At 40.5% G+C, this 144179-nt stretch overlaps 2 protein-coding genes across 3 annotated transcripts in view; one reads left to right on the top strand and one right to left on the bottom strand.

Moving 5' to 3' along the window:
- The window catches only part of LOC132823190 (G protein-regulated inducer of neurite outgrowth 3), a 3932-nt gene extending 267 nt beyond the window's left edge, over positions 1–3665 (top strand). Inside the window, exons 1-2 of one of the 2 annotated variants that reach the window (XM_060836782.1) lie at positions 1–161; positions 672–3665. The exon at positions 1–161 is cut by the window's left edge and continues 267 nt beyond it. In XM_060836782.1, coding sequence (XP_060692765.1) covers positions 793–2040 — 1248 coding nt within the window. In that variant the 5' untranslated portion in view covers positions 1–161; positions 672–792 and the 3' untranslated portion in view covers positions 2041–3665. Of the gene's footprint in view, positions 162–208; positions 353–671 lie in introns of those variants that run through there. The other variant, XM_060836783.1, reaches the window with a different exon arrangement.
- Positions 3666–37409: 33744 nt separating this feature from the next.
- cdhr2 (cadherin related family member 2) lies at positions 37410–131259 on the bottom strand. Its single transcript, XM_060837498.1, has 30 exons — positions 131211–131259; positions 126513–126652; positions 125247–125306; positions 122061–122141; positions 119714–119803; positions 118789–118905; positions 118565–118708; positions 114760–114835; positions 114505–114623; positions 111840–112073; positions 111285–111440; positions 108636–108800; positions 102598–102659; positions 100384–100630; positions 97380–97616; positions 90283–90352; positions 88618–89238; positions 76584–76655; positions 74903–74952; positions 70445–70602; positions 65230–65332; positions 62496–62584; positions 62320–62403; positions 61870–61947; positions 57407–57467; positions 53760–53884; positions 49793–49906; positions 43816–43893; positions 42669–42741; positions 37410–37644 (listed from the first exon to the last, which is right to left on the bottom strand). The coding sequence occupies exons 1-30, from the start codon at positions 131245–131247 to the stop codon at positions 37492–37494; spliced, it is 3894 nt and encodes a 1297-aa protein (XP_060693481.1). The 5' UTR covers positions 131248–131259; the 3' UTR covers positions 37410–37491.
- Positions 131260–144179: the final 12920 nt, after the last annotated feature.

The raw sequence follows: 144179 nt of genomic DNA, 5'->3' as shown, positions 1-144179 counted from the left end.
AAAGCGAGAGCGTGCTTTCAGGAAATCCCCCGGAGCTCCAGCGGGGTTACGGTGCTGGAAGGTCCCCAGAGGCCGACCGGAGGCTTGCTGAGAGAGAAGGGTGGAGGGGAGGAACCCCCGCCCTGGAAGAAGGCGACGGCTGCCGGTTGTCGGCTGGCGAGGTCAGTTCCTTCACTCGGTCATTATCCCCCTCCCCCAACAGATCCCTTCCCCAAGCAAAAGTGTTCCCTGGCGTGAGGAGGGGACAGACTCCCGTCGTGCGAGGAACTATCCCTGAGAATGCATTCGCGGTTTTAGATTGGGAATCTGTCGGCAATGCAGCCACTTTGTCCTGACAGTGACGGGGAACCGGGTGAGCTGCTGCTCTGTGTGTGTGTGTGTGTCTGTGTGTGAAGGGTGAAATCTTTAGGTAATGCCTCATTTCACGGGACCGTCGCAAAGGCCAGGAGGTGCAGGTAATCCCAGACAGACCAATGCTGACCAAAACCACTCCTGTTATTCCCTGGTCTTGAACAATCAGGTTGGATTGAGCTCAGAGTACTTTTGGAAATGAAATTAATAACAGGTCGTGTTATTTTAAAATGTAAGACAACTGACCGTTTTGTTTCAAGTGTAGTTCTTAATAATCTGCATTTTTCACTTTGTAAACGGTTTATTTATCCCCTTTTTAGACTCGAAAGCTTCCGTTTGGCAATCTTCCAAGGATCTGAGAAAAACACAAACAGCCCATTATAAACGGGAGACAGAGAGCCCAGGCAGTTCACTGAAAGCGCCACGTTACCATGAAACAAGATGGGGACCATCAAAGATCTCGATAGTTTGCAAATCTCAGTATCAGAGCCAGTTGAGATGGAGAATAAGTGTTTGCCAGAGGGTGCTGTCTGTAATAACCAAGGAGAGAAAGTTGGAAAAGCTGCATTGCATTCCAACTGCCAGGCTCATTGTTCCAACCCTTGTACAGCCAATAATCCAGACAATCTAAATCACAGCCATCTGGTGGAGACGAGCATTAATGTGCCTAAAAATGCCAATACAGAAACTGGCAAGTCGCATAAAACTCCAGAGAATGATTTAAGCAAGGAGCCGGTGCAAAAAGAATCCAGCTGCGCCTTCAGTAACAGCACTGACGATGCCATCGAAGCCATTTGCCTCAATATTAAAGAAAGCACAGGGTTGAATGTTGACAGTTCAGAAGCTGAACCAGAGATGCCCTTGACAGGATGCGAGCTAGAGGACAGGGGAATGGAAACATCCAGCTGCACTGACCCTCAGGAATCCCTTAACCAGAAAGAGATGGCAAAACCCACAAACGTTGGATCAATTCTTCAGTCAGACATAAACAGGCTAGAAATTTGCCAGCAGAGTGAGCAAGTGAGTACAGACATTGAGACAGCTGAAGGCCTTTCACAGATATCAACACCTGCCACAACTAGCCAAGATGCTGAGGTTCAGGTAGCTATTCAAGTGCAGAAGATTTCTGTTGCCACCAGCCCCCTGGCTCCCTTAGATAACTACCCAGTATTTAAAATCCCTGATATCAGATTACGAGATCAAAGAGTGGAGAAGACAGCAGCATGTCCAGTGACCTCATCATCTCTCACTACACCACCAAGAAAAGATGTTGAGATGCAGGTGGATATAACAGTGCAATGTAAATCAGTAGCCACTGGCCCAATGACTCCATTAGAGAAGACCCCACTTGCTACACTCCCTGAAGTTCAAGTGGAGGCCATGGAAGATGAGCAACCAGAGCCAGTGCGCGATGTCCAGTGGGATGAAAAAGGGATGACATGGGAAGTCTATGGAGCATCCATGGATGCAGAAGTGCTAGGACTAGCTATCCAGAAACATTTGGAAAAACAAATAGAGGAGCATGGCAAACAAAACACTGAAGTGTGTCAAAATGATAAACCCATTTCAAGGAAAGAATCTTTGAGAAAGGAAGAAAACAAGAGACGGCAAAGTAATGTTTTTCAAGCAGTTCTGCACAACATAAGAAGTCCACAGTGCTGTACCCGTGGGAGCACTGCAGCAGAATGATTTCCATTTGATTGGGCCCATTGATTAAATGGCGAAGAAACATAAAAACCATTTCCTTTCATTTCCCTATCTTTCTCATACTTTACCTTGGCAAGTTGATTAATCACCAAAATTAATTTGTGTCACAGAGATCAAAGATTATAAGTACATAAGCAAGTGACGAATATGCTTAAAGCAGATAATTTGTTTCATTTATTCTTCCAATTTCTTTTATCTTAATGTCTTTAAAATTGAACTATTCATCCAGCCACACATTTCCTAGAATTGCAGCAGTGCATGTGTAATAATAACATGTACAGAGGTTCTTTGGTTTCACAAGAAATGAATTAGGATTGCTATTTTATCCCCATTATCTGATCTTGCTATCGGAGACCAAATGCACACAACAAAATAGCTGGCAGAATAGGTTCCTGGCATCTATCACCACTGCTCTGAAAAGGTTGACAAGGATTAATGCAGCTTCTCCTATTTCCCTGCAGCCCCCTCACTTGTGGGGAATCACTGGTCTGAAGTTGGTGTCTCCCTCCAGAGATGCAGTTATGTGGGGGGAGCTCAAGAAGTGTCATTGCAGATTGAACCCACCTTCAGACTGGTGGTGCCATTGGTTGATGTTTATTTCGGCTGCATTGCCATATCATCCAAATCTCCTTTTTAAAGTACATTTATTTGGAAACTATATTCAGTTTCTAAAAAAAAATTGAGGTACTTTTTATTTTCCTTTTATATATAATATATTTCATCAGAATAACATTTGACCCTTATTAAAGAAATAAATGCCTCTGCATAATTTGCTAAATCCTCTGTGCAGTAGATAAATTTGTTTTAATTTATACAAAATAAGGGCTTTCCAAGGAGCATTTTAAAGCTTTCACTGAAAACAAAATAATTGGGTATGGTTTACCTGGTTAACAGAACTGAAACAAATGAAAACTGAACACTTCAATTAAATTATTTAATACAATTGTATTAAGATATTTTCAGATCAGTAGAATGTGAATACAGTCCCAGCACTGCTTGACAATTATGTTTCTATTTTTCTAACTATTTCTAGCTTTCCAGTGTGGCTGTTAATCTAATTAGATGGGTATAACTTATCCATTGAACAAATACAAAAAAAACCCAAAAATGTATAGTTGCCTCAGTTTAGCTAATGTCTGAAGTCGTTTCTTATACACTAACTTGGCTGCTATTGAGTGGTATGTGTGCTAACATAATTGTAGATTCAAGTTTTGTATTGGTCACTTTACACTAATATATTGTTATTATTGATCTATTCCGACAAGCAGAAATCTGAAGTAAAGTGTTTGCTGAATGTGATACTGAATTAATCTCTTGGGTGCTCTATGTTGAATGGATAGAAATAACCATTAAATATTACAGTTTACTCCATCCTCTCATCATAAAAGGCAGCAAACCTCTTATTATAATTTGTTTTTTTTTGTGGACAATGCTCCATTTATTCACAAAGTATAATCTATCTGTAAAACCTTGCTGTTTTGTGGGCAATCTCAATGCCAGAACTTGTTTCTTAAAAATATGTCAAGGTCAGATTTCTGTTCCATTGTTATGAATAGTTTTAGTGTGGGTTGTTAAAATATTGTAATCTCAAATGTTGTAAAATTTCAAAAAAGATTGGAGGGATTAAAATATCCGTCAAGCTCTTCAGTCAGAACAATTTTCTTTATTTAGTTTAATGATAACATGAATACAGTTACACCACATTTGTTGCATGTCATTCCTTATAACACAACACTCAGCAAAATTTGAAATGGATACCAAACTGTGAAAACTACTTTTGATCATTTTGCCTCAAATTTTCATTTCTGATGTTAAAACTGCAAGTCAGAACTATTTGATGTATCAATTTGTGGCCTGCGATATGTAGAACATGTGCGGTTCATTCTGCAACAACTGCAGGGGCATCCCACTCTTGAGCATCACGGAGAAGCCCTTTGCTGGTATCATACTTAAAAGATTCCAAATACTTGCAGACCAAGTGCATCTAGAAGCACAGTTCAGTTTCTGCACTGGCAGATATACTGTGGACACATGTTTCTTCATACACCAGCTACAAAAGAGGTCTAGCATATAGGATATCTCTCTTTATCTTATTTTCATAGATCTCATTAAGGCAATCAACACTGCGAGCAGAAGGGAACTAACAGAAACTTTAGCTGTCTGCCAAAACTGCTGAATCTTGTCTGCTCTTACCATGAGCATATGCACAGCATTGTATAGTATGATGATTCCACTTCAACAGAGTGACCGATAGAGTGAAACAAGACTCTGTCCCAAGCCCCACTCTATTTTGCATCTTCTTCTCTGATGCATATCCCCAATTTTTGCCATCTCAGCAGACATGGAGAAGTTTACTTATATGCTAGGTCAATTGACAGATTCTCAAATCTGTCATGATTGATAACAAAAACAAATGCACATATGTACATCATGTCGTGATCAGGGAACTCCTTTTTGTGATGATGTCGTGCCACTTGCCTATATTGAAATTCATCCTCAAAAAACTCATGGACTGTGTCTAACAAATCTTATCCCTGACTATAACAGTCACGAAAACTGCACTAATGGAACAATATATTAACACCTTCTTGTAGAGATTGGCAAATTCTACAACTTTGGGAAAACAGGGAAAGACAATCCATTCCTTGATGCAGAACTTGATGTGCACAGAGGTAAAGCAGCTACTACCTTTAGTCAACTTATGAATTACATATGGAACAATATCAAGCTGACCCTTAGGAATGGGTTGAAGGTTTATGAGACATGCTCTCAGCGGACTGTGAATCAATGCAGCTATCAAGAAACAAAAATAAAAGTTACTGGGAAAGCTCAGCAGATCTAGCAGTATCTGTGACGAAAAATCAAAGTAAACGTTTTGGGTCTGGTGATCCTGTCTGTATGGAGATTGCACATTCTCACCGTGTCTGTATGGGTTTCCTCCAGGTGCTCCAGTTTCCTCCCACAGTCCAAAGATGTGCAGGTTAGGTGAATCAGCCATGCAAAATTGCCCTTAGTGTTCAGGAATGTGTAGGTTAGATGCATTAATTGGGGTAAATAGGGTAGAGGAATGGATCTGGGTGGGTTACCCTTCGGTGTGTCAGTGTGGACTTGTTGGGCGAAGGGCCTGTTTCACGCTGTAGGGATTCTATGATAATGACCCTTCCTCAGTTCTGAGGAAAGGTCACCAGACCTGAAACATTAACTTTGATTTCTTTGCACAGGTGCTGCCAGACCTGCTGAACTTTTCCAGCAACTTCTATTTTAGTTTCTGATTTATGGCATCTGCAGTTCTTCCTGTGTTTAGTCAGCTACCAAGAAAAGCAATTCAACAACTTCCATCTTCACTATCTGCAGCACCTTAGATGAATCCCCTGTCAGGATAAAATCACAAAAGTAGTAGTCCTCTCAAAGGCACAGGTAGTTTGTTGGCAATCATTGAAATAAGGTAACTTTTTGGTGTTGGGCGCATCTGCAGGATAGAAGATGATCATATTCACAAGAAATTTCTGTATGGTTAAGTAGCCAGTGTCAGATAGGAGGATGCTCAAAGCTCTGCTTCAATAACTCATGCAGCACCTTTGACATGAAGGTGCTGGACTTTGATTATCACTCCTCAGAGCCATGAGCTGGTGACGGAATAAAGGCAACACTTCAAGTGGGCTGCCGTACCCTACAGCAACTTGGCATCAGAAACCAATGCCAAAAACAACAATAACCCAAAATGACATTTGATAATTTCATTTGTGATTCTTGTGGAAGAACCACCCTGTAAAAGATTGACACCTTCAGCCATCAGCACAAGTGCAACACTTTAAGGCACACCATCTGAAATGGACCTGTTTGCTGCCTGTCCATCATCTTTTGGAGATGGAAAGATGCCAGATCTGGTTTATTCAAACACAAACTATTTTTGAATCTATACTGGAATATTCATCATATTTCTCCAATTCTTACTCTTTCTTCCTCGTAATCCCTATGAAGTGATAATCTAGTTTGTTATTCATTCTTGCAGCGAGAAAGCCTTTTCTTTGTACTCTAATATATCTTTTGTTCGTTCCTTTCTGTAGATGATGTTTATAACTCAGACGCATTGATTAAATTCTAGTTTCCTATCCCTGTTTCATGCTTTGAAAAGAGAATTAAAAAATTATTATCTTCAGCAATTTTTACTGTGTGATAGATATTTACTGTATTGAGCACTTACGATGCCTATTTAATATAACTCATTTTTTCTACTTCTTATGTACTTATATGGAAATTATTTTCAGATGCTATTTGGCCTTTAGAAATAAATGCTACCTTGCCACTCACATATTCCTTTAATGTTTGTTCTGAGGAAAGATCAAGCCTTACAGACACCGATTGAAGCCTCAGAATTCTACAGAATACTATCACATAGCTGTCCTCAAGTATATTTTGTCAACTATTCTACCTCTCCAAAATTATACACAAAGAATAAAATCTATTTTGAATTACAAAGGGAACAAACTTCCTCGCAGAATTTACGTAATAAAATACATAATGAAAGTATAATGGACTACCACTGCTTACAATTTATCTATCGAAAAATAAGTCATATGTTGGCACAAAACTGCGTAAGTCACTCAACCTTTGAGCTTTTTTTTAATGGCTCATCTTATTCTGTGGTTTATTTTTAGGTAAATAGCCACTTCCTTATGTATGACCTGTGTTATTAATGCACCTACGTAAGACATTGTATCGCTTTGGTTTGCCTGTTTTGTAACAGATATGTTCTGCCATATGGATTTTAAATGCTGACAAAGTAAGTAATACTAATGTGAATGCACATCAAACATGTAGAGAGTTAAAACAAACAAATAATAAAATTTAGATTCATTGATATTTATTTAACACAGCTATTAGTAGTCATCACAAACTCACTGAACACCTATGCTGAGCTAAAAAAAATATAACTTTACTTAATTCCAGTATTTAAAACCAGAAGGAAACCACGCTGCAATTTTACCATGTGGACTGGATTGTTAAATTATTCCGGATAGCCTTTGTGACAGGTCAGAGTCTTATCCTGTTCCAGGCTTAAGGAATGTCCGTGTTATACATTTTAAGTTAATCTAATTCTTTTACATCCTAAAATTGCCTTTAATGTGCTATGCCAAGTCTGAGTTAGAGATTGAACTAGAAAGGGACAATTAGCATATATCCCTGGTGTCACTTTCAGAAGGAGAAGTATTGCAGAAACATTGCCTGCATTGGTCATTCCTCTAATGGAAAACACAATTGTAATGTTCTAAGGTTATTAAAGATGAAATCAGGCATCTCATCAGGTATTCATTGTGCTTTTGAACACATACCCACAACTAGCATTAATGCCTGTATGCTTTCTCACAGATTTTAAAGACAAAAGTTCAACAATTGCTGCATCTTCTTGGCTTTTATTATTTTAAAAGCATGAAGTGTTTTCTTTTAATTCACGGTATGTGGACATCGCTGGCAAAGCCAGCATTTTTGTACTAATCCTAATTACCGTTGGTATAACGTTCCCTGTAGCTTAGCCTTCCACAGTAACCACTGCAGCCTGTGCTGAACAGTCTAGCTATAGTGCTGTTGGATAGGATGTTCCATAATGAAAGAATAACAAAGTATTTCTAAGTCAGGATGGTGTGACTTGCTAATGGTGGTGTTCTCAAGCACCTACTCCCCTTTTAGGTGATAACATTTTAGGTTTGAGTACTACAATTAATTTAAATCAGTTGATTTGAATCTTGCTTTTGTTCAGCATTCTGACTAAAAAAAGACTTGATTCATAACAGCCAGCATAAATGAGGTATTATTGTCTGTTAATTTGGGGGTTGTTACTAGTCACCATGATCAGAAAGGTAGTGTAGGAAGATATATTACTTCCAGTGCTTAACTGTGTGGTTGAAAAGTGCACCTTGTGGCCTGCTGTACAAACATACTTCATAGTCAAGAACACATTTCCTGACGCATGAATTGAAAGCTTGTCTACAGAAACACACTTTCTATTGAACAGAAGGGAATAATATCTCAATTAAGATTAAACTTTAATACTAGTGACAATCAAATGGGATAAGGTATTATCTACAGGCAAAAATGAACCAAAAGTTAACTCCAGAGATTAATTTTTCACAATTTTATTATCCATAAATTGGCCTGATGTTTTTATGCTTCTCAGTGAAGGATGTGGTAGTGTTAGGGAAGAATGGGCTGATGGTCTAAAGAGCTTCTATCATGTCAGTCTAAAACACAATACATGGAAAAATTGGCCCTTATCTTTTTTTCCCATATGTTCGTAAGTAAAAGGTTGGATTCACACTCGTTTAAAATGTTCATTCTTCCCTTAATGGTGTATTTGTTGTTTAAAAAATGTATGGCAACAATACAGGAAGGATTTCCATTAATTCCATTTGATTTTTTTTCTTCATTTGTGAGGTGTGGCCATTGCTGGCTAGCCAGCATTTATTGCCTGTCCCTAGTTGCTCTTGAAAAGGAGATGGTAAGGTCTTTCTTGAACTGCTGCAGTCCGAGTGCTGTGAATTGACCCACAATGCCATTGGGCAGGGAATTCCAGGATTGTGAAAGAATGGCTATATATTTTCAAGTCTGATGGTGAGTGGCGTAGAGGGAAACTTGAAAGTGGCATTCTCATGTATCTGCTACCCTTGTCCTTTTAAATAGAAGTGATTGTGGGTTTGGAACGTGCTGTCTGAGGATCTTTGGTGAATTCTTGTGGTGCATCTGGCAGATAGTACCCATTATCACAACTGAGTATCAATGGTGGAGGGAACTGATGTTTGTGGATGCAGTGCCAATGAAGTAAGTTGCTGTGTCCTGGATGGTGTCAAATTTCTTGAATGTTGTTGGAGCAGGACCCATCCAGGAAAATGGGGAATATTCCATCACACTTCTGACTTGTGCCTTGTAGATGGTGAACAGGTTTTGGGGAGTCAGCAGGTGAGATACTCGCTGCAGTATTCCTTGCCTCTGACCTGTTCTTGTAGCCACTGTATTTGTGTCGTGAGTAGTTGAGTTTCTGGTCAATGCTAGCCCCCAGGATGCCGACAGTGGGGGAATTCAGAGATGGTAACACTATTGAATATCAAGACTGGTGGTTAGATTGTCTCTTATTGGTGATGCTCATAGCCTGGCATTTGTGTGACACAAATGTTACTTGCTACTCATCAGCCCAAGGCTGGATATTGTCCAGATCTTGTTGCATTTGAATATGAGCTGCTTCAGGATCTGAGGAGATGCAAATGGTACTGAACATCATACAATTGTTGGCGAACATCCCACATCTGACCTTATGATCCATTGTTGAAGCAGTTGAAGATGGTTGGGCTTAGGACACTATCCTGAGGAACTCCTGCAGAGGTGGCCTGGATCTGAGATGACTGACATCCAACAAGCACAACCATCTTATGTGCAAGGTATGATTCCAATCAGCAAAGAGTTTTCCCCCGATTCCATTTGATTCCAGTTTTCTTAGGGCTTCTTGATACTCAGTCAAATGCAGTCTTGATGTCAAGGGCCATGACTCTCACCTCACTTCTGGAAATTAGCTCTTTTGTCCATTTTTGAACCAAGAATTTAATGAGGTCGGGAGCAGAGTGGCAGTAGCAGAACCCAAACTGGGCATTAGAAAGCAGGTTATTGCTGAACAGATGCCGCTTGATAGCACTGTTAATGACACCTTCTTAACTGATGATCGAGAGTAGATTGGCCACGCTTCATTTGTTCTGCCTTTATGTACAGGACATACCTGGGCAATTTTCTACATTTGTCGGGTTGATGCTAGTATTTTAATTGTACTGGAAGGGGAGCAGCAAGTTCTGGAGCACAATTCTTCATTACCATTGCTGGAATGTTGTCAGGGCCCATAGTATTTGCAGTATCCAGTGACTCCAACTGATTAGGGGGAATTGGTCATTTTAAATTACCCAAAGTGAACAGAAATATGCAGGCCAGGCGGATTAGCCATGGGAAATGCAGGCTTACAGGAATAGGGAGGGGGTGGGGGAGTTGGGGGGGGGGGAGCGGGGATAGATCTGGGTAGCATGCACTTCAGAGGGTCGGTGAGGACTGGGGCCAAATGGCCTGTTTCCACACAGTGGGGATTCAATGTTTCTATGTTTCTTTAGTCACATAGAGTGAATCAAAATGGTTAAAAGCTGGTATCCGTAATGATGGAAACCACTACAGGAGGCTGAGATGGATCACCCACTCAGCATTTCTGGCTGGAGATTATTATAAATGCTTCAGCCTTATCTTTTGCATTCTTTCATCATTGAGGGTGGGGGTATTTTTGGAGTGGCCTCCTCCAGTGAATTGTTTAATTGTGTACCATAATTCATGTCTGGATGAAGCAGGAATGCAGGGCTTACATCTGATCCGTTGGTTGTGGGATCACTTAGCTCTATCTATCATTTGCTGTTTATGCTGTTTGGTGTGCAAGAAGTCTTGTCTGGTAGCTTCACCAAGTTGACACCTCATTTTCAGCTATGTTTGGTGCTGCTCCTGGCATGCCCTCCTGCACTCTCCATTGAACCAGGATCAATCCCCAAGTTTTTTTTTTAAAGATATTTTTATTAGAAATTTAATATTTTGACAGATTTACAAAAATAAACAGAACTTTCAAGCACAAACATTAATATAAAAATAGATCTTAAATATATAATCATCAAAATTCAAAGGAATGATACTAAAGAAGAAAGAAAAACAATGAAACTCAGTTAACTACTAATCTAATCCACAATTATCCAGAGTGTATAGTTGAGTCACTTACATCCTTCAAACAAGAGAAAATGTTCTCTAATACACTCATAACAGTATAATAAAAAGGAAACTATTTCCAAACAATAAGAACAAAAAAAAACATGTTTGAATGGAGATCCTCCCCCTTGTTCTCAGGGGGCCTTACTTCCTTTCTAAAGGTCCACCATATCCTCTCCCAAACAGTGTCCCACCCTTGACCCGGACGCTCCTTAATAGGATTTAGATATAATACCGAGCTAGAGTTAACAGTGAGCGCCCCACCCCCACCCCTCCCCACCCATACCTGAGTATATCTGATAGCATCAATGCCACGTACAAACACACATAACTATAAAATTACAACTCCAACAGATTACAGTTAAGTATAATAACATAAAATAGCAAGGGAAGACAACCCTGCTCCCAGAAGCAAAAGTAAAGTAGAGTAAAGTATCCACTTCTCCCCACGGAGTGTGGAAGAGGCAAGCCAACATAAATTGTCTCTTACGATTTATTTAAACGAGTCTAAAAGTTCCTTAGCCTCTTCTGGTGATCTAAAATTATACTCGGATCCTTCGTGGGTAAAGCATAACGTCGCTGGGTAGCGTAAGGTGTATTGAATATTTAAGTTCCTTAGACATTTCTTCACCTCATCAAACGCCTTCCTCCTTCGTGCCAAAGCCGAGGAGAAGTCCTGAAATAACATAATCTTGGATCCTTCATGGATCATGGCTTTAGGATCCTTTCCAAGATTTCTGGAGGCATCCAGGAGTATCTGCCTCTCCCTATAACTCTGCAGCCGGAACAGGACCGGGCGTGGGCGCTGGTTTGGGCCAGATCCGCGTACTGCGACCCGGCAGGCCCACTCCACCCTTACCCGGTCAGTTTCAGCCCCCAGGTTTAAAAGCTGGGGCAGCCATCGCTCCAGAAATACTGCTAACTGTCCTTTCTCTTCTTGTTCAGGGAGGCCCAGAAGACGGATATTCTTTCTCCGATTTCTATTATCCAGGTCATCCATGTAGATTTCAAAGGCCCTGACTCTCTGCTCCAGAGCTCGCACCTGTTCTGCAGCTGTTTGTGCTGCAGCCTCGGAGGTCGTGGCCTTTAGCTCCGCCCCCTTCACTCGGCCCTGTAATTCCTCGAGAGCCTGGCTGTGTTTCTGCAGCTTTTCTTCGAATGAGTTCCATCTCTGTCTGGATTCTGCGATGAAATTGACGAGTGTCGTTTCCAGCCTGGCAATCATCTCTTCAAGGCCTGTTTTTACATCAGCTGCAGCCGGAGGAGGAGAGGAGGGTGGGGGAGGGGTCTTTGTTTTCTGAGAGCTGCGGGATCCCTTTGGTTTACTCATTATCCACTTAATATTAAACTGCTTAAATATAATAGTAAGCAGCTAATTAAGGTTAGAAAATTTTTTGGGTGGTTTGGTAAGTGTGGTGGGGGTGAGTAACTCACTTTACCCAGGTTTTGGGAAGAGCACTGTAAACTCAGACTTGCTGAGTCGCCGCCATCTTGGATCTCCCTCCAATCCCCAAGTTGATGGTCATGGTTGAGTAGAGGATATGCTAGGCCATGAGGTTGTAGATTGTGCTGGAGTACAATTCAGCCCATCGTGTCTCATTGGCTGATTGGCTAGATTGGCTAGATCTGTACCATTTAGCATGATGATAGTGCCACACAATCCGTTGGAGGATATTCTCAGTGTGAAGGCAGGACTTCACCTCCACAAGGACTGTGTGGTGATCATTCTTACCGATGCTGTCATAGACGGATGCATCTGTAGCCAGGAAATTGGTAAGGATGTTTTTCTCTGTTATTGATTCTCTTACCATTTGCCAAAGACTCAGACTAGCAGCTATTTCCTTTAGGACCCAACTAGCTCAATCAGTAGTACAGCTGCCGAGCCACTCTTGGTGGGTTGTGGTAATTGAAATCCACCAACCAGAGTGCATTTTGCACCCTTGCCATTCTCAGTGCTTCCTCCAAGTGTTGTTCAGCATGGAGGAGTAACAATTCATCAGCCAAGGGAGGATAGTATGTGGTAATCAACAGGAGGTTTCCCTGCCTGTGTATAGCCTGAACCTATGAGACCTCATGGGGTCAGGAGTCATTGTTCAGGACTCCCAGGGCAACTCCCTCCTGACTTTGTATATCATTGTGCCACGACCTCTACTGGGTCTGTCCTAAGACAGTACATAACCAGGGATGGTGAAAACAGTGTCTAGGACAATCTGGGATTTTTAGTTAAATTTAAAGCATTTGGAATTGAAGGCAGTTTATTGACCTACTTAAGTAGTAGAAGTCAGAAAGTGGGCATAATGGATATATATTCAATTGGAAGAAATGGGTAGTTGTGCCCTACAAGAATCTGTACTGAACCCTTGTTTATATATCTATTAATATAGATATTAACATATCTATTAATGAGATGGTGACATAATCAAAAGACTATAACCAAGTTTGATGATTGAGCAATTCTTGTGGACTAGAGTTTAAAACAATGAAAAGACCACTGCATCATGATGGTACAAAACAGCAATAGTTCACCTCAGGTAAATGTTTGGCCATTAATTTTGGACAATAAAAGGACACTTGTGAGTATTATTTGAATGGCAAAAATCAAGGAATAGTGGAGATTCAAAAAGATTGATCAATCTATAGGTCATTGATCTGTAGTAAGCAGATCCAAAAAATCAAAATCGCTTTTGGAATATTAGCCTTTATAATAAAAGGGCTAGAATGTAAATGGGGAAATGTTTTGCTACAGCTAATGCCAAAACGAAGTCTGGTTAAATCAAAACTGAGACACTGAGTACAATTCGGAGCATGCCACCTGACAATGTATTGGCCTTGGAAAGAGTGAAGTGCAGATTGGCCAACATATTTTCTTACCGAGGATTAGTTCATGAGGCAAGATATCATAGACTCATAATCCCTAGAAATCAAAGGTGTAGAGGTAATTTGATTAAAGTTCTTCGTATTTCAAAAGGAATTACTGGGGTAGACAGAGAGAAAAGATTTCCATTGTTGCAGTAGTCCAGCACAAAGAACAAAAAGCATAAATGTTGAGGCAGGAAAAACAAGCTGGTTTATCAAATTTCTCCAAACCATAATGGCTGGATATTTTCTCTTCAACTCCTTTTCTTTCTCCAAATGCATTAAGCCAACTCTTGGAAGAAACAAAAAAGAATGAGGGGCTAAAAGAAAAAAATAATACTTTGAAGTTCCTCTGCTCCCCTCAGGGGAGCTTTAGAGCATAGGAGACTGAGGGGGGACCTTATAGAGGTGTATAAGATCATGAGACGTATGGATAGGGTGAATGCACTCAGTCTTTTTCGCAGGGTTGTGGAACCAAGGACTAGAGAGCATCAGTTTAAGATTAGAGGGGAAAGAATAAAAGGGAACCTGAGGGGCAACTTTTTAACACAGAGGATATTATGCATATGGAATGAACTGCCAGGGAAGTGGTTGAGACTAAAAGAGAAAATGCTGGAAATTCTCAGCAGGTCTGACAGCATCTGTCAGAAGAGAAAAGAGCTGACGTGGTTGAGACTGGTCCATTAACAATATTTAAAAGGCATTTGGACATGGATAGGAAAGAATTCAAAGGATATGGGCCAAGTCCAGGGAACTAGGTTAAAAGTCCATGGACTAACATTTTGGTTGGCATGTACCAGTTTGGGCCAAAGGGCCAGTCTCCATGCTGTTGTACTCTATGATTCTAAATCTAATCCATTTCCCTCTTGATGGCATACAGTGGATTAGCATTTACCACACCAGCTTGAAATTTATTCCAGAGGCTCACACATTTCTAGCCAAAGAAGAGCTACTTAACATATTGTACATTCCTACTCTTGCAAAGTCTGTTAAATTGGAATAAGTTACCAATGAGAAAACACATTACAGTCTTTAATTATTTTGTCGACCTTGCATTTTAAGGACCTGTGTTTTGAAGAAGCATGGAAACAATTATTTGTTTCAAGATCTATGGATACCCAACTGTTTTATTTTGTTTTAAACAAGGCCATTTTAGACAATGGAATACTTGTTTCAATTAGTTATCTATTTGAAACCCAAGGGCTGAATTTTCCATTTTGACTTTGAAGTATTTTGTTGAGAGAGTTTCATGGGTACACTGTCCACTGTGGCTCATGGTGACTTTGCTAACAACCTTCAACTCTTCATCTCATTAATTATGGATCCAGGGTCAACAACAACCTGCTTGTGGAATCACATGGTGAGAAAAGCTGAAGTACTTATCACTGCAGAACTTTACCACATTCATACTGCTGGTGCTTTATTTAAAGCTCAGCTGCATACCACCTCAGAGAAAGGAACCAGTAACTGCCCCACACAGTGATACTCAATCATCATCACTAAAGATATGGTCTCAAAAGAGAAGCTGGCACCCTGCTTTGCTGACAGTGACTTGGAGGTGCTGGTGAGTGGCATAGTAGAGTGCTGATTGTCAAAACAGACCATGCCACCATACACAGCCAGACTGGGCTGAGTGGACTTGGTCACAGCTGTGGTTAATGGAATGCACGGCAGCAAGGAAGAATGAGTTACTGCACTTTGTATGGGCATCATCATTTTCTCTCTATTATCTCACATTCAGAGGCCACCATTTACTTTAACTTTGTCACTGCACATTCATCTCACTAGATTTCATGGACTACAACTCACAGTATTGCACACATCACGTCCACTCAATGGTATTCACCCATTTGAACCTTCCAAGCTACTAACCCTTCCTGCCTTCTCTGCTTCCCAATCATTCACTGGTAACACCTCTCTTGCATCACCAACAATGGATCTTCCATTCACTCCCATCATACTCAATTCCGTCTTTTGTCTCATTGCAAGAAAAATTGTCCAGAGAGTAACTTGTAGATGTTTTAAAGTGAGATCATTCACAGATATACAACACAAAATCAGGTTGGTAACTAAATATTTATTCAGCCACAGAAAGATTTAAGCACTGCAGAAACAACAAGATTCACATGTCCTTTGCATTAAGCAGATGTTCCTGGTAGAAGCATGAGCAGTGTTGCGTCTTCATTCTGCATTAGTCTGAAACCTTCATAAAGATATTACCTTTCATGTTTGAATAGGATATCCATTGTCTTCGAGCAGCCATGTGTGCATGGCCCTGTGTGTCATGACAACTTACAGGGTATCTCGTGCAACCCACTAACATCTGGCATTGATGGTCACAAATAATCTGAGAAGTGATGGAGTTGAAGCCTCTTGTATTGTTGAATTCTACAGGTTGATCTTAGTCGATGTCAAAGTAGTGTGAGTGCAGTCTACAACACATTAATCAGGTGGATGCCAGCAATGGTGGTGAATCCTATTGCCCATGTAGTTTGATTCTCTTTATCACTGGGATAGAGTATGAACAGGTGGCATCTGGAGAAAATGACACCAGTTACATCCTGGATAAATGTATAAGTTGAGAATTGGGAGATGCTGTATCTGTTTGAGTCTAATCGTTACTAGAGTGCTCATTTCTGTTTGAACAGTGTTTTGCATGCAATTGGAGATCGCTTGATTTCCAATTGAGAGCAAAATGGCTAAAGAGAGGCTCCCAATTCAGCTTATTGCCTTTTAAAAGCACCAGTTTTTGTGAGTCCAGTGTGAAACCTGATTTTCCTCTTGAAAAACATATGGAAAATCTGTCAGTACTGCTTTTCCTCCACACATCCATTAAGACCCCAGGGATACCTGCACATGTCGGTGGTTTGTCTGTATGAAAATGAACATCCATTTCTCTCTTTATCTGGTGAGTGGGTGTGGGTGGGTGTGTGGGTGTGTGTGTGTGTGTGTGTGTGTGTGTGTGTTTCCAATTTTGTATTTTCATTGAATAAGATTTGTATAATAAAGAATCAATACTTTTTTGTTTAGTAAGGAATCTGACTGATGGATTTTTTTTCTAATTTGAATAGATAAAGCATAGAATTGGGGTGGCACAGTGGCTAGCACTGCTGCCTCATAGTGCCAGAGACCCAGGTTCAATTCCCGCCTTGGGTAACTGTCTGTGTGGAGTTTGCACAATTTCCCCGTGTCTGCTTGGGTTTCCTCCAGGTGCTTCAGTTTCCTCCCATAATCCAAAACTGTGCAGGTTAGGTGAATTGACTATGCTAAATTGCCCGTAGTGTTAAGTGAAGGGGCAAATGTAGGGGAATGGGTCTGGGTGGGTTGCTCTTCGGAGGGTCAGTGTGGACTAGTTTCCACACTGTAAGTAATTTAATCTAAGTAATCTAATTGGCCATATTGGAACTGGGTTAAAGAATCAAATTTATGTTTGGACCAATGGGAATGAAGAAACAGTCAATGCTGCTACTCATCTTAAAAAAAAACTATCATAACAGCTTCTAACAAGTGACCACTGAGTTTATGCTACAGTAAAGTAAATAAAGCATGGTGTTGGAGGTATTTACATTTCTGACATTCTTTAAATTAGAAAGCATATTTGTAGCTCTGCTTTGGATCCTTTTCCAGTTTACTTTATCACCCAACATGTAGGAAGATCTAAACCATGCACACACACGACCTTCCCAGTGAGTATGCAATGTCAATAAGGTGTCCTTCAATTTATATTCAATGTTTCCATAATATCTTGTTAAGTTTATCATTGTAAACTTTCAGTTATCTGTGCACAATAAGAGCAATATCATTTTCACTGTCATTATTGTTCCTTGCAAATGAAATGTATTTTCTATATTAGCCTGACAGACATGCATGATGCTACATGTAACTAATTTAAATACCATTATGTTGTCCAGTAGTCAAGCACATCTAGATCCTTTTGGATTTATTTCCATTCTAAACCCTTGCACAAATTTTAATGTCATCTATAAATATCCATGTGCTTTCCATATTCTTAACACTGCTGTCCATGCCATTAAGACTGTGAAGAGTAATGGGGCTATTACTGATCCTTGAAAGATACAGTTAGTAACATATCTCCTAACTGAAACACACTCAATTCTGAAACCTTTTTGCCAGCGGGTTTGCCTGGGAACTCATTCGTAATCCAGCACTTTAAATTTCTCCTGATACTACAAGAATCCATCCTGTGAAGTAACTTACCAAAGGATTTCTAAAAGTCTACATAAAATATTTTTACTGGACTATCCTCATGTAATATACTGTTGATCTTTTCAAACACTATTAAGTCTTACCAGAAGCCATTTTGTAAATTTCTAATTGATTCTTTCTGTTCCTGGTGATCCTAAAATCCATCTTCCATGAATCCTTTTTGCATCTTTCTAATATTGAATATCAGATAATAAACTGGATTCATGGCTATGATTTGTCACCTTTTTTGAAAATAGAACTCCATGTGCTAGGTTTAAGTTTCAGAGAATATTCCTGACTCTATTGAACTATCGATGGTACAGGAATTGAAAGTAACAAACGTTTAGATGCTGATATGAAATAATTATCTTATGACAACGGTATGTACAATGGAGGCGGCCAATGAAGCTACCAGGTATTGAGGCAACTGTTTAACAAGCCAGCTCACTTCTGTGGGACTTCATCTCAGCTTTGTTGAAAAGCATAAGGCTTTTGAACTTTCACACCCTGTCATCACCTATACACTCTCCATGCCCTTTCAACTCTGGCACCCCTTGCAAGGCGATGACCCATACCCACAACTCGAGGTCACTTATGTCCTTTATGCCAAGCTATGCCCCTCTACTTACTCACAAATCCTCTCATGCCAAGTTATTTTCATACATCGACTCTGAATGAGTCTTTAACTTCATTTGATTTAATGTTATCACATGTATTGAGATATAGTGAAAAGTGTTGTTTTGTGTCCTTAATCGTCAGATCATAACAAACAAAGTGCATTTGGGAGGAGAACGGAGTACAGAATACACCATTACAGCTGCAGAGAAGGTGCAAAGAGAGAGAGATCAATATTAACATTTGAAAAATCTGTTTAAAAGTCTGATAACAGCAGGGAAGAAGCTGTTCTTGAATCTGGTTGTACATGTATTCAAGCTTTTATATCTTCTGCCTAATGGAAGAGAGTGAAAGAGAGTATAACTGGGCTGCGAGGGGTCTTTGATTATGTTGTTTGCTTTCCTGAGGCAGAGGGAAGTATAAAAAGAGTCAATGGATGGAAGGCTGGTTTATATGATGAACTGGGCTGTGTTCATGACTTTCTGTAGTTTCTTGCGGTTTTGGGAAAAGCAGTTGCCATATCATGTCAGATGCTTCCTATGATGCATCTATACAAATTGGTAATAGTCTTTCTGGAAATGCTGAACCTCCTTAGCCTCCTGAGGAAGTAGAATCATTGTTGTGCTTTCTTAACCATTGCATTGACATGGGTGAACCAGGACAAATTGTTGATGATCATTACTCCTCTATCTCGTTGTTGTTTGACATCTGACCTAGAACGGTGATATCATCAGCAAATGCATAAATAGAGTTGGTGTGTTATTTGGCCACACAGTTGTATGTGTACAAGGAGTACAGCAGGGGGATGAGTACGCAATATTGCAGGGCATAAGTGTTAAGGACTATCATAGAGGAGGTGTTGTCACCTATTCTCACTGAGTGTATAGGACTATAGGTCAGGAAGTTATGGATCCAGTTACGGGGTCGGGGTGAGGTGGGGGGGTGGGGTGGAGAGAAGATATGGATTTCAGAGTTTGGAGATGATTTTTTGGAATTCTAGTTTGAAGGCAGAACTGCAGTTAATAAATAAGGGCCTGACTTAAGTATCCTTGTTATCCAGATGTTCTAGGTATAAATGTAGGGCCAGGGAGATGGCATCAACTGTGGACCAGTTGTGTCACGAGGCAAATTGTTAAGGTTCAAAACAATTTGATAGGCTGGAGATGATGTGAGCCATAACTAGCCTCTCAAAGCACTTTATAATTATGGAGGACAGAGACAACCAGGTGGCAGTCATTGAGGCAAGCTGCATGATTTTTCTAGGGCACTGGGATGATGGCGATCATACTGTGCCAGGCTATGACACTCCATCAAACCATACCACCCTTTCCTCATGGTCCCTCATGTCTCCTAAACCAAGCTACAGCACTGCTATAGCCATTCTCTGTGTACAACAAATTAACCCCCAAATGACCATAAAACGTCATAGAGTCATACAGCTGTACAGCATGGAAACAGACCTTTGCTCATGCCAACTATCTATCCTAAATTAATGTAGTCCCAATTGCCAGCATTTCGTCCATATCCCCCTAAATCTTTCCTATTCATGTAACTCTCCAGAAGACTTTTAAATGTTGTAAGTGTACCAGCCTTCACCACTTCCTCTAGCAGCTCGTTCCATATACACACCACCCTCTGCATGAAAATGTTTACCCTTAGGTCCCTTCTAAATCTTTCCCCCTCACTTTAAACCTATGCCCTCTAGCTCTGGACTCTGCCACCTCAGGGAAAAAAACCTTGGCTGTTCACCCTACTTATGCCCCTTTTGATTTTATAAAGCTCTATAAGGTGACCCTTCAGCCTCTGATGATCCAGGGAAAATAGCCCCAACCTATTCAGCCTCCAAACCTGGCAACATCCTTGTACATCTTTTCTGAACCATTTCAAGTTTCACTACATTCTTCCTATAGTAGAGAGATCAGAATTGTATGCTGTATTCCAAAAGTGGCCTAACCAATGTCCTATACAGCTGTAGCATGACCTACCAACTCCTGTACTCAATGCACTGACCAATAAAGGCAAGCATACTAAACGTTTGCCTGCGACTCTACTATCAAGCACGAACTCCAAGGTATCTTTCTTCAACAACACTCCCCAGGACCTTAACATTTTGTTAAAAGAATTGAAAAAAAATCATAATCCATTCATAACTTTTCATTATGTTTTCCAAAACATGATTAATGACATGTTGTATTTTGACTCGGTTACAGGATACAGGAGCAAATTACTGCAAATGCTAGACTTTATACTGAAAACAAAAAATGCTGGAAATCACAAGGGGATCAGGCAGCATCCATAGACAGCAAGTAAGCTAACATGAAGTGTCAGCTCTGATGAAGAAGCATCTGACTTGAAATGTTAGCTTGCTCTCTCTCCATAAATCTCCAGTATTTCTTGTTTCCAGCCAAACCCACTGTCACATGTTAGGAAATTATGAAAACTATGACTTTCCAATTTCTTCAGCATTGTTGCTAACTTCTTAGCTGGTTTGTTACTTCAGGCTTCTCTTCAAAATATTCCTTGTAGCCTGCACCTTTCAGTTTATGTTAAGAATTCCCACACATGTTCAGTGTCTGGTTTTTCTTTTTACCTTTGCAAAGCATTTTGTCATTTATATCGTGTATTTATGTATCTTTAATGCAGTTCACAAGTGCAAGTCATGGTTGATTGAATTTTGCATCTAATATTTGCAGCACAGCAGCAAACCAACTATAAATAGCTGCAACATTTTGATCAGAGCGGAGACTAATGAAAACATGGTGAGAATATTGGAGAAAGACTCTGACTTTCATATGTTTTAAAGCCCTCGGCAATCCAAACTTCTAAGCTGTGGGTAATGTAAGAAAAAAAAACCTGCAACATAGATAGAGAATGATTGACTGGTCTTTATTCTAGCTATTGTTGTTACAGTGTTGTTGACAGGGACACCACTTGTTGGGCCTCTCTAGATCCCCTCAAACTGATTGGCTTGGTCGGCCATTTCAGATCGGAGTTAGAGTCATAGAACATAGAACATAGAAAAATACAGCGCAGTACAGGCCCTTTGGCCCTCGATGTTGCGGCGATCCAAGCCCACCTAACCTACACTAGCCCACTATCCTCCATATGCCTATCCAATGCCCGTTTAAATGCCCATAAAGAGGGAGAGTCCACCACTGCTACTGGCAGGGCATTCCATGAACTCATGACTTGCTGAGTAAAGAATCTACCCCTAACATCTGTCCTCTACCTACCACCTCTTAATTTAAAGCTATGCCCCCTCATCATAGCTGACTCCATATGTGGAAAAAGGTTCTCATGGTCAACCCTAACTAAACCCCTAATCATCTTGTACACCTCTATCAAGTCACCCCTAAACCTTCTTTTATCCAATGAAAAGAGCCCCAAGTGCCTCAGCCTTTCCTCATATGATCTTCCTACCATACCAGGCAATATCCTGTTAAACCTCCTCTGCACCCGTTCCAGTGCCTCCACATCCTTCCTATAGTATGGCGACCAAAACTGCACACAATACTCCAGATGTGGCCGCACCAGAGTCTTGTACAACTGCACATTGTTGCAGATTTAGGGTAATTTGTAAGCCAAACCACGAAAGAAAGGCAAGTTTCCATATGGCAATCAATGATAGTTTCATGGACACTATTACTGACACTGGCTTTCAATGACCGACTGAAAAAGGAAAGGAAAACATCAAGGCCATGAAAATGGGCTTTGTAGCATCACAGTGCTAGTGCAGGCATACCATATGTTCACTAGAAGCTTGCAGAATGAGCAGGTTGTGACATCAAAAACACAAAATCAGATATGAAACATTATCTATCGCTTAGGTCTCTGCGGGTTCTGTCAATACACCCTCGCAAACACTCCCAGCTGAACATACACAAGAGATTCCCACCAGCAATATTTAAAGGTCCAACTATCTAACTTCCTGGTGGTGCAGTTTTTTTCAAGTTTTCAGTGCACTGTGAGTGGCAGTACCTTCTTGATTGCTCTTGAGGGGATTTTGAAAACATTTTGGATTTACAAGGAGGTGGTCTTGGATGTTTTAAGGACATCAAAGGAGTGGCTGCCTCACCTGGGAAGGCTTGTTGGTCTGGTCATGAATTCACCCCTAACACTGTAACCATTTTCACAAAAGAATGGCTTTGCTGTGCAGTAAGTAATGACGTTTCAACACACTGAAGCTTGGAGGAAGAAGTCTACCCAGAGAGATCCATGCCTCATATGTGTCATTAGGTTTGCAGACAGGTATGTTTCTCACTTTTAGCTAACGAAATAACACTATTAACATTATTCTCATGGATTGAGGTATTAATGAATGTTAATGGCATGCTAATCAATGCGAAACAGGATCCCAAGTCATAAAGGTTGGGAAATCCAACTTACCTGAACACTCCTGAGGACTTATTAATCAAAAGGTTAATCTATCATCAGGAAACTGACTTTCTGCCTCCCATCCAATAAAGTTCTTCTACACACCATTCTAAAAAATCTCCAGGTGAGCTAAAATATTCCAGCTATTGTGAGGTGCTGCATTTTGGAAAGGCAAATCAGGACTTATACATTTTGTGGTAAGGTCCTGGGGAGTGTTGCTGAACAAAGGGACCTTGGAGTACAGATTCATAATACTTTGAAAGTGGAGTCACAGGTGGGATAGTGAAGAAGGTGTTTAATATGCTTTCCTTTATTGGTCAGAGCATTGAATATAGAAGCTGGGAGGTCATGTTGCGGCTGTACAGGACATTGGCTAGGCCATTTTTGGAATGTTTGTGCAATTCTGGTCTCCTTCCTATAGGAAGGATGTTGTGAAACTTGAAAGGGTTCAGAAAAGATTTATAAGGATGTTGCCAAGGTTGGAGGGTTTGAGCCATAGGGAGAGGCTGAATTGACTGGGGCTGTTTTCCCCTGGAGCATCGGAGGCTGAGAGATGATCCCGTAGAGGTTTATAAAATCATGAGGAGCATGGATAGGGTAAATAGACAAGGTCTTTTCCCTGGATTGGTGGAGTCCAGAACTAGAGGGTATAGGTTTAAGGTGAGAGTGGAAAGATTTAAAAGAGAACTAAGGGGCAATGTTTTCCGGCAAAGCTTGGTGCGTGTATGGCATGAGCTGACAGAGGAAGTGGTGGAGGCTAGTATAATTACAATACTTAAAAGTTATATGGATGGGTACATGAATAGGAAGAATTTAGAGGGATATGGGTCAAGTGCTGGCAAATGGAACTGGGTTAATTTAGGATATCTGGTCAGCATGGACGAGCTGGACTGAAGGGTCTGTTTGTACATCTCTGTGACTCTTCTGACTCTACTGACTCTGAGATCGTATCCCAACACCAAAGTTAAAGCACAATTCTTCTACCTGTTACAAACCATAGTCTTGACTGAAATATAAACTATTGCGGTATTGCTTTTTGGACTGTGAATCCTCATGAACCAGAGTTCTCATAGCAAGCAGCCATGAAGAGACCAGATTTCAGTGTGTCATTGGAAGAGGTTACAAGTGTTTTTCTGTAATTACATGTACTGATCTCTTTAATAATCTGTTTGATGAGCAAATTTGTCTCAGATGTTTAATAAACGGAGCCTACATTACTTTCCAATCCTATGTGAGAGTGTTAACTTTGGATGGAATCTTATAGGGGCTGTAGAGACCTGGACTATGGTGAGGTATGTGGCAGAATCATGCAAGAAGATTGCCAAGGGCTATCTTGTGTTGCTGGTTAAAGCACAGCAGGTCAGGCAGCATCCAAGGAATAGGAAATTCGACGTTTCGGGCATAAGCCCTTCATCAGGAATGAGGAGAGAGAGCCAAGCAGGCTAAGATAAAAGGTAGGGAGGAGGGACTTGGGGGAGGGGCGATGGAGATGTGATGGGTGGAAGGAGGTCAAGGTGAGGGTGATAGGCCGGAGTGGGGTGGGGGCGGAGAGGTCAGGAAGAGGATTGCAGGTTAGGAGGGCGGTGCTGAGTTGAGGGAACCGACTGAGACAAGGTGGGGGGAGGGGAAATGAGGAAACTGGAGAAATCTGAGTTCATTCCTTGTGGTTGGAGGGTTCCCAGGCGGAAGATGAGGCGCTCCTCCTCCAGCCGTCGTGTTGTTATATTCTGCCGGTGGAGGAGTCCAAGGACCTGCATGTCCTCGGTGGAGTGGGAGGGAGAGTTAAAGTGTTGAGCAACGGGGTGGTTGGGTTGGTTGGTCCGGGCGTCCCAGAGGTGGTCTCTGAAGCGTTCCGCAAGTAAGCGGCCCGTCTCCCCAATACAGAGGAGGCCACATCGGGTGCAGCGGATGCAATAGATGATGTGTGTGGAGGTACAGGTGAACTTGTGGCGAATATGGAATGATCCCTTGGGGCCTTGGAGAGAAGTGAGGGAGGAGGTGTGGGCGCAAGTTTTACATTTCCTGCGGTTGCAGGGGAAGGTGCCGGGAGTGGAGGTTGGGTTGGTGGGGGGTGTGGACCTGACGAGGGAGTCACGAAGGGAGTGGTCTTTGTGGAACGCTGATAGGGGAGGGGAGGGAAATATATCCCTGGTGGTGGGGTCCGTTTGGAGGTGGCGGAAATGACGGCGGATGATACGTTGTATACAGAGGTTGGTGGGGTGGTAGGTGAGAACCAGTGGGGTTCTATCTTGGTGGCGGTTGGAGGAGCGGGGATCAAGGCCGGAGGAGCGGGAAGTGGAGGAGATGCGGTGGAGGGCATCGTCGATCACGTCTGGGGGGAATCTGCGGTCCTTGAAGAAGGAGGCCATCTGGGCTGTGCGGTGTTGGAACTGGTCCTCCTGGGAACAGATGCGGCGGAGACGAAGGAATTGGGAATATGGGATGGAGTTTTTACAGGGGGTAGGGTGGGAGGAGGTGTAGTCCAGGTAGCTGTGGGAGTCAGTCGGTTTATAGTAGATATCTGTGTTGAGTCGGTCGCCCGAGATAGAAATGGAAAGGTCTAGGAAGGGGAGGGAGGAGTCTGAGACAGTCCAATTGAATTTGAGGTCGGGATGGAAGGTGTTAGTAAAGTTGATGAACTGTTCAACCTCCTCGTGGGAGCACGAGGCAGCGCCGATACAGTCATCGATGTAGCGGAGGAAAAGGTGGGGGGTGGTGCCAGTGTAGTTGCGGAAGATGGACTGTTCCACATATCCTACGAAGAGACAGGCATAGCTGGGGCCCATGAGGGTGCCCATGGCAACTCCTTTAGTTTGGAGGAAGTGGGAGGATTGAAAAGAGAAGTTCTTCAGGGTGAGGACCAGTTCAGTCAGTCGGAGGAGGGTGTCAGTGGAAGGGTACTGGTTGTTGTGGCGGGAAAGGAAGAAACGGAGGGCTTTGAGTCCTTCGTGATGGGGGATGGAGGTGTACAGGGACTGGAGGTCCATCGTGAAAATAAGGCGTTGGGGACCGGGGAAGCGAAAATCCTGGAGGAGGTGGAGGGCATGGGTAGTATCCCGAACGTAGGTGGGGAGTTCTTGGACTAAAGGGGACAGAACCGTGTCGAGGTACGCGGAGATGAGTCCGGTGGGGCAGGAGCAGGCTGAGACAATGGGTCGGCCGGGGCTGTCAGGTTTGTGGATTTTGGGCAGGAGGTAGAAGCGGGCGGTGTGGGGTTGTGGGACTATGAGGTTGGAGGCGGTGGATGGGAGATCCCCTGAGGTGATGAGGTTATGGATGGTCTGGGAGATGATGGTTTGGTGGTGGGAGGTGGGGTCATGGTCAAGGGGACGATAAGAGGAGGCGTCCGCGAGCTGGCGTTTGGCCTCAGCGGTATAAAGGTCGGTGTGCCAAACTACTACCGCGCCTCCCTTGTCTGCAGGTTTGATGGTGAGATTGGGATTGGAGCGGAGGGAGTGGAGGGCTGCACGTTCTGAGGGTGAGAGGTTGGAGTGGCTGAGAGGGGTGGACAGGTTGAATCGGTTAATGTCGCGGCGGCAGTTGGCTATAAATAAATCGAGGGCGGGTAAGAGGCCAGCACGGGGTGTCCAGGTGGATGGGGTGTGTTGGAGGCGGGAGAAGGGGTCGTCAGAGGGTGGGCGGGAGTCTTGGTTGTGAAAGTAGGCACGGAGGCGAGCTATAAATAGATCGAGGGCGGGTAAGAGGCCAGCACGGGGTGTGCTATAAATAGATCGAGGGCGGGTAAGAGGCCAGCACGGGGTGGGCTATAAATCGATCGAGGGCGGGTAAGGCTATAAATAGATCGAGGGCGGGTAAGGCTATAAATAGATCGAGGAGGTTGAACAGTTCATCAACTTTACTAACACCTTCCATCCCGACCTCAAATTCAATTGGACTGTCTCAGACTCCTCCCTCCCCTTCCTAGACCTTTCCATTTCTATCTCGGGTGACCGACTCAACACAGATATCTACTATAAACCGACTGACTCCCACAGCTACCTGGACTACACCTCCTCCCACCCTACCCCCTGTAAAAACTCCATCCCATATTCCCAATTCCTTCGTCTCCGCCGCATCTGTTCCCAGGAGGACCAGTTCCAACACCGCACAGCCCAGATGGCCTCCTTCTTCAAGGACCGCAGATTCCCCCCAGACGTGATCGACGATGCCCTCCACCGCATCTCCTCCACTTCCCGCTCCTCCGGCCTTGAGCCCCGCTCCTCCAACCGCCACCAAGATAGAACCCCACTGGTTCTCACCTACCACCCCACCAACCTCTGTATACAACGTATCATCCGCCGTCATTTCCGCCACCTTCAAATGGACCCCACCACCAGGAATATATTTCCCTCCCCTCCCCTATCAGTGTTCCACAAAGACGACTCCCTTCGTGACTCCCTCGTCAGGTCCACACCCCGCACCAACCCAACCTCCACTCCCGGCACCTTCCCCTGCAACCGCAGGAAATGTAAAACTTGCGCCCACACCTCCTCCCTCACTTCTCTCCAAGGCCCCAAGGGATCATTCCATATCCGCCACAAGTTCACCTGTACCTCCACACACATCATCTTTTGCATCCGCTGCACCCGATGTGGCCTCCTCTATATTGGGGAGATGGGCCGCTTACTTGCGGAATGCTTCAGAGAACACCTCTGGGACACCCGGACCAACCAACCCAACCACACCGTGGCTCAACACTTTAACTCTCCCTCCCACTCCACCGAGGACATGCAGGTCCTTGGACTCCTCCACCGGCAGAATATAACAACACGACAGTTGGAGGAGGAGCGCCTCATCTTCCGCCTGGGAACCCTCCAACCACAAGGAATGAACTCAGATTTCTCCAGTTTCCTCATTTCCCCTCCCCCCACCTTGTCTCAGTCGGTTCCCTCAACTCAGCACCGCCCTCCTAACCTGCAATCTTCTTCCTGACCTCTCCGCCCCCACCCCACTCCGGCCTATCACCCTCACCTTGACCTCCTTTTACCTATCACATCTCCATCGCCCCTCCCCCAAGTCCCTCCTCCCTACCTTTTATCTTAGCCTGCTGGACACACTTTCCTCATTCCTGATGAAGGGCTTATGCCCGAAACTTCGAATTTCCTATTCCTTGGATGCTGCCTGACCTGCTGTGCTTTAACCAGCAACACATTTTCAGCTGTGATCTCCAGCATCTGCAGACCTCATTTTTTACCCCAAGGGCTATCTTGTCCCTGGGAATGCTTCAATGTGCTGTTTACTGAGTGCCAAGGCAAATTTCTCATTGGGCAACAGTGAGCTGCCAATTAAGTGGATTGTAGCTTAATCACCTTTTTAATGTCCGCATTGGGAGAGGCTGAACAAGCTGAGGCTGTTTCCCCTGGAGTGTCGAAGGCTGAGGGGTGACCTTATAGAGGTTTACAAAATTATGTGCGGCATGGATACGATCAAAGGCAAAGTCTTTTCCCTGTGGTCAGTGAGTCCAGAACTAGAGGACATAGGTTTAGGATGAGAGGGAAAAGATATAAAAGAGACCTAAGGGGCAACATTTTCACATAGAGGGTGGTACATGTCTGGGATGAGCTGCCAGAGGATGTGGTGGAGGCTGGTAAAATTGCAAAATTTAAGAGATATTTGATTGGTATATGAATAGGAAGGGTTTGGAGGGATATGGGCCGGGTGCTGGCAGGTGGGACTAGATTGGGTTGGGATATCTGGTCAGCATAGACGGGTTGGACCGAAGGGTCTGTTTCTATGCTGTACATCTCTATGACTCTATGACTTTATTAACATTTAACTTCCTACTCTTTCAAATACACCAAACAAGCTAATCTTCAAGGATACTGCAGCTCATTGCTTGCTCCATATTGAACTGCCAGATGCACACCATATCAACAGATACTGCATCTAACATGTGCCAGCATCTAAGAAGACCCATGGCACAGCTTTGATCCACTTATATTTCACTACTGTGTCTCAGGCTGCACCAGAAACAATCATTTTAATACTCCTCCATGGACACCAAGCAGTCAGGGACATGCATCAAGCTCATGATTGTCAACAGTTCTCAGTGAAGTCAAGAAAGATAGTTTTTGTTCAGGGGTCCTGGCACAATAAGTCAAGGGCAATCTCCAAAACCAGTCAACGGACTTGGACACTGTCAGTCAGCCTCTTAGAGCAATCAGAGTCAGGATGCCCTGGAGATGAGATGACTGACCTCAAACAACCAGAACCATCTTCCTTTGTGACAGGTATGACTCTAACCAACAAGCAGCTTTCTTCCTCATTCTTATTGACTCCAGTTTTAGGCTCCTTGATGCCACATGCAATCAAATGCAGCCTTGATGTCAAGGGCAGTCAATGTTGTTTCTCTTTTATCTTTTTCCTGGAATGAGGGGTTTCAAGACAAGGGTAGGATGTTTAAGGCAAGAGGAGAAAGGTTGAAAGAAGAACATGAGGTGCAATGTTTTTACCTAGAGAGTGGATTGTGGAATGATGGTGGATGTGGGTACAGTTACAAAGCTTAAAATTTAGATAAGCGTATGACTAAGAACTATTTGGAAGAATATGGGCAAAGTTCAGGCATGTAAGACTAATTTAGTTTGGGATTATGGACAACATAGACGGGTTGGATGAAAGCATCTGTTTCCATACCGCATGACTCTTCTGGAGTTCAGATTTATTCCTGTTTAAATCAGAGGCATAATGAAGTTAGGAGTTGAGTGTTCCTAGCAGAATCCAATCTGAGTCTCAGCAAGCAGATTACTGCTAATCAAGTTATACTTCATAATACAATAGATGATAATCATGACAACTTCCATCTCTTAGGGGGCTGATGATGGAGAATCGATTGCTGGAGTGGAAACTGGCCAGATTGAATTTGTCCTGTATTGTGAATGCAGGGAAAAGCTCAACAATTTTCCACATTGTCAGGTAGATGCCAGCTGTCCTGGACCGACTTAGCAATGTAGCAAACTCTTCAGTACTATTGCTAGAATCTGAGAAAGAGTCAGATGTTAATTGTGATTTCTCTTCACAGATGCTGCCAGACCTGCTGAGCTTTTGCAGCAATTTATGTTTTTGTTTCTGATTTAAAGCATCTGCACTTCTTTCGGTTTTTACTTGTATTTAACTCACCGCCACATCTCTTCTAGGCATGCCCACCATAAAGAAGTTCAGCTTCTCTCTCCGAGTTAAAAATGAGGTCTGCAGATGCTGGAGATCACAGCTGCAAATGTGTTGCTGGTCAAAGCACAGCAGGTTAGGCAGCATCTCAGGAATAGAGAATTCGGAAATCAGCTCGAGGTGACAAATCTATTCCTGAGATGCTGCCTAACCTGCTGTGCTTTGACCAGCAACACATTTGCAGCTTCTCTCTCCAACAGGATTTCTGTTACAATCTGATTGAAATGTACTCCACTTAACAAAGTGATAAAGTGCCACAACACAAAGGAAGATGTCCTCAGTGTGAGGACGGAACTTTGACTTTGATTGTTACTCCTAGCAATACTGTGATGGACAGATGCATGTACAGTAGGCAGATTGATACCAAGAATATTTTTCCCTCATATTGGTTCCTTCATGATCTGCCAGTCTAGCAACAATGCTCTTTAAATCTTCATCAGTCCTATCAGTAGTGGTAATGCCAAATCAAAGGATATTGAATTACACCATCCAGGGTACATTCTGCAATTTTGCCTCTTTCAGTGTTCCCTCCAATAGTATTCAACATGAAGCAAGATCAAATCATCAGCTGAGGTGGGTGGGGAATTGAGTGGCAACCCATAGGGGATTTCCTTTGCTATGTTTGACCTGATGCCATCATGCTACATCATGTATTCATAATCAGTGTTGAGGATTGCAGTGCAATTTTATCCTCATTGTATACCTTTGCTGTGTCAATCCATCCATTGAAGGATGATGACAGTGTTGTCTGGGATGTTTTGTGAATGGTGCGATTCTGCCGGTATGGCTATGTCAGGCTACTGCTTGACTAGTCTGTGAGATAGCTCTCCCAATTTTGGCACTAGCTCCCACATGTTGGTAAGGATGGCTTTGCAGAATTTACAGGGCTGAGTTTCTCAATGTTGTTTCCGGTACTCAGGTCCACAAAGTATCTTGCAGCAATTTATGCTTTTGTTTCTGATTTAAAGCATCTGCACTTCTTTCGGATTTTATTTGTATTTAACTCACTGCCACAACTCTTCTAGGCATGCCTTTTTGACATTTTCAGTGGGATGATACAAATGAGTAGCTTGCTAGGCCACTTCAGAGGGAACTTAAGGGTCAAATATACTACTGTGTGTCTTGAGACATACATTGGCCGGACAAGGTAAGGATGGTAAATTTCATTCCCTAAAGGACTTTCGTAAACCACAAGGACTTTTTAAAGACAATCACAAGGGTTAAAAAGTAATCATTTGAATGTACATTTGCTCGGAAAGCTGTTTTCAGATGTTTCACCACCATACTAGTTAACATCATCGGTGAGCCTCCAGTGAAGCATTCGTGTTAGTGACCCACTTTCTATTTATGTGTTTAGGTTTGTTTGGGTTGGTGATGTCATTTCCGGTGGTGATGTTATTCCTGTTCTTTTTTGCAGAGAGTGGTAAATAGGGTCCAAGATGATGTGTATGCTGATAGAGTTCTGGCTGGAATGCTATATTTCAAGGAATTCTCTTGCATGTCTGGTTGACTTGTCCTAGGATGGATGTGTTGGCCCAGTCAAAGTGGCATCCTTCTTCATCTATATGTGACGATACGAGTCAGAGTGAGTCATGTCTTTTTGTAGCTAGTTGATATTCATGTATTCTGGTGACTAGTTTTCTGCCTATTTGTCCAATGTAGTGTTTGTTACAGTTCTTACAAGGTATTTTGTAAATGACATTAGCTTTGCTTGTTGTCTGTATGGCTGTTTGCTCTACTGTGACATCTAGGAATGGCACTTTGATGTTGTTTTCCTCCTCTTTGGTGAATCTTATGCCAATAAGGATATTATTGATGGTCTCGAAGGTTTCCTCTAATTTGTTTCATTTAGTGATGACAAAGGTGTCATCCACGTAACGGACCCAAAGTTTGGTTAGATAGTTGGCAGAACTGTTTGTTCGAGTCTCTGCATTACTGCCTCTGCTAAGAATCCTGATACTGGAGACCCGATGGGTGTTCTGTTGATTTGTACGTTTTTGTTATTGAAAGTGAAGTGGGTGGTAAGGCATAGGTCCACTAACTTGACGATGTTGTCCTTGCTGATGAAGTTGATGGTGTTTGGTATATATTTGGAGTATGATCATCAAATAGCCACAAAAAGACATGACCCACTCTCACTAGTATCCTTACATACAGATGAAGAAGGATACCACTTCGACATGGCAGCACATCCCTCCTAGGACAAGCCAAACAGAGACATGCATAAGAATTCCTGGAAGCATGACATTCCAACCAGAACTCTATCAACAAATGCATCAACTTGGACCCCATTTGCCACCCTCTGAGAAACAGAACCAGAAATGACATCACCACAGGAACTGACATCACCAACCCAAGGGAACCGGAACAAATAAATAGAAAGCAGGTCACTAATACCAGTACTTCATCAGATGCTCACTGATGATGTTACCTAGTATGGTGACAAAATATCTGAAAATGAACCTTGCAGCTCAGCAAGCAAACTTACATTCAGAACCTCAACCTGAGCTACAAATCTTCTCAAAACTCACCAGTAATCATTTGATTTTAATTCTGTACTTTTCTTTAAATTCAAATTTCAGCATCTGCCAGGATGGTATGTGAACATAGAGCTTTACCTGGCTTTGTGGATTACTAGTCCAGTACAAAACCACTATGCCATCACTTCCCCTCTACCATCTCCTCAAGGAGAATCAAGGGTTACAGGGAAAATGCAGCAAAGTGGGCATGAGGAATATTGGATCAACTATAATCCTATTGAATGGTGAAGCAGGCTGAAGGGGCCGAAGAGACTACCTTGTTCCCATTTCTTATAGCCTTATGGAGATGGGAATAAATGGCAGTACATGTGCATACACAAGTTTTGGCAATATACAGCCATAACTGAATAACCACTGACATTGAAAGCAGCAAGAGCAATGTATGATGCTGGTTTGTTTGTTGATAGAATCTGTGGATGAGTGCCATGCCTCTAGGAATTCCCTGGCTGTTCTCTGTTTGGCTTGTCCGATAATAATAGCGTTGTCCCAGTTGAACTCATGTTGCTTGTCATCTGTGTGTGTGGCTACTAAGGATAGCTGGTCTTGTCGTTTCGTGGCTAGTTGGTGTTCATGAATATGGATCATTAGCTATCTTCCTGTTTGTCCTATGTAGTGTTTTGTGCAGTCCTTGCATGGGATTTTGTACACTCTATCGACAAAACCTTAGCCAGAGAAATAATAGCCAACCTGCTGGACATACAGAACAGACAACAAGACGGGGTACCTATAAAGACTGCATACTCAAACTACTGGACTTGTGCCTCACAACACACTTCACATTCAACAACCAAATATATGAACAAATCAACGGCACACCCAGTGGCTCACCCATCTCTGGACTCATGGCAGAAGCTGTAATGCAAAGATTAGAACAAACAGTCTTACTGCAAATTCAACCCAAACTCTGGGTCAGATATGTGGATGACACCTTTGTAATCATTAAAAAACACAGAAATAGAAAATACACACCGGATCATTAACACCACACTCACAGGAATCAGATTCACTAGAGAGGAAGAAAAGGACAACCAACTCCCATTCCTAGCCGTGATGGTACAGAGAACACCGAACGGAGAATTCACCACAAAGGTATACAGGAAAGCCACACACACAGACGAAGTCCTGAACTATGAAAGCAACTACCCCGACACACACAAAAGAAGTTGCATCAAGACACTGTTCAAAAGGGCCACAACACACTGTAGTACACCAGAACTGCAAAAAGAGGAAGAAGAACACCTATACAATGTATTTGCCAAAAACGGATACCCCCGCAATTTCATCAACAGATGCCTAAGGGAAAGACAACGGAATGAGGACATGCCACAACCCAAAGGACTAGCCACGTTACCATACATCAAGAACATTTTTGAACTGACAGCCAGACCACTACGACCACTAGGATTCATAACAGCACACAAACCAACAGCCACTCTCAGACAACTCACCAGGACAAAGGACCTGATACCTAGCATGAGCAAAACCAACGTAGTGTACAAGGACTGCACAAAACACTACATAGGACAAACAGGAAGACAGCTAACGATCCGTATCCATGAACACCAACTAGCCACAAAAATGACAAGACCAGCTATCCTTAGTAGCCACACACACAGATGACAAGCAACATGAGTTTGACTGCGACAACACTACTATTATCAGACAAGCCAAACAGAGAACAGCCAGGGAATTCCTAGAGGCATGGCACTCATCCACAGATTCTATCAACAAACACATCGACCCAATATACCAGCCACTGCAGCGGACAGCTGGAACTGACAACCGGAAGCAGCAGAGACAAACCATTATAAATGCTGGAGGAAACAACACAGAAGCGCTTCACAGGAGGCTCCCAAGCACTGAGGATGTCACCTAGACAGGGGATGAAACGTCTGCAACACAAATTCCCAGCTCGGCGAACAGAACCACAACAATGAGTATGAATTGCATGAAACTGATGCTTGGTTAGTGATAAGAGATTAATTGAGTATGTTGGTGAGACAACAGACAGCAGATATTAAGTGCAGTTGCTTTAAATGATCTTGACTACTCAAGTAAAATCATTTTAGTTTTTTGCTGCCAGGTCATTGGAGCGTGACTTAGGAAATTGCCCTCTGTGGCCACCTACTTTTATTCCCTGGTCAGATTTGCTTACAGGGCCTCTTGGTACCTTTTGGAAATATTGTTTCTCTCCACTCTTTCACCTCCCGGACTAATATTAGATTACTTACAGTAATATCTCGAGGGAAAACCTAAGATACCAGAAAGACATGCTGGCCATATACACTATTGGTTCCTCTTAGTGGTTTTTTCCACTATGGGCTATATGCTGAAATCAATTCAATGAGGAGACAACGCACAGTTTTCAGACTGCCTGCTTCAACAGGAACTGGTGCTGGGCAATTGTACATCGTAACCACTGTCGTTAGATTAATTTTTCCTTCTAAAACTTGCAAACAAGGAAATATTTCAAATAGACAACTTCAAGTGGACTGCAAATTAGAGAGTTGAGACAGACTAATTAGAATTATGTGATAAGGTACTGAAGTGGGATATTCGGAAGTAGAGACAAGGAATGGAAGCTAATGCACTGAAGCAAAGCGAGGGATAGGAATAAAGTAAAGAATTTTAAATCATCCAGAACAGTACATAGAATACTTCAACTCATCTACACAATTGAAGGAGAGCCCAGAAATAGAGAAGCAAATATTTGCTATGCACTGAATGCTAAAACAAACCGAAGTAAACCTAAAAAAGAATGGAAATCCAAACTTAAAACCAAGTGAATTAGAACCAGTGAAGGAAGAGAGCATATTTCAATTAATAAATGAAAAGGAGTAAAAAAAACTTAGAGGACTGTTTACACTATAAAGTCTCTGAAGTTGCCAAGGTGATGTCTTCAATTACAGTAGTTAGCTCACTTTTATAGGTGGCAGTGGTGCGTACTGCCTGTGAAGAACACGATAGTTTGGGATGTCTGTCAGTTTATAGTTAAATGGGGATGCAGTGTCTTAAGATTAGAACTCTGGTAAAGGTACGGTACAGAATTGTGAAAAGGAACTTGCCATAACCACTTGAGTCAAATGGGTAATTTTGTATTACAGCACTGGAGTCATGCTCTGAGGTGGCTCCTATCTGTTGTCTCCATGGTGATCCCCTATTGACACTGTGGCCTCCATCCTCCCTGCTCTGGCAATCCTAGTGGTATCCTTCTTCTTTTATACCTCCTCCACCATGACTTAAAGTCTTTAAAGACGACATTAAAACTGTAATTTTCTGAATTTACACGCAATACATCCACTGGCTCCACTTTATACCTGCTTGGAACTCGCATGCTTTACGTCAATCACAGTGGCCTGCAAACTATGTGTTCTCGCCAACAATTAGTGTATGTCCAATGCACAACAACAGTGTTAGAATGGACAACACCACCAGCTCCAACCCACCCTTCAAATATTACCAGGATCAATCCTAATTTTTACTATTGGTTATTAGACTCTTGTAGTGAATTAGAACTGAAAAATAAAACAATTGATAGCAAACAGAAAATGATTCATTGTAGTTTATGAACATTTCATATGATCATATATAAAGCATCAAATTTTCAAATGGCATAATTTGCAAAGTTAACACTACAAAACGCTATTCTTTCTTTTTTGAGAAGAAATACACAATTTTATTTACGCAACCTTCATTTAAAAAACATATGTTCTGCATTACATCACTTATGACAAACATTTTTGTTACATTTAACAGCTTCAGAGCTAAAACTACTTGCAAATATGTTCCAACCAATTTCTTTTAGCAAAACAACTTGAAATCTTTGCTCTTCTGTTGTGATGATAGATTGTCAAACTTCTCAGACCAGTTTTTTGGCTATCTGCTGAACTCACTTTTAATTTCAGATTCAATTGTCAGTTTATGCAATCTTCTTAATGATATAGTGTTGATGTCCTTTCATTCTAAAGATTCTGTTTCTCTCCCATTTTTGAATTTGTTATAGTATCAATTTCTTAGTCAGCTATTCTCAGGAAATAATATGCAAACATAGTGATAAGAATATGTATTTCTCAATGCCAAGGAACTGCCCTCTTTTCATATTAGCTCCCTCTTTACCCAAGTATATTTCTTTCAATAGGCAAATTAATTAGCTTACCCACCCTTCAGTCCATATTTTACTCCTCACACCAGATAACCCTTCTTCAGCAGTTAGCAAGTTCCACATAACTCCTAATGCCACAGGTAATTATTCATCTTTCCTCATTGCTATTCTTTGAGGTCACCAATTTTTATTCAAATTGATGCTGAAAGGCCTTTAAACATTGAAAATTTTGCAAATTTATATTTTTCCACAAATAGATCCTTATTAAATCAATTTAGCTCCTTGATAAAAATATATATAGCACCAGACAGATAGTTAAACACAATACAATGCAGGAAGATTCTATGAAGGATCTTTCTAAATAGAAAATGGATGGGTGATTGAGATTTTTTTTAAGAGGCACTTAATTATACCAAAGACCAGTAGTATCATCCCATTACTGGCTGTGTTACTGCAAACAGCTGTCATGTATGGAATATTGTTCCTTTCAGTCCTACGTAGTGTACAGGTTTTATCAGTGCTGTCAACAGGGTAATAAAAAGCATGAAATAAAACATGCTAACTTTGGTTTTAAAATATAATGGCCAGCAAACAAAATCAAATGCAAAATAAATAGTCATGACAGCATACTGTTAGTTGGAATAAATTTTCACATGAGCACGTTATATTGGGAAAGTGCTTACCAGGCAACAAAGACCATGAAACATAATTAATAGATTCCATTTTGCTTATATTAAAGGTTTTAAATGCAGATTTTTAAATTTAAAAACTGAATGAATAGTCAAAGACACCCAAATATAATGCTCAGATATCAATGCTTTTTATATGAGAAATGTGAAGTCCAGCTCCAGATGTCCCTGATTCTTTTTCTTTATTGTTATCATGGTCGACTAGTGCAGCACTCAGAGGTTTGGCCTTATCATCAGTTGAATAATTGTCAATTGTCTTCTCGGTCATCTTAAGCAAGAAAGAAAATGTAAATAATTAAATCAAGAAGGTGGAGAAAATATGCAATCCTTACATTTTGGGTAGCTGGCTAAAATAAAATCTTCAATGCTCTATTTGTTTTATGAATTATTAGCCTTTGTGTAATATGCTGTACCTCTGTCAGAATTTTTTTTTGTGTGCTACGTAATTCATCTTACTTTTTCAATTGTTCACAGGAATGCAAGGTTTACTGGCAAGGCTACTTGAATTATCCATCTCATGTTGCCTTCAGGAAGTGAGCTGGAGGGTTTACGTGGCACTTCAAAATATCTTAACTGCCGTCTCTGTTCTTTCTGATCTTGGATACTTATCTTACCTGGTTGCTCCCAGAGGGACTAGGTGCACAAATTTGTAAGCTAGTACACCTCATTTCAATTGGCATTACAGAACCTTTACAACTTCATGTCTGCAATATCTCTATGACAGAACAATCTAATTAATGCTGTGACGATGCTGCTTTGTTTTTTTAAGAGGGATCATAAAGACACAGGTTCTAAAATGTCTGGGTTTATCTACATTAAGAAGCTTTTAAACTTAAAAAAAACACTTGTACAATGAAAGGGAAGTGGCCAGTTCTCCCAGCTCAGCTTTTCTCTGGTGTGGTTTGTTTTGGTTTTAGCAGTCTGCCTGTTCGGAGCTGCTGGACAGTTTAGGCTGGGCAATCCAAATGGACATCTACAGTGGAAGGATGTTCTGTGCTAAACCTCTCTGCCATCTCTCTCTCTTGTAAGAACCTGTGTCTGCTTTTACATTTTTGAAAAGGGGGTGTTTATGAGGATGGTTGCAGGCATTTGGAGCAGCATCATTAAGTCAGGATAGTCTGATGGGTTTTCAGAAAGATTAAATTATTCTGTATTTTGATCTCTTTTGTTTGTGTTTCATTCAGTGCTCTGTAAATAAGTTCTGTTTTGTTTGAAACCGAGGGGCTTTGACCAGCTGCATCACTCAGGAACATCCACCTTACACCTTCTCAAAACAACTCGCAAAGTTAGGGACTGGGCTATCTTCTTGAAATGTTTTGAGGGGGTCTGGCCTGATCCATAACAGTGCCATCCTCCAATCTTCTCCACAAAACACTACAGATTTTCCCTTTTTAATAACGGTTTAATTTCCTTTTCAATGTTTCAATTGAACCTGTTTCCACCACTTTCCCAGGTAATGTATTTCAGACCCCAATTATTTGTTGTGTGAAAACATTTTCTTCTTTTGTTTCTTCTACCAATTCTGTCCCCTCTTAGTCTTGACTGTTTCATGTGTGGGAATAGCTTCTCTATCTCCAGACCTACCTTATGATTGGTCTCCACTGTTATGGTAGGCCCCTCTAAGTCAGGAAAGTAAAATTGCTCAGTCTAGCTGTATCACCTTTTATGAGGCTAATGAGGAGCGTCTCACCATTTAAAGCAAAGAGTCACATTTCCAATTAAATGTTGAACAGCAGGACAAGTTTGGACCTAATCTCGCCTCATTAATGTGCAATGTTCAGTGTCCCACCACCTCATGGAAACTAGACAGTGAAAGTCAAAGCCGTTGCCTGATTATTCTGGCTTGCCACATGCTCCTCCAGAATCCCATTTGGACAGCAGGCACCAACATTCCATGGGCTGTGAACACCATTGATCATATTCACAGACCTCAGCATCAAATAGACATTAAACAGTCATTTCAGCATAGCACATCTCCAATCCATTTATGGTATAGTTCTACACTTCAATGTTGCCCTTTGAAGCACATCAACACCTTTTGTCGGAATGCGGCTACAAGGACACTGAGTACAGGGTCAAACATTCACCTCATAGGTTCGAACAGGGTGCAATTCAGGTTCTGCTTACTTGCTTTCTTAGTTCTCATTCATTTGTGCCTGCTTTCAGCATCCCTACCTTGCTCTGCCCCCTTATCTATAGCTTAAAGGCTTACAGTACTTCTGACTTGACATGCTGCTTAGTTGTCATGGTTTCCATCAGTCATTAGACAAGGAGGTTGATATGCTGCTGTACAGCAACATGCTATATCAGTCTCACACCTTTCATATGCACTGACAGTCAATAAACCAAACGGCCATGTCTCAAAGTCTGAGGGGAGTAATACTCAGTTAAGTCAAAGGAGGCTGTCATCAGTCAGGGGGCCATAGTTCTCATTGTCAAGGGCATCATCCAATCTCTGTTGAGGAGCTTGAACACAGTCAGCTGCTTTAAACGGTCAGAGTCAGGAGGTTCAGCCCTATACACTCAGAAGTGTATCATAGCCAGCAAACAATCAGGAAATTCACAGAAATCACTCAGGGGAGCTGCATAGAGATCAGCCAGGGCTCTGGTCAGTCATCAGTCAGGGCTGTCCTTAAGGTTATCAGAGGACACTGCTTGGTAGAGAAGTGTGAGAACCCAATGCTGAGGATTGACATCACCAATGTTGGATGCACAGAGGCAAGGCTGATGAAAGAGAGAAATTTGATGTATAAAGGGGAGGAGTTGACAGAGAAGGGGAGGGCATGCAGTTGTGTGGGGCCTAGTCATCATGATCACAACCCCACAGCCTCAACAGGGTGACTGTGCAGCATTTTATGGCTATCACTTAAAATGTAAGGGCAGAACTCGGGGTAATGATGAGAGTTGCAGATGGTATGTGGGAACATTTACAGGATCAGTAGTGATGGACTGTCCAGGCTCTATCAGGAAGCAAGGGAAATGGAGGTTCAGGCAGGGTCCTTGATTACCAGGCTGAGCCTGAGACTCACTGTGCAAAATATGACTCGCATTGCCTTCCATGTTCAATCAACTCCTAAATGCCAAATACAATTGGAAAAAGGCTGAGACCAAACCTGGACTGGGCAGAGGCAGTGTTTTTGTTTCTGTCCCAATACTGGAGACCACTTCCGATCAACAAGAGATCTTTCAAGGGGCAATTACACAAATCATGCACTTACATAGTGTAGTTTGAAGACATCTGTAATTGGTGGGGTTCTGAGGAAGGGTCACTGAACTTGAAATGTTAACTCTGATTTCTTTCCACAGATGTTGCCACACCTGCTGAGCTTTTCCAGCAATTTCTGTTTGTGAATTAAAATACATGCTGGGCCTTGTGGAGAGAAATCTCCCATGAAACTTGCTCTTGAAACCAACAGGAATCTGGTACAAATGAGTCCTTGCCTTTTCTTAGCAGCTTCCACAAGGCCAGAGGAAGTGTTATTTTATCTGAGCCTTCATAGACCTTTGATACAACCTGAAGTGAAATTTCACTAAATGTGCAGCATTAAACGTACACATTTCATTGCAACAATATTTACACTCTTCACATTTTGTTACTTTTGATTAATTTCCATGTCCAATGTTTGAAATATTTGCACCATATCATGGAATACTTCCCTATTTCAGACATCACAGACTCAACTTTATGCCCTCTCCCCTCCCCCAGAGATGGGATGGCAGTCAGGCAAAAGAGGGTACAGTTGGCACAAGGGCAGTGGAACATGCCTGTCACCTACCTGACCTGACAGGCTTTTTATCAACAGAAGAGGGGGCATCAGGCAGATTGCTTGCCCATGGGTGTATTTGATGCTTTTAATTGGTTAATGCATGACCAGTTAAGGGCCTTCTCCCACCGCTCCTGAGACATTTCACTGTGCCTTGGCACAAATGGTGAAAATGTTGCCAAGGTGTAGGGGAATTCCTTCTGTTTCAGGAAACTGTGCCCGAAGGTGCCACCTCCCCACCCCATCCCTGCAAGATTTCCACCATTGCACATTTATCCCTTATGTCTGCCCTGTCTACCCAGGCTCCTTAACACCCTTTACATTTTCTTCAGGAAACTTACTGTACTTCAGCCAGCTATCATTAGGGTGGCATGGATTCCAGCCTCGGGTGACTGTGTGGAGTTTGCACATTCTCCCAGTGTTTGCTTGGGTTTTCTCCAGGTGCTCCGGTTTCCTCCCACAATCCAAAGATGTGCAGGTCAGGTAAATTGGCCATGCTAAATTGCCCACTAGTGTTACTGTTAGGAAGGAAATGGTTCTGAGTGGGTTACTCTTCGGAGGATCGGTGTGGACTGGTTGGGCCGAAGGGCCTGTTTCCACACTGTAAGGAATCTAATCTAATCATCACTCCCAATGGTGCTGCTGTGACAAGAGAACGGTCAGTCATTTGATTGTTTGGTAGCACTGCAAGGTGTGACCTCTTCTTGGATGGAGTGCAATGCCCACTGTAACCCAATTAAAGATCCAATACCTTTAGGGCAAGCAGGCTCACTCCCAAATGTTATATAGTGGCAGAGAATCTGCACCATTCCCCCATCTCAACAACATGAGATTTAACCTTGCAGGTCAGCCTCAAGCATTCTTACAGACTGTGTAGAATGAGTTACATACAAACTCGCCATGCCTGCTGTTCTGCTTCATAACATTCTTTAACACCAATCTTTAAAAAACAGATGTCATTTTCTTTATTTATAACATCCAGCCTTGTGATTTCGAGAGGTGACATAGATAATTTAGTATAAAATTGAGGCAATTTTACATTGTAGGCCTGCCTTCACGAAGTGTTCAATGGATACAAACCAATTATTCCCCATGCAAGAAAAGAAAATGTCAAGCTTTATACAATGCTCTTCATGACCTCAGGTTGACCAAAAACACTTTACAGCAACTTCTGAAGTACATTTTCCTTTGTAAGTAATACCCTTGTGCACAACAGATAATGGAGCTGTGTGAACAAGGTACAACAGTGAAAGGACAAACCAGAAATCTGTTGTGTCACTCTGTTCTCTGAGAATCAAAAGATTAACATGGTTTCTGTGTTGCAATGGCAGTAATACGTATACATATAAATCTTTAATCAGATTATTATTAAAACAGAGCAACCTTTTCATTGATACAAAATTAAAAAGTAGTCAGATTTTAATATAAGACACAACTTTACTGCACTTTTTTCATTTTTCTCTTCCATATGTCAAATATACACATGTTTAGAAATACATTTTGAGCGTTGATGACATGGTTAACTTACCTCTAATGTATTTGATTTCTTTGCACATGTTTCTTCTACTGCATTGACCATATTCTCATCCAAAGAATTAACACTACAGGAAATATAAATTCAGTCTTACTGAATGGTTGTGCCTCAAGATCTCACAGGAGTGTTCATGATTTTGTTGCATTAAGAATTAACACAGTTTTCCTTCCATTGTACACTTCCTATTAAATTCAGCAGCTTTTTTGGGTTGTTCCAAATAAAAACAGATAAAAATTAAGACCAAAAATACTGATTTTAGAACAGCCTGTAATGTTAGAAAATAAAATAAAGATCCAAAATTCAGAGACACATAATGCAAATACTGATTGTACCAAAATGCAGATTTGCACAATAATTTGCATATAATTTTTATCTTAAGCTGCAGAATGTGTTCAATGAAACTGCACTGTGATAAAGAATTATACATCCTAACAGCGTCAAGAAATCTCCTTCCTACTTCATAACTGCTGTATATATAAACACTGCACCTAAGAAAAATCAAAGACTATTCCACTCCTCTGGAAATCATATGTATATTGTGAGTTGATATTAATGGAATGCCTGGTCCATTTTGAGGACAGTGCCTTATGACTATACCACAGCAAGCTTCAGATGCTAAAAAAAACTAGGTAGATAGAATTTGATATGATTATGGACATGGGCAGCAGAGTGAACTTAATCTCATGGACAGAACATTTCATGTTAGCCCATCATCATCAGGAAGCCTAAAAGCTAGCCCTGTATCAGGTTAGATGGTATTGGTGGAACGGGGGATACAGGAGGGCAGAAAGGGTTCAGTAAATTGGAGAAACCCATTGAGGCAAAGCCTAAGACTGTCATTATCCAAGTCCACAACATCATACAATTCTGCTCCTGTTTCAACTCATAATCTGCTGATAAATGCTTAGTTGCGCCTAGACTAGACTATTCCAATGCACAATTAGCCAGCACCCTTTGTTCTACGTTCATAAACATGAACACATTCAAAACTCTTCTGCCATGTCCTAACTGCATCAAGTTATGCTCAGCTGTTATGCCTGTTCTCACTGACCTAAACTAGTTCCTGGCTAAGTAACAGCTAAAAGTTTAGTTTTCTTTTTAGTTTCCTAATAATTGTACAAGCTGTGACTTTCTATTTTACCTTGCACGGTCTGAATTTGTATCTTCAAAACCAAGATCTGTGGAAGTGTCAATAGCGGTATTCCACACTGGATTAGCACTAGAAAGATGAAAGCAAAAAAAAATGCATGAAATTGCAATACAAAATTGGGTCTACTGGCTTCATTTCTTCCAGAGCTCTGTTTTGCCATTAATCATCCACAAAAACATTCCAGTTCCTCTTCCCCTACAAATTCCTTCTGTTGGCAAAATTGCTCACAGGAGCTTTACTAAAACTGTGATACTTAATCCTTTTAATTTGAAGACTCATTTGAAGACTTGGCCACTGAACTCCTTGGTGAATAAGTTGACATGAAATTGGTGCAGCATAGATTCATTACATTGTCACTGAATTTTAGAATTAAGTTATGAGGGAAGGTTGCAAAAACTGAATTATATTCCCTTGAGTTTAGGATATTAAGATGATAAAACTATTTTATTGGGTAATTACAGAGAACCTACTTCCTCTCATGCTGGAATCAAACACAATTGGTTTGAGTTCAGAAACAATGAGGTATTACTGCAGTGATACAGGATATTGGTGAGACCATACCTGGAATAACTGCATGCAGTTTTGGTCTCCCTACTGAAGAGAGGTTCCACTTGCCATAGAGAGAGTCTAGCGAAGATTTATTAGGCTGATACAAAGGATAGCAGGACTTGTATGAGGAGGGATTGGTTTGACTTAGCCTATATTCAATCAAGTTTTGAAGAATGATTGAAGCATATAAAATGCTACAGGATTAGACAGACTAAATGCATGAAGGATTTTTCTACTAGTTGGTGAGACTAAAATCAAAAGTCATCATCTCAGAACACAGGATAGGCTATTTAGGACTGAGATTTCTTCACTCAGTGGGTGGACAACCTGTGGAATTCTCTACCACAGAAGTATATTCAAGAAATATATTAATATATTTTTAGATATTAAAGGCATCATGCGGTGTGGAGAGAAAGTCGAAATATGACACTGAGGTAAAGGATCAGTCACAATCATTTTGAATGGCGAATCAGACCTGAAGAGCTGAATGGCCTACCCTGGTTCCTAGTTTCTCTGTTTCTCTGAAAATGACAGCTCAAATTTAGATACAAACCACTGATAAACCATATCAGGATGAACTTAAAACAGAGCAGAAATTTGGAACCCTCTCTCCCAAGAGACCATGGATATTGAAATACCTAAAGTTTTCAAAACTGATACCAATAGATTTTTCTTAAGTAAGGTCGTTAAGGAATATGGAACAGAGGCAGGAAATGAGAGTTTAACCATAAGCTAATTTGTAGAATAGCTTTATTCATCACTTCTGCCATCTTCAACTGATACAGTAAAAACGACACAGCATTCCTCCAGGATTAATTAAATGGCAAACTGCCAAGGGTCTGAAAAGCCACATCCTGATTTTAACTTTCCTGGGATTAAATGTTAAACTTTAAATATTAAGAAATATTTCCAAAATTTCTTATGTCAAATGTAATGCGGTTTTCTCAACTTGAACTCAGTTTTACATTTTCAATAGACTGGGTAACACGATGAAATTCTGCTCATTTGTTTGCCAGTGTGTGACTGATGACGTAGAGCTGGTAATATTGCATGATTAATTTTAACCCAAAATACAATGTCCAGTTTAAAATTATTGCCTTTATGTCATAAAGCATGATCAAGCAACTTATGAATGATGACATGTGAATTTGGACACATAAAGCAAGTCAACATTTGATTTATAAACCTAAAATCTAGTGAATACTGACAAGTAATGAGAGACTTGTAGCCAATCCTAGTCTTGTGCAATCTTTATCCCATACAGAGCCATAGAGTTATAGAGATGTACAGCATGAAACAGACCCTTCGGTCCAACCCGCCCATGCCGACCAGATATCCCAACCCAATCTAATCCCACCTGCCAGCACCCGGCCCATATCCCTCCAACCCTTCCTATTCATATACCCATGCAAATGCCTCTTAAATGTTGCAACTGTACCAGCCTCCACCACTTCCTCTGCCAGCTCATTCCATACACATATCACCCTCTGCGTGAAAAAGTTCCCCTTAGGTCTCTTTTGTATCTTTCCCCTCTCACCCTAAATCTATGCCCTCGAGTTCTAGACTCCTCCACCCCAGGGAAGAGACTTTGTCTCTTTATCCTATTCATGCCCCTCATAATTTTGTAAACCTCTATAAGGTCACCCCTCAGCCTCCGACACTCCAGGGAAAACAGCCCCAGCCTATTCGGTCGCTTCTTGTAGCTCAAGTCCTCCAACCCTGGCAACATCCTTGTAAATCTTTTCTGAACCTTTCAAGTTTCACAACATCCTTCCAATAGGAAGGAGACCAGAATTGCAAGCAATATTCCAACAGTGGCCTAACCAATGTCCTGTACAGCCACAACATGACCTTCCAAATCCTATACTCAATACTCTGACCAATAAAGAAAAGCATAACAAATATCTTCTTCACTATCCTGCGACTCCACTTTCAAGGAGCTATGAACCTTCACTCCAAGGTCTTTTTGTTCAGCAACGCTCCCTAGAACCTTACCATTAAGTGTACAAATCCTGCTAAGATTTGCTTTGCCAAAATGCAGCACCTCGCATTTATCTGAATTAAACTCCATCTGCCACTTCTCAGCCCATTCGCCCATCTAATCAAAATCCTGTTGTAATCTGAGGTAACCTTCTTTGCTGTCCACTATACCTCCAATTTTGGTGATATCTGCAAACTTACTAACTATATCTCTTATGCTCGCATCCAAATCATTCATATAAATGATGAAAAGTAGAGGACCCAGCACTGATCCTTGTGGCACTCCACTGGTCACAGGCCTCCAGTCTGAAAAACAACCCTCCATCACCACCCTTGTCTTCTATCTTTGAGCCAGTTCTGTATCCAAATGTCTAGTTCGCCCTGTATTCCATGAAATCTAACCTTGCTAATCAGTCTCCCATGGAGAAACTTGTAAAACGACTTACTGAAATCCATATAGATCACATCTACCGCTCTGCCCTCATCAATCTTCTTTGTTACTTCTTCAAAAACCTCAATCAAGTTTGTGAGACATGATTGCCCATGCACAAAGCCATGTTGACTATCCCTAATCAGACCTTGCCTTTCCAAATACATGTACATCTGTCCCTCAGGAGTGCCTCCAACAACTTTCCCACCACTGACATCAGGCTCACTGGTCTATAGTTCCCTGTCTTGTCCTTACCGCCCTTCTTAAACAGTGGCACCACGTTAGCTAACCTCCAATCTTCCGGCACCTCATGTATGACTATCGATGATACAAATATCTCAGCAAGAGGCCCAGCAATCACTTCCCTAGCTTCCCACAGAGTTTTAGGGTATACCTGATCAGGTCCTGGGGATTTATCCACCTTTACGCATCTCAAGACATCCAGCACTTCCTCCTCTGTAATTTGGACATTTTTCAAGATGTCACCATCTATTTCCCTACATTCTATATCTTCCACATCCTTTTCCACTGTAAATACTATTGCACAATACTGGTTTAGTATCTCCCCCATTTTCTGCAGCTCCAAACAAAGGCCGTCTTGCTGATCTTTGAGGGATCCTATTCGCTCCCCAGTTACCCTTTTGTCCTTAATGTATTTGGAAAAAAAACCTTTGGATTCTCCTTAATTCTATTTGCCAAAGCTATCTCATGTCCCCTTTTGCCCGCCTGATTTCCCTCTTTAGGATACTCCTGCTGCCTTTATACTCTTCTGAGGATTCACTCGATCTATTCTGTCTATACCTTACGTATGCTTCCTTCTTTTTCTTAACCAAACCCTCAATTTCTTTAGTCATCCAGCATTCCCTATACCTACCAGCCTTTCCTTTCACTCCAACAGGAATATACTTTCTCTGGATTCTTGTTATCTCATTTCTGAAGGCTTCCCATTTTCCAGCCATCCCTTTACCTGCAAACATCTGCCTCCAATCAGCTTTTGAAAGTTCTTGCCTAATACCGTCAAAACTGGACATTCTCCAATTTAGAACTTTAGATCTGATCTATCCTTTACCATCACTATTTTAAAGAATGCCGTGGAATTCTCTTTAAGCCTAATTGCTGAGGTCATTTCATGGCTCCGTCTTGCTCTCCTATGATGATAAGCCATAGCGGATGGGCCATTCAGCCCATCGAGTCTGCTTCACCATTCAATCATGGCTGATAAGTTTCCCAACCTCATTCTCCCGTTTTCCCCCATAACCCTTGGTCCTCTTGACAATCAAGAATCCATCTGTCGCTGTCTTAAATACACTTAATGACCTGGCCTCGACAGCCTTCTCTGGCAACGAATTCCATAGATTCATCATTCAAGAAGTTTCTCCTTGTCTCCGTTGTGAAAGGTCTTCCCTATACTCTAAGGCTGTGTCCTCGGGTCTTAGTCTCTCCTAGCAATGGCAACATCTTCACAACATCGACATTGTCTAGGGCCTTCAGTATTCTGTAAGTTTCTATTTGATGCCCCTCATCCTTCTCAACTCCATTGAGTATAGATCCAGAGTCCAAAAACGCTCCTCATATGTTGAGCTTTTCATTCCTGGCACCATTCTTGTGAATCTCCTGTGAACATACTCCAGGGGCCAGTACATCATTCCTGAGATATGGGGCCAATAACTACATACAACACGCCAAATGTGACCAACCAGAGCCTTATAGAGCCTCAGAAGTACATCCCTGCTTTTATATTCAAGCCCTGTCAAAATGAATGCTATCATTGTATTTGTTATCATGCACTATCATTCAAATGCTATATCCCTTTAACTGCACAGCTGAGAGTTCTGGTTGTTTTGACTCATGTGGAATTAATATAATCACAATTAAAGCTTGTAATGATGAAAACTCTTTTTATTTCATACTTGCTATGGTGACTTATTGAAAAGACTGGGTCTAAGCTGATCCTGTTACCAATCACTTGAATCTCATGAAAACGTTCTGTGGCCTCAGGAACACTTGCATATAACAATTAGCTCCCAAATCTTTACAGATAAATACAAGCATAAATATTGCGTGTACTAATTTAATTCTATAAACTGACTTTTATTTTTTGTGGGAAGGGATTTCACTTTGAACATTCAGCTAATGCTGCAAAATCAAGTGTTGCCTATGATCGTTATATATGCTTGATTGGAAAATCTACCTCAATACCTTCTTCACTAATTCTGATATGAATATATTTATTTTCTTTCATAGAATGTGGGCCTCACTGGCAAGATGAAGGAAGGAATGACTTGTTAAGCTATTTAAAAGTCAACTATGTTTGCTAATTCTGGAGTCACACATAGATCAGACTGGGTATGATGGCAGATTCCCTCCCTAAAACATATTAATGAACCAGATGGATTTTTATGACAATCATCAGAACCGGTTTTTACATTTATGACCTTATTAAGTAACTTGAAACTGGTGGATGGTATTTGAAACCATGCCCCGAGCATTAGGTTGGTGATTTGGATTACCAAACCAATGACTTTACCATTAAGCCACTACCTTCCCCATTACTCTATCACCTAACAGTAGTAACCAGAAAAATTGTAGCACTTGAATTTTCAGTGAAAGTGACTGAGAGGCAATCCTATTGATAATAAATAGTGGAGATAAAAATGTCATAACACTAATTCTTAAAACAAGATTCTTAAAACGTTAAACAAAATTGATTGCATAATCCAACTAAATAGAGGTAATAGCAACACAATGCAAAATGGAATGCCTTCATAATAACTTTCTGAGGAAACATACAGTTTGTTACATTAAATCCTAACTGGAGGAAGAGGGAGAATATTAGTTAAAAGTAACATACACAATTGCTCCCGCAAATATTTATACCCTCTCAGAAAATGCAGCATTCAAAATGTATAAACTATTCAAAAAGAGGTGACTTCTGAATTTTAGATAGAATATAAGTGTTTCCTCTTTCTGTTGCAAAAGTTATTTTTATTGAAGTTTTTCTTTACTCACCCTTCCAAAGTATACTTGTTTGTACCAGGAACAACAGCCCCACTCTGCAGTATATCACTTGTAATTGTTTTAGCTGTGTTCATTGCAGTTATTGATTTTATCTTTCGTTTATAACTGTGGAGTGAACATTCAAACAAGGTTGTTTTTATGTGAGCAGCAGAGATCATATGCTTATTATTATTATATCAATTTCTGTCTTCTATGGGTGAAAGATACATTGTAGGGTCTCCAGTGAATACTATCAGGATGGCAACAATATAAGACAGGATCTTAAGCAGTGTCAACAGATCTATAGTCACTATCAGTTTTGGTCAGTCAGGGATGAGGAACATACTTAAGTCCTAGAAGTGAGGCAGAAAGGAGACAGGAGGCTAATTTTGAACTATAAGGGCACACTGGAAAAATTGTAGCACTTGAATTTTGCGTGAAAGTGACTGAGAGGCAACCCTATTGATAATAAGTAGTGGAGATAAAAATGTTATATCACTAATACAGGATTTTTAAAATGTTAAACAAACTTGATTGCATAATCCAACCAAACAGGGGTAACAGCAACACAATGCAAAATGCAATGCCTTCATAATAACTTTCTGAGGAAAAAGATCAAGTATATTCCTAGTATTAAAAGGGCACATGGTAATACAAAACAAAACTGGTTAACAGGTCATATTTGGAACTGCCAAGATGAGCTAAATAGCCTCCTTCTGTTGACAAATTGGGATAATCACGAAAACAGATTTGGGTATCAAACCCAATTGAAGGCAATGGAAACTGCTATCATAACTGTCTATAGTACACTGGAGAGGAACATAACCAAAATCTTGGTACTAACATAAAAGTCTTTTTTGGGAATCAGACCACCATTAAGGATTGTATTATGCTATTGAAGGATTACACAGGGAAGATTTGAATTGATTTCTATGATTTTATGAGGATTTAAATGGTTATTTTGCACCATCTTTACTGAGGAGATGATGCTAAATTATCCGCAATACAACATAAGCTGTTTAGATTGAAAATCTCAAAGTGGATGCAGATATAGTCTGTTAGAAGAGAGGACCTCGAATAGACCAGGTTGCCACCCTGATAGTATTCACTGGAGAACGTTCAATGGTAGCCAGACTGTCAGCTGTATGGCATCTACTCTGAAGTCAATTCCACAGATTAACAACATACTCTATAATTTTATGCGCCTATATCAGTCAGAACAAGGAAATTACAATTTGGTTTTAGTTGTAAACAAGTTGCTAGAAAGCATTCTTTAGAGATGCACTATACAATCACCTTGACAAAGTAGTCATCCTCAACAGATCTCAGCCTGCCTTCTGGAAAAGTAGTTAGTACATTGGTGAATATTGGAAATCTACTTGATATTTACATTGCTTATGTTTATTGTCAAAATATTCTTCCAAAGTGTCATACAAAAATCTACTAAATATGATTGTGCCCTGCATTATCACTAACAGCGATTTGTTTCTGGAATTGGCAATATGGAAGCCCACAGGGAATTTGTTTAATGTTGTTTTTCACTCTTTTCAATTGATCCCCTGGATGAAAGGGAACTGTTTTTAAATTTGCATGTGACACAAAGATATACCATGGATCTTAGAAAAGAAAAATAGTTCCAAACAGTTCAAAATACAATGGACCCATTACTGGTAAATATCTTTTAATGTAAATAAATGTAATGTTATGTATTTATCTAACACATATATTCTCCATGCAAAAGCCTCAGGTTATTTCAGAGGTTAATTAGATGGCTGAATGAAGAGTTAATAACTTATTTTCACTCTGGATAGATACTAAAAATAAATGACTCATTAAGGTACTGATCTGTAATGCTCTTATAAGTAAGTACTCTAAGATTTTATGCGAAAAATAGTCAGTTGGGTGAGATACTGAGTTCAATGAAAGACTTTGGAAAAATAGTCCAGAAGACTTTCATAACTCATGAGATATGAAATGAAAACTGTGCTATTTTAAACATTTTATATCTATTAGATTCAATGCAATGGCCAAATACCTTCTACAAAATAGATTTGAATTGAAATTATTCTGAAAAGAATTATTTCCTTAAGGGACAATTGTTACTGAAAATAGGCCAGCTGCCCAGATGTAGGGAACTCAAGGATAATCAGGAAAGTTTTGGAATCTGAATTGAGTCTTCTTTCTGTAACCTACTTGAATACATGTATATATTATAGTCAGAATATCTTCAGATCACCCAACCATAGTCCTAACTATTGTTGACAGATTGTTCTGTCTTCTTGGGTGTTAGTATATGAATAATAATTAATCACTACAAAGTGACACTTTTAACATTGCACCTGTGTCAGCCTGTATGTGCTCAGAAGACAGCAGTCTGGAAGCATATTTTCACAGTTGGGAGTCAGGAAGTTATCACCTACTATTTCCTAGATGATCATTTTTAAAGTAGCTTTGTGCAGTGGAAATGGCAATGTAATTTTACATTTCATTATGTGTATGGAACACTATATACACTTCTAAAACCTAACAGAGAAACCAGGTCATACAAAGAATAGAACTATTAATGGCAAATCCCCCTGGTCAATGTGTGGGAAGGCAGTTGAAATCATCAGAGAGTTTCTCCCAGTGATATCGCAAAAAGATCCACAGCTTTTTATTTTAACTTCTGATTAGCCAAAAGGGTCACAAAAACAAATTATGCTCTGATGAAGTGACGCTGTATAATGTCATTTCAGTCAAAAACCTGCACAGAGAAACCAATGTGGTTTTCTTGCCAGTCCAATCTTGTGGGAAAAAGAGGTTAGACTAGATTCCCTACAGTGTGGAAACAGACCCCTCAGCCCAACAAGTCCACACCAACCCTCCCACTAATGCACCTAACACTATGGGCAATTTAGCATGGCCAATTCACCTGACCTGCACATCTTTGGACTGTAGGAGGAAAGTGGAGCAAACCCACACAGACATTGGGAGCATGTGCAAACTCAACACAGACAGTCACCTGAGGCCAGAATTGAACTTAGGACCCTGGTGCTATGAGGCAGCAGAGCTAACCACTAAGCCATCAAAACAGATTTTGACACTTAAGTTTTTCACATTTTGTAGGACAGTAGGAGTCTTTTGTCTGACACTTTGGAAAAACATTTTGAAAATGGAAATGAATAAATACAAATATCAAGTGCATTTCCAATATCCACCAATGTACTAACTTCCTCAAAAGGCTCAAATATAAAACATTTTTACAATTTATTTGGTGCTCAATATTCACTTCTTTTGTTTGACGTTAAAAGGTAGACTCACCATAGTCCTACCAGGTGATATGTTGCTCTCTCAATGGAGGGAGACAACTGGTGATGATTGAACCTAAGTGTCACCATATCTCAGGTGAAGGAGAATCCTTCATGGGGACCTCAGCTGATATGGGAATTGGACCAGTGCTGTTGGTATCACTTTGCCTCCCAAAAGGTTGTCCGGCCAACTGAGCAAATGGATCTCCAACATTAATAACTTGCCATTAGTAATATTTTGACTGCTACACAACGATAGCCTAACTACTTGTCAATGCTAATTAAGAGGTCAATAACATTTTTAACCGAATGCCATAGCATGACCACATTTCAGATGGTGGATCCCTTCTAATATGCAAATTGTACCTTAGAGCCCCAATTATCAATTTGGATTGGAAATTGTCAATGTTTGTCATGTAATGAGACCAGTACCACAGCGAATGGAGCCAAAGGGTAAATATAAGTTTTGAACTTCTATGCAACTGGAGACGCATAAATTAGTTAAGTGTAAAATTCATTCCATTATTGCTGGTGTTAGTAAGTCAGTGAAAAGCAGAGATCCATTCTGAAACCTGCTCAAATATTTATTCAATAAACTCAGTGAGGTATTGCTGAGCCCATAAATTAAGCCTTTTCTTAGGAATACAGATAGTGGTTTTCACAGATGTTTTGTGTGATGCTTGTGCAAATACCTTGCTCGACTGCAAACCAGAGCAGTTATCATGATGGCTAACAAAATAATGAAACCTGCCACCAGCCCACCGATGATAGCCATAGACAAACTTTCATTATTACTAGATTCAGTATTTTTTTCTTTCTGAAAGATACAAAATTCAGGAATTAAGTAATTCATGTTAACAATGGGATTAGTTGTATTTATATCAAATAAACCGAAAAATAATCCTGTGTTGTATTTAAATAGTATGAAAGAATACATGGAGATGATCAGAAGATAAATCCAAATAATGATTTCAATGACTAACCAACAATATAATAAAATGTCCCAAGGTACTTCAGAGGAACATTAACACTTAGCTGCATATTCATGTTTAGGTTACACTATCGGTTTAGGTAGATTTTGTGAGTATTAAAGGTGGAAAGTAGCAAGTAATGGTTGCTTGAGAAACCTCAGCTTAGAGTTGATGAACCATGCGATACATTGGGGAAGGTATGAGTTACCTGGATGCTATGTTTTAGGAGACAGTCACACCCTTTAGATTAACTACCTCAAATTGAATCAGTTCTCCAGTATAGGGGTATGTGACTACAAGCGAAGCAGGTCGAGGGTGCCAGATGGTAATGCTGAAGGAGCATTAGCTCTTGAGCTTGTCTGACAGGTTTGAGGTTCTTGCTGCTTGTGTAGTCGAGAGCAGCAGTGGAGGGAGGATGAATAAACAGATCAGAGAACTGTCATACAGGAAGCCATTCAAGAGCAGGGAGAAAAAAGCAACATACTTGTACTCAGGGATAATATCATTAGAGTGCTCAGGTTCAGGATACTTCAACTGGCCTGCAAAAGAACTTGGAGTGGGAAGGGAAAGATCCAGTTGTCATGGTCCATGTAGCTACCAATGATATTGGTATAAAGAGGGAAAAGCTTCTGCTGAGGGAAAATGAGCAGCTAAAGTTGAAATTAAAAAACTGAACAAAACAGTAATAATCTCCAGATTACAACCTCAGTCAACATAATTAATGACGTGTGACTCCAAGATTAAGGAGAAACAGGTTTGAATTCATGGGACATAGGCGCCAGTACTGGGGAAGGAGGGAGCTGTTCTGATGGAACGGACTCCAACTGAATCATGCTGGGATAAGAGTTCTAGCAAATCGTATAACTAGGGCTTTAAACTAAATAGTGAGGAGTGGATTCAGTTGAATGAAAAAGTATAAAAGCAAAGGTAAAGGAAAAGCTGTTTAGTCATGGGGTTGATTGTTAACAGAAAATGAAAGGAAGGGTGAGTGTGTGTGAATGTCACATTGTATCAAGAAACCATAAAAGTGTAGAGAAACTCAATAATAGAACAAATTTAAAGGCTTTTAATGTACAAAGCATTTGGAATACAGTAGACGAATTGATGGTGTAATTCGTGGTAAATCAAGGCCACAAGGACTTTAATATTGTTAAAATAGGGAGGGCTCAGGAGAGGCTATGAATGTTTCCAGAATAAGTAAAGGGACAGAGAGTATGGAATCGTGTGGAATCTAACTTCAAGCACAGCAGTTACAGGAACAACTGAGAAAGGGAGTGGTCAATGAGGACTGAGGGTACTGTATTTAAGTATGGACAGCATACAAAACAAGTTAAGTGAGGTTGTAGTGCAAATTAAAACAAGTGGGTACAGTGTTGTGGACATCACAGATGTGGCTGCAAGGAAATTAGGGCTGGAAACCAAATATTCAAGGATACAAGTCCTATTAAAAGAACAGGTAGATGGCAGAAGAGCAGAGTTGCCTTGTTAGTAATAAATGAAATTGAACCAATAACAAGCAATAAAGAGTCAGAAGATGTAGAGTCTGGGTGGGTAGAGTTGAGAAACCGCAAAGAATAATCAACTCTGATGGGAGGTATGTATACGAGCAGTAATCAGGATGTGGAGCAGAAAATAAATCAGGAAATATAAAAGACATGTAAGAAAGATAGTATTACAATAATCATGCAGTCATCAATATGTAGGTGGACTGGGAAACCAAGAAAAGGAATTGGTGGAATGTCTATGAGATTTTTTTGGAGCAGCTTGCGGTAGAGTCCACTACGGAACAAGCAAATCGGTGTTTGGTAATGTATGATGAGGTAGATTGATTAGGAAGCTTAAGGTGAAAGGAACCTAGGGTAGAATTCACCCTGTAGTTTGTGAGGGAGATCATGCAAAAAGAAATGGCAATGTAGAAAATTCTGAGGTTGTGCAATTTGGATGAAGATCAGAGGGAAAGACTATTTTCTAAATGGAGGAAGACTTCAGAAATCTGAAGCACAAAGAGACTTAGGAGTCCTAGTTCAGGATGCTCTTTAGGTTAACATGCAGGTTCATTTGGCAGTTGGGAAAGCAAATGCAATGTTAGCTTTCATTTTAAGAGGTCTAGATTACAAGAGCAGGATGTACTGTTGAAGCTGTATCAGGCTGTGATCGGACCACATTTGGAATATTGTGAGCAGTTTTGGGCCTTGAATCTAAGAAAGGATGTGCTAGCATTGAAGGATTTCCAGAGGAGGTTCACAAGGAGCTTCATCCTAGGGATGAAGTGCTTGAGGAGCATTTGGGGACTCTGAGTTTGAACTTGATGGAATTTATAAGGATGAGGGGGATCTCATTGAAAGTTACAGAATAATGAGAAGCTTGGATAGAATAGATGTATAGAAGATGTTTCCACTAGCAGGAGAGACTCACACCCGAGGGCACAATCTTAGAGTGAAGGGGTCACCCTTTAGAACTGAGATGGAGAGGAATTTCTTCAGCAAGAAGCTGATGAATCTGTGGAACAGATTGCCACAGAAGGCTGTGGAGACCAAGTGATTGAGTGCAATTAAGACAGAAATAGATGTGTTCTTAATTATTAAGAGATCAAAAGTTACGGGGAGAAGGCAGGAGAATGGACTTGAGAAACATGTCTACTATAATCAAGTGGTAGAGCAGACTTGATGGAGCAAATGGACTAATTCTGCTCCTATATATCATGGCTTTAAAGTAGAAAGGCGGGTGATCTAGGGGTGGAATTCCATACTTCAGAGATTATGTAACCAAAGGTATGGCCACTGATATGAAGCAATTAAAGTTAAGGATGGTCAAGAGATGACAAATGGAGGAACACAGATATCTCAAAGGTTTGTGAAAGTGGAGGGGATTGCAGAGATAGGGAGGAGACAGATAATCGAGGGGTTTGAAAATAAGAATAAGAGTTTTAATATCAAGATTTTGCTTGACTGGCAACCAATGTATTTCAGACAACATAGAAGTTGAAAGGGACTTAGTGTGAAGCAAGACATGTGAAGCAGAGTTTTGGTTAACCTCATGTTTACAGGGGGTTGAATGTGAGTGACCAGATAGGAGTATGTTGGAGTAGGCAAGTCAGGTGGCAGCAAAGACATGGATGAGAGTTTTAGCAGCAGATGAGCTCGGAATGCAGAAAGTCAAGTGATGCTGGTTTGATGGAAACAGGCAATCACAGTAGAAGTGTGAATATGTGATCAAAAGCTCATCATCACAAACAGATTGATTTAGTCTAAAAATATAGCCAGGGATGGAGTCAGTAGCTAAGGAATGGAGTTTGAATTGAAACCAAAAGCTTCACATTATCTGCTAGAGGAAATTTCTAGCCACCCTCACTAGATGTCAGTACTTACAATATTCAAAAGACCAAGGTCGATCAGCTTATTAGCAGCCTCAGGGTCAAACTGAATTATGCTGAAATTGAACAAATTATGGCAAGGTGAGCAAAATGTGGAAATCAACAGGAGGATATAAAATGGCACAAAAATAATATGCTGTGGTTACTGGAAATCCAAAATTAAGAACAAAACATGCTGGAAAAGCAAAACAAATCAGGTAGCATCTGTGCAGAAAAACATTTAAAGGGCTGATTCTTCCCATTGTTTGGCTAAATGTTATTTTTGGTGAATTTCATGGACGATTTCCATCTGTAGGTCATGGCAGTTTTTCTCAAGCTACTTTTTGCTGCTAACCTCATTAATTATGCACCTGAGCTCAATAGCACCCTTCCTGCAGTCAAACCATTTGCTGCTGCTGTGACCTTCTGCATTGACACCATAGGTCCAATATTTAAACCTCAGCTGTGCTGCATTTCTAACACTGCAAACCAGGAAATGACATTCAAAGTTTACTCCTTGACTGCAGGAATTTAGATCTGATCCATTAGGTATGGAATTGTTTTGTCTGGTTTATCACTTATTACTTCTGCTGTTTCAGTCCTGCTTTGGTTGTCAGCTCATTTTCAGGTATGCCTGGTGCTGCTCCTGGCATGGTCTCCTGAACCAGGTTGATCCCCTGGCCTGATGTTAATGGCTGAGTGAAGGATATTGAGGGCCAAGCATTTGTAGAAATGAGTTGCAATACAATTCTGCTGCTCCTGATGGTCCACAGCCCCTCATGGATGGCCAGTCTTCAATTGCTAGCTGTGTTCAAAATCTATCTCATTCATGCCACACAACAAAATAGATGGAATCCTCAATGTAAAAACGAGACTTCAACTCCCTAAGGACTGTGCAGTGATCACTTCTACTGATTCTGCCCTTAAAAAGGTATATCCATGGCAGATAGATTGGTGCAGATGGGTTCAATTCTTTTTTACTAGGCAAAAGTGAGGACTGCAGATGCTGGAAACCAGAGTTTAGATCAGAGTGGTGCTGGAAAAGCACAGCAGGTCAGGCAGCATCCGAGGAGCAGGAAAATCGACGTTTCGGGCAAAAGCCTCTCATCAGGAACGCTTTTGCCTGAAACATCGATTTTCCTGCTCCTCAGATGCTGCCTGACCTGCTGTACTTTTCCAGCACCACTCTGATCTCAATTTTTTTTTACCACTAGTTGGGTTCCTTCACCAGCTTTTGCAGAGTCAATTGTACAGCAATGATCTTAAGTCCTTGACCAGTTCTGTCAGTTCAGCTGCCAATCCACTCTTGGTGGTGGACTCTGAAGATATGAGCAGCTATTGAGGCAGTCTGAGCTGGTGAAGCTTTCATGGCATTTCAAGACTAGATATTTAAATGTGAAGAACTGGAAGCTTTTGCAAAGGAGACAGAATTTTTATGAGATTTACTTCTTTACATATGTTTGTGTGTCAACTTTGGTGCCCAGCCTCCATATTAGTGTGCTCAAAGGTGGGTGGGAAGGAAGTGGGTTGGGCATACATTTTATCGTAATAACCCCACCACAAAAAGAGCCAATAGAGAATAGCCAGCCCCTGACAAATTTTGCATACAGGGAAAGGAAAATTACTTTAAATGGTTTCATAAAGATGTAAATCTGAAGAATGTCAGTGACTGAACATATAGATATATCTTGGACTTTTTGGAAGCAACACTTTTCAAAGCAAAGGAAATAGGCTGAAGCAAGAAATAAGTAGTGGATCTAAAAGGAACACAAGTTCTTGCCTGTAGCCACAGAGTCTACAATGCTTTCAGAAGAACTCACATGACTCAGTTTAAAGTTGCAATAAAGCTTTTAGATTAAACACAAATAGCCCAAGGGATAGTTTGTCTGTGACAATGGTATTTGACCTCTCTGTCTCTTTCTCTGAAACCGTCAAAGTTTGTAAGTTGAAAACCCTTTGGAATACCTCTTTAACACAAGCAGAGGGTGTGTAAAGGAATTGTTGCAACCTGAGAAATCTTAAATGAGAATCCAGAATCTATCACCATTACCTCCAAACTTCAGTCAGCCACCCCTGATCCTTTGAAGGCACACCCCACTGCCAACAGCTTGTGAGCAAAATTACTTTGGTGACACCACAACATTTAGGCAATCTGGAGATGATTCTTCGCCCCAAATTTAAATACTATTTTGCCAATGTGGTTTTAAGATAAACTTGTGTGTATGAATGCATGTATTCATGTGTCTGTGTGACTTTGCAAAAAAATTCTACTTGCATATATTTGTACAATTTAAGCATTTTGTTCATAATCTTTAAATCTTCATTTGGGTACACTTTGTTTGCAATAATTAGTTCTTTAACTGTTGCTAACGGAATATAGCTGATGTGTTTGATATTGAGCAACAAATGATCTGATTATAAGTGCATTATGCATATTTCTAAAATTGGCAACATCACTTCTCTTTTTAAACTCAAGCTTTTCTTTTGTGACCAATGAAGGATTGGGGCAATCAATCAGCTCACCTCTCCTAACTTGACCATAGCAGAAACTCAAGAAATGAAAATCCTTCTCAATACTAACCTAATTTTGGACACAGTTCTGCCAATTGCATTAAACATAGAAACTAAACCATCAATTGTACTTTCTTGCACAGAGGATGAAGTGACACGCAGTATAGATTTTTGTTAAGTCATTCTTTGTATGTTATTCCTATAACTAATTTGTTTTATTTATTCATTTTGTGGGATCTGGGCATCACTGGCTGGCAAGCATTTATTGCCTCGCCAGTTGTTCTTGAGAAGGTGGTGGTGAGCTGCCTTTGTGTTCCACTGTAGTTCATCTGCTGTGAGTTGATCCACAATGTCATTAGGGAGGGAATTCCAAGATTTTGACCCAGCGACAGGGAAGGAATGGTGATATATTTCCAAGTCATGATGGTGAGTGACTTTAGGGAAGTTAAAGGTGGTGGTGTGCCCATATATCTGATGCCCTTTTCCTTCTAGATGGAAGAGATTGTGGGTTTGAAAGGTGCTATGTGAGGACCTTTGATGAATTTCTGCAGTGCATTTTGTAGATAGTACACACTGCTGCTAGTGAGCATCAGTGGTGGAGGGAGTGGATGTTTGTGGATGTAATGCCAGTCAAGCAGGCTACTTTGTTCTGGATGGTATCAAGCTTTTGAGTGTTGTGGGGGCTGCACCCAAACTGTTAAGTGGGAAGTATTCCAACAGATTCCTGACTTTTGCCTTGTAGATGTTGAACAGGCTTTGATGAGTCAAGGTGAGTTGCTTGCAGCTGTATTCATTATTCTATAAATATTTCAATATTAATAATGGAGGCAATTTCATTAATACACTAACACTTCACTAAAATGTAAAATGTACAAAATGTTTAATGGAGAGGATCTTCGCGCCTGGCAATTTTGTTTAATTAATTTACATAAGCTGTTTTAGATCATCAGTTCACAAAGCAATTTTGTTTCAACCATGCCAACTAGAAAACTAGTCAAAGCAAATTAGCATTAAAAACTGAAGCAGCTACCGACAGTTTATTGAAAATATCATTGATTGCAGGCATATTTCATGTGAAAAATATTAGGTTGGAATGTTGGAACAAATACTCCTTTAAATTTTGCTGGGACAATGAAACAATGGTGTATTACAATGAGAAAGGATATGATAATAAGCTGGTGATATATAACATGACATGACAGTGGCATCAGCAGTCATGTTCAGGGATCTAGGGAAAAAAAGGATGTAATACTTTGTACCTGTAAGAGATGTACTTACAAAGAACAGTATTATCTACAATAATAAAGATAAAAGGATTTGCAGCAACCTACCAGAGTCCAACAGAAGTCATTTAGAGTTAATGGGAAAACATTGCAGGCCATAACAACATAAAGAGAGAAGGATAATCATCTTATTGATGTGCAGAACAGTACCTCATGCTATGAACCATGTGACTACACATGCTGGTGAAGGGTTCACATTTGTTAAGTTAAAGTTTGAAGAGCTAAGCATAACCTTGAAGGAAAAAATATGATTCCAAACTTCTAGGCAGATTGCACACTTATGCTTCTTGAAGAAATATATTGACTATTTACATTAAACAGAATGCATTTTGCTTTTGTTTGAACACATTTAAAGTTGCATTTGGTCGATTCGTAATCTAAATAAGAGAAAACAAGAAATATTCATTTCCATTTTTAAGCATTCCTTTTACTCTATCTCTAATCCCCTAATTTTATTCAATTCTACTTTCCTTTTCCTTTTGCACTGCTCTTTGTTCCTCTTACTTCCTTCAATGCCATCTTCCCTCTTAGCACAATCCGACTCCAACAGGGAAACAGCATAGTTTGCCAACAAGCCCCGAGTCAGAATGTCTGGATGACTAGCCAATCTCTGTCTCTTCCCCTTTATACAGAATATTCGACAAACTTTAACTACACCAAAAGAATATTTTTAAAAAAGACATACCTATTGATGTCCTCGGGAGGAATAGCTGTTCCATTGTTATATACAAAATACAGCTCCATTACAGATTTAGCTACCTGTCTGTAAGAAAATTATTTCTTCCAGTTATTTAATAATCAAAGTTGTTCAAAATATTAATATAATAAAACAAGTTCAAAACTATTTTATCACATTATTTAATTGCAAAAATAGCTTAATTTTTTGTAACATTTAAAAAAAATGAATATAGTTCTAGTTACACTGCATTATCTGAAATCTCAGCCCAGTAGAAATTTTCATAAATATGCTTTATGTCTGATTGTCAAGCATCTGCTAAAAATCTTAAAGCAAAATGTATAAACATTTTTACTGAGATCCAATCTACAATAATAATCAATGTGTTGCTAGCAATGCTACCATTTAGATACATAATGCACCTTTCACTGAAATAGCATTGGAATATTTATGCCATACCTGGCTAATGGTTGTATTTTATTATTGTTGACAGCAGTTACACTTGCCACATATGGATTTGAATTTGTGGCATCCCGAAGCAACCTATAAACAGAATTAATTTCATATTTAAAGATTTGTAGGAAATAAATTACAGTGTAGCAAATATTTATTGTGATGAATGGCTGGTAACTTACGCAATTATTTCATTCATATTGTTCTGAAGTGTTTCAGGTGTTGAACTAAACTCTAACTGTGTCTTGTAACTTTCATCCACTGTAATTAACTGTAAAAAAAAAGTGTTTGCAATATGCAAAATAAATCTAATAAGTTTGATTATTTTATTCAAATTTTCATTGTGCTCCATTCTCATCTTACCTTTATGCCATCTTCTGATATCACAAAGCAGATTGACTATCATCACCAACCTCACTATCATGGTTTTGTGTGTGTGTATATATATATATATATATATATACGAATGAAAGACATATAATATATATATTAGTGCCACATTATCTTATTATCACCAAGCTGTAAGTGATAATCAAGCAACTCCATGCAGGTCACTGTTGAAAGCCTGACAAATTCCTGTTTGTTCGGGGAGGGGGATATAATCCTGGTGGTGAGGTCTGTTTGCAGGTGGCTGAATTGTTGGAGCATGATGCGATGTATCCGTTAGTTGATGGGGTGTAAGGTGAGGACCGGAGGGGTTCTGTCCTTGCTGCAATTGGAGGGTTGGGGTTCAAGGGCAGACATCTGTGAAGTGGAGAAGATGCACTGGAGGCAGCATCGACATCTGGGAGGGGCTATTGCAGTCTTTGAAAAAAGAGGCCATCTGGGATGTTCTATGGTGGAATTGGTCCTCCTGGGAGCAGACAGGGACTTCCACCCTTGAACCCCACCGTTCCAATCACAACAAGGACTTCCGCCCTTAAACCCCACTTCTCCAAATGTAGCAAGGACCTACACCCTTGCTTCCCACCCCTCCAATCACAACAAGGACCTGTGCACTTGAACCCCACCCCTCCTATTGCAGCAAGGACCTCCACCCTTGAACACCACCCCTCCGATCGTAGCAAGGACCTCTGCCCTTGAGCCGCATCCCTCTAATTGCAACAAGGACCTTTGCACTTGACCCCACCCCTCCTATTGCGGCAAGAACTACCGACCTTGAGCACCACCCCTCCAATCGTACCAAGGACCACCGCCCTTGAACCCCCACCCCTCATATTGCAACAAGGACAGAATTGCCTTGTCCTTACCTTCCACCCCCACAACCTCTGGATGCATTGCATCATCCTCCATCAATTCTGCCACCTGAAAACAGACCACCACCAGGGTTATATGTCCCTCCCCATCCTATTTGCATTTCGAAGAGACCATTCCCTCCACGACTCCCTTGTCAGATCCACGCCCCCCTCCTCAAACAAGCCCACCCGCACTTTCCCCTCCCACTGTAAGAAATGCAAAACCTGCACCCACACCTCACCCCTCACCTCCATCCAAGGCCCCAAAGGATCCCTCCACTTTCGACAGAACTTTACCTGTATCTTCTCACATGTCATCTACTGTATCCATTGCACCTGATGTGGTCTCCTCTACATCATGAAGACAGGACACCAACTTGCAGATCATTTCAGAGAACATTTCTGGGATACCTGCACCAACCAACCCTACCGCCCTTGGCTGGACACTTCAACTACCCCCTCCCATTCCACCAAGGACTTGCAGATCCTGCGCCTCCTCCATTGCCACTCCCTAACCACCCAACAACTGAAAGAAGGACACCTCATTCTTTGCCTTCAGACCCCGCAACCACACAGAATCAATGTGGATTTCACCAGTTTCCTCATTTCCCTTCATTCCACCTTATCCCAGTCCTGAGTCTCCAACTGGGCATTGTCATCTTGACCTGTCTATCTTCCTTCCCGCCTATCCTCTCCAACCTATCACTTTCACCCTCACCTTCATCCATGTATCACATTCCGAGGTACCTTCCGGCCAGCCCCACCCCTGTCCCATTTATCTCTCAATCCCCCGGCCCACAGGCCTCATTCCTGATGAAGGGCTTATGCCCGAAACATCAATTCTCCTGCTTCTCGAGCACTGCCTGACCTGCTGTGCTTTTCCACCACCACACTCTTGACTCTGATCTCAAGCATCTGCAGTCCTCACTTTCTCCTTTCAGATTTATTCACATGGACTGTATGGAATTACATGAACTGGTAATTCATGTAGCAAAGCATCAATGACTCCTTTGCTCAGTTGGGTGGCATGCAATGCAAAATGATGCCAACACTACAGGATCAACTTCTTTACCAGCTCAGGTCACCATGAATGCCCTGCCTCCTCAATCCTGCCTGCACCTGAGGCAACACAAGTTTAACTCACTACCAGTCATCTGTCTACTGAGAGAGCAGGACTACAGGCAGTGTACCCTTCACTCACTTAAGTGGAGCATTAAAGAGTCAAATGGCTGAGTTTGAAATGGTTCCCTTTCAATAACTGGCAGATCCAAAAATGAAGAAATACAATCACAGAATTAATGCTATGGCTCTCAAATGATCTAAAGTGCAAAAGGTTTTGATCTATAGATCAGCCAAAATGAACAAACATAGCAGTCAAAAAGGCCTCTTGTTGCCTTGCAATTTTGAAGTATCTTTATTATACTGGTTGTAATTTTGACATGTAATATAGGAGGTCAGGGTGATTAATGAAATGATACATATCAATGAGTCATTTAAATGGGATCCATATTTTAGGAATTGCAGGTTGCCTGAATGGAGGATGACAGCGGAAGACCATTTTATTTTTATTATTTTTGTTTGGACCAAGTTGACGTTCATGCTATGTTTGTTCAACAATGAGAGTAGGTATTAAAAGTTGAAAGAGATTCTATAACAACTGAATAATCTTAATAGTACTTACATCTAGATCACTGCTTGCATATAAAGTGGGATTGCCTCCATCTCTTGCTTCTACAGTTACCTTGTATTGTCCTCTCAATGTTTTGTCTAGTGATGATTTAATCCTATGAATCAAAGCACTATTTTAATATCATCAGGTCAGGTATGTTAAAATCATTCTTTAATGAGATACTGTCATAATTTTATGCATTGCTGTGCATTCAGAGGATGTCAACAATTCAAACATCAGTGAATAAATGACATTCAAAAAACTGATTGATAAACTAAAATAAAAATTGAAGTTATTTTAGAGATGTGACTGTAGACAGATTCCTGAAAGCAATACCAAACCAGAATTTCTGCATACTTCACTTTAATTTGATTATTTCCTGGTAGCATCACATTCAATGTCTGCTGCAAGAATATGGAAGGGTGGGGTAACAACAAGAAAAGAGAAATTTAATCCTGTCAAGTCAGGAGCGCAAAGTTAGGATCACTCCTGGCTCTGCAAACTGACTTAGGGAGAAAGTGATCCTGGCCAATTGGATTTTCATTCAGGAGTGAGTATTAACAGGAGTTACAGGCATTGGCCTAGAAAGAGTTGGAAGGCAGCCATAGGGGCTACTGGGTGAAAAGGCAATCTGTGACATGGCTAGCCTTGGCTGAGATACATAAAGACACAGTCAAACAAAAACTGGCTCTCCAGCCCACACCCTGTTCTCCCCCAACCACTCTCCACATGCCCCATGCATGCCAATCTATGCACTTTACACAAGCACCCCTCCACCCCATCCATCTTTTATGGCCGCTCCAACCTTCCAAGCCAACCCATTTCCATTACACTCCAGCTTTTTTCCTTTATGGCCTCCATATCATTGAGTAAAAAGTGAGGTCTGCAGATGCTGGAGATCAGAGCTGAAAATGTGTTGCTGGTTAAAGCACAGCAGGTTAGGCAGCATCCAAGGAACAGGAAATTCAATGTTTCGGGCCAGAGCCCTTCCTGATGAAGGGCTCTGGCCTGAAACGTCGAATTTCCTGTTCCTTGGATGCTGCCTAACCTGCTGTGCTTTAACCAGCTCCATATCATTGAGCCAATTTGCACCATAAGTCGACCTCAGGACACGTATGATGAGGTCAAATAAGATAAAGTTTGAAGTGTCCATTGATGAATTCACTATTTGTAAAAGAATCACTGATTTATTTTAAAATATCACTACATTTCACTATCTAATCTCTTATAAAAATAAGTATTGGCATTCATAGGCCCACGTCAAAGACTTTGCAAGCACTTGGAATTCTCAGTCAAGCTGTGAACTGGCAGCTATCCTACTCTGATAATGGCAGATTGTGGAATCAAGTCATGCAGATCAAAACACTTAATAACAACTTTCAGGTTTGAGACAGTTCAATAGCAAGCTTTTTTTATTGACATTGCTGGAAGTTTTTCAAAAGTTTAACTGGAAGGACAATTAAAAACCTTAAAGCTTGGCAGTTCCCTTGATAACTTTGTTGATAACTCGCTTGAGAATGGCCTTGAAAACTCCCTTGGTAATTTCAATTAGCTTGACTGTTCCAATGGATTTATTCATTGCTTATTGCACATTCATATATATCTTTAACAATTTCTAAGGACACCTGACCACTTCCAAATGGCCCCTTACCTTTCCTAAATATTTCTCTCTACCTCACCAAAACAGTAGCTTAACTCTCCAAAAGGGCTGCTTTCATCTCAAAGGATTGGGATGGAGGTTATTTGCACTTTGGGTGTACTAGTTGTGACTACATAATTAACAGAAACTAGTTTATTATATACTTGCAAACATAGGCACTCTATAGTAATATGTTGGTCTCCCTTCAAGTCCTTTGAATGCTGCCTTTTTATGTGATCTGTGATGTCATCACAATGTATGATGTTACTCAGACACTTCCAGAAAAAAGTGCTTCCTTAATCCTTTCAGAAACATATTTCAAAGCATCAAGTGTAGATCCCAAGGACAGGGGCACAACAATAGTGAGAATTATGCTTTAGTGAATTTCAAAGTGATGCGAACACAATAACAAATGATATCGCAATAACCTAACAAATATTCTGTAAATCTTTAGAGAATCTCAAAGGCATCCCCAGCCATCACCAGGATTTTGACAAAGCAGTTTACTGGACTAAGAAAAGGCAAGCAAAATTAAGAGAGAGGAAATCTAAGCTGCAGACAACAGATTTTGCAGAACAATGTTTGATGGTTGCTGAAGGTGAAATAAGGTGTTTGCAAGAATGGTGTTACTCTATGCAACCTTACACTGTTTTTCTCATCTTTCAGTGCTACAGAATTCCTACAAGAAACTCAAGCCTATTCTGACTCAAGTCTATTCTGCATGATAGCGACAGATACCATCACATTAGAGAGTACAACTTTGCGCTGAGTTTTCTGTTGACTTACATTCTGAGAAGGAAGTTTCTTGCAGTGACTATTAGATATAAACTTGGATCTGGAAAATGTATGCTGGCATCTTAGGTTCAGCCAATTGGGTAACACTTACATTTGTCTGTCCTGGCAAGCCTTATCTCATGTGGCATAATGATAAGAATGACAGACAGATCACGAATAGAGTGTTTTCACAAAACATTTGACATAACAGCTGATTGGCCATTGATAAATATGGCCAGGCAGAGTCAATGATACCCATCATTTTCCAACCTGTCTTCAAGGCAACTACCACTCTGACAAATTTCAACCTTAAAGATGACTATCCTAATAAGTCAGAAGTCACACAACACCAGGTTATAGTCCAACAGGTTTATTTGAAATCACAAGCTTTCGGAGCACAGTTCCTTCATCAGTTGAAATGAGAGAGAAGAGCACAGAGACACAGAATTTATAGGCAGAGAGAGATCAAGGGCATAGAGATTTTTTTTAAAAATCATTCAACTGGTGGAGGTGGAGAATCGAATAATAAGTCTCTGCAGGTGACCAAGGATGATGGATGGTGTGAGTAAAGTGTCAACAGCTGGATAACAAGCAAAGGGACGACCTATAATCCGATTAAATAAGGCAAAGAGATAATTTTTAAAAATAAGATGGTGCTGGAGATGAACTAAATGACTAGAATAATATGATAGGTTTAAGAGTCGCATGCTGAGGGTCTAACCAAAGTAATAAATAATCCTAAGCTATACAAATGAATTAAGGTAGAGAGATCATAACAATTTATCAACAATTTATATGCGTACATATTAACAACATTTTCTTCCTTTGGGCTCATGGCGAGGAGTCACTGAATTGACTACACAGCAATATCTTTCATCCCACCATCAGAATTTCCGTTGACTACTCTTCAGAATCAGTTTCACTCTTAGACACATGCATCTCCATCAAAGACAGACACCTCAGTAACTCTCTCTAACGCAAGCCCACGAATATCCTAATGAAGCTGTCCTTCTCTAGCTTCCACTTAAACATATTAAAGAAACCATCCATTAAGGACAAGCTCTGCACATACACAGCATCTGCTCAAATGAGGAAGAAAGTGACGGACACCGGACGCCCTCAGATGAATGGCATATAATGCTCAACTTATCAATCGCCAGTTCCAACGTGCCACAGCAAAAAACCGCAAAGGCCTCCTCAGAAGACCGATAGAGGATAAGACCAATAGCATACTCTTCATTGTCCAGTACTTGCTTGGAGCGGAGAGACTATGCCATATTCTTCACAGCCTTCAACATGTCTTTGATGACAGCAAGCATCTTGCCAAGATCATCCCTTCCCCTCCCACTTCTAGCCTTCAAGCAACTGCAAAACCTTAAATAGACCATTGTTCACAGCAAACTACCTAGCATTCAGGTGAACATTGACCACAACATCACACAACCCAACCACAGCAATCTCTGCAGGACATGTCAGATCATCGACATGGATACTACCATCACACGTGGGAACACCACCTACCATGTACATGGCAGGTAATCATGTGACTCAGACAATGTTGTCTACTTCATTTGCTACAAGCAAAGATACCCTGATGCAAGGTATATTGGCAAAACCACACAGGCGCTAAGACAACAGACACTGTACAACAATTGCTAGGCAGGAATGTTCCTTTCCAGTTAAACAATCAGCTTCCTGTCTTTGGGTAAGCGTCTTCCAAGGCGGACTTCAAGATACACAAAATGCAGAATCGCCGAGCAGAAACTGATAGCTAAATTGCATACTCAAGAATACCACCTCAACCGTGACCTTGGGGTCATGTCGCACTAGATGTGACCCCACCACACTGTTCTGTATCCGAGAAATCTTCCTTACTGTTCTGTTTTGACAGCCTCACCTTAATAACTTGTTATGATCTTTCTACCTTAATTGGTTTGTATGTTTTGGATTATGTATTACTTTGGTTAGATCCTTGGTATGTGACTCTTAAATCTATCATGTTATCCAAGTCATTTAGTTTGTCTCCAGCACCACTTTATTTTTAACTTTTTATAATCCCTCTGCCTCACTTAATTGAATTATAGGTCATCCCTCAGTTGTTGACACTTCACTCGCACCATCAACCACTCTTGGTTACCTGCAGAGACTTATTATTGAACACTCCACTCACACTACTTGTAAGATTTTTGACCTCTTTGCCTTTGATCTCTCTACCCCTAAATTCTGTTTCTGTGTGCTCTTCTTTCTCACTTTACCTGATGAAGGGGCTGCGCTCTGAAAAACTTGTGATTTCAAATAAACCTGTTGGACTATAACTGGTGTCGTGTGATGTCTGACTTTGTCCATCCCAGTCTAACAGCAGCATCTCCACATCATGGCTACTCTTATAAGCTTGACCATTCCAATACCAAGGACTCTTGCCATCACCTTACAATACTGAATTTACAAGTTGTGTTTGTCCCCAACTGTGAGCACTCACTCGAATAAGGACTGATAGAAAGTATTTACCTACCTGAAATTACCATTATCATTACAGCTGTTGCCAACCAGCAGAAACATATTAGAGTAGAAACCAGACAGAAGTCCAATAAGACACCTCACAACTTCCCTTCCTGGCTGCTGGTTGTGTTAGTTCAGGGACAGCACAAACAAGTGTAGAAAAGTATGTGTTGTTTTTAGTCATAGAAGAATGACCTAACTGTGCCACCAACAATTTCCTTTACTGTCATTTCAGATGTACTGCTGAGGTTTTGTAATCTGCATTGTTGTCTTTAGATCACTCATGATTTGCAATAATACATAAATTGACATTACTTGATAGTTGCTGTGTATTCACCATCAATAAGGATAGATCTTGAAGCTTCAAATATATCTGGCGATAAATTGTTTGATTGTCCATCCAAAAAGATGAATAAAACTTTGACAACAAAAAACTCAATTGCTGCATTTTTTCCAGTGTCATTGTCGCTTGCCTGTAAAGAAAGGCTTTGCATTAATTAATCTTATTTATCAATTGTTGTTTACATACATTTACTTTTAATAGTGACTTCAGTAGCCAGAGTAATAAGGCATAGCGTTTATATGGTACACTGCTGGAATCCAGCTTCAAATCTCCATACCAGTTACTTGTAGGACACTTGATAAGAATTCAAGCAACCAAGGAATACCTTCCTGCTGCAATGATTAAAAATCAACAGGAAAAGTGCTAGACTTCATATATTATTTGCTACAATGGTTCCCACAATTAGTTATGTGAATAGGTTGGAGAAAGTAGGGCTGTTCTCTTTTAGTTCAAGGAAGGCTCAGAGAAGGCTCAGAAAAGGTTTACTGTAGGCGATTAAAATCCTAAAGAGCCATTTCAAGACACCACTGTGTTCACTGACCAACATCTCTGTCTCAGGTTTGCTGCACTGCTCCTACTAAGCACAATGCATGTAAAAAAAATAGTTTCACTTTCCAATTCGGAACCCTGCAACCTTCAGGACTCATTATCAAGTTCAACTATTTTAAGGCTTCAGCACTTTCTCCCATGTCTGTACCCAAACCCCACACACCAGACTTACCACAAGCAACCCATTGTCAGCCACTAATGTCCCCATACCAGCTATTGATTCACTCAGGCTGACCTTTACCCTTCCTTTGCCCACTCAACCATTTTTCTCTGTTTCTGGATTCTATGTACACTTATTGTTTGCACCTCCCCCCACCCCATCTTCAGCATATAGACAAACCTTTTCCTAGCTACAATCAGTTCTGTGAAAGGGTCACTAGACCCAAAACATTAACTCTGTTTTCTCTCTATAGAGACTCCTGACCTTTTCTAGCAATTTCTGTTTCTGGTTTTAAAATCATAAAGGGTTTTTATTGAACAAATAAAGAGAAACCGGTTTGCAAAGTTTGATGGGTCATTGACCAGAGGGCACAAACCTAAGGTCATTAGCAATAGAGTGACATGAAGAAAAATGTCAGTTGTCATTCAAATGAGATGCCCCGAATCATAGAATTGTTGCTGAACATTCAACAGTACCTTCAAAAGGAAATTACATTAACGTTTGAAGAGTGAAATTAATGTAAATGCCATGCATACTTCTAAAAGCTCTCTCCCTCTCAAAACTGCCTCTGAGATTTGCATCCCTTCAAACAATTTGCCTTCCCTGATTATGAGTACTTTGAAGACTAAGAGAAGTCAACATTTATATTCTTTGTAAACATGAAAAGTATTTTGCAGGTGAAAATAGCTTATGTCAGTGGTGCAAAGTGGACTGGTGACAACTTTAACACCATGTTTTTTACTTTGTTGGTATTTATTTTAAATTTGACTTCAAAAATATTACATTTTTTTAATCTCTCAAACCAAGTCATTTCCACAGGGCCAAGAAACCAGTCTCCAAAATGATCATTCTGTGAAATTCAGTGGAAAGCAAATCATGTTCTGTGAAATTTCAACTTCCGATTCATTACTTAACACTGCTGGTATAGACTGCCTTTATTTTGGTCTAGTGATCTGTTTGCATTTGGTAGTCATGATTGTTATCAGAATCTAGAGTGTTGTTTTGAGCTGTTTTGCGACATTTTGGTTTTACAAAAGCCAGGGATATTGAATTCCAAGTTCGAAAATTCTTCAAAAGCATCTTTATATTTGTGTTGATGAGCTGGTCATTTTCAAATTATTGTTATGTCAATAATAAGTTACAGTTTACAAACAGCCTTAATGTATCTCATGATTAAAAAGTATTTTAATCACATATTAAAAATGAGTTTGTGTTCCTAAATGAATATTTTGCATCAGTACTTACTGTGGAAAAGGATATGGAAAATATAGACTGTAGGAAAACAGATGGTGACATCTTGCAAAATGACCAAATTACAGAGGAGGAAGTGCTGGATGCCTTGAAACGGTTAAAGGTGCATAAATTCCCAGAACCTGATCAGGTGTACCTGAGAACTCTGGGAAGCCAGGGAAGTGATTGCTGGGCCTCTTGCTGAGATATTTGTATCATCGATAGTCACAGGTGAGGTGCCGGAAGACTGGAGGTTGGCAAACGTAACGCCACTGTTTAAGAAGGGCGGTAAAGACAAGCCAGGTAACTATAGATGGTGAGCCTGACCTCAGTGGTGGGCAAGTTGTTGGAGGAAATCCTGAGGGACAGGATGTACATGTATTTGGAAAGGCAAGGTCTGATTAGGGATAGTCAACATGGCTTTGTGTGTAGGAAATCATGTCTCACAAACTTGATTGAGTTTTTTGAAGAAGTAACAAAGAAGATTGATGAGGGCAGAGCAGTAGATGTGATCTATATGGACTTCAGTAAGGCGTTCGACAAGGTTCCCCATGGGAGACTGATTAGCAAGGTTAGATCTCATGGAATACAGGGAGAACTAGCCATTTGGATACAGAACTGGCTCAAAGGTAGAAGACAGAGGGTGGTGATGGAGAGTTGTTTTTCAGACTGGAGGCCTGTGACTAGTGGAGTGCCACAAGGATCAGTGCTGGGCCCTACTACTTTTTGTCATTTACATAAATGATTTGGATGCGAGCATAAGAGGTACAGTTAGTGAGTTTCCAGATGACACCAAAATTGGAGGTGTAGTGGACAGCAAAAAAGGTTACCTCAGATTACAACAGGATCTGGACCAGATGGGACAATAGGCTGAGAAGTGGCAGATGGAATTTAATTCAGATAAATGTGAGGTGCGGCATTTTGGGAAAGCAAATCATAGCAGTTCTTATACACTTAATTGTAATGTCCTAGGGAGTATTGCTGAGCAAAGAGACCTTGGAGTGCAGGTTCATAGCTCCTTGAAAGTAGTGTCACAGGTAGATAGGATAGTGAATAAGAAGTTTGATATGCTTTCCTTTATTGGTCAGAGTATTGAGTACAGGAGTTAGGAGGTCATGTTGCGCTGTACAGGACATTGGTAAGGCCACTGTTGGAATATTGTGTGCAATTCTGGTCTCCTTCCTATCAGAAAGATGTTGTGAAACTTGAAAGGGTTCAGAAAAGATTTACAAGGATGTTGCCAGGGTTGGAGGATTTGAGCTACAGGGAGAGGCTGAACAGACTGGGGCTGTTTTCCCTGGAGCGTCGGAGGCTGAGGGGTGACCTTATAGAGGTTTACAAAATTATGAGGGACATGGATAGGATAAATAGACAAAGTCTTTTCCCTGGAGTCGGTGAGTCCAGAACTAGAGGGCATAGATTTGGGGTGAGAGTGGAAAGACATAAAAGAGACCTAAGGGGCAATTTTTTCATGCAGAGTGTGGTACGTGTATGGAATGAGCTGCCAGAGGATGTGGCAGAGGCTGGTACAATTGCAACATTTAAGAGGCATTTGGATGGGTATATGAATAGGAAGGGTTTGGTGGGATATGGGCCGGGTGCTGGCAGGTGGGACTAGATTGGGTTGGGATATCTGGTCGGCATGGACAAGTTGGACCGAAGGGTCTGTTTCCATGCTGTACATCTCTATGACTCTATCTATGACTCTAAGTAAAATTAAAGAAAAATCATGTTTTAAAAATATATATTTGCCCTCATTCAGTTCATGCATTTTTTGTTCATACTGCTCACAAGACAAAGCTTTTCACCGTGCCTCGGTACACGTGACAATAAATTCAACTCAATTCAAGTTATCAATCTACAAAAGCAAAATACTGCAGATGTTGGAAGTCTGAACTAAAGCAGTTCTGAAGAAAGCTAATGGACCTAAAATTTTAACACTGCTTCCCTCTCCACACATGGTGCCAGTATTTCCAACATTTTCTGTCTACAAAGGTAACTGATATCTGGAACATATCAGGTCTCCAGTATGAAAAGTACTCTCTTTGAAACAGGCCATATGCCAAGTGCTTTCTTTCAAGCATAGACTTCATTATAAGGTGTTATTTCCTATGTTTAACAGAAAACAGCTTTCTACTGCATTATATTAATTCAATAAAAATGGGCACAGTTCCTTCTGATTGGAGTGATCACAAAATCAGAAATAACCTATGTGGCTATTTTGCCTTTCAATTTAACAAATTAAGACTCACTGGTGCAGGCTTGATAGGTTAATTCTAGTGCATGGTTACAGTTTATATAGGTTTGGTTTAAGTAGGAATTAAACGAAAAGAAGAGGTGAACACTATGAGCACTTAAGAAAGTCATAAATCTGCATAATTCTTGCAATTTGCTTCTAATGCAAGTGGAGTCCCAGTTCAAGACTGACATTGATGTTTATTACTACTCAGTACAGATAAAAAATATTGCACTTATATTAATTTTGATGTACCTTAACTGTTGCGACTTCAGCAGAAATTGGTGCTAATTCTGGCACGATAACTGAAATGCAAGATTAATCAATAAGTTATTATGCCTCAAAACAGAGCTTTGTATAACTTCAAATGAAACCACCTATTTTTAGTGACAGTAGACATCATTATCATCACTTTTGGCATTTGTGAGTGATCAACAGGCAAGTTCACAGGTCATCTGCCCGTTTATGCATCAAAGTGACTGCTACACATTTAAGGTCTTCACTGTCATCAATCTTGGTAGGCCCATTACTGCGTGGCAAACTGATGTCCCAATGCAACCCACTGATTAAGGCCTGAAAATCAGGCTGGACATAAATGTAGTTTGGAATGGGGATGGCTTTGAAAGTGGCAACAATAGAGATGAATTCTTTGCAACATGAAAGATCATATCTGTTGCTCTGACACCCACCATTTGAAGTAGGTAGGCAAAATGGACACTTGGAGGTAGCCCCTTTTCAAAATGGAACCAACCACAAGTTTGTGCATTAATAGAGCAGTAATACTACATTCTCCTTCTGACACTGAAACTGCCAACCAAACCTAGCGATAATTAGTTCCACTTTGTGTAACCTGGGTTCACGGCAGAAATATGACCATTAAGGCTGTTGGAGATTTGTGAAAACTACTACGTATTAATGTCTTCAAGGCAACAAAGCATGGGAATAAGCACTCCTTCACCAGTAATGTCCACATCTCAACAACAAAAGTAACTGAAATGTAATAATAAATATTTGAACATTTCTGCACCTGCAACACTGCAAAGAAAGAAGGTAATTTACTCCTGGGGACTACCAAGAACTGACTATAACAGATTGCCTGCCTGTTACAGATGGTGCACAATTTCCATTTGATTTATTTCAGTGACAAGGAAATTTGGAGAGGGTGGATAGTAGGTACCACCACCTTTTCACCAAATGAAAATTACTCCCAAACTTTACCTGTTACACGTTAAATAAATGACACAGCAGACAGGTCAAAATTAACATATCAGATATTCAATCAGGAAAAGGTCCTGTATATTATGTTTGTGTCATTATTACTCATGCAGCAGTAACATATGGTTGTAATTAACACCTTTTGTAGACTTCAGTAGATTTATGGGAAGTGCTGCAAATCTCTGCAGAAATTAACATTCTTTTAAATCAGTCAGCCTGCCTTTAAGCAGCTTGAGCAATCTGCAGCTACTAACATCCCCAGCAAGAAGGAAGATACAGTTGCTTCAATAGTAACTTCAGCAAAATTAATGAAACTGTCAGTCTAGTGAAGTTGGGGGGGGGCATTATTGACAGCACCGGTTTTGATGATAACGTCTTAAAATGTTTACAGTGTCACTAAAATGAATGGGTTAGCAACTTTCTTATAAAGGCAAAAGTGAGGACTGCAGATGCTGGAGATTAGAGTCAAGATTAGAGTGATACTGGAAATGCACAGCAGGTCAGGCAGCATCCAAGGAGCAGGAAAATCGACGTTTCAGGCAGGAGATTCCTGATGAAGGGTTTCTGCCTGAAATGTCGATTTTCCTGTTCCTCGGATGTTGCCTGACCTGCTGTACATTTCCAGTAAGAAAATCTCAATTTTCTTATAAAGCAAAGCATAGTTTGAGATAAGTCTAATGACTGGCTTTTAGTAATGTTATTTCAAAATAAGATGACCTACCAGATACTCTTTTCAAGGCAAGAAACATAGGTCTGTTGTCATTGGCATCCACAATGTGAATTGTAAGTTTGCCTGTAGATATTTAAAAATGCCAATGATTAAAAAGTAAAGCTTTATTTGAGAACTCCATTTCATTTATTAAACTAACTCACTGAAGATAAATGCAATTTTTTTGCAGACACAATACATGTGACAGGATACAGGTTAAAGATCATAAATTCCCTAAACAACAAAATTCAGCCAGGCTTAAATTTAATGGTAGCAAGGGTCTTATGGAGATTGGTCACCTACTTTATCCAACAAGAGTTGACAAATGACAAGTGCAAAAGAGAAATTATAACCAAAGAAATCCTCAATGAATAATTTAACAAAAGCTGGCAGTAGCATAAGTAACAATAACATTTACATGGTGTTGTTAAAAAACAAAAAGTGGGAGATCCAAGATGGCGGCGATCCAGTAGGTCTGCCCTGCTGGGCTCTGCCCAAAAAACCCAGACAAAGTGGTACATTCACCCTCCCATTGTGGTGCAAATAGCTGGCTTTAGACCCCGAGAACTACTATTTATTTGTTTCAATGCTTTTTTTTCAAAGAAACAAAAATGACTAAGGGAAAAGGACCACGAGGATCGCAACAAGCAGGGCACTTCCTTGCAGTACCGGGCAAACCCGTGGCTGCGGCATCGGCCTCTGCGAATGCTCCTGGGGACTTACCCATGGAGCAGAGCCTGGTTTTGGAGCTTGCAACTCCAGCACAATATTGACAAACAAGTGATGCTAGAAAACTGCAGAGCACTGGGGAAGGATCCACAGGCTCTGATATATGAAGGATCAAGAATTCTTCCAAGACTTTTCTGCGGCCGAGATCCGTAAGATGAAGGCCTCTGATGAGGCAAAAAGGGACTTGAATATTCAGTCCTCTAAGATATCCGGCAATATTACATTTCAGCCATGGACATCCGTGTTTAATTTTGACTCAATTGTGTTCGCCTTGTTTTTTTTCTGTAGTTTGTCCGCTTTGTCTTGTTTGCCTATTTAATGTGTGGGGTCTCCCTTTTTTTCTCTCTCTCTTGCTCTCTCCTCTCCCTTCTTTCTCCACACCCACCCCCCACCCCGACAACCCCGTTATCCTTTGTTTTTCTATCATTCACTTTTCATTTGTCTTTTTTAGCATGGGAAGGGGGAGGGGGGGGTTGTTGGGAAGAGGAGGGGTTTTTTTTACCAGGACTACCTACGGTCAAATATGGATGGAATGGGTTGAATGCACACTTTTAATATTCTTGTTGTAAGACGCATCTAACTGTTTTGTACTTTGTTTTGTCTGGGCTTGGGTGTTAGAAATAGTTGTTAGAAGTTTTGATTTGGTACTTATTGTAGATGTTTTTTCAATTTATATAAACTGTTTACTGTTTTCACTCAGGTGGGGGATCATGCTATAAATGGGATTCTTCCTCCCGGGGGTCATGGGCTGCTTCGATTGGCTATGGCCAATCATTGGTTTAAATGGTGCACCTGGAACGTTAAGTGGAGCCATTCACCAATTAAGCGAAAAAGATACTTTCAAGCCTTAGAAAGGAAAGGGTTGATGTAGCCTTGCTGCAAGAAACACATCTAACCAATAAGGAGTGCCTAAAGTTATAGCAGGGAGGGTTCAGTCGGGTGTTTTTCTTATCCTTTAAATCAAAAAGTAGAGGAGTAGCTAAAATTATTCAGAGAATCTTCCATTTCAGGTGTTAGATCAAATTCAGGATGAATGTGGATGGTTTCTAATCTTTAAAGCTTTAGTATATAGCGAGGAATATGGGGTCTTAAATGTATATTGTACACCCTCCCCCCACCACCCCCACAACACCCTCTCAAAGTTTTAATGGACGTACTCTCCAGGTTGATGGGGCGCATCATACAATTATAGGGGGAGACTTTAATTGACTTATGGACCCTGAGATGGACAGGATGCCGCGGGGTCTCGCGGGTATATCCCTGCTATCCAGGCAGCTGGTGGACCTGAACAGGGAGCTAGGGTTAGTGGATGTGTGGAGATGTCTTCACCCTGAGGGTAGGGACTTATTCTTTTTTCCTAACCCGCATAAGTGCTACAGTAGGACTGACATCGTCTTTTTGAATTCGGTGCTATCCTGCAGAATTGGGAACATAGCCAGTTCTGATCAAGCAGAGTGTACATGGAGGTTAAGGCCAGTAGTGATGGGACAGGCTCGTAGCACTGGCGCACGGATCCTTTCCTCCTGAAGGATAGCAAGCTCATTGAGTATTTTTCACGGGAATTTAAAATTTTTTGCGACATTAATTTGGGTACAGCCAATAATCCGTTGGTGCTCTGGGAGACTGCCAAGGCCTATGCAATGGGTTTGATTATTTCTTACTTGGTGAATTGGAGGCAGCAGCAGGGAGAGAGCAGCAGCGGGTGCTCAAGGCTCACTGAAGGCAGCCAAGACAGCATATTTTAACAGACCATCCGTTACTAAGTTGTAGTGGATTACAGCCCTCTAGGCTGCTCTGAATGCTATGCTCATCCAGACAGCAAAGAGGGAGATTTCCTTTGTGAAACAGAGGCTATTCGAGTAAATTGATAAATTGGGTAGGTATTTGGCATACTTGGTCAGAAAGAAGAATGTCCCCCAATCTATAGCATTCATTAGAGTGTGCTGGGAATATCACCTGCGATCCCAAAAAGATTAATGCAGTATTCAGGAAGTTCTACTCTGGGTTGTACTGGTCGAAGGGCTGTGAGGACAGTTTGGTGAAGATGGAATCCTTTTTTAAGGCTTTGGACAGCCCAGGTGTAACCTCAGAGCAGGCGTTTCTTTTGAATGTCCCTCTGACTATCCAAGAGATACAAGAGGCGGGCAGGCAGCTCCAGAGTGGTAAAGCGCATGGCTGAGATGGGTTTCGGAGTTAGTTTTATAAGGAGTTCGTAGATATGCTGGTCAGGCCAACGTTGGATATGAACAATTATTCGTACAGTCAAGACTGCCTCCCATCCTCTCTCAGAGAAGCAAATATTTCTCTTATTCTCAAGAGAGGGAAAATCCCAGAGGATTACCCATCGCTCAGGCCCATATCGTTACTAAATGTGGACTTTAAAATTTTGTTGAAAATGCTGGTGTTGAGAAGGTCTTGCCTTTCATTGTAAAAGAGGACCAAGCAGGTTTTATGAGGAGTTGCAGGTCCTCTAATAATATTAAAAGAGTGCTAAATATAGTTCATGTTTGCCAGCAAGGTCAATTCCAGGCTTGGTAGTCTCCCTGAGAAAGCTTTAGACCAGGTGGAGTGGCTGCACCTCTTTTATGTCCCAGAATGGTTTGGCCTCGGAGGGGTCTTTGCCAGGTTGGTGGCAGTGTTATATAGTGATCCTAAAGCAGCGGTTCTCACTAATGGCATAAGGTCTGACAATTTTAGTATTGGCAGAGGCAGCCGACAAGTGTGCCCCCCTCACCGTTGCTATTTTCATCAGGGATTGAGCCGTTGGCAGAGGCCATCCAGAAGGACCTCAATATAACTGCCCTAGAGGTAGGATCGGGGGGCATAAGATCACCCTTTACGTAAATGATGTTCTTCTCTTTCTAACTAACACGACGATATCTGTACCCCATTTAATACAAGTGATTAATTTATTTGGGTCTTTCTCTGGGTAAAAAATCAATTTTATGAAGGGAGATACTAAATGAATATTTTGCATCAGTACTTACTGAGGAAAAGGATATGGAAGATACAGACTGTAGGGAAATAGATGGTGACATCTTGTAAAATGTCCAGATTACAGAGGAGGAAGTGCTGGATGTCTTGAAAAGGTTAAAGGTGGACAAATTCCCAGGACCTGATCAGGTGTATCCAAGAAATCTGTGGGAAGCTAGAGAAGTGATTGCTGGGCCTCTTGCTGAGATATTTGTATAATCGATAGTCACAGGTGAGGTGCCGGAAGACTGGAGGTTGGCAAATGTGGTGTCACTGTTTAAGAAGGGCGGTAAAGACAAGCCAGGGAACCATAGACCGGTGAGCCTGACCTCGGTGTTGGGCAAGTTGTTGGAGGGAATCCTGAGGGATAGGATGTACATGTAATTGGAAAGGCAAGGTCTGATTAGGGATAGTCAACATGGTTTTGTGCGTGGGAAATCATGTCTCACAAACTCAATTGAGCTTTTTGAAGAAGTAACAAAGAAGATTGATGAGGGCAGAGCAGTAGCTGTGATCTATATGGACTTCAGTAAGGCGTTCAACAAGGTTCCCCATGGAAGACTGATTAGCAAGATTAGATCTCATGGAATACAGGGAGAACTAGCCATTTGGATACAGAACTGGCTCAAAGGTAGAAGACAAAGGGTGGTGGTGGAGGGTTGTTTTTCAGACTGGAGGCCTGTGACTAGTGGAGTGCCACAAGGATTGGTGCTGGGCCCTCTACTTTTTGTCATTTACATAAATGATTTGGATGCGAGCATAAGAGGTACAGTTAGTGAGTTTCCAGATGATACCAAAATTGGAGGTGTAGTGGACAGCGAAGAGGGGTACCTCAGATTACAACAGGATCTTGACCATTCATTAATGGGCTGAGAAGTGACAGATGGAGGTTAATTCAGATAAATATGAGGTGCTGCATTTTGGGAAAGCAAATCTTAGCAGGACTTATACACTTAATGGTAAAGTCCTAAGGAGTGTTGCTGAACAAAGAGACCTTGGAGTGCAGGTTCATAGCTCCTTGAAAGTGGAGTCGCAGGTAGATAGGATAGTGAAGAAGGCATTTGGTATTCTTTCCTTTATTGGTCAGAGTATTGAGTACAGGAGTTGGGAGGTCATGTTGCGGCTGTGCAGGACATTGGTTAGGCCATTGTTGGAATATTGCATGCAATTCTGGTCTCCTTCCTATTGGAAAGATGTTGTGAAACTTGAAAGGGGTCAGAAAAGATTTACAAGGATGTTGCCAAGTTTGGAGGATTTGAGCTACAGGGAGAGGCTGAACAAACTGGGGCTGTTTGTCCCAGAGCGTGGGAGGCTGAGGGGTGACCTTATAGAGGTTTACAAAATTATGAGGGACATGGATAGGATAAATAGGCAAAGTCTTTTCCCTGGGGTTGGGGAGTCCAGAACTAGAGGGCATAGGTTTAGGGTGAGAGGGGAAAGATATAAAAAAGACCTAAGGGGCAACGCTTTCATCCAGAGGGTGGTACGTGTATGAAATGAGTTGCCAGAGGATGTGGTGGAGGCTGGTACAATTGCAACATTTAAGAGGCATTCGGATAGGTATATGAAGAGGAAGGGTTTGAAGGGATATGGGCCGGGTGCTGGCAGGTGGGACTAGATTGGGTTGGGATATCTGGTCGGCAATGACTGGTTGAACCGAAGAGTCTGTTTCCATGCTGTATATCTCTAAGACTATGACTCTCCTGTGGCCTGGGAGGAATTCAAAATTAGTGCCAATGCCCCAACTAATTCCTCTCAAGCAACACTCAACAGCTTGGGACACAGTTCATCAAGTTATGGAGATTTATCAACTCTTAAGCTTGCAAGAACACTCAGATCCTCCTCTCCATCTACGCTAACATACTTAAGTGTATCACAGCCTTTCTCCCTTATTTCTATACCTACACCGTCCCTCTCACAAGTGAAGACCAACAAAAAACTTTAATTTGGAATCTTATTTATATCCTCTGACTCCATGTACAAATTACAACTATGGTCCCTTAACAGACCCAACTCTTTCCCTAAGTATTCTCTAATTCTGATTCTAATTGTAAAATAACTTGGGATTTTCCAATATTTTCCCTGCCATTATTCTTCTATGCCCCCCTTTTGGTTTTTCTGATTTCTTTGTTTAGTTTGCCCTTGCACATTCTGCACTTCTGTAGGGGTTCTGTTGTTTTGAGCCCTCAGTATCTGCCTCCCTTTTCTTCTCCATCAAAACCTGTAGATCCCTTGATGTCCAGGGTTCACAAGATTTGTTGGTCCTGTCCTTTGTTTTTACTGTGGTCTTGTATCGCCCTATTTTCTTCTTGAATACTTGCCATGCTCTGACATAGATTTACCCAGAAGTATCAGCTCCCAGTCCACTTTGGCCAAATCATGTGATGACAGTAATTTTTATTATGAATGGGTGTACTTTTTTTTCCATATGGTGAAGTCTGCAATGCACTGTAAGAACTGTACTTATTTATTTTATTTCATCTCTGTATAGGTCCTGAGGTTTGCCCATGGTGGCCATAATTGATTGGCAATGGACAGGGTAAGTGCAGGGGTTGGTTTGAGTGTGGGTGGGCAATGTTGGGGGGGACTATGAGGTATGAGACTTTACACTGTTTAATGTGCATTTATAAATTTCAGTACGATGCTAGGCTTTGAAGAAAGGATCTCCACCAGCCCACTTCACACCTAGCACGCTGGAGTCTCTTAATCCAGAGTCAGTTTCTAACGTAGCCCACAAACAAATCCAATGTCGTTTTTCTAAACTGTGTTTGCCCTTATCCTGTGCACCTGGTTCATGGACAAACATTGAGGCAGGTACATTAACAACATTTAAAGGGCATTTGGACAAATACATGGAGAGAGCTGAAAAATGTGTTGCTGGAAAAGCGCAGCAGGTCAGCCAGCATCCAAGGAGCAGGAGAATTGACGTTTCAGGCATAAGCCCTTCTTCAGGAATGAGGAAGGTGTGCCAAGCAGGCTAAGATAAAAGGTAGGGAGGAGGGACTTGGGGGAGGGGCGTTGGGAATGCCCTTGGGTGGGTGGAGGTTAAGGTGAGGGTGATAAGCCGGACAGGGAGTGGGGGCAGAGAGGTCAGGAAGAAGATTGCAGGTCAAGAAGGCGGTGCTGAGTCCAAGGGTTGGGACTGAGATAAGGTGGGAGGAGGGGAAATGAAGAAGCTGGAGAAATCTACATTCATCCTGTGTGGTTGTAGGGTCCCTAGGTGGAAGATGAGGCGGCTCTTCCTCCAGGCGTCGTGTTGCCATGGTCTGGCGATGGAGGAGGCCAAGGACCTGCATGCCCTTGGCGGAGTGGGAGGGGGAGTTGAAGTGTTCAGCCACGGGGCAGTTGGGTTGGTTGGTGCAGGTGTCCCAGAGGTGTTCTCTGAAAAGTTCTGCAAGTAGGCGGCCTGTCTCCCCAATGTAGAGGAAGCCACATCGGGTGCAGCGGATGCAGTAAATGATGTGTGTGAAGGTGCAGGTGAATTTGTGACGGATATGGAAGGATCCCTTGGGGCCTTGGAGGGAAGTGAGGGGGGAGGTGTGGGCACAAGTTTTGCATTTCTTGTGGTTGCAGGGGAAGGTGCCAGGAGTGGAGGTTAGGTTGGTGGGGAGTGTGGACCTGACGAGAGAGTGGTCTTTCTGGAATGCTGATATGGGGGAGGGGAGGGAAATATATCCTTGGTGGTGAGGTCTGTTTGGAGGTGGCAGAAATGATGAAGGATGATACGATGTATCTGGAGGGGCGGGGTTCAAGGGCGGAGGAACGGGAAGTGGAGGAGATGTGGTGGAGAGCATCGCCAACCACGTCTGAGGGGAAATTGCGGTCTTTGAAGAAGGAGGCCATCTGGGTTGTTCAGTATTGGAGTTGGTCCTCCTGGGAGCAGATGCAGTGGAGATGAAGGAATTGGGAATATGGGATGGCGTTTTTACAGGAGGCAGGGTGGGAGGAGGTGTAATCTAGGTAGATGTGGGAGTCAGTTGGTTTATAGTAGATGTCTGTGTTGCGTCGGTCGCCCGAGAAAGAAATGGAGAGGTCTAGGAAGGGGAGGGAGGAGTCTGAGACTGTTCAGGTAAATTTGAGGTCAGGATGGAAGGTGTTAGTAAAGTGGATGAACTGTTCAACCTCCTTGTGGGAGCACGAGGTAGCGCTGATACAGTCATCGATGTAGCGGAGGAAAAGGTGAGGGGTGGTGCCAGTGTAGCTGCGGAAGATGGGCTATTCCACATATCCAGCAAAGAGGCAGGCATAGCTGGGGCCCATGGCTACTCCTTTTGTTTGGAGGAAGTGGGAGGATTGGAAAGAGAAATGAGGACCAGTTCAGTCAGGCGAAGGAGGGTGTCAGTGGAAGAGTACATAGAACATAGAACATAGAAGGATACAGCGCAGTACAGGCCCTTCGGCCCTCGATGTTGCGCCGACCGAATCCTACCTAACCTATACTAGCCCAATAACTTCCAAATGCCTATCCAATGCCCGCTTAAATGACCATAAAGAAGGAGAGTTCACCACTGATACGGGCAGGGCATTCCATGAACTCACAACCCGCTGTGTGAAGAATCTACCCCTAACCTCTGTCCTATACCTACCACCCCTTAATTTAAAGCTATGTCCCCTAGTAACACCTGACTCCATTAGCGGTAAAAGGTTCTTAGTATCTACCCTATCTAAACCCCTAATCATCTTATACACTTCTATCAGATCTCCCCTAAACCTTCTCTTCTCCAATGAGAACAGCCCCAAGTGCCTCAGCCTTTCCTCATAAGATTTTCCTACCATTCCAGGCAACATCCTGGTAAACCTCCTCTGCACTCGTTCTAAAGCTTCCACATCCTTCCTATAGTATGGCGACCAAAACTGCACACAATACTCCAGATGAGGCCGCACCAGAGTCTTATACAACTGCAACATGACCTCAGGACTCCGGAACTCAATTCCTCTGCCAATAAAGCCCAGTACACCATATGCCTTCCTCACAGCACTATTTACCTGGGTGGCAACTTTCAGAGATCTGTGTACATGGACACCAAGATCCCTCTGCTCATCCACACTACCAAGTAGCCTACCATTAGCCCAGTAATCCATCATCTTGTTATTCCTACCAAAGTGAACGACTTCGCACTTAGCTACATTGAATTCCATTTGCCACATTTCCGCCCAGCTCTGCAACTTATCTATATCCCGCTGTAACCTACCACTTCCTTCCTCACTATCCACAACTCCACCGACTTTTGTGTCATCCGCAAACTTGCTTACCCAGCTTTCAAGTCCTTCCTCTAGATCATTTATAAAGATAACAAAAAGCAATGGTCCCAAAACAGATCCTTGTGGTACACCGCTAGTAACTGCGCTCCAAGATGAACATAATCCATCAACTACTACCCTCTGTCTCCTTCCAGCCAGCCAATTCCTAATCCAAACCTCTAATGTATCCTCAATGCCATACCTCCGAAGTTTTAGCATTAGCCTACCATGGGGAACCTTATCGAACGCCTTACTAAAATCCATATACACAACATCTACTGCTTTACCCTCATCCACTTCCTTGGTCACCTTCTCAAAGAACTCAATAAGGTTTGTGAGGCACGACCTGCCCTTCACAAAACCATGCTGGCTATCCCTGATCACGTTATTCCTACCCAGATGTTCATAAATCTTATCCCTTACCATTCTCTCTAAGACTTTGCCCACCACTGAAGTCAGACTCACTGGCCTATAGTTGCTAGGGCTATCCCTACTCCCTTTCTTGAACAATGGGACCACATTCGCTATCCTCCAGTCCTCTGGTACTATTCCTGTTGACAACGACGACATAAAAATCCAGGCCAATGGCTCTGCTATCTCCTCCCTAGCTTCCCATAGGATCCTGGGGTAAATGCCATCAGGCCCAGGAGACTTATCTATATTCATCCTTTCCAATATTCCCAAAACCTCTTCCCTGCATATTTCCAGGGCATCCATTCTAATTATTTGTGATTCCATATTCACATCAGCAACAGTGTCCTGTTGGGTCAGCGGGAAAGGAAGAAGTGGAGGGCTTTGAGGCCTTCGTGATGGGAGATGGAGGTGTATAGGGACTGGATGTCCATGGTGAAGATAAGGCGTTGGGGGCTGGGGAAGCGAAAGTCATGGAGGAGGTGGAGGGCATGGGTGGTGTCCTGAACGTAGGTGGGGAGTTCTTGGACTAAGGATACACAGATAGGAAAGGATTAGAAGGGTATGGGCTAAGTGCAGGGAAATGGGATAAGGGTAAATGGACATTTTGGTCAGCATGTTTCCATGCTGTAAGACTTTGTCTCGATGATTCTGACTCTGACATTCAGGCATTAACTTCCATTTCTCTCCCACAATCAGGGGACCTGTAACTAATGGAACAAGCCTTTTTTATATTTGGCCCCTAATTATATTTAAGTCCTTTTTTGACTACATCATGCCCACTACAGTACATACAAAAAAATACAAAGAACTGTGAATATTAGAAATCAGAAACAAAAACAGAAATTGCTTAGAAACTCTGTAGGTCTGGCAGCATCTATGGAGAAAAAACAGAGCCAACATTTCAGGCCCAGTGACCCTTCTTCAGAACTGTTAAATCAGATCTAATTTCAGGACATCAGTTCTAAAATAGGGTCACTAGACCTGAAATGTTAACTGTGTTTTCTCTCCTCCGATGCTGCCAGACCTGTTGTGTTTTTCCAGCAATTTCTATTATCTGTACAATGCATTTTGTTTCCTTCCTGAATACAAACAGTTCTCTTTCTTTCTTACATTCAGTTGTTTTTAAAAAATCTTAGAATCTAAAAACAAAATATTAATTTTCTATTTCTGCCCATTTTTAGCCAAATTTTATTATTCAGTCATAATTAGAGATTTAATTATGTGAGGCCACTTTCAGAGAACTATGTACAGTTCTCGTCACCTTTCTATAGGAAGGATATTATTAAACTGGGGAGGGTTCAGAAAAGATTTACCAGGATGTTGCTGAAACTGGAGGGTTTGAGCTATAAGGATAGGTTGGACTTTTTTCACTGGTGAGTAGGAAGTTGAGGGATGCCTTATAGAGGTTTATAAATTCATGAGGGATGTAGATAAGCTGAATAGCAAAGATCTTTTCCCTTGGGTGGGTGAATTCAAAACTAGGGAACATATTTTTATGGTAGAGTGGAGAATGATTTAAAAGGGACCTGAGTGGCAACGTTTCCACACAGTGGGTGGCTTGTATGAAGAATTAAGTACCAGAGGAAGTGGTAGATGCAGGTACGTAACAATATTTAAAAGACATTTGGACAGGTACAGGAATAGGCAAAGTTTAGAGGGATTTGGGCAGAACGAAAATAAGTGGCACTAGTTTAGTTTGGGAAACTTGGTCAGCATGGATGAGTTAGACTGAAGGGTCTGCTTCAATGCTGGTTGACTCTATGATTTTATGACTCAATGTACCCGCCCATCCAACGAGATGCTTTTTCTTCAGAGCTGACTGGATTTTCATGGCATTGATAAGCTGTCGCATTCATTCAAACAGATGCTGGATCCTTCATCATGCAAAGGAACTAATGGCTATTTCAGGCATGCCAGTATTTTTAGCTTTTGCTAATCCAGCTAGCCGCAAACTTTCAGCTCATCAAGTGCGTGTATATCTTTCCTGCCATGCTGGAAACCTGGAGGCCACCAAAGACCTAAAACATGACTGCTGCACCACCTCATTTCTAGGCAGAGGTGTTGTGTTGGTACTAAATAATCAAATCAAAATCCCATAATATTAGTCTCACTGAAAAGCAGGTTGCCTGAGACTTAGAGGAGCTTATAGAGTCAAAACAAATTCTGCGTCTTAAGTTCTTTACTCAGACTTATCTACTAATTTTGTTGCAATGATCATAAAAACAATTCAATTATTAGAGCATTTTAAATTAGATACTGTTCTTTCTTCCTGAGATGTTGCACATGTAGGAGACTTGAGGGTTGCAATTTACCATCAGACGTGCAATGATATGGAGGAGGGCCGTGGATGGGAGATGGGCAGAGAAAGGGATTACTGAGGTCTGAGATTAGCCTTGTCTAAATTCCAGAGGTTCAGCTGTTTATAAAATAGCTGTGGGAGAACTGCAGCTTCCAGCTGCAGAAATGAGGTGATTGAAATCAGAACAGCTTGCAACCTCTCTAACAGAGGAATTGCAAAGGGCCAAAGAAAAATTACTCCATAATTTTTGTTGCTTCCCTAGGCAACAAAGAGATGGATTGAAAAGAGAATTGTCTAAAATGATCTTGTCTCAATAGCAGAGAAGAATGTAATAAGCCTTTTAGAATTGCACATACAGCAACACACTTGAGAATTTGAAGATTGGCTTACCAGTACGAGATGCATTATTTTTTTCAGTGTAAAGGTCAGTCACACGAATAGTCATGTCCACCTGATCAACTTTCTCATAGTCAATAACTGATGATTCATTCACATAGAGTGATCCGTTGTCATAAAGTCCAAACCAATAATGGCATGGTGCATCTGGTTGAGCATCAATAATTTTAGATTTATAACAAACTGTTGAAACCAGTTGATAAATTAATGAATGATTTGTGTCAATGTCAGTTGCAGTTATATTCCTTACTATTCCAAACTCAGCGTTATTTTCCATTACATCCAAATCCCTCATTGAATCTGGATCTAGTACAGGAGTTTCATCATTCACGTCTATTACAGTGACACGAACAGTTGCATATGCTGTATTAGATGGAGTTCCTAAATCTGAAGCACTGACATTTAAGTTGTAACATTTTGGTCCTTTGTCATAATCCAGCGCTATTGTAGGATCAACAGTAAGATTTCCTTCATACTGTTTCGGAATGGTATCATTTGTTAAGACTGATCTGATTAGAAAAGTTCCTGAGCCACCATTTTCAATACGGTATATTATCCGGTTATTGATTTCTGTTGCATCATTGTCACTGGCTTTAACCAATGTCACAAAAGCTCCTGTATGCATGGTAAGAACAAATGAGAAAGGTGAACATATTGTTTTAAGAGATATTAATATTAATGCAGTCAATAAAGGAAAAATTAATATGTCACACTGCTTTGAACAGCATTTTACAAAGATATTATTGAAGACGGTTTTATTTTGCAGTCATAGTATTATAAATAAAATGATAAAATAAAATTATGATCATTTAATCAGAAAATTTACAGTTAATAAACCTTCAGTGGTATGAAGATGGCATGATGGATTATGCTATTAAAAGTTCTTTATTTGTATCAACAATTGAATGAAGGCTGTGTTCAACCTTCATTATCAATGAAGTGCTGAATAAAGACCAATCAAATCATGAAATTACAAAAACAAAATATAAACATTATGCTTGAAAGTAAAAACAATGTTTATGCATTAATTTAAAACTGAAATATCAAATCGCTAATGTTATACCTGCCAGCCTGAGAGAAACTCAATAACCGCATAGCTGAAACGAGTTACTCTGACAGATCTTACTTCAGGTTGCTTCAGGTTTATGAAGCTGCTTTTCTGACCAAACAAGTGCAGTACCAAGAGGTCTAACAGTGTCTGTCTTTAAAAATACAAGCATGATTTTATCATCAGACATATTTCTTACTTTAACTTGAAGGGTCCTTAGGAAAGTTGTCAGCCTGAATGCCAATTGATAAATCAGCTACTTCTCCCAACAGTTTTTTCTGACATTCATGTTACTCCTCAGTATGCTCATAAGACCTCTGTCAACCAATTTTCCCTTGCTTCTATGAGCTGTTATTGCTTATCAAAGGAACATCAACTATTATTTCAAATTCTGTCTTTTGTGATTAGAACACTAATCATTCAAAACTATTATGGTTTTCTTTAAATGTTTTAAACATGCAACACATTACCACTTGCAGCAAAGCCACTAATTTAATCTGTTACCAAGTCACTGGAGTTGGGGACGAGTGGGAAACTAGTGCTTTAAATACATAATTTACTCCATAACCAAGATCATTACAATGTAGTTGCTATTTCATGTCATAACTTACCTAATGTGTGTTCCATTACAGACGCATTGTAGACAGGCTGAGAAAATATTGGTGAATTGTCATTTACATCCTGTAAGGTTTAAGAATACAAAAGTTTGCTTCATTATTTAAAGAGGTGCTCTTATTCAAAGTAAAGTACACCAAACAACTTGTGTCATTTTGAAGTATTTTCTCAAATGAACATACAGGCTGTCTTTCTTTCTAATCAAACCATATTTTTCTCCCCATCCCCTCTCCCCGTACACCCCCAATACATTTAACCTAATTAGATTTAAACCAGCTACAAAAAAAAGAAAGAAATTGGTGGGAAGTCAATTTCAGTGAATGGAGAATGTTTTCAATCCAGCCACATTGGAACTTAAGGTTGGTGAGAAAATGTAAAGAAGAATTGTATGCATCCAAGGTGGAGATAAAACTAAGAATTGTGGATGCTATAGGTTTGAAGCAAAACAGAAATTGCTGGAGAAACTCAACAGGTCTGGTAGCATCTGTGGAGAGAAAGCAGAATTAACATTTTGAGTCCAGTCACTCTTATTCAGAACTTCTTCAACCAATGGAAAGAGCTAATTCAAACTATTTTAAGTAAGAAATAGGCAACCTTCAGAGTTAGGAATAGTGTTTTAAAATTAGAGTTCTTTGTGGCATTGTTTTAACACAGCTTCTGTGGTGTAATTATTTTGAGACAAAGTTCAATATAACATCACTTCAGAGAGATGAGAAGAAAGATATCACATTTATTCAAGGAATCCTGAGCCTTGAAAGACAAGAAACTTTAAAACTGACTTCACTGTTTGTGTACTCAGTATAAAACATTGGCTAATAAATTCTACTTGATTCATAAATACTGGTTGTTCATATCTTGTTATGTCAGACACAACAGAGTATGTGGTAAATTCATATCTCTTTCTAACATTCATTGTTCTCTACTGGAATCATCAGGCATGCTGACTGATTGCTGAGAGTGTATTGTGTTTCTATTTACCTCTGAAATGTCTAACTCTATTTTTTGCACCTTTTTTGCTAGTTATAGACCTTCTCAGTGAAAATAATTTATCTCTAACACCCTTTCTTTTCCATTTAATGTCTTGAGAACTTCGATCAATCACCCCTTAATCTTTAACATTCCAGGGAATACAGTTTCTGTGATTAACAGCAACCGTTGTAGTCATTCGGAATCAAAAATACATCTGTCAGGCTTAATAAGTCCTCACATAATTGAAAAGCCCAATTTTTGATGCAAAATATTTTTCAGGGGCATGCTGTGTGAGGAAATGGAACTGGGCTGGCTTCCTTCTCCCTCCACTGCTGCCAATATTCAAACCTCACAGTTGAATCACTGAGCCTCGAAGTGGCTTCAACCTTATTGTATCTGCATGTGCAATGCTAAGCAGTCAACAGCTTTCCCCTCCCAGTCCGGGGCATCCATGTCTTCAAGTTTTAGTCATGATTTGGAGATGCCGATGTTGGACTGGGATGTACAAAGTTAAAAATTACGCAACACCAAGTTATAGTCCAACAGTTTTAATTGGAAGCACCCTAGCTTTCGGAGCGACGATAGTGGAGGGCTCGATCGTAACACAGAATTTATAGCAAAAATTTGCAGTGTGATGTAACTGAAATTATACATTGAAAAATTGATTGTCTGTTAAGCCTTTCATCTGTTAGAATACAGTGATAGTTTCACTTCTTTCATGTGTAAATCACAAAACCCTTCTTTTTAAAGTTGCATTCTCGGGTTAGCTGCTAACAATGGTGATAGCTAGTCAATACGTTGAAGGTGTTATCCCCCTGTGTTCTCTGTCTATGACCTGATGTTTAGATTGATTCTAATCTAAAAAGTGAGATAACAGAGTTTTACATAAATTCATGCAGTGTTTGAGCTCAGAGTTCTACATGAATACATGCAGTTTTTGAGCAAAGTGCAATATAACTCTGCAAGTACAAATTCACCCCACAAAATATATGTGTGCATGTGGGTCTTTGTCTGTCTATGTGTGTGTGTCTGTCTGGGGTAGGGGTTATGAGTGTGAGAAAGTGTGTGTGTGTGTGTGTGTGTGTGTGTGTGTGTGCGCGCGCGCAGAGTGTCTTAAGTCTGTGAAGGGGTGCATGTGTGAGTGTGGGAATGTGTGTGTCTATAAGGGTGTGTGTGGGTATCTGTGTGCTCATCTGTGTGTACCTGTGTCCCTGTGTATGTGAGAGTGTGTGTGTGTGTGTAGGAATATCTGTGTGTGTGTGTGTGTGTAGTGCAATGGTGATCACCTGTAATGTGACATGAACCCAAGGTCCCGGTTGAGTCCCTCCCTATGGGTACCAAACTTAGCTATCAGCCTCTGCTCGGCCATTTTCCTCTGCTGCCTATCCCGAAGTCCACCTTGGAGTGACCTTGAATGTATCTTTGTCCTTTTCCTTTGATCATTTGTGAGTGTGACATTGGTCAATAGAGAGGTGGAAGAAGAGAAGCAGTCTTGTGGGGATGATTTTCAGACATTCAGACACAATTATCTGTCCATTGGCACTGGCTCTTCAGGAGCTAGGCTCTGCTACAGAATTTGTGTATTTCCATGTTGTAATTCAAATGTGGTGTCAACATTTGTTCAATCTATGCTTCAATCCCACCAAGGGCAGCCTACCTTTCTGAAGATATCATGCCCAGAAATATTTGATATTATCAGGGCATTGTATAGTTGATTAAAATTACTCAGTTTATTCTATATCTCTATATACGAAGGTCAGCATTCTATTCCATATTTTTGATTTGATGTTTATGACATTTTAATTGTTCATGTATCTGAGTGCCACGAGTCTCTTTGGGCTTTCAAGCTTTTCATCATTTAGAAAATACTCCATTGTATCGATTGCTTTGTTTAAAGTGGATGATCTCACATTTGTCTTCATCAAAATCAATTTGTCATAGTTTTGGCTATTCACATAACATATGCATACATACATATATATATTACATAATATATATATATCTTCATGAAGTTAAAAAAATTCTTTTCAATCTGCACCGACTATAATGCCACTTATTTTTGTGCATTGACAAATTTGGATGTGTGGCGCTCAATGTCATCATTAATAAATATGGTTAACTTTTGAAGGTCTGTAAGAGATCTATTATAGGACACAAATTGTCGCATTACCCCTACTCTCTATGCCCTGCACAACTTAAGGGAACTGACCTTGTATTGGGAGAACTTTGGAAGATTATTATTACAGCATCTGCAATGTTCTCACTTCCTATAAAAGTCTGAGATGGAACCCCACTAACTGATCTTGAAGATTTGTTGCTCTTTAGTGTCATTGTTTTCCAAAGGATGAAGCTTATTAGAATCTGAGTGATGTAGGCAATGATGGGAGATGTGGCAGCATTACATGAGAAGTCTAGTCAGGTCTATCTCAACATCGAGAGCAATCAACTGCATCCTTGTGACAACTTTCAGGAGTCAAAGCAAGCTCCAGACTAGGTAGCAGTAAGTTGACTACTAAGATGGACTATTACTTGTTAACAAACCTATTACTTACACATCTTGCCTTATTAATATATATCTCCCTATCTTACTAAACCCACCAAACTTATGCTCTACCACCCTCACTACTGCCTGCAATGTCTTCACTCATTCACTGTCATCCGCCACCACCCCCATCATCACTAACCCTGCCTGCCCTTGCACCGCCTGCTAACATTATAGTAACCCTTCCCGGAATTATCAGGGAAACTTCAATCTGACAGTCCAAATCCGGTTCCAAAACCACCTTTTGAAGATGGTGCCAGCAGGGCTGCTGGTGAATTCCGGGATAGCCCAACAATGTCGAATTGTTCCAGGAACAGCAGATGATAGAGTGAGGTCAGAATTGCATGAGAGAAGTGACAGAAGGGCAGGGTTGAAGTTAATTGAATGTGGATGTTAATGATGACCCCTGACACGTCAAGCAGAAAGTAACACTCCATGGAACTCATCAAAGCAGGCACTTAGCCAAGATTCAGCCCTATAATCCGGTAAATTTCCTTATATTTGACATGCTGACCCTTTCCTCAATTGAAATGACTGATGGAAAGGAATAATTTGTCATTGCCATTATTGTCTTCATTTATAATATCACTGTTACAAGCCATCAAGATGCCTTCAGTCTCCTGACCATTCTATTCTTCCAAAGTTAAGCAATTATAAAAAAAATCATGGTGACCATCGGGTGGCCATCCTCCAAGGAGGACTTCGGGGCAGGCAGCACACAAATGTGGCCGAGCAGAGGTTGATAGCTAAGTTTGGTACCCATAGGGAGGGCCTCAACCAGAACCTTGGGTTCATGTCACATTACAGGTGACCACCATTGCACTATACACACACACAGATACTCCTACACAAACACACTCTCACACACACACAGGCACTCCTATACACACATACACTCGGAAACACATACACGCAGACGTGCACACAGACACCCACACACATCCTTACAAACACACACACTCCCATACTCACCCCCTCACAGACTTAAGACACTCTGCACTCACTACACACACACATACATTTTCTCACACTCACAACCTCCATCCCAGACAGACAGACACACACACACACACATATTTTGTGGGGTGAATTCGTACTTGTAGGGTTACATTGTACTTTGCTCAAAAACTGCATGCATTCATGTAGAACTCTGAGCTCAAAAACTGCATGAATTTATGTAAAACACCGTTATCTCACTTTTTAGATTAGAATCAATCTAAACATCATGGCATGGACAGAGAACACAGGGGGCCAACACCTTCAACATGTTGTCTAGCTATCACCATTGTTAACAGCTAACCTGAGAATGCAACTTTTTTATACAAAAAGGTTTTGTGATTTACACATGAAAGAAGTGAAACCACCACTGTATTCTAACAGATGAAAGGCTTAACAGACAATCAATTTTTCAATGTATAATCAGTTACATCACACTGTTAATTTTTGCTATAAATTCTGTTAGGATTGAGCCCTCCACTACCACCTGATGAAGGAGCATCACTCCAAAAGCTAGTGTGCTTCCAATTAAACCTGTTGGACTATAACCTGGTAAAAACAATGATTGCAGATGCTGGAAACCAGATTCTGGATCAGTGGTGCTGGAAGAGCACAGCAGTTCAGGCAGCATCCAACAAGCAGCCTGGTGTTATGTGATTTTTAACTTCGCACACCTCAGTCCAACACTGGCATCTCCAAATCAAAAAAATCATGCTGATCTTAAAACTTTCTTTTTGTACTCCCCTTTTGTACCCCTTATGATTGGTTTTGTCAATATTTGCTGTTTTCTGTATCTCCCCTATTCACTAAGATAAGCATTTTTGTTCACATGTCATATTGTCCTTTGTTTTATATTGTCTTTTACCTCTTTATTTGTCCATGGCTGATTACAATTGCACTAGAGCTCCTGTGCCTTAAAGGTATGGTGGATCTGAATCACGTTAATTTCCATTGATATTTTGTTATTTTACTTACAAATACAGGTTGTTCTGCTGTAATGCGCATTTCGTTAATGCGAATTCATTGTAACACAATTGATGAATTGGGGACACTGGTTCTGAAGAACCACCTTTTAAAGCGCATTTTCATTATAATGCAATTCTAGCCCCATTAGTTTAAATGGTGCTGCTTTTACACGATTTTCTTACAACACGGGGTTGCACAAGAATGGAATTACCACATTATAGCAGAACAACTGTATGTCCATACCTTGTCTTCCATTGACATTGGGTTAACTTAAATCTTTTTTCTTCCTTTCAAATATAATGTTAAATTCACTCTGATTCTGACTGCTAATAGATAAAAGTTACCAGCAATAGGCAGGAATATGGAGGCAAGAGCACAATCGGATCAGATATGATCTTACTGAATAGCAAAGCAAGCTCGACGAATCGAATAACGTGAGCTTGCTCCCAATTAACTGCTCCTATGTTTACATGCAAATGGTTATGCCAGAAAATACTGGTCTGGTAACTAAATCTGGCTCATTGCTCAATCAAAGACAACAGGTCCTCTTGTTGGCTTAAGGACGTTTGCCTGATTTTTGTTCCCGAGCTGGGAGCAAGCTGTAAACTTTGATTCTGAGGGTGAGGGAAAGTGTGTAAATAGAAGTCAGGCCAGTCACCTCAGGGAAGAGTTCAGAGGCAGCCACAGAGGCTGCTAAGCATGAAGGCGGGCTGTGGGAAAGGGTCACTTCACTGCCCGGAAAATTGGTTTTGAGATGGATGATCAGCCATAACGTAGAATGTCAGAGGAGGCTCAAGGGACTGAAAAGTCAATTTTTCTTCTTACTTTGCTATATTTCAGAATGAGCCTTGTTTCTAGATGACAGTTTAGGAATACACAGAAGACCAAGGGACAGGATTATTGATGGAAATAGGATGCCACAACTGAGAAAAATGGATAGAAGGAATTAAAGCTGAGAGACTTTGGGATTTTCTTTTTAACAAAGAGCAAAGTTTGTATGCAATGCAAGTCATCATTCACGTCAAGTTAAAAATAACCTGTAGTTTAGAGTATTTGTTGCCTATGACATAATATTTAGTCAATGTTGATTTTAATTTGTTCCGGTAAAAGACTTAAAACTTGGAACCTTACCATTCAATTCTACCTATTGGTCAGTGGGAACTTAAAACTGCTTATAAAAGTTACCATCTCTCTCCATGTATGTAACAAATAACTAGCCAAGCATATTCTCAGCTTCTTGTAGCTAGAGAATAGAAAATGATTTCTCAAACCTAGCAGTAGTACAAAAAGTATTTAATTGACGCCAAAATTCTGAGCAAACTTCATGAATTAAGACATACCAAACAAAGTTAAATTCTCTTGAGCAATGCTCTGAAACTTAGTATTACATGATAGAGTTAATTGTTCAAAATCTTTCAAGAATTAACAGGTGTTTTTTTTAAGGAGTCATTTCCTTAAGGAATGAAGGAATGAGAGTCATTTTGAAATTGATAACAACAGAAGGTATCATTGTGAATTTGATTTTGGGTACCTAAATACAGCAGATACACGTGTTTTTTACCTGCTTATTTCTGAAAACACAACCAAATATCCAAAGTTTTAAGAAGTTCAAATGCTTACCTCTACATGGATAGTGACATTGACAGTTGTTGAAAGAGAAGGAACTCCTAAATCATAAGCTTTCACAATTAGATTAATTTTTCCATCTGAAGATTTCATGGCCTCTCGATCTATGGGACCAATTGAATGGAGATCACCTGAGATCGGATCAATGGTAAAATTTTGTTGGTCGTCACCAGCAATGATTGCATAGCGAATCTCACTGTTATTGGTGTTGACCTCATCATTGTCAAAAGCCTTTACAAAACAAAAGAAATTCAAAACAAATTTATAAGATGATCTTTCTTTTTTAATCTCTTTAATATTTTTTATTTATTCATTCATGAGATATGGGTGCTACTTGTGGGATATAGGTAAAGTAGTGTTACTTCTGCAATCATAATTACTTATTCAAGGTAAATGAACTCACACCAGTGTATGATTGTTTCAGCCAAAAGCTGAGTCAACAGGAATGAAAACTATGAAAGGAAGTATATAATTGTTTTTATATTAGCTAAACTGTGCATATAAGAATGAAATGTGCCTGCAAACAATGGTAGATGTTACAGACAAATAGACAGAGTGCTGTGAGGGGAGGGGGTTAAGCTAGATATGCCTATACAAACAGTAGTTATAAGCATCTATTTCCAGCTTCTGCAAAAACAAGAACAAACCACAATCAAGAAGTCATGAGTCATAAGGTCATAACAAGTAAGGGAAACAGATGGTAGTGAAGGAGGATATATTTAACAATGGACCACAGAGGCAGGTAGTCAAACAGCCTTGTGAGGCCAGAAATAAGCACTTTGTCATAGAAAAGGCCGGATAAGGCAAGAGATAAACAAGAGTAATGCGTGCCAGTCTTAGAGAAGTAGGAGATGTAAACAGGGGAGGAGCAATGGGAGGAGAGAAGGGAAACAAATTACATAAATACTGTGTACTAGTTGAATTCAGTGTCTGTGTGTGAGACTGCCTTTGTACATAGTAGACACCACACTCCTCTTGCAAGAGCGAAATAAATGACACTACTGATTCAGATCTTGTCTCGGACTGAAATTATTGAAGTGAGTGAGCTTCGTTTCTCACACACTGATTTGGCCAGTATTCATTGTCCATCTTAGTTGGCCCAGAGGAGGTGGTCATGAGCTGCCTTCTTGAACAGCTGCAGTCCATTTGATGTAGGTAGAATCACAGAGCAGACAAGCAGAGAGTATCAAGATTATGAGCTTGTGACACTGAAGAAATTTTATAATTCCAAATTATATATTTCCAAGTCAGGATACTGTGTGGCTTGGAGGGGAAATTGTAGGCTGTGGAGTTTCCATATATCTGCTGCCCTGATCCTTCCTGAGAGGAAATATGGGTTTGGAATGTACTGCCTCTAAGGAGCTTTGATGAATTTCTGTAATGCACACTACTGCTACTGATCATCGGTGATAGAGACAGTGGATGTTTGTGGATGTGGTGCCAGTCAAGTGGTGTCAAGATTCTTGGGGATGTTGGAGCTACAGCCATCCAGGCAAGTGGGGGCTATTTCAACATACTCCTGAGTTGTGTCAGGAGAAGAGTTACTTGCTGCAATAATCCTAGCCTCTGAACTACTCTTGGAGCTACTGTATTTATATAATTAGGTCCAAATCAGTTTATGGTCAATTGTAACCCCCAGGATGTTGATAGTGGTGCCTTCAGTGATGGTAATTCCATTGAATTAGATTCTCTCTTGTCAGAGATGATCATTGTTTGGCAATTGTCCACACAAAAGTTGCTTGCCACTTGTCAGTCAAAACCTGCATTTAGATATGGACTGCTTCAGTATCTGGGGAATCATGAATGGTGCTGAATATTGTGCAATCATCAGCAAACATCCCTGCTTCTAACCTTATGATGGAGGGAAGGCTATTGATGAAGCTGCTGAAGATGGTTGGACCTAGGACACTACCCAGAGATGCCCTGGATCTGAGATGACTGACCTCCAAAAATTACAAGCAGGTATGATTCCAACCAGCACAGGGTTTGCCCACTGATGCCCATTGATTCAGGTTTGTTAGGTTTTCTTGCTGCCATACTCAATCAAATGCAGCCTTGATGTCAAGGGCTGTCATTCTTACCTCACCTCTGGAATTCAGCACTTTTGTCCATGTTTGAACCAAGGCAAGGTTTGAACTAAACTGGTGTCACTAGGCAGGTATTGCTGAGCAGGTGCTGCATGATAGCACTGTTGATGACATCCTCTTGTTGATCAAGAGTAGACTGTTGGGGCAGTGATTAGCCAGGTTAGATTTGTCCTGCTTTTTATGTACAGGACATAATTGGACAATTTTCTACATTGTTGGGTAGATGCCAATGCTGTACACGTACTGGGGTCAGGATACAGCAAGTTCAGGAGCACAAGTCTTCAGCATTATGGCCGGAGTGTCACGGCCCATAACCAGTGCCTCCAACTGTTTTATGATATCATTTGGAATGAATCAAATTGGCTGAAGACTGAAGGAGTCCGAGATGATCCAACATATTGAAAGACATATTATGAGTAAATAACTTGTGTATTTTACTTTGCTTAATGAACTTTGGTTTTATTGTTAAAATTAATGTAACTTTATGTACTTCCTTTTCAGTAAGAGATCATCTTGTTAAAACAAAATAGAGCATAATTTATCAAGATAGATTTCAGTCTGGAATCTGACTTGTCCAGGACTAACATCAGCTAGAATAACAACAGTATAAATGTGCGTCTGAAGTAACAGTTTAATTCAACTTGCTTCTCATGGAAAACACAAAATATGACATATTGTAATAAGGTTGCGAGATAACAAAATTCTCTTTTGAGGTTGAGGAAATAACCGATTGTGGGGAAAGATTACTGGAATGAACATGCAACCTGATGGTGCAGATGCAAAGACCCATGCCTATTCTCTCTAATATAATAATATAATGTTCTCTAGAACTAGCTTCACTCAATTTCAAGGCAAAATTTACAAAAATGGAATACAGAAAAGAACTATAAACATGTTAGATTTTGACCTACTTCAATTTTAATGTTTAATTTGTTTCCTTGGTTTTCAGTGATGAATGCAGTATAGGACTCTCTTGACATTACTGGACGGTTATCATTTACATCTTCTAAGACAATTTCAAGCGATGTTGTACCCTTACGACCGTCACCATCTGTTGCTTGAACAGTCGCATAATATATGGAACGTTTCTCTCTGTCAAGTAATGTATTGTTCGCAACAGTAATTTTGCCCGTCTCGTTGTCAATTTTAAATTCCTGTCTTCAGTTAAAACAACAATTAAATTAATAAGCAGCATTCTGGAATTCACATACAAGTTCTCTAGGCAAACACTAAAAATTCTAAGTAGTGTTCTTATCATATTTTTGTTACTTCGATATCTCATGTTTGAATTTTCTAAATGATAAATATTTTAGTGGTACATTATATGTTGGAAAGTACAGGAGGCGGAGCTTTCGAATACTTACTTTGTCCTAGGTTTAAACACATTCTAAATCCCAGGTAGTGAGGACATTTGCATGAATGCAATGGAAACCCATCTCAGAAACAGCATGACAAATCTCCTGCCTTCATTTTGCAATAATGTCTTAACACTCCACAGTAAAGGCTGAGTTCACAGGCCAGACTCTCCAAGATTTCCCAAGGCCATACTTTGATGGCCCTTCATTGGTGACTTTGGGAGTGACTGCACTTCAGACAGTGCAACTCTCAACAGCACACATTTGTGCTTCTTTCAAACATACACACAGCTCACTGCAGTGTATGTACATTATGAGGTTTCCAGAAACCCTGCCCTCATTAGACACCACCCTGAAAAATGACATTGGTATGGAAGGAGAATGAATGGAAGAACTGCCTATCTCCGTTCCACTTCACACTGCTGCCTCACAGCGCCTGGAGACCCGGGTTCAATTCCCGACTCAGGCGACTGACTGTGTGGAGTTTGCACGTTCTCCCCGTGTCTGCGTGGGTTTCCTCCGGGTGCTCCGGTTTCCTCCCACAGTCCAAAGATGTGCGGGTCAGGTGAATTGGCCATTCTAAATTGCCCATAGCGGTAAGGGGTAAGGGATAATGTAGGGATATGGGTGGGTTGCGCTTCGGCGGGTCGGTGTGGATTTGTTGGGCCGAAGGGCCTGTTTCCACACTGTAAGTAATCTAATCTAATCTAATCTAATCTAAACTTCCAGCCCCTCTCGGTCAGGAGTCATCATGCAACATTGACTAAAGTGAAAAAATTCAAAAAGTACTAGAATTCTTTCACATATTTCCACTCCTCAGCTGCTGGGCTGAGGGACTAATTCTTCAAAGGAAAAGAAGAGGTTAAGACATTTATCTATACACAAAGTTTTTTGTGTTTACTTCCCTCAAATGCATTTCCTTCCTCTGCTGAAGATGTCAAATATTATGGAGTTCAGAATTCTATTGGGTTGGTAGCCTTGTTTATTGATATGATTTGAAATGATTGATATATCAAGTTGCTCAACTATGGAAACTTTATGCCAAACTGAAGTCTGTTTTTGTATATACAGGTTGACACAAACTCTAGGATGAATTTGAGAGTTCACAGTTTTTAATTCATTGTTCAAATCTTTTTTAAAAAACTTATGATTTCAGTGTTTTCTTGAAGGGTACCCACTCAAAATATCACATTGTGTCTTATCGCTTTATGATGGTGAATGACCTGCAGTGCATTTTCAGAAAATTGGAAATGCATGTTAATATTAGGCATATTAATATTCTATTTTAACTATTCCTACCAGACAAGAGATGAGCTGCAGCATATTTGATACCAACTTCGTACTCTGTGCATTTTTTTTTACCAAACATTCAAAAGCAACCCCTTAGTTTCTACCATTGTTCACATACTACCAACAGCTTTCATGCTCCAGATGGCATCAAGATTAGATAACTGACTTGGTTCTATGAAAATACTAGGGGATGGTTAGCTCAGCTGGCTGGGTGACTGGTTTACAATATAGAAATACTCTAATAGCACAGGTTCAATTTCCACCCTTGCTTAGGTTACCATAATGGTCATTCATTCTCAATCTCTCCCCTTGGCTGAGGGATGGTTAACACCTTGTTCAGTTGTCTCTCCCTAATCAGAGAGCAAACCTGTGGTCCAGTAGGATTATGGTGGTTTTACTTTATTAAAATACAATATAGTCGGTTAGAAAAGCTATTAATTCAAAATAACAGGTCAAAAGTATTGATTTATGTATACATACATGCTCTTTGGTAACAGGCTGTATGCAATTTTACCAAAGGTTCCACTGTCGAGATCTGTTGCCTATGGAACAAGATTCAAAATAAATAATAATCATAACATTAGTAACAACTTTTTTTGTGTTATGGTTTCTTCAAAACTTTTTTGCCACAGAGAAATCAATGAACATTTTGATTAATCTAGATTAAGTTTGAAGGAAATATTAGTCATTGCTAAGTATACTGTCTCAATAAATTAACTGAAAGATCAAACCATTCAGTGTGCTGAAAAGATCAATTTAATTTAGCCCAACCACAGATATTCAGGGAAGTATTTGGGCAAAAGTAGTAATGAATGTGATGTGAGATACAAAAAGAGAAATACAAATGTGATCAAGTAGAAACCCAACTGGTAATACTGATGCATCTTTTAAAATAAGAACTTTGAAAAGATGAGATATTAATGGTTCAGAGAGGAGACTGGAAATAAAAACTTTTAGAAAGCCAGCATCTAAAAATTCCCACTTTGTTTCCATTTCTGGGCATCAAACACTTAAGCTCACAATATGATGCAGACAGCCCCTCATATCTCTCTGTTAGAAGGCAGATTTTGGGGAAATCCCATGATTTAAAGGCACACATTTCATACTGAAATGCTGCTCAGGAGCAACCTTTGAGGACAGACATCCCCAACTGAAGGTGTGGGTTGGAATTTAGTCTGAGAGGTGGCGTATCAGCAGCACCTGCTTATAGAATTTAATATTAATTTTAAAGTGCGAGATGCAACCATGTGAGGCACATGTCTTCACACTGTAGGGATGAACAGGAAATAACCCAATCCACCATCGGATTATCACATTGTATCTCTGGGTGACTGATAATGAACCCCAACAATAAGCATAAAGGCATGCAAGAATCTCATATTGGGACAATTGATTTAGGAGGCTATTGTCTAGAAGGTAAGCTTTCATCTCTTTTCATAGATCCAAATCTTTTAGCCTTATTATTCACCCTCCCATAACTCTATATCACTTCCTGACAACCTTCCCCAGTTCCCATACTGACATCCCATATACCTCCCAAGTTCAATCATGTTCTATCCCTCACTCTATATCATCCTCCTCCAATTCACACTCACTGCTACCAACACTCACGCCCATCAAGATTTCCCATGCTCCCCTCCCGTTTCTTCAGTGTTCAATAAAGTCAACCACTCATCTATGATCCAAACAGAGCACTTCACCTTGCAGACACTTCCTTTAATCAGTCATAAATCAGGTGCCAGGAGATTTCTTGATTTATTGTTGACATAATTTGGAGAAGGTATGAGTTAATAACTGTGAATGACATGCAAATAAAGGGAATAGGCATTCCTGTCACCAGACATGTGCTAACCTCCTGCTGAAATACATACAAATTAATTCCTTAAACCCAAACCACCATTGTGAAGTTAATATTGCAGTTCCTGCCTAAGTAACCCCATTAACCACAATTTCTGCTCCCAGTAGCCCTGTTAAATTCCACCCATGGTGTGCTCTGGTTGGCAGACAATGGTTCCTATCATGATGGCTCTGGGGCCCAAGGAGAGAAATTGCAAGTTCTCAGAGGAGATCCTGTTGAAGGAGTTACAGCAGTGAAGAGACGTTAATCCCAATAATTGTACCAACACCAGTATCACAGCCTTAATGTGCTGCCTCCACCATCTAATTATACAGTGACATTCCACAGTATAACTTTCATAGCCATTAATCTCAAATTTCAAATTTACTTCACAGCTTTTGAAACAACTGAGATATCATACACAAAACACAACTGTCAGAAATGTTTGCACATTTTTACCATTCTTTTATTTTCAAGAATAAGTAGTACATAACGTTCTATTATTTGCATGGAGTCTAATTAGTTTTATTCTCCCAAATATTGCTTCTTGAATCCAAGATGTTTCCATTCAAACTTTTTATTTACAGAATAGTAGATACACACCTTCTCTTAGACTCAGAGAGTTTCTGCCTCTTGCAGATCGCATTGCATAATTTTATGACACTGACATTATTAAATCATTATATATCATCATATTATACATTCTGTTGATGTCTCATTGCTCAACAATGGGTGATTTAAATTAATTCAGCAGTGGGATGGGAACCTAAATTGTAGTTCGCATATACAGGAAGTTGAAAGGACTGAGGTCAGAAATAAGGTTTCAAGATCGTAAGAAGGCACCAGGAAACAAGAGGTTGGTCTGAAGTGTGTCAACTTCAGTGCCAGGAGCATCCAGAATAAGGTGGATGAACTTGCAGCTTGGGTTGGTACCTGGGATTTCGATATTGCAGCCATTTTGGTGACATGGGTAGAGCAAGGGCAGGAATGGTTGCTGCAGGTTCCAGGATTTAGATGTTTTGGTAAGAACAGAGAAAATGGTAAAAGAAGGGGGGTGGGGGGGGAAAGGTGTGACATTGTTAGTCAAGGACAGTATTACAGTTGCAGAAAGGATGTTTGAGGACTCGTCTACTGAGATAACATGGGCTGAGGTTAGATATAGGAAAGGAGAGGTCACCCTGTTGGGAGTTTTGTATTGGTCTCTGAATAGTTCTAGAGATGCAGAGGACAGGACAGCAAAGATGATCCTTGATAGGAGCGAGAGTGACAGGGTAGTTGTTATGGGGGATTTTAACTTTCCAAATATTGACGAGAAATACTATAGTTTGAATACTTTAGATGGGTCAGTTTTTGTCTAATCTGTGGAGGAGGGTTTCCTGAATCATTATGTAGACAGGCCAACAAGGGGCTAGGCCATATCAGATTTGGTACTGGGTAATGAACCCAGCCAGGTGTTGGATTTGGAGGTAGGTGAGCACTTTGGTGACAGTGACTACAATTCGGTTATGTTTACTTTAATGATAGAAAAAGATAAGTATGCACCGCAAGGCAAGAGTTATAGCTGCAGGAAAGGCAATTATAATGTGATTAGGCAAAATTTAGGATGCATAGGATTGGGAAGGAAACTGCAGAGGTTGGGCACAATTGAAATGTGGAACTTATTCAAGGAACAGCTACTGGAGATCCTTCGTAAGTATGTACCTGTCAGGCAGGGAAGAAGTTGTTGAGCGCAGGAGCTGTGGTTCACTAAGGAAGTTGAATCTCTTGTCAAGAGGAAGAAGAAGGCTTATGTTAGGATGAGATGTGATGGCTCAGCTAAAACGTTTGAGAGTTACAAGTTAGCAAGGAAAGACCGAAAGAGAGAGCTAAGAAGAGCTTGGAGGGGACATGAGAAGTCATTGGCGGATAGGATAAAAAAAAACCCTAAGGTTTTCTATCGGTATATCAGGAATAAAAGAATGACAAGAGTAAGATGAGGACCAATCAAGGATATAGTGGGAAACTGTGCATGGAGTCAGAGGAATAGGGGAAGCTTTAAGTGAATACTTTTCGTCAGTATTCACACTAGAAAAAAGACAATGTTGTCAAGGACAATACTGAGATACAGGCTACTCAACTCGATGGGATTGAGGTTTACAAGGAGGAGGTGCTAGCAATTCTGGAAGTATTTAAAATAGATAAGTACCCTGGGTCAGATGGGATTTATCCTGGGATTCTCTGGGAAGCCAGGGAGGAGTTTGCCGAGCATTTGTCATTGAGCTTTATCTTGTTCATTGGCTACAGGCATACTGCCAAAAGACTAGAGGATAGCACATGTTATTCCCTTGTTCAAGAAGGGGAGTAGAGACTACTCTGGTAATTATAGACCAGTAAGCCTTACTTCGGTTGTGGGTAAAGTACTGGAAAGGGTTATAAGAGACAGGATTTAGAATCATCGAGAAAGGAATATGTTGATTAGGAATAGTCAATACAGTTTTGTGAAGAGCAGGTCATGCCTCACAAACCTTATTGAGTTATTTGAGAAGGTGACCAAAAGGTGGATGAGGTTAAAGCAGTTGATGTGGTGTATGTAGATTTAAGGAAGGCGTTCGATAAGGTTCCCCACGGTAGGATATTGCACAAAATATGGAGGCATGGGATTGAGGGTGATTTAGCTAGCTGAAGGACGACAGAGGCTGGTGATTGATGGGAAATATTAGTGTGTACTGCAAGGATCTGTTTGGGTCCACTGCTGTTTGTCATTTTTATAAATTAGGGCATAGAAGGGTAAATTTGTGGATGACACTAAGGTCAGTAGAGTTGTAGATAGTGCCAAAGGATGTTGTAAGTTACAGAGGGACATTAATAAGCTGCAGAGCTGGGCTGAGAGGTGGTAAATGGAGATTAATGTGGATAAGTATGAGATGATTCACTTTGGAAGGAGGAACAGGAATACAGGGTATTGGGCTAATGGTAAGATTCTTGGTAGTGTAGATGAGCAGAGAGATTACAGTGCCAAGGTACATAGATCCTTGAAAGTTGACGCCCAGGTTGATAAGGTTGTTAAGAAGGCACACGGTATGTTAGCTTTTATTGGTAGAGAGATTGAGTTTCGGAAGCGTATGATCATGTTGCAGCTGTACAAAACTCTGGTACAGCCACATTGAGATAATTGCGTATGTTTCTGGTCTCTGCATTATAGAAAGGATATGGAAGCTTTGAAAGGGTTCAAAGGAGATTTACTAGGATGTTGCCAGGTATGGAGGGAAGGTCTTATGAGGAAAGCCTGAGGGACATGAGGCTGTTTTTGTTAGAGAGGGGCTTCAGATTGGTTTCACAGGTTGGTGCAGCATCGAGGGCTGAAGGGCCTGTACTGCACTGTAATGTTCTATGTTCTATGTTCAATGGCTTGACACATATCTTGGAACATCCCCTCTTGATTGTGGAGAGGCATGTCAATTCCAGATAGCAACTTTTGGAGTCTAACATTACACAACATCTGATGACACAAGTCACATATCCCAGTATAGTCATTTCAGCTTCCACAGAGTGATGAAATGCAGCAATGGAAGCGCAGATAGCTGCCATTGTGGCTGTGGGTTCCTCAGCTGGAGTGGTTTGCAGAGTGTCTCGAATACCCACAGACCTGCCCTCCCTCAGATCATTGCACAGGCCACCTAAAAGCCCTGAGTTAGAAACATAGAAATGGTTGAGTCAGATCAAACTTGACTCTCTCCAAATAGCGGAATTCCTGTTTCCATCTTCCACCAATATACCATTATCCTGACAGTTAGCTGTCAGCTTGGCATCCAAAACTACTCAAGGCGCATTCTTCTGAGATGATGCAATGAGAGACTGAACTATGACAGTTCCAAACCTCTGAAGAACTCCCCAAGAGAATATCTGAACTGCTGTCTTCAGATTTTCAGCAGTCACCCACCTCACCTGCTGCTGCATCTGCCATTGTACTTCATAGTAGCACTAAATTACATAAGACAGCCACTAAGCATAAACGCCAGTGTAGAAAGTGTAATAATAGTAAGTGCTGTTGATTTTGGTAAATTCAAATAGTTTGATTTGAATGTACATAAATAGTGATTGAATAGTGTTGGAATCTGTCTAGTGGATTGTGATCTTCATGAGGACACAGTTGCAATTACTGAATACAGATGATAAATTCCCTAATGGATCCGAAGTTTTCAAATGTGACAAAAACATAAATGAATCTGATGCAGTGTTTCTCTCAATTAGATGGTGCAAAGCATTTCTCAGAAGCAAAGCTTCTGTCTCCCCTTAGGGTCTCTCCACCTCCTCTTCCTCAGTTTCTTTCTGCTTTGCCGGTAGCTGTGAGCTTGACCCTTAGGTACAACCGCTACTGGTAACAACTGGTCTCCCATGATTGACCGATCATGGAAAAGCCAGCAAGTCACCATGAATCTGAAGCTCTCTTTGATTTGACCTCACCTCAGCCTCCTCACCCTGCAGGAGCTGTTTTCTTCTGGCTGGCCTCATCTGTTCTGACCCTTCCTCATCTATTATCTCTCAAGAGCTACCATGGTCACCTTGGAAACCCATTAATGCTTATCCTATCCAGTAAAACAGTTCTCCTTATGTTAGTTTGAGCTTGCATATAAATACGTAATTTCAGAGCTTCAGAAAAAATATTTCAGTTGAGATTAAACCAAAGTAAAATAAAACTTACTGCAACAGTTCCAATTACAGTTCCAATGTCTGCATTTTCTTTCACAGTCAGGATATATGTTTGGTCTGGGAACTCTGGACTGTGATCATTAATGTCAACAATGTCGATTGTAACAGTTGCTGTGGAACAACATTTCGTCGGGTTGGTTGTATCGTTTGCAACAATCTAGCAAATAATTTTAAAACAAATTATTTAATTATCATCCTGCTCATGAGATTGTAAACCAAAATGTTGATTATTATTCCATACAAAATAATTTTGTTGCTAAATTTTATTTATCTCATTTAGTGACCATTTCAGAGTTATTTTAGCTTTCTGATTTCAAATTATTCTACTTTTATACTGTCCTTGGGCTCCAATGCCAGACTGATAAATTGTGACATGCTAGTACCAAAATATAATCATAGAAATAGCTTGGATAAAACATTAAACATTGAATTATTTGTCCTCAGACATTTCATAAAGGAAATAAAAATGGTCATTACACCAAGAAAGGAGAGATTAGGTGTTATGAAGTGTGTTATTATCAGTATTGCTAAGAGCATTTGAAAGATTAGTTGAAGGGGTTGGATTGGAAGAGTATTTGGCAAAGTAAAAGAGAGGATGGAGATCTTTAAGGGGCAACTTCAAAGCAAAGGCCATTTATGGCAAATAGTATAAGGAAGGACTGATTAAAAGAAAGCAGTTCTGTAACTGGCAAGTTCAGGATATGGGGTGTAAGTGGAAATAAGGAAGTAGGAAGTAAATGAATTACCACAGGACCATCTTCTATTTGAACATTGTAGTTAAACTGTATCCACATTGACTTGCGAAGCATGTGGTTAACGTATCTTTCATGCGCTATAATTCTTTATGACTCATATCCTATCATCACTCCATAGTTCCAGCATCAAAATATTGCTGATTTTTAGCTATATCTCAGCTCCATCTCCCCTGTCATGTCCATTTTTGACTGCCTGGCACTGTTCTTGCTGACCTCGAATTTGTCGAATGTTCTGCTGTCCACATCTTATCCCAGACAAAATTCTTTTCACCCGTCAATCCTGTACTTGCTGACCAATGCTAATTGCTGCTAAGCACAACTCAGCTGAACAAATTCAGCTACAAAATTTTTCCATGGTCTTGGAAGTCTTATTTTGGCAATTCCCTCCATGTCCATAGCCTCACCAGATTTCTCTAGTTCTGGCCTCTCCCTTTCTTTTGCCCCAACATTACTGTAATCATTACCAGTTGTCTCAATTCTACTCTTTTGAACTCCTCAATCTCTCTTTCTCTATCATTAACAATCCTTTTAAAGCATGTTTCACTGAGCAAGTTCAGCATGTCCTTTCAATCTGTTCCTGGCTTACCCTCATGGATGAAGTACTTTGGGGACATTCCTTTATGGAGAGGGAAGAGTGCAAGTGAAGGTTGCTGTTTTATTTTTTGAGAAATTAGACATTGATTGGCAAATTTCAGCTTCAAGTAAGTTATTAAAAAAAAATTTAAATGAGTGATCTTTTTGGATTTACTACTTACTAGTTAATATTGCTTTTTATGTACTGTATATATCGAGTGTTGCCATAATATCAATGTTGGTCTGAAAATTTGGTCATTTTCTACCTGGTATAAATCCTAAAGAGATGCAAGAATACTCATAAAGGGGGAAAAAAAAATAGCCTTCTGCAAAAGCACAAAATTGGCATTACTGCATCGGCTGTCTGCTTCACACTACACCTTAGCTGAAAATACAGTGTGATAGTTAATGCAAAACCTGTTGGCACACCACCTCCATCCAGGGCCCCAAACAGTCCTTCCAAGTGAGACAGACGTTCACCTGCTTCTCCTCCAACCCAGCTTACTGTATCTAGTGCTCCCGAAGTGGTCTTCTCTACACTAGGGAGGCCAAGTATAAACTCAGGGCACGTTTAGCCGAACATCTCAGCCAGGTCTGCTGGGGCTGCCCTGACCCACCAGTCACTGCCCATTTGAAGTCCCCTTTCCACTCCTTTTCCATCATGACCAACCTCGGCCTCCTCCATTGCCACAGTGAATCAGATTGCAAATTGGAGGAACAACACCTCACTTTCCACCTGGGCAGCCTACAGCCCAGAGGACTCAACACTGATTTCTCTAAATTCAAATAACCTCCCTTTCCATTCCCTGACTCTCTTTCCAGTCCCTCCCCCTCCCTTCCATTCCTCTGACCAACCCTTCGTTCCAGCTACTAACTGGATTCATTTCTCTCATTGACCAACCAGACCGTACCCTCTACCTGTGCTCACCTATCCCTACATCTCCATTCCACCCGTCTCCCTACCCAAACTCCTACCCCACCCCAAACCCATCCCTCCCCCCCCCCCACCCTTTATCTGCAGATCCACTTACACCCATCCCCAGACCTGAAGAATTATACCTAAAACGTTGATGTCTCCACCCCGATGCTGCCTGGCTTGCTGTGTTCTTCTAGCCTCGTGCTTGTTGATTCATTAATATCTGTTACACATTTTTCTCAAAGATGAATATACACCCCCCCCCCCACCCCCCACCCTCGCCACCCCACCTCCAGTTGTCTTTCATTGAAAGTAATAACAATGTTAATAGCAGGAGAAAAGCACAGCTTTTCAAATTTCTGGAAAAGGCTATATGTATTCTTGAAACAAATATTACCTCAAAGATTGAAACCTTTCTCTGTTCATAATCAATAACATCTGAGTCTTTCACTGCTATCTGTACCACTCCCACAGTTTTGATCTCTGTTGGGGAAACAGTAAAAGCTGATGCGTTCGCTCCCTGAAGGGACAATGTGAAGCTTCCATTCATACCCTGTAAAAATAACATTGCCAACTTATGCCAGAACAACACAGATGAAACTAAATCAAAGCTTATGTTTAGACAGGAGATTTACAACATCATCACACATTTCTTCATTGGAACAATGAAACAAATGCACAATTCAACTTTGCATAAAACACTCTCTAAAACAACTAAGTGATATACCCATCAATACAGTGTACCTCAAATTGTACCAGTTCTATACTTAATTTCACTCAAGTGCATATCCAAGAGTTATCTAACAATTATACAACTATTAGCTTCAGGAGGTTTACAAAATATCAGAAGCACAACTAATTCTACTAATTGAATATTTCAAATATAATCTCAGCGTATACAGTGTGAGTTTTAAAAAGGTTACAAAGTATGAAAACTCTTAGAATTATGTACCTGATCAGGATCACGTGCTACTATGGTTAATTTCTCGATTGGCACTCCTGACGAGAAATGCTCAGGAATGGAAGTGTGAAATGAATTCACTTTTGAACTTGCAGCAAAATTACAAGTGCCAAGAGTGCAATTATAGAACGCAGGTGTATTGTCGTTAATATCGGTCACAGTGATGGATACACTTGTAATTGCAGAGGCAATGGTTCCATTGACATCATGATGCATTTCCTTGGCCTAGAAGTAAAAAATAAATGTGTTCACTTGGAAGATGGTATGTTGAATAGAAATCAAAAAAGAAAAAATTACTAACATTTGCAGATTTCTGAACTGTATATCTGCTACTGAAAGTCAGATTTAAAATTCTAGCCATTGTTACCATCTGAAAGCAGCTCATCGCTGCATTATATTAGCAGTGTTACAACCAGAGAAAGGGAATAACTATTATCATAATTTATCATATCCAATGAAATGCATCTCTGTTTCATAAAGTGACGCAAAACTGACATATTTGTAAATAAGTTATTAATTCTATAAAATAGTGTATTTCACTAACAAAGAAAATGACATTGTCCAATGCTTCTAGAGAGAAAAGAGAAGGTGACCACTGTACCAATTGCCAGAATTAAAGGAAAAACAATGAAATAATACACTGAGGTGCCAGGAGATAACCGAAAAAGAATATGTTAAAAATAGTGAATAAATTACAAAAAAAGTTGCATCTAGCAGTATAATAGCAAGCTGGTAATTACAGGTAAAAATCAAATACTAAAGAATCATTTACAATTGAAAATGAGAAAGACAGGAAACATTTAGCAAATTTGTTTGAGAGACATAAGCAGCATTTGAAAGACTGCATTGACGTCTATCTCTCGTTTTCCCGTGAATGTGTTCTGAATGTTTCCTTGAAATGAAACAGTCCTTCAAGACATGGTATTCCTAAAAGAACTATCAAACAAAGCATTCCAAGATACTGTCCCAAGTCAGAATGGTAAGTGACTTGTTTATAGGCGGCTTTGAAAATTACATATCACCACAATATTGAAGCCTTTGTTCTTCTAGATAACCAGGTTTGGAAAGAGATGTGCTGCTGAAGTAATATTGGTGACATTGTCAACAGAAAATAAAAACTGAGTTGGGATTCTTAACCATCTCACAATATTAAAAATAAAGATCTGTATATGCAAAAATTATTTGGGATCCTTTTCAGACCCAAAATCATAACAACATAGCAATATGGGCTCCAATCATATGCCTGAGACCATCATAAAATTGCATATCAGGCGAGATGAAAATGTGTTGCTGGAAAAGCGCAGCAGGTGAGGCAGCATCCAAGGAACAGGAAATTCGACGTTTCGGGCATAAGCCCTTCATCAGGAATATCAGGCGAGATGTCAGTCATATTACCAAACTGTTCAGGTAGTTCATCCACTGAAGAATATCAAAGCATCTCCCTTACCATAAGAGGATAAAGAAATTGCTGGGGTTTAGTGGTGATAGGAACGGCAGTGGTTGGATGATCCAATTGCGATTGCTAGGAGAAGGTGAAGACTCCAGATTAGGGCGATCAGAGTCAAGAGTGGGGTGCTGAAAAAGTATAGCCGGTCAGGCAGCATCCGAGGAGCAGGAATCTCAATGTTTCAGGCAAGAGCCCTTCATCCGGAATCTTCCTGATGAAGGATTCTTGCCCAAAATGTCAATTCTCCTTTTCCTCAGATGCTGCCTGACTTGCTGTGCTTTTTGAGCACCCCACTCTCAACAATTATTATTGCTGTCAATTGAGAAAGCACTTCTGCTCCTCCCATTTCCACAACAATATTCAGTGGTAGATTTTTATTTGAAGTTTATTTTTATTTTCATGACTGCCACAGAGTTCACTGAAGGATCTTTCTTTTTTATTGAGTCATGGGATGTGGACATCACTGGCCAGACCAGTCTTTATTGCCTATCTCTAATTGCCAAGAAGGTAGTTAAGAGTTAATCTTATTGCTGTGGATCTGGAGTCTCATGTAGGCTAGACTGCATAAAGATGACAAATCTCCTTCACTGAAAGATATTAATGAAGTTGATCGTAAATCTATTTAAATATTTAGCAAGACATGTTAATGAGAGGATTTCATACAGGTTTTAAGCGCCTCATTTACAAGGGTCCTAGCAGCTACAAAACAACCTTAAACAACCAACATGGTTGGCACAAATCAAGTGGCACTACCCATAATTGATTTTTTGTCCTATTTTCCACGAAGAAAATAGGTACAATCAGGAGCAAGTTCCCAACCACCACTCATGTCCATTAATTATCAATTAGATGTAAATAACAATCATTCTACTTTATAATCTTCTGATAACATGAGGGCATTTGGAATCCTGATATGCCTCTGACCCTATTAGATCCCAGCTGTAAGGAATATGTTGAAAGACAGCAATCTAAAACGATCCGAAATGGTCCTCTAAGTTTTGGATTACCGTATTTACTGTACCAGGAGATCATATAAAATCATTTAAAATCAGAGACTTTAATTAGTTTTGCTTTTATCATTAATTTTCTAATGACATATTTCAGTGACTATGATGATATATCAAGATACTTCAATAAAGTAAAATGTATAGGATATATATTGTTTTGCAGTAGATATTGTATATCTACAACGCATTGTATTTTACTTACCATAACCTGCAGTTCTACAATTGCATTAAAGTCAAGAAGTTCCTCTCGGTCAAAAGAATGAGACACAACTATCTCTCCACTTTGAGCAATAATGTTAAATAAACCTGGAGGCTCTGAATCTATAAGTGAAAAGTAAAAGATGACACGAACAATACCAAAAACTTTTCACTACAAACAGATTTAGATCATTCATAAAGAAATTGCACAACAAAAGAAATGAGTGAGGGTACAACACAAGGCAATCTACTTTCTTACTTAAGATAGAATATGTAATCTCATCATTAATTCCTCGGTCACCATCCACAGCTGTAATTGTAAGTACAGTTGTTCCCTGAAAAAGAAATTAAGAAACAAAAAGATATTTCTGTAGTTAGTTGAAAGCATTGTGTGAATTAGACACCAATTAACAACATTATTGTTGTTGTTTTACAACAGTCTTATCACAAAGTAGGGCTGGTCTCTCATTAGAGAGAGACAACTGGTGATGATTTAACCTGAGGAGCACCATACCTCAGGTGAGGGGTGATGCTGAGAAAGAGAGCCCTTCATGATAACCTCAACAGGTGATGGGATTACCCATGCTGTGATCTTGAAGGACTCAGTCTTTCCAGTAGAGTTTGTCTATTTAAGTTAGCTTCCACATTGTTGAATTATATCAGGAGTTTCAACACATTATATTGATGCAGACCTTCTCCAAAATACTGTTGAATGTGACCACAGAAAAATATTGTCATGCCTCACTCAGTTCCATGCTAGGAACCAAAGATTACTGTTCCAGGAGTTGTCGCAAAAGTCAGTAACTTTATAAAAGGGTCCTAACTTCCTCAATTATTCTTTCTTTTAAGACCCAGTTGACACACAGCACAGGCCAATTTTCTGAACGTAACAAGAATTACTAGTTATTATAAATAAATACATAACAGCTACAGGTAAATAACAATGAACTGTTGACATGTAACTCTATCAGATAAAATTCTAACTCCTATAAACCTATCTGCGCCCCACTCCCATCTTGCCACACACACACATGCACACATACAGAGAAACACAAACTAAATTGGTATTATTAATGAAGAGAAAAACTAAGAAGGCAGTTCAATAGCCCCTGTCCACATGATTCACTGAGATGATAATTTTGGATTGTTAGAACATGCTATTCCTCAATCTCTCTTCTACAGGTACTTTCACTTGCTTGCAGGAGGCACAGAGCGACTGTCCATAGTTTATAAGGTGTTCTGACTAATTGGTTAAAACCAACAGCTTAAGAAACTGGCAAAAAGAAAATAAATTGACTTCCTTCAGGTGATAGGTATTTTTTCACTGCAGAATTAAGGTCACCACGTCTCCTGAAAGTCTAAAGGCTTCTGGCTATAACGTTCACACCCAAAGGCTAACCAGCTATCTAGAAGTCAGATCACATTTATTGGTAGGTAGAAGGCCTTTGTCATTAACAACAGGTTCAAAGACCAATTACCTACTTGATGCCTGTTGAATCTCACTTTGTGCACACTCCCTGATGCTAGTTCAACTGCAACTAAAATTCCACCATTGGTTGAGCAAACAAAAATGTAAATAGAATTTCCAATAATTGTCGGTAACTTACTTTCTAAAAGTGCAGCAATCTTTTCTACAATTTTTGGTTTTAAAAGAGTCCTTTTTCTTTAATTAATCCACAAGCAAAAGTACAAAAAAAAGAATACAGTCGTTACATGCCTCCACCCTTATAAGATGAAAGGGCATTTTAGAAATGCATTTCATCACAATACGGCATACACAAACAACAAAACATAAGACTTACATCCATTCATCCTTCATCACCGCACACACAACATGTTATATGTGGGACAATACATCTGTAATTACATTATCTTTTTCAATAATGTAAATAACCTTTATATTAAATGGCTGAAACAAAAGACTCCATTTAAATAGTCTCAATTTCAAATTTTCAACTTTTCAATGATGGCCAGTGGTTAATAACCAATGTAAATCAATATTTCTCAGTTACTACATCAGACATTGAATTCAAAGTGTGAAGAGCCAACAATAATCCACCTGGAATAATCCACCGGTAATAAAGCCTGGACTCAGTAACACGTGGACTATGCCAAATCTTTCATGGGTTCAATGTTCTTAGTCATTGTGAATGCCCACACAAAATGGCTGGACGAATGTAGAGTTCAATCTTCAAACACAGGAACAATGATAGAAAAACTGCATGTATCCTCTGCAATACATGAACTCCTTGAAGTGCTGGTCACACATAACAGGCCATTTTTTGCCAGCAGGGAGTTTGAGTATTTCCTAAAGTTGAATGGTAATTAATGTATAAGGTCACCTCCATATCATTCATCATTTAATGGTCTGGCAGAAAGAGTAGTCCAAACTTTGAAGGCAGGCTTAAAGAAACAGTCGACGAGATACCAAACTGTCCCAGTTCCAATTTAATTATAGGACCACCCCTCATGCACCTACAAGGATATCTCGAGCAGAGTTACTAATGAGGAAAAGATTCCACACCAGGTTAAATCTAATCTTCCTGGACCTTGGGGGAGGGGCAAAATAGCATGATGACTGACAATGTTAGACACAATACTCCACTAAGTAACAGAGACTGTTTATTTTAGAGGATGAAGTTTAGTGTAGGAACCATGGAAATGGTCCTGCATGGCTATAAGATCTTTTAGCATTTAATTTTATTTACATTTAAAATTAAATTGAACACAACATTCCCATAACTTGAAAAATACAACATCTAATTAGAGGCAAGAAGGATTCTTATCCAGCAGTTAACTGTCGTTCCATACTGCTTAAGAGCCAACAGGAGCAGAAATGATTCGGTCTAGTTCTTAATGGAAACCTATTTTCCTCCTTGTGGTCTGTCTTTGCACAATCTGATGTCTGCCAGTTGTACCATCCTTCCTAAAGTTTTTGAAGCATTATTTCCTCCTTGACCTTCTACCCACAATCAATTTCCCTTGATTTTTGCTTCATTTTCAGCCTTCCACCCACAATTCTCCACACAGCCCTCCACCGGCAATTTCCACCATGATTCTACATCCACGAACATCTCCCTACACCTCCGTTCCCAAATGTTTTTCCATTGTGCCTACCCCAATCCCCACATCCTACTTTGCTTCCATGATATTCTTGCCAATACTTTCTGCTCCCTGGTTGCACTGGCCTTCTGGCTGAATAGCTAACTAGGCTCTTAATCTGGCTGGCTGCCTGCCTGCAGAAATGGGAGAAAGGTAATTGGTTGAGGTTCCAGCTGTTAAATTAGTCAGAAACTCTGTGTTACCCACATACTCAAATTTCCTGGCTACTTCTATCCTTCTCATGTAAATATTGGGGCTATCATTTCCAGAGATGACTTTTGAAAATATACCTCCTTCAAGGGGGATTGTGGTTTGGAGATTAAAAATAGGAAAATCTTGTTACAATTATACAGGGTGTTTGTGAAGCCAAATGTGGAGTACTTTGTGCAGTTTTGTCCCCATGTCTAAGAAAGAATATATTGACATTGCAAGCTGATCCCTGGGACTAAGAGGCTGACCTAGCAAGAGCAACTATACATGTTAGGCTTTTATTCTTTGGAGTTTAACAGAATGAGGGATGATCTTATTGAAAAATACACAAGAGTTTTGACAAAGCTTGACAGAATAGACATTGAGAAGGTGTTTCTAATGCGTGGGGAAATCTCAAACTAGAGATATAGTCATAGACTTAGGAGATATTCAAAGAATCCATTCTCTGAGAAGGTAGTGAATATCTAGAATTCTCTAACCCAGCGAGCTATGATGGCAAGATCACTGAAAGTATTTAAAGAGGCAGAAGATAGGTTTTTATATCATTGTGAATTTGAGAGCTATGATGAGCTGGCACGAAAGAGGAGTTATAGTTCAGGGCAGATGAACCATGATCTTATTGAATAGCAGATCGGGCTTCAGCAGACAAATGTCCTAGTCTTGGTCATATTACTTATATTTTTACTTCAAGTACAAGCTTAATCCTCTAGTTCTAGTGTTCTGGACAATATGAAGTAGTTTCTCATACATACCACTTTAGAATTCTCAGGCACTGTCGTTTGATAAGGCATGTTCAAAAATATAGGATCCAAGTCAGGAACATCTTTTACATTGATAATTGCAAACGTAGAGGCATTTTGAATGACAAATGCTCCATTGTACAGTCCACCACGATCCTATCAAACAAGAAGTAAATTATTCGTAGCTCAAATTAGAAGAGGACAGAGGACATTTGAGCAAAACAATTTCAACCTACTGAAGCCTTGATCTGTAACTGATAAAATGTGCTTTTCCCTGTGTAATTCAGAGTACCATTCAAAATAACGTCTCCATTTTGTTGAATTTCAAAGAGATAAGGGGCATCTGGGAGTACCTGTAACAGAGTAAGAAACAGAGTTTATTCAGCAATCTGAAGAATATCAAGTGATTTATGAGTTATTGCAACATGACACAATGAAGTGTGGAACCAGTCATAGAACACACCAGAAGAAAGGTCCTGAGTCCAGAGTTGGCCCAATGTATGGTGTTCTGTTTAAACACTAGCTAAGGTACTTGTTTTTTTTTTATTTGTTTTTTTTAATAAATCTGCTATTTAATGAGATGTTCATAATGGGATATTTCTCCTAATTACAGCTTTGATATTCCCGGTTGAGGTATAACATGGTCAGAAATCACACAACACCTGATCATGGTTTATTTGAAGTCACAAACTTTCAGAGACGACAGGTGACAAAAGCTTCTGATCTCAAATAAATCTGTTGGACAATAACTTGGTGTCGTGTGACTTCTGACTTCATCCACCCCAGTCCAAAACCAGCACCTCCACATTACAGGTATAACATGACCACACACGGAGCATACAATATTTACTGATTTGGAATGCCTTCACAAACTTAATAAGGATAAATTATTTATGCAATTGGATGGCCTCCTTTGCCTTTCAGCTTTTCTTTCTCTCATTCTGAAACAAAGATTGAACATTTATTTTAGTAGCTGAGGGCCCAGTTCTTCCCAAGTTAAAGTCTGATCATGTCTAACAGCGGTTCACTCATGCTGACTATCTTTCTGTGGTATTTTTAATAGGGCATCTTATCACAAACTCAAGATGTCTGAAACAATATATAATATAAATTTCATTAGATCTACTGGAATTGCTCATATTTCACAGAATTAATACTTACTTCCATAATCTGATACCGTACTGTTGCAGCAGCTCCTTGATCTTTATCCTCTGTTACAACAGTAAATAATACTGACCCTTCAGTTTCATTCTGTCCAGCAAGAAGATGCAGAATTACTTATTCCATGAAATGACAATTAAGAGACAGTCTAACACATTATAAATTTAGCTAGCTAGTCACACATTTCTATAAAGAATTGAATCAATTTTCAACCTTCTAATGTCTGACTTTATATCATTTTTATGATGACAAACGTAAATGCCACTGCATTGCATTCAAAGCTTGGTGAGCAGTTGGCTCAATGACTAAAACAACTCAGAAAGTGGGTGTTTTGTTGCAGGGAAGTCAACAACTACTAGGGATACCATTTTAGAGGAATTAGTGCCCCACTGTCTTAAACTGGACTCACAAGGCTAGTTACGCCTGCATGGCGTAAAATGTAACCAAGAATTACTGTCAGTATTACTTACAAGCAAACAAAACTGATGGACAAGAAAAGACAAATTGATCTATGAAGACAGCCTTAATCCAAGATTTATTTGCTCCATTCCCTTTCTCATCAAATGCAAATGTCACAGTCATATTTAATTTGTGGGATGGCACCTTTCCCCAAATACAATGAAAGTATCCCTGAAATCTGATTACAACCAAGCTCCATTATCAGTTCTGTCGAGCAGTTTGAGGCTGCCAATCACAAAATACCAATATAAATGGGATGAATGTTTTATTAGAGTTATCTCTGAAAATGAATATCGAGTTGGTGAGAAATAATTTGCTGTAGCAATACTTGATTGGGTAGTGTTGGTGGCCAAAACTTCACTTACTATTATAGTACATGAAGACTACATAAAGCAGAGTTGACAAAGCATTTTGGCTTTTCTTATTTTTGCGTTTGAAGAACTTTAAGTTTGAGATTCTATAACCAAGTGAAGAGAATTTAGCTTTGCTCAATATTTAACTTTAACAAACTTACACCACAGTTTATAGACTGACAAAATTTGACAAAATTAGTGACCTAATATTAGGAAGAAGAATACAGCTGTATTCCAACGTTCAATTTAGATCATGGCTGACCTGCAGCTCAACTGAATTTTCCTGGCTTTGCTCCACATCCCTTAGCATCCTTGACTAAGACAAATTTAATGATCTCCTCAATGCTCCAATATCAAAAGTTGAAAATAAATTTTGTGTCAATTCAGCAAGTCAATTATAGTAAAAGATGTTCCATGGACAGGTGTAAACTCACATTCAGGTTTGTGAGAAATGATGATTCGCCCATGAATGGCACTTGTCCACTCATGACAATTAAATGAGTAAATCCTGAAAATGAAATAGTTTGTTTAAGCATGATCTTCTCCTCCTACAGTAGTCAAACCTGTGGTTTCTTAAAGTAGGATTTGAATGAACAAACTAAATAAAATATCTGCAATACAAAACTTCAAAAGTATAAAATCACATTTGTAAATTATAAAAATAAAGAGATAAAGTTCAGAATAACAGTTTTTCCATGATATTATGGTAAAGGAAGAAAAAGGAATTTTAAAAAACTCCCCTCCACCACTCTAGGAAACCCAGGCCAGACCCACCACAGTGCCAAAGAAATTGCTGCGTGGAGTCAGCGACTGACTGAAGCCACTAGATTGATGCTGGTGAACTTACGTCATTTCATGGCTACTTTACTTATACTGAAGTATTCGTATTTATTTAATTTCACTTATTTGGGCTGGATTGAAACCAATTTTCAATGGTAATAGAACCATTCTGTTACTGGCTACTTCATCACACAGTACTTCAAATAGAGTCATAGAGATTTACAGCACAGAAACAGACCTTTCAGTCCAATTCATCCTTGCCTAATCTAGTCCCATTTGCCAACACTTGGATCATGTCCCTCTAAACTCTTCCATTTCATGTACCTTTCTAGATGTCTTATAAATGTTGTAATTTTACCATCCTCTACCACTTCCTCTGCCAGCTCATGCCATACAGGCACTATCTTCTGTGTGAAAAAGTTGCCCTTAGGTGCTTTTTAAATTTTTCCCTTCTCATCCTCCAACCCAGGGAAAATATTTTGTCTCTTTACCCTATCCATGTCCCTCATGATTTTGTAAACATCTATAAGGTCATACCTCAGCCTCTGACATTCCAGGGAAAAGAGTCGCAGCCTGTTCAGCCTCTCCCTATTGTTCAAAACCTCCAGCTCTGGCAACATACTTGTAAATCTTTTCTGAACCCTTTCAAGTTTCACAACATCCTTCCAGTAGGAGGGATATCAGAATTACACACAATATTCCAAAAGTGGCCTAACTAATGTCCTGTTGCATGATAAAAACTGAAAATGACTCACCTCATAAACAGATACTTGATATGGAACATTTAGAAATATGGGTGCATTATCATTGGCATCTTCAAGCACAATTGTTTGTGTCTGGAGATCAAACCAAGAAATAATTTTTTAAATGACAAAATAGATTATAAAACTTCACATTCACTTCACATTGAGAGTGAGAAATTAAACATAACTGAGGCATTGACAGAGACTTTCAGTAAATGTGTTACATTTGGCTTCAAAATAAAAAACGCATAATACATCCAAGAACAGTAAAAAAGCAGAAACCAAAGAACACAAGGAACTTAAAATAATCATAACCATTTACAAAAACTAACAAGATTAAAAACTGATTAAAGCCTTTCCTGGATGTGTTGACCTACATCATAATGGCTAAGTGAGAGTGAATATATTATTTGTAATCTCCCAAAAATCCCTAGAGTTAGTAAAGTCCCAGCGGACTGGAAAACTGCAAAGGTACTATAGTAGAAAACCCGGAATTGGAATACACAGCAAGCCAGGCAGCATCAATAGGTGGAGAAGTCAACATTTCAGGTCAAGACCCTTCCTCAGAATTGGAGAGCGGGAAGGGAGCTCAGTAATAAAAAGGGAGAGGTAGGGCTGGGAGAAACACAAAGATACTATCACTGATTCAAGAAAGGAGAGAGATGAAAACAGAAAACTACAGGCCCATTAGTCTAATATTTGCTATTCAGAAATTGCCAGAATATATTATTAAGTAGATAATAGAAGGACCTTTAAAGAATCATAAATCACCCAGACATGGTCAACATGGTTTTGTGAAAGAAAATCATGTTTAGCAAATGTAACATTAATATTAATGTTCTTTGAAATATAACTATTAGGATAACTAAAAGGGCAACAGGAGATTATCTGAATTTCCAGAAGGCAGCACTAAGGCTTTATAGAAGGTTACTGCACAAGATAAGACTTAATATTATTGTGGATCACATTCCCATGTGTACAAAATGACTATCTAATAGGAAAAAGAGAACTGGGATAATTGGATTATTTTCAGGTGACAAACTTTAAAGAGTGACATGCCAAAGAGATAAGTAACTATTGCAAAGGTATAATGAATTGGATGAAGGGACTATATTGGAACCAAATTTTGTGAAGGCGCAAAGTTAGGTGAGAAAGTGCATTGTTCATAGAATACAAAGAGTCTGCAAAGGGATATAGATAGATCAAATGTGTGGATAAAATTTGGTGTGTGTTGTACAATGTGGAAAAAACTAAGGTTGTCCACTATGAGAGTGAAATAGAAAAGTGGAATTGTATTTTATTGGAGAGATACAGTAGAATGCTTCAGTACAGAGGGATCTGGCTGCCCTTATATATGAATACCAGAAAGATATCATGTAGGTATAATAAATCATTGCAAACAGAATGACAGGAATGTGATATGAAAGTCGGATCTTTTTCTATAACTGTGCTGTACATTGGTCTCTTTACTTACAGAGAATGAAGGGTTTGTCTTAAGAGTAATAGAGCTATACAACATGGAAAACAGACACTTTGATCCAAATTGTCCATGTTGACCAAGTTTCCCAAACTAAACTAGTCTCACTTGCCTGTGTTTGGCCCACATCCCTCAAAACCTTTCCATTTAATATACCTATCCAACATCTTTAAATGTTGTAACTGTATCTGCATCCATCACTTCCTCTGGCAGTTTATTGACGTACAACCATCCTCTGTGTGAAAACGTTGCTGCTCTGGTCACTTTTAAATCTTTCTCCTCTCACTTTAAAAATATACCCCTGGTTTTGAAATCCCCCACCCTAGGGAAAAGACTTTTGCAATTCATCTTACCTATGACCCTCATGATTTATAAACCTCTATAAGGATTATCCATTGACAGAACAGTGAGTTGTTCTTACTGAAATGTGAAAGATTTTGATGTACCTGACAAATTCAATCAGAGGGTCCCAACAATGGGCCACATGTATCCTGGTCATTTGGAATCACAAGTTCAGAGAGTGTAATGGTCACTGTTGAGGAGAAGCTTGAACACAGGCAGCAGCAGGGTGAAGTCTGCTTCTTCACTGCCATTATTAGACTGATGAATGGACTCTCTAACTTCACATAATGGTGATCTTGTTAATGTTGATCTTGCCTCGCACACATCCTGTGTGGAGTAACCTGTATGTCTTACTCTGTCAAAGCTTTTTTCACCTGATAATCTGCATGTCCTTGCTTACTGTGATCTGCCTGTACTGCTCACAAACAAAGCTTTTCACTGTACTTAGGTTCGCATAACAATAAATCAAATCAAATCAGATTCTGAGTTTTCCTTTGTCCTAAGCAGTTTGTCAATGGGACAACTTTTCACAGCTCTGATTGATTGTTCTTTCACTGTCTTGATTGGCTGTTCCATGCAGCATTCCAATTGGCTAATCAAGGACTTCCTTGGATGCACTCAGTATGGAGTAGGCATTTTGAATGTGGTATAACAAATGATGTGACAGTCCTGATATCTAGGCTGAGGCTCTATTATACATTTATGCATGGTTCAACATCTCTGAAGAGCATCAGAGTCTTCAAACTTATTCTGGACAAAAAGACCTGCTCTTGCCCATCAACTCCCTCCCCATTCTCCCCCAAACTCCAGCTTTCCTCTTGCCACCATCTCCACCCACCAACTGTTCACTTAACAATTTCTTTCCTCCCCCCACCCCTTCATTCACTCTAATTACTAACATTCAAATGGGGTCATAGTGGGAAAAGTTTGGGATGCAACGGAATAGATGATAAAAGAACAATCCCCCTTAAGAGTTAATCTAGAATTAAGGGAAAATTTTCAAAACTCAGGGATTGCCTACTTCAGACAGCGTTAAGGAAGAATTTCTTCTTGAAGAGCGATGTTAGCCTTTGGAATTCTCACCCATCGAAAACATTGGGTATGAGGTCATTGAATATAGTCAGGACTGAATTATGCAGATTTTTGATCACCAAGAGAGTCAAGTGTGTAGGACCATGCAGGAAAATGAAGTTATGGCCACAGTAAGTTAGACATAACCTTATTAAATGATGGAGCAGTCTCAGTGGGTTGAATAGCCTATTCCTGCTCATATTTCAGATGATCATATTTATAACATTATTCCTTTTAACCTATTTTCTCAGTTCAATTTTTCAACATATTTAATCACTTTTTCCTGAAATAACTATAACAAAACTCACCAAGGTTTTCTCTCCGTCTTTGTTACGAGCAGAAACGGTAACACGCAAAGTAGCTGTAACCTAGTATTAGATATTGAAGATGACAAATTAACTCGAGCACAAACTTCCAACAATATTGATGCATAAAATTAAAATGACAAAACCTCTCAAAAATATTGTATGTGGATGGGTAGGAACTTCTGAAATAAACACAAGGTCTATCATTTTTATAAACATAGGACCTAATGCCTGTTCCAAGCATGAATGAAGGAACACATATTATTCATCCTTATCCAATATTGTGGGGAGGACTCTTCAGACCCATGTCGCCACCAGAAATAGTGTTCATTGCTCTAACTGCACAAAGCAGAGAAAAGCATTACTGCCACTACCCTTGGAAAAAGATAAATGGGGTATGGATTACTGAAGCCACTAAGCTGAATAGGATAATTGGTGAGGTGTGGGTGGACCATGAAGCAAGAGCAACTAGTGTAGCTGACAGGTGCAGATCCTGGAGGGTTCCACCAACAACCTCTCTGAACCAACAAGAAGCTTACCAGTATTATCAGGAAGTCTCCTCATGCGATGGAAGATGAGAACTACTAGCAATAATGGGAAGATGCTTTTTTTGACCATGTAAGTGGCCTAATTAACCTCTAAGGTAGGAAGACCATCTACGGCATTTCCCAGCACTAGCAAAATACCATAGCAGTGGGAAGGTAACACTGCTTCTGGTTAGACCCCATAGCCCCTCCTGATTCTTTTGCTCCAAACTATCAACAACCTCTTATCCTGATCTTTCTGGCCACTGAGTAATTACAACTCAGCCTATTCTTGTCCTCCATGATAATTGTTAGAAGCAAAGGCTAGACTGTTAGGAATGCCAGGTAAATGTTCCACTCATTGTTTCAGAGGCATTTGGATCAATGATCATTTTTTATCATCATCCCAACTGAGTTTAGCTCACTCAACCACTAACTACAGATGACCATGTGGCTCCTGTGAGAATTGTTCACCTTCTAACCCACACATACACCCCTGCAGACTCTACATTATTATTCAATTTTTTTTTAAGTTCTACACCCTGTTAACATAATATCCTTTACATCAGTACCCTGTCCTTGCATGAGAGGATTGACCAACAAATGACAAGCATATAAATAACCTTAAGCATCCCAGAACCCATTGAAATGGTTTTTAAGGTGATTCAAAACAGTGAAACATTGTTCGGATTTGGAACCAGCATTCTTGTGATTTACAACTTAAATTGCATTCTTACGAAATTACCTCTCGGTCCAAGTCACGTGCAATTGTGACAATGCCAGTGTTTTCATCTAATTTGAAGAATGCTGAATCCTTTCCAGACATAGAATAGGTAATTGGGTTATTACTGGTGTCAGATGCAATAATCTTATATGCTACTGCACCTGGAAAAAAAAATGAAATTAATCATTAATCATTGCTTCCTTTATTCAGGTTTGGAAAATATTCTTACATTAATCACAATGTTGTGTTTCTCAGTCTCAGTGAAAACAAGATAGTGATAGAAATGTAAAGACATAAAAAAGGCTATAGACATAGGAATAGAGGAGTAGATTTCTTTTTTTGGGGTGGGGGGGGAGAATGTTCACTTCAGAAACTGGATAATAGCTGAATCCTGATGTAAGCCCTTTCCATTTTGACCTTCTCGCAACTTAGCCACCCTAAGAAAATTATACTAAAGTGAGGGGTTCAAACCTCATGGAGGACTTAGAGGAGCATAGGGGAAAGATCCATTCCAAATGCAGCAGAAAATCAATTTCTTTGTGTTCAAATTTATAAAGGAAAAATGAGCTTGAGTGCAGAGCAGAAAGTGCACTGTGATGGAGTGGGATCACTACAAATTTGGTGACCAAGTGAATTCAGTAAAAAAGGGATGGACGTGGTTTCTTTTTTTATATGTTTTTATCTTTGTTAGCCCCAGCAAATCGCACAGTTGACGAGCAGCACATGAGGACTATGTATTTTTTCAAATCAAGCACTGATATCACAAGAGTACAGTAAATTTATCAATCTCTAATCTTCAGTTTTTAATCAATATTGTAAAAGTTACCTTAAGTTATGGCACAGCAGCTTGGTCAGTCAGCATACTCATCATTTGGAATATGAGGAAATGTGAACATTTCATGTGACATTGGTGAACACATGCAGAAAATGTTACACTGCATGTATATGATGCCCAGATGCAAAAAATAAGATTGCAGAGTTACTGGCTTAGGTTGCCAAGTGGAATTAGGTTCAAAATGACGATGAAAAGGACCATAGAGAAAGACTAATTAACTAGTCGAGAGCCAACCTCCATGGGTCAGGAAGAGTTGGCTGGGAAAACTATAGCTGAACAATGGGCTACTTTCAAAATGAATATAATTTGGACAAGTGAAAATATATTCCATCAAAAGATAAAGGTGAGGCAAAAAAAGCCTAGAATTCCCTGGATGGGAAGGGCTACTGAAGCAGGAAAACACCACCTCAAAATGTTGAGCTGACGAAGCCACCTCAAGACAGCACTTTGTAAATAAATCAGTCTGAGATGAGAAATTGATACAACTAAGCTTGATCACTGTTCCCAAAGTGGTCCCAATTAAGATAAAACTCGAGATAAATGACCACACCCTGGGCCTGAAGGTAGACACTGCTGTGTCTACTGTTGGGGAGCAAAACTTTAGTAAATGCCGATGGGTACTTTGCCTTTAAACCTACAAGACACCAAGACTAGATTGGGCACATGCAGGAGAGAGTCCTTATGTGTAATTGGGATCACTGCAACCTCAGTTACGCAGGGGCAACAGACAGTCTGATTCCCTTTAATGGAGGTTCAAGGGTCAGCTCCCAACCTTTTGAAAAGGGACTGCTTACAGAAAATTAGTCTGGATTGGCAACAGATCTCTAAAATGGATACTTGGATCTGTAACAGCCCTGGCAGGTTCCACATGCTGGTAGTTCAGAGGTTCTATTAGAGTGACCTGGGAAATCAAACTGGCATTGGATTTAGGATTTATGCATCAACAGAAACATGTAAGGATGGTTTTAGAAAAAGTACAGCCATTTCACAAAAAATAGACTGAAAGAGAAATGGAGAAGAACAGTGAAAGGCAATAAACATCAGAAGCAAATTGATAATAGCTCCCATATTTTCTCCCAACATTTTCTACAGTGAACCTTTCTCCCGCTAGTCCCCATGATGCATAGAGCCTTTTAACAATGTGCTCTAACTAGGGATCCTTGGGACTAAGAAGAAAATGTAAGGAATTTACTTAATATTATAATTTTGTTTATCTTGATATTTTTCTTGTTTTGCCAATGTGGACAATTGCATCAGCAAGTTAATTTTTTTTAATGTTCTCTTATGCAGCTCCTGTAAGCCTGGCTGAATGGCACACGTCAGTGCTCTGGCAAACAACAAACATTTTCAGCAACCCTAATCACTTCCGTGATCTTCCTCATAACTTGGGCAGAGAAGGAAAGGTCTTCCAAGTAGAGAACTCTCTGCAGTTGACAGAAATCATGATGGGAACTTCATTTCTCTACATTGCTGAAGCCATATCTGCAGTTAGTGACTATCAGCAAAATATTTATCTGAAAGAAAAGTCAACAATAAAAACTGTTGGGGAAAATCTTAACCCCCTAAGTAGATATAGCTAATAAATATCAACACATAAAATTATGAGTCAGTAGATATCACAATGGGAAAAAAAAGGCCTCCTGCAGATTGTGTGACTAATGGGTTCAAGATATAAAGATGTATTGTTCTCCTACTGATGGGCTGAAGATGGAGTAAGAATTGTACTTTTGTGTAAATCCATTGTTAAGCTTCTCCCTTTTTGTCCCAGAAAACTCATTATCAATGCATGGCAAACTTGGAACTCTACTCTGTGACTAATAGACACACTGCTCCGACAAAAGAGGCATATTCAGACAGGGTGCAGTTTCTAAAAGGCTGTAGTCAGTCAAAGGGCTTCACACAAGCCCCTTCAAATCCTGATGGTATACAGAGGAGCAACTAGCTTGGGATGGTGTGGATTGTCAGCTCAGTGGCTCCCGGATTTTCAGTATTGTTTGTCAAAATCAGAGTTAATAGAAAGAGATTCTTTGAGCACCAAAAGCAGGAAAGCCCATTGGAGATTTGCTCAGGCTGTTTCAAAGAAGATGGTAGAACCAGAAACACTCATCTTCTCCAATATAGTGCTGGATGAGATTCAGTAATCTCCGAAGGAGAGATTAGTTAGGTCAAGGTGTTTTCATCAATGCATATGCTCTCCATTCACAAGATGGCATTGAATGCCTCACATCATTTCACACTCTGATTGTTTCCATATTGTGGAAGCAGGAAATCTATTTTGCAAAGAGTAACCTCCTTATATCATCCAGAGCTATCTTTATTTAAACCCCTTCTGGCAACTCAAGATCTTCTGCAAATCTTCACAAACATTCATTTCAAGCAACATTGCACTTCCATCTCCTGTATCATACTATGGCAAGTATGATGTGTTTTTCGCTGGCAAGGTAAATATATTGCGTCAACGAGACTGCCTTTGAGAAGCTGTTGGTGAACCACCTTCTTCAACCACTGAACCATGTGGTGATAGTATGCACACTATACTGTAGGATTGGTGTCCCATGATTTTCATTTAGATTAGATTCCCTACAGTGTGGAAACAGGCCCTTCAGCCCAACAAGTCCACACTGACATTCCAGAGAGTGACCCAACCAGTCCCACTTCCCTCTGACTAATGCACCTATCACTATGGGCAATTTAACATGGCCAATTACCTGACTTGCACATCTTTGGATTGTGGGAGCAAACCAGAGCATCTGGAGGAAACTCACGCAGACACAGGGAGAATGTGCAAATTCCACACAGGCAGTCCCCAAGGCTGGAATCGAACCTGGGACCCTGGTGGTGTGAGACAGCAGTGCTAACCACTGAGCCACCGTGCCGCCAAAGTTATGATGAAGTCAGGATGCTGTAGGTCTTTCAGTGGAATGTGCAGGTTAGGTGAATTGGCCATGCTAAATTGCCTGTAGTGTTAGGTAAATGGTAAATGTAGGGGTATGGGTGGGTTGCGCTTCGGCGGGTCGGTGTGGACTTGTTGCATCGAAGGGCCTGTTTCCACACTGTAAGTAATCTAATCTAAAAGCTGTGAGGAAGAGGGGAATAGAGAATGTAAGAAAAATAGAGAACAGACATAAGGCAGTAATTTTCAGAAGTTTTTGAAACAAAAACGGAAATTACTGAAGAACTCAGCATCTGAACAATCTGATGAAGACTTCTGGACTCAAAACCTTAACTTTGTTTTCTTCACAGATGCTGCCGGGCCTGCTGAGTTTCTCTAGCAATTTGTGATTTTGTTTCAGATCTTCAGCATTCACAGTTCTTTGTTTTGTTTCTGAAGTTAATGAATTCCAATATTGAGGGCTTATGTGGAAAATAAGTTGTTCCTTGAACTTGCATGGTGCGTCATTGGAACATTGCAGTAAGTCCAGGACAGAAATGTTTGCATGTTTCCTGTTATATTGTATCCTTCTGTCTTGTTGTGATTTCCTCTTTTATTCCATGAACTCCAGCTTGGTTCACAAGTCTCAGCAACTCTCTCTCTGATACCTCACCTGCTCTGGTACCTCATACATTCCTTTATCTTGAAACCAATAGTCAGACAGACCACAGGGGACTCTTCTTTTTGCAACGATTCATTTACCTATTGACATCATTTTATTTCACATGTTGGCATTTACGAGTTATAACTACATAGATATTAATATTTCACAAACAGTTTCCTTGTCAACTTTTCTGATAATATAACTTGAGCAATGAAACAAAATTAACTTTATACTCTAATTCTGGTCATCTACAGAATTCTCAACTCTGAAAGCCTTCCCTCTTCTTGCTATTGTTCTGAAATAAAACTGATTTCTATTCATATAAATAATATGTAATGGTGAACTTACCTATTGGTGTGTCTTCAGGAATATATATAACAGACATATTGGTGGGAAATGATGGTGCGGATTGGGCTGAAATTAATTTTTTAAAAACACAATTAACATTACTTCATGATATCTTTGCAGTATGTCAAAAAATGTCAAGGTATTTAACTAGTTTTCACTTAGTGATAAAAATTAGCCTGAATTTAAATTTTAATAATGACTTCAGAGAACACAGCGATTGGAAGTTCATGAATGACCACTTCCAGGTTAAAATCAAATGGCTGCAACAACTGACAAACCTAAATGCATGGTCGAAGGGACCACATGCTATGGGTCCTCCACCATTATCTGGAGCAGACAAGAGTTTTGCAAATAATTTTGTATGGCCCATGAGGCAACTTGACAATCTCAGCATGGAGCTCAGTCAGCTGGGAGATCAGCCAAGTCAAGGACTGGAGCAGAAATACAATTAGAATTGAGGGGCGAGAGCAGCCAGCAACAGCTTGTAAATTTTACACAGAGCCGAGAGAAACATTCCTGCTCTTCTTAGCTCCACATTCAAGTAATATTTTAAACATTTGTTTAGTGCTTACCCCTTTAATGCTTTAGAAACTGATCTGTCAAATCTGAAATTAGCTTTGAAGAGTATTTTGTCCAATAAAGCAACAAACATAGGTTCTGTCATTGTGCATTTAAAATAAGCCAGCACTGTTTTACAAATGGCCAGTCTGCATGCCTGAAAGCAGTATGTCAAATATGACTGCAATCATATTTATAAAGTAAGTCATGCGCAAGACCCCAGCATGTGATATTGGCCTCGTGTTGGTCTGAAAAGCATTCACTGAGCATTAAATTCTAGACAACTTCCATTGCAACTTTTTATTTATATTATTTCCAAAAACAGTAAGGGATAAGTTGCTGTCAATGTCCGGCAATATGTCACCATTAAATTGTTCCACTGTAAATTTTCTATAAATGATCAATTCAAATTTCAGATCATACCTTTCATAATTAAGAAAAGTCCTAAAAGAAGAATGTATATTATGTTACGTGATGACATCTTCTGCAAAACAAGATAAATATTACATTAATTTTTTTCATTTAATGCCCTGCAACTCTAAAAATAGTACAACCAAATACAAAATTTAAAATTTCTTTTTTAAATAAGGGCTATTTGAACAGTCTGATGACGTATTTCACTTTTTAAAAAAATTACTTTTTCATCATGGAACCACAATGCTTATCCATTTAAGATGACCTCCCACATCAACAGTGAACCTTTTGAAATAACACTTCTGGAATATCCACGACCTATATGTAACCATTCAATACAAGTAAGATTACTCATTGCCAAGGTATGTCCATTGACTATACTTGAAGTCAGGCTTGAAGAACTCCATCGAGACATTACAAGACAATTACTTGGCTTTGGGAATATATCACAACAGATAAAACTGCATTTACACTTGCAATAAATGTTCTCTTGGTCAACAGAAACTTTATTATGAGAAATAGAAATTTTGTTGAACTTAACGGTTCTTATTCAACAATTCTGGAACACATGTTAAATACGTATCGAAACTTTAATGTTAAAACAATAAGCTTATAAAATTTTATCTGCTGGAGCAACTTTCTCAGTGGTAAGAACTGTTTCCAAAAAATAGCTGAGCATTTTATTGTTTGGAAATTGACTTGTGCAAATATATATCTGTAGGGCAGAGATGTTACAAAAGTATGTCATACAGTCATAGACAGATACAGAATGGAAACAGACACTTCGGTCCAACTTGTCCATCCCAGCCAGATACCCCAACCCAATTTAGTCCCACCTGCCAGCACCTGGCCCATATCCCTCCAAACCCTTCCTATTCATATACCCATCCAGATGCCTTTCAAATGTTGCAATTGTACTAGCCTCCACCACTTCCTCTGGCAGCTCATTCCATATACGTACAACCCTCTGCGTGAAAAAGTTGCCCTTTAGGTCTCTTTTATTTCTTTCCCCTCTCACCCTAAACCAATGCCCTCTAGTTCTGGATTCCCCCACCCCAGGAAAAAGACTTTGTCTATTTATCCTATCCATGCCCCTCATGATTTTACAAACCTCTATAAGGTCACCCCTCAGCCTTCAACGGTCCAGGGAAAACAGCCCCAGCCTGTTCAACCTTTCCCTATAGAACAAACCCTCCAACCCTGGCAGCATTCTTGGAAATCATTTCTGAACCCATTCAAGTTTCACAACTTCTTTCCAATAGGAAGGAGATCAGAATTGCACACAATATTCCAACAGTGGCCTAAACAATGTCCTGTACAGCCGCAACATGATCTCTCAACTCCTGTACTCAATACTCTGACCAATACCAAACCCCTTCTTCACTATCCTATCTACCTGCGACTCCATTTTCAAGGAGCTATGAACCTGCACTCCAAGTTCTCTTTGTTCAGCAACACTCCCTAGGATCCTTACCATTAAGTGTATAAGTCCTGCTAAGATTTGATTTTCCAAAATACAACACCTCACTTATATCTAAATTAAACTCCATCTGCCACTCCTCAGCCCATTGGCCCATCCGATCAAGATCCTGTTGTAATCTGAGGTAACCTTCTTCGCTGTCCACTACACCTCCAATTTTGGTGTCATCTTCAAACTTACTAATTATACCTCTTATGCTTCCATCCAAAACATTTATATAAATTATGAAAAGTAGTGGACCAAGCACCGATCATTGTGGTACTCCACTGGTCACAGCCCTCCAGTCTGAAAAACAACCCTCCACCACCACCCCCCCGTCTTCTACCTTTGAGCCAGTTCTGTATCCAAATGGCTAGTCCTCCCTGTATTCCATGAGATCTAACCTTGCTAATCAGTCTCCCATGGGGAACCTTGTTGAATGCCTTACTGAAGTCCATATAGATCACATCTACTACTCTGCCCTCATCAATCCTCTTTGTTACTTCTTCAAAAAACGTAATCAAGTTTGTGAGACATGAGTTCCTATACACAAAGCCATGTTGACTATCCTTAACCAGTTCTTGCCTTTCCAAATACATGTACATCCTGTACCTCAGGATTCCCTCCAACAACTTGCCCACCACCAACGTCAGATTCATTGGTCTATAGTTCCCTAGCTTGTCCTTACCACCTTTCTTAAACAGTGCCACCATGTTAGCCAACCTCCAATCTTCCGGCACCTCACCCGAAACTCTCGATGATACAAGTAAGAGGCCCAGCATCACTTCCCTAGCTTCCCACAGAGTTCTAGGGTACGTCTGATCACGTCTTGGGGATTTGTTCACTTTTGTGCATTTCAAAAATCCAGCACTTTCTTCTCTGTAACATGGACATTTTTTTAAGATGCCACCATCTATTTCCTTACATTCTATACCTTCCATGTCCTTGAGTTATTAGCTGGATATTTCTGAAATCCTCATGGATAATACTCCGATCTCTTTAATCTTCTCAGCTCAAGTGAACATTTGGGGAAAAGAGGCCCTCATATAAATTGTAAATCTATTTCATTTAAGGCCAAGGGAGCACACAGAGTAAAAGTTGTGATCAGATCCACAGTCTGTCGTGAGCAGGGGCTACTACAGTGACTGAAGCTAATGAAGAGAATCAACAATGGATGGTGATCTTATGGCCAAGTAAATGGGGTGAAGGTCACCAGCGACAAGCCCCAATTTGAAGAGTTTGTGACGGTAACAAGGGCAACTATTGTCACCAATAATCCCTTTTCTAGGCCTTAGAGTACCAGATTAGCAAAACTAGAAGAAGGTGCTTAATTGAACAGTAAAGTGGCACAATTGGCCTGTGAACAGGAACATACAAACTGAAGTGAGCCATTTCATCCTACAAGCCTCTTCCATCATATTAGATGAGACATAGCCAATATATGGCCTAACTCCATATACACAATCAACAATTGACAATGGTTTCATGATCATCAGCAGGTCCTTTACTGTATTCAAATTTCACCATCTGCCATGACAAGTTTTGAACCCTGGTACCCAAACTATTAGCTGAGTTTCAGGACTAACAGTTTAGCGACAATACCACTAGACCATTGCCTCCTCCATGTAAGTACCCAATGCCCGATCACAGTTATGTAAAGCATTCAAACTTTGTGCTGGCTGTTATCACCACGACTCGAGTGCACAGCCCAACTTGAAACAAACTCCTGAGGCTGCACATTCTACAGGAGTCAAGCTGCATACAAGGCTAGCACAAGTCAACCTGCAGCCTTTAAAAGGAATCCTGATACCAGAAGTGGCACAAAAGTGCTTTTCACAAGGAACAAAATGTGCTAAAGGAGCAGCAGATGAGAAATCAGGGCTCCCATTTTCTTTGAGACAGTGTTGCCAACTTTAGAAAAAATAGGTGAAAAGAAATCATGTTTCTGAATGGGTTAAGAAGTTTCTCAAGGCATATATTACAAAGGGAATGGGGATAGTCATGGTGGTAGATTCAAGCAGTCTGGCCCAGTGGAGCCTGATATGTTGGCTTATAATGCAAGGCAGTCAAAAAGAATCACCAGCACCTAACAAGCAGATGGATGCCATGCCTAGCGAAGAGATAGCGTTGTGGTAAGACAGCACAAGCAGTGGAGAGCGAAAAGCAGAGCTGCCAAATAACAACATCCAGATTCCAGTTTAATTGTGGTTGCTTTTACCTCAGAATGTTGCCCAAGAGAATGCTGTATGCAGCAGAGTGACTAAAGTCAGATGATTATACAGCAACATTATTGTGAAGATACTTTCAATGGAACAAGAGCTTGATAAATCATTCACAGAATGGTGTCCATGAAACCTCCTCCTTTCCTCATCCTTGTAGAATCTCCGCATTTTTAGCTTTAGAAAGTGTGCTGTTTAATCCTACTTAGGTCCAAATTAAATGCAAATTTCCCACTTTGAAATCCATTTACCGCAGCTTTATTCATTCACTCAACCTTGTGGCAGTAGCTGGCAAGACCAGCATTGATTTTCCATTCACAATTGTCCTTGAGATGGTGCTAGAGAGCTATTTTATGAACAGCTAAATTCCTTGTGGAACTGGTTCCCCCACAGTGCTGATGGGGTTTCCATGATTTTGACCCAATAATTATGAAGAAAGTGATTTATTTAAAAATCAAGATACTGCGTGACTTGAAAAGAGACTTGTTGTTGGTAACATTCCCACATCTTGTTTTTGTAGATGATAGAAATCATGGATTTGGAAAGTGCTATCAAAGGAAGCTTGGTCAGCTTCTGCAGTGCAATGTGTCGTCAGTTATGTTACTTTCTATCCTCTAACTAAGTTGCTTATACATAGTTAAGGCTCAATCGACTTTCATAAAACAACACTGGTCCAGATAATAAAGTTTACCTAACCATTGTCCTTAATCGCTTTCTCCTGCCATTCAATTAAGTTCCTAACCAGGTCAATAATTTGAATCATAGAGTCATAGAAATGTATAGCATGGAAGCAAACCATTTAGTTCAACCCGTCCATGCTGATTGGTATGCTAAATGAATCTAGTCCCATTTGCCAGTATTTGTCCCATATCCTTCTAAACCCTCCATTTTCATAAACCCATCCAGATGCCTTTTAAATGGTGGCTAGAGGCGGAACGGCAGCTCAGTGTTTAGCACTGCTGCCTCATAGCCCCATGGACCCAGGTTTGATTCCAGCCTTGGGCAACTGACTGTGTGGAGTTTGCACATTCTTCCTGTGTCTGCGTGGGTTTCCTCCGGGTGCTCTGGTTTCCTCCCACAATCCAAAGATGTGCCAAATTAGGCAAATTGGCCATGCTAAATTGCCCATAGTGTTCATGAATGTATAGGTTAGGTGCATGAATCAGGAGTAATTGTAAGGAAATGAGTCTGGTGGGATACTCTTCAAAGGGCCTGTTTCCACACAGCAGGGATTCTAATTCTAAAAAATATTGTAATTGTACCAGCCTCCAACACTTCTTCTGGCAGCTCATTCCACACACGCACCACTCCTTGCATGAAAAAGTTGTCGCTTAGAAATCTTTCCTCTCTCACCCTAAACCTATGCCCTATAGTTCTGGACTCCCCCAGCCCAGGAAAAAGACCATGTCTATTTACCCTATTCATGCCCCTCACAATTTTATAAACCTCTAAAAGGTTAACCCCCCCAGCTCCGACAGCCCTAGCCTATTCAGCCTCTCCCTTTTGCACAAACCCTCCAACCTTAGCAACATTCTTTTAAGTCTTTTCTGAACTCTTTCAATTTTTACAATATTGCTTTCAATTTAACTGGCAGTTTCTGTAAAGGACTTTATAGAATGTCCCCTGGAAGTCTATATAAAGGACAACCATGGACATTTCCCTCTCCACTACTTTAATCATCTCTTCAAAAATTTCACTCAGGTATCTCAAACATATCTGACTTTTACAAATTCATTCTGTCTTTGTCTGATTAGTGTAATATTTTCATAACGCTTAGTCACTATATTTAATTCTAGATTATCATAAGACAATTTTTCTTAGTTGGTAATACAGAATGTGAGTATTGCTGAAAAAAAATTTATCAAAACTTTCTGTTTTACAAACACGAGTAACATTTGCACCACAAATGCCAGGCAATGACCATCTCTAATAAGAGGCAATCTAACAATGCCCGAAAAGCTCAGCAGGTCTTGCAGCATCTGTGAAAAGAAATGAGAGTTAACGTTTCTGGTTCAGTGACCATTCCTCAGAACCGGAACCGAATCGTTAACTTTAATTTCTCTTCACAGATACTGCTAGATCTGCTGAGCTTTTCCAGCAATTTCTGTTTTTGTTTCTGATTTACAACATCCACAGTTCTTTTGGGATTTAATCTAACAACATGGGTAAATTATTAGAAAGGATTCTGAGGGACAGGATTTATGATTACTTGGAAAACCATAGCTTGATTAGAGATAGTCAGCATGGCTTTGTGAGGGGCAAATCATGTCTCACAAAGCTTATTGAATTCTTTGAGGATATGACAAAACACACTGGTGAAGGTAGAGCAGTAAAAGTGGTGTACATGGATATTAGCAAGGTTTTTGATTAAGGTTCCCCATGGTAGGCTCATTCAGAAAGCAAGGAGGCATGGGATACAGGGAAATCTGGCCGTCTGGATACAGAATTGGCTGGCCCATAGAAGACAGAGGGTGGTGGTAGATGAAAAGTATTCAGCCTGGAGCTTGATGACCAGTGGTCCTCTGCAGGGATCTGTTCTGTGACATCTGCTCTTTATGACTTTTATAAATGACTTGGATGTAGAAGTGGAAGGCTGGGCTAGTAAGTTTGCCGATGACACCAAGATTGGTGGAGTGGGGGATAGTGTGGAGGGCTGTTTTAGGTTGTAATGGGACATTGACAGGATGCAGAACTCGGATGATAAGTGGCAAATGAGTTCAAACTGGAAAAGTGAGTTCAAACTTGGAAGGTCAAATTTGAATGCAGAATACAAGGTTAAAAGCAGGATTATTGACAGTGTGGAGGAACAGAGGGATCTTGGCATCCATGTCCATAGTCCCTCAAAGTTGCCTCCCAAGCTGATAGGGTTGACAAGAAGGCATATGGTGTGTTGCTTTCATTAGCAGGGATATTGAGTTTAAGAGCCACAGGATTATGCTGCAGCTCTATAGAGTCCTGGTTAGACCACACTGAGAATATTGTGTTCTGTTCTGGTCGCCTCATTATAGGAAGGATGTGGAAGCTTAAGAGAGGGTGCAGAGGAGATTTACCAGAATACTGCCTGGACTGGAGGGCACATCTTATAAAGAAAGGTTGGGGGAGCTAGAGTTTTCTCATTGGAGCGAAGAAGAATGGGCATTTACTTGATAGAGGTGCATAAGATGATGAGAGGCATAGATAGAGTGAATAGCCAGAGACTTTTCCGCAAGGCAGAAATGGCTATCATGAGTGAGCATAATTTTAAGGTGCTTGGAGGAAGGTTTAGGGGAGATGTCAGAGGTTGGATCAACAGGGATATATTTCCCTCCCCACACCTTTCTGCCTTCCGCAAAGACCGTTCCCTCCATGACTACCTGGCCAGGTCCACGCCCCACCCCACCCCCACCCTACCATCCACCCTCCCATCCTGGCACTTGCCCCTTCCACCGCAGGAACTGTAAAACCTGTGCCCACACTTCCTCCCTCACCTCTATCCAAGGCCCTAAAGGAGTCTTCCACATCCATCAAAGTTTTACCTGCACATCCACTAATATCATTTATTGTATCTGTTGCTACCAATGCGGTCTCCTCTACATTGGGGAGACTGGGCGCCTCCTAGCAGAGCGCTTTAGGGAACATCTCTGGGACACCCACACCAATCAACCACACCGCCCCCTGACCAACATTTCAACTCCCCCTCCCACTCTGCCAAGGACATGGAGGTCCTAGGCCTCCTTCACTGCCATTCCCTCACCACCAGACGCCTGGAGGAAGAATGCCTCATCTTCCGCCTCGGAACACTTCAACTCCAGGGCATCAATGTGGACTTCAACAGTTTCCTCATTTCCCCTTCTCCCACCTCACCCTAGTTCCAAACTTCCAGCTCAGCACTGTCCCCATGACTTGTCCGGACTTGTCCTACCTGACTATCTCCTTTTCCACCTATCCACTCCACCCTCTCCTCCCTGACCTATCACCTTCATCCCCTCCCCCACTCACCCATTGTACTCTATGCTACTTTCTCCCACCCCCACCCTCCTCTAGCTTATCTCTCCGCGCTTCGGGCTCACTGCCTTTATTCCTGATGAAGGGCTTTTTCCCAAAACGTCAATTTCACTGCACCTTGGATACTGCCTGAACTGCTGTGCTCTTCCAGCACCACTAATCCAGAGAGAGGTTGGTTCTTTACCCAGAGAATGGTGGGTGTGTGGAATGTACTGTCAGCAGTGGTGGTACAGTCAGATACATTAGGGACATTTAAGAAACTCTTTGATAAGCACATGGAACATAATACAATGAAGGGTATATAGGTTAGTCTGATTTTAGCGTAGTATGAAAGGTCAGCACAACATCGAAGACTGAAGGGCCTGTACTGTGTTGTACTGTTCTATGTTCTAACATCCCTTTACATTCAATAGTGCTATTATTAATGAAACCTGCACCATCAACATCCATTATCATTGACTAGAAACTCAACTTGACTCACCACAAAAACACAATGGCTATTTGAATAGGTTAGTGACCAGCAATATTGCAGAAACTAACTGATCTCCTGACTCCCCAAAGCCTGACCATCATCTAACAAGGCAAAAGTCAGGAAGGTAATGAAATTTTCCCCACTTTCCTGGATGGCTCCAGCTCCAGCTACACTCAAAAAGCTTGACACAGTGGGCACTTGATTGGCATGACATCCACAAGCATCCACCCCCTCCATCACTGAAGCTCAGTAGCAGCAGTGTGCACTACGCTGCAAGATGTACTGCAGAAATTCACCAAAAATCCCCAGACAGTACTTTCCAAATGCATGACTATTTCCATTGAGAAGGACAAGGGTAGCAGATACATGAGAACACCACTAACCTTATCAAGGGCAACGAGGGAAGGGCAATAAAACTGGCAAACCAGTGATGCCCACATCCCATAAGTGAATACAAAAGTCAGGACAATGCAGAAGAATACCAATTCAGTAGAAAAATCAACATTTATACCTTTCCTGTCCCTTGCACAATTTTTCTTACATTTATTTTGCAGACGGAAAGAATATATACACAGTATTATATCTGTTTAGAACATAGAAAAATACAGCGTAGAACAGGCCCTTTGGCCCTCGATGTTATGCCAACCTGTGAACTAATCTAAGCCCATCCCCCTACACTATTCCATCCTCATCCACATGCCTATCCAAGGATTGTTTAAATCTCCCTAATATGTCTGAGTTAACTACATTGGCAGGCAGGGCACTCCATGCCCTTACCACTCTCTAAGTAAAGAACCTGCCTCTGCTATCTGTCTTAAATCAATTAATTTGAAGCTATGCTCCCTCGTACAAGCTGACATCATCATCCTCGGAAAAAGTCTTTCACTGTCTACCCTATCTAATCCTCTGATCATCTTGTATGTCTCTATCAAATCCCCTCTTAGCAAATCTCTCAGTCTTTCCTTATAAGATGTCCCCAACAATGAGGCGACCAGAAATATACACAATATTCCAAGTGCTGCGCACTAGTGTTTATATAGATGCAGCATAATATTACGGCTCCGGAACTTAAGCCCTCTACCGATGAAACCTAACGCACCGTATGACTTATTAACAGCATTATCCACCTGGGTGTCAGCTTTCAGGGATCTAAGTACATGGACTCCAAGTGGGCGGCACAGTGGCACAGTTGTTAGCACTGCTGTCTCACAGCGCCTGAGACCCGGGTTCAATTCCCGACTCAGGCGACTGACTATGTGGAGTTTGCACGTTCTCTCTGTGTCTGCGTGGGTTTCCTCCAGGTGCTCCGGTTTCCTCCCACAGTCCAAAGATGTGCGGGTCAGGTGAATTGGCCATGCTAAATTGCCCGTAGTGTTAGGTAAGGGGTAAATGTAGGGGTATGGGTGGGTTGCGCTTCGGCGGGTTGGTGTGGACTTGTTGGGCCGAAGGGCCTGTTTCCACACTGTAAGTAATCTAATCCCTCTGCACATCCACACTACCAAGAATCTTTCAACTGACCCAGTACTCTGCCTTCCTGTTTTTCCTCCCAAAGTGAATCACCTCACATTTAGCTGCATTGAACTCCATTTGCCACCTCTCAGCCCAATTCTGCAGTTTATCCAAGTCCCCCTCCAACTTGTAACATTCTTCCGCATTGTCCACCACTCCACCAACTTTAGTGTCAGCTGCAAACTTACGAACCCATCCACCTATGCCTGCATCCACATCAATATAAAAATGACAAACAGCATTGGTCCCAAAACAGATCCTTGTGGCACACCACTAGCAACCAGACTCCAGGCTGAATATTTTCCATCAACCACCACTCGCTGCCATCTTTCAGAAAGCCAGTTTCTAATCCAAACTGCTAATTCACATTCAATCCCATCCCTCTGCATTTTCTCCAACAGCCTACCATGTGGAACCTTATCAAAGGCTTTACTGAAGTCCATGTATACCATGTCAACTGCCCTATTCTCATCTACATGCTTGGTCACCTTCTCAAAAACTCAATGAGGTTTATGAGACATGACCTGCCCTTGACGAAACCATGTTGACTACCTGCAATCAAACTGTTGCTTGCTAGATGATTATAAATCCTACCTTTTATAATCCTTTCCAAAACATTTCTTACAACAGGCGTAAGGCTCACTGATCTATAATTACCTGGGTCATCTTTACTGTCCTTCATGAACAAGGGCACAACATTTGCAATCCTCCAGTCCTCTTGTATTAAACCTGTAGACAATGAAGACTCAAAGATCAAGGCCAAAGACTCCAACATCTCCCTAGCTTCCCAGAGAATCCTCAGATAAATCACACCCGGTCCAGGGGACTTGCCTACTTCCACTCCTTCCACAATTGATAACAAATCTTCCTACTAACTTCAATCCTTTCTAGTCTAACATCTCATATCTCATTCTTCTCCTCTACAATATTCTCCTTTTTGTGAGTGAAAACAGATGAGAAATATTCATTTAGCACCTCTCCAATCTCCACAGGATCCACACACAACTGGCCCTATTTCTACCCTAGCCATCCTTTAATTCCTCACATACCTATAGAAACCTTTAGGGTTCTCCTTTATGCTACCTGCTAAAAACTGCTCATGTTCTATCCTTGCTCTTCTTAACTCTCTCTTTCAATCCTTCCTAGCTAATCTGTAACTCTCCATCGCTTCATCTGAACCATCTCATCTCAACGTTACATAAGCCACCTTCTTCTACTTAATAAGAGATGCAATTTTTTTAGTAAACCATGGTTCCCTTACCTTATCACTTCCTCCCTGCCTGACCAGACAACATCCTGGTAAATCTCCTCTGCATCTTTTCCAATGCTTCCACGTCCTTCCCGAAATATAGTGACCAGAACTGTACACAATATCCCAAGTGCAGCCACACTACCATTTTGTGTAGTTGCGGCATGATATTGCGGCTCCGGAACTCAATTCCTCTACCAATGAAACCTAACACACTGTATGACTTATTAACAGCATTGTCAACCGGAGTGGCAACTTTCAGGGATCTATGTACATGGACTCCAAGATCCCTCTGCACATCTACACTACCAAGAATCTTTCCATTGACCAAGTACTCTGCCTTCCTGCTATTCTTCCCAAAGTGAATCACCTCACATTTAGCTGCATGGAACACCATTTGCCACCTCTCAGCCAAATTCTGCAGTTTATCCAAGTCCCACTGCAACTTGTAACATTCTTCCACACTTTCCACTACTCCACCGACTTTAGTGTCATCTGCAAATTCACTAATCCATCCACCTATGCCTGCGTCTAAGTCATTTATAAAAATGGCAAACAGCATTGGTCCCAAAACAGATCCTTGTGGCACACCACTAGCAACCAGGCTGAATATTTTCCATCAACCACCACTCGCTGCCATCTTTCAGAAAGCCAGTTTCTAATCCAAACTGTTAAATCACACTCAATCCCATCCCTTTGCATTTTCTCCAACAGCCTACCATGTGGAACCTTATCAAAGGCTTTACTGAAGTCCATGTATACCATGTCAACTGCCCTATCCTCATCTATATGCTTGGTCACCTTCTCAAAAACTCAATGAGGTTTATGAGACATGACCTCCCCTTGACGAAACCATATTGACAATCTGCAATCAAATTGTTGCTTGCTAGATGATTATAAATCCTATCTTTTATAGTCCTTTCCAAAACCTTTTCTACAACAGGCGTAAGGCTCACTGGTCTATAATTACCTGGGTCATCTTTACTGCCCTTCTTGAACAGGGGCACAACATTTGCAATCCTCCAGTCCTCTGGTACTAAACCTGCAGACAATGAAGACTCAAATATCAAAATCAAAGGCTCTGCTACCTCCTCCCAAGCTTCCC

This window comes from Hemiscyllium ocellatum, chromosome 16 (assembly GCF_020745735.1).
Source record: "Hemiscyllium ocellatum isolate sHemOce1 chromosome 16, sHemOce1.pat.X.cur, whole genome shotgun sequence".
Taxonomy (NCBI): domain Eukaryota; kingdom Metazoa; phylum Chordata; class Chondrichthyes; order Orectolobiformes; family Hemiscylliidae; genus Hemiscyllium; species Hemiscyllium ocellatum.
This window is presented reverse-complemented; position numbering and strand designations above follow the sequence as displayed.

Coding starts and splice junctions, on each gene's coding strand:
- cdhr2 (XM_060837498.1), bottom strand. CDS start 131,247: ATGTCTGTTATATATATTCCTGAAGACACACCAATAG. Junction 126,653..131,210: donor TCCTGAAGACACACCAATAG/GTAAGTTCACCA, acceptor TTTTTTTTCCAG/GTGCAGTAGCATATAAGATT. Junction 114,624..114,759: donor GATTACATATTCTATCTTAA/GTAAGAAAGTAG, acceptor TTTCACTTATAG/ATTCAGAGCCTCCAGGTTTA.